At 39.3% G+C, this 144,179-nt stretch overlaps 2 protein-coding genes across 4 annotated transcripts; both read right to left on the bottom strand.

Annotated features, from left to right (window-relative positions):
• Window positions 1–30,920: 30,920 nt before the first annotated feature.
• On the bottom strand, window positions 30,921–109,023 carry TMEM245 (transmembrane protein 245). Of its 3 annotated transcripts, XM_059856740.1 has the most exons (18): window positions 108,004–109,023; window positions 98,064–98,181; window positions 96,807–96,908; window positions 95,800–95,907; window positions 90,607–90,831; window positions 86,480–86,649; window positions 81,609–81,632; window positions 76,090–76,194; window positions 74,684–74,766; window positions 72,473–72,563; window positions 71,569–71,667; window positions 69,575–69,706; window positions 62,738–62,860; window positions 58,731–58,876; window positions 42,587–42,687; window positions 41,093–41,267; window positions 38,770–38,964; window positions 30,921–37,748 (listed from the first exon to the last, which is right to left on the bottom strand). In XM_059856740.1, the coding sequence occupies exons 1-18, from the start codon at window positions 109,006–109,008 to the stop codon at window positions 37,703–37,705; spliced, it is 3,048 nt and encodes a 1,015-aa protein (XP_059712723.1). In that variant the 5' UTR covers window positions 109,009–109,023; the 3' UTR covers window positions 30,921–37,702. The 3 variants fall into 3 exon arrangements, with proteins under 3 accessions (XP_059712723.1, XP_059712734.1, XP_059712745.1); XM_059856751.1 differs by lacking the exon at window positions 81,609–81,632; XM_059856762.1 differs by lacking the exons at window positions 30,921–37,748; window positions 38,770–38,964; window positions 41,093–41,267; window positions 42,587–42,687 and adding an exon at window positions 48,469–48,708.
• A 4,219-nt stretch (window positions 109,024–113,242) lies between these two features.
• FRRS1L (ferric chelate reductase 1 like) lies at window positions 113,243–127,598 on the bottom strand (the record flags this gene model as incomplete). The annotated part of the gene is made up of 5 exons (XM_059856727.1): window positions 113,243–121,026; window positions 121,446–121,692; window positions 125,017–125,155; window positions 125,638–125,722; window positions 127,427–127,598. Coding segments are annotated over 5 exons (816 nt in total), but the record flags the coding sequence as incomplete, so codon positions are not given.
• Between the last annotated feature and the right edge of the window lie 16,581 nt (window positions 127,599–144,179).

Here is a 144,179-nt window from a genome sequence, read left to right as displayed (position 1 = left end):
CAAAGGATCTCCTTGACCCTGGATCTTGCAGTGCAGATACCTAGACCAGGAACTGCCCTGTGGTCCATTTCTCATCCCATGACCAGGCACAGTTGCTCAGCAGAGCACAGATCTAAGAGCAACAAGGACAGGGCTGATCTACAGCTCTGCTGTTGACCTTGCATCAAGGATAAAACAAGACCAGGGCTGACTGTGGGATGCTGATGCTTGTGCACAGCACCTGGCTTATCCAAACCACAGGGTATGGGAGAGGCCTACATCACTGACAGGACACTTCAGGAAACAGATTTTTATTAATAAACTGCTGTGTCTGATATTCTCTGACACCCATACAGAGGGGCAGGACTGTGAAACTACTGCAGAGTAAAAGTGATGTTCAAGGCCTGGTATTCACCAAAGGAAGTACTCTCTTTTTTTTTTTTTTTTTTTTTTTAACTAACTGCATTTCTTTCAGCACAGACATGAAATTCATTTCACTCCTATTTGACACTTACTGTCAACATAGGGTCAGTCCTTTGTGTGTTGGGTTTTCACACAGTTCAGGGAAATGCCTGCTTTTGTTTATTTTAAAAAGGGAAGATTTTTTTTCCCCTATCAGGCATAGTATTTTTTACAGCTTATTTATACAAGATGTTAACGATGGGTGAGATTTAAGCTGACAATGTCTCCTTAAGTTAAGGCTAGTTAATTCTACAGTCTAATAAATTTCAACGTTCCTATAAATATGTGAACTTCTCCTTCACGGCAGGCCTAGCTTGACTTTGACAGTCTTTGAGAGAAGGTTATCAGGTCCCTTTATAAAGCTGGTACAAGAATGGAGAGCAACCCAAAAGCTGGACCACACTTTGAAGGGCATCTCACTAGTATGATGAAAAGGAGCTGCTTTCCACCTCGCATTGGCTGTCTCCTTCTCTCTTGCCAATACACTTACAGTAATACTAGCAAAATATCATTCTTTAAATGGAGATAGTTCAGCTGGTACACAGGAAAACAATGCTAAAAGAGTAAATTAAAAAGTGGTTTAAGAGCAAGAGAAAATATGACTGATTAGGCACGCCAAATTACTAAGATACAGTTACTGTTTAAATGTGCCTGAAGAAGAGGGAATACCTTTTTGTTAATTTAATGTTAACAGACTCTCTTAGTTTTTAGCCATCATCACTAGGAACTATTGCATTCATCCTTCATCCATGGATCCCTCACAGAGGGAGAATCGTGGACAGATGGGTCATGCAGGGCCAGCATCAGCAACACAAACAGCCCAAGTACTTTGCCTCCCCACTCTGTTCTCCATCTGCCTGGTACACTCCATGCCTCAGGTAAGAGCAAAGAGGGGCCTGAATTGGTTACAGGGCAGATTGCCTTTCTTAGCATCCAGTCACGCACAGCAAAAAACTACTACTGCCTGTTACTTCTTGCCAGGTAGATATTGAGATGCTATCCTTGGTTATTTGGGCATAAATTGTTCAGGAGACAGTGCCCTTTGGCTGTGGCCTAATGTTTTTGCATTCAAACCTGTCATTTCAGTGTAAATCTTGTGTGCAGCTGCCTACATCATAATGAATGAATTATTTTAACTTTCCAAAAATAAGTATTCACATCCTTTAAAAACATCTAAGCTATTTGCACTGCCAAGGTCTTTCCCTGTCTCCTTGACATCTCTTCCTGCATTGGGATGTAAAATGAAATTCTCTGCTCCTTAGAAAAAACTGGAAAGAGCTAAAATGCAAGGAGAGGAAGGAGAGTAGCTTCTTGCCACTTTAAAGGAGTGTCCATCAAATGTCTGTAATTTGTCCTCATGTCTGTCCTTGCTCTTTGCTTCCACTCCCCTCTGGCTTTAGCCAAGCTCAGCTGGAAAGCTTCCAGTCATTTACAGGAATGAAAAGTTTAAAAATAAAACAGGAGCTTTGATCAAGAAAGAAGTTTAGCAAGGAAGGAAAAAGGGAAGCACAAACACTGACAACTCAGGCGAAAACCAAGGCGAAAGCAGGTTCATTATGAACTGACAGACGTTTCTATGTCTGCTTGCAAAGCCAAAACCTTCCCCGCTGCTCTCTCTTCTTCAAAACAGTCTGCATTAACAATGAAAATAATGTTCTGTTTTCACCTCTGGTTTTTCCCCATGTGGCAGCAGTCTTTGCTTTTTCAATTGCAAAAAGTTATTTTGCAGGAGACGTCAACTGTACTGACCTTGTGCATCCACCATCATCTGCTCTTGGATTCCTGTTTATTCATAGCCAATTCTCCCTCCCCCTCCTTTATTTATTTATGCCTTAACTTGAACTGTCCATGTCAGCTGCTGTTAATGGAGAGATCTCTTCTCTACGTTTTTGTTATTAAGAAGGCATAAAGCTGACATGGAAAGTACCAGGCTCCTCCCAAATTTTACATTGTAGACATAACCTAGCACATTTTGCATTATAGCACAAAGTCCTCCACCCAAATTCTAAACGCCCAAAGCAACCTCCACACAAACACCTTGCTTGCTTTAGTGAAAAAGATTGAAAAAACCTGCTCCATACATGCAGTCTGCATTGTTTGGGACCTTCAAAAACATCACTGCTTCGGGTGTGCCCTAAAATGCAGACAGGAGGAAGAGCAGGGCGGTTCTGGAGAGTACCTTACAGTAGTTGGGGTGGTTATACTGCATTCATGACACTGGGGAGCCAACTGGCTGCTGCCAGAAAAGCAGTAAATGTCTGCAGAGCAGGCCTGATGGAGAAACCTTTGGGCAAGAGGTAACAGCACTCTGGTCAGTATATACTGTAACAACAAAAGCAGAACCAGGTTATTGCAATCCTAATATTCCTAGTTTCTTAGCTTAAACCAAATATCTGCAAATGAACTCTGGGTTCTGCCTCTTGAGCCCTTACTTTGTTGGGTTTTTTTAAGACAACAAAATTAAGTAACTGTCACACTAATTAAAAGCACAAGTGAACCAGAGGAAGATTATCCTCAAAGTCATAAAACTACAGGGCTTATTTGACTAATTCTTTTGTATATTACACTTTCAGATAATGTTTTGATATTGAAAGGAGAAAAAGCACACATAATCCAAATTAATACGCTCTCTGCCCTTCAGAGTTCATGTTGAGACACTGGAAAAATGCCCTTTCTTCAAACTCTAATACATGTTTTGACTTGTGACTAGTTTTTTGCTTGGCTTTGCTTTTTACTTTATCATGAGAAGCCTAACTTTTGATAAAGAAAAATTACAGCAAAAACATCAATTAAAGTAACTTCAGGTACTGGAAACCTAGGTATTTTTGAGTAATATCACATTTCCATTTTGACAACTACCTTTATACAAAAAAGTGATTTTTTTTCTATTATTATATATGTAAATTAAATCAATAAAAATTGCATGTGTCTTCTGGGTGCTATGTATTTTGGAAAAGATGCTAAATATTTAGAGGCATAATCTATGCATATAGTTCAATATTTATTATTTTAAAATTACTGCATGCATACAGATGGATAAAGAGACGCGTCATGTGCACAGAATTCTGTGTTTTAAAATCAGAAATGACTACTAGATAATTTACTTCAATCTGCCATACAATAAAAGCCTGTGAAGCCTGCTGCAGCCCAGACATTTTTATTTTGCTACAGTATACCTTGCAACAAGGCATCACATTCTTTGTTGAAAATTTGAAGGGCTTGCTGGTTTATCCCAACAGTTAACCACTCTCCCTGTTAAAATCACATCCATTGTCCCCCAGACTCAGCTGTTTCTCTTTCAAATATGTTTTGTCTGCTTTAACTCCCAGACATTGCCTCTTGTTATGCTTCTTTCCACAAGACAAAAGGGCTTTTTAAGAACCCAGCATTTTCTTCTCATGAAAGTACTTGCGAAATTCACTCATCAAGTCACCTTTCTGTGCAATGAGGCTAAACAAATGGAGTTCTGTAAGTCCTTCACTAGAAGATGTATCTTGCAGTTTCCCAGTCATGCTTTGCAACCCCAGCTCCACTTTTTCAATGTCATTCTCAAAGTGTATGCAGGACATCCAAGCATGACATAACAATCTTCTGAGTATGAAGCCATTATAATCCTCCACAAGTCAATAAACTCCCACCTATTTTAAAATTAACAAAACTGAGGCAGTGAAAAGGATTGGCTCAGCTCTTTGAAGAGCAAGTATTAGAATCAGGATAAAAATACAAGAATAATTTGGTCACAGACCTGATTCCCATGCCTTATATATGACTAAAACTCTTGCCTCTACTACAGCAGCTCCTAGGCAATGTGCTACAGTGACTCTTTGCAGTATGTTTAAAAAGGGCCCATGTCAGATTCTGGAGAACAAAATGTTGGAAAGAAGTCCCACAGAAAGGGACCTGGGGATCCTGATCAATGATGAGTTGAACAAGATTCAGCAGTGCCCTGGCAGCCAGGAGGACCAAGCATGTCTTGGAGGGCATCAGGCACAGCATCACCAACTGGGCAAGGGAGGGGATTGTCCCACTCTGCTCTGCACTGGGGCAACCTCACCTCCAGTGCTGGGGGCAGTTTTGGTGCCAAAAAATAAAAAAAGATATTAAATGATTAGAGAGCATCCAAAGGATGAAGGGTCTGGATGGGAAGCCTTATGAGGAGTGACTGAGGTAATTTGCCCTGTTTAGCCTGGAGGAGAGGAAATTGAGGGGAGACCATTGCAGTCTGCAGCATGCTCATGATGGGGAGTAGAGGGGCAGGAACCAGTCTCTTCACTCTTGTGACCAGGACAGGACTCCAGGAAATGGCATGAAGCTGAGGGAAAGGAGGTTTGGGTTGGGTATAAGGAAAAGGTTTTTCACCCAGAGGGTGATTCTTGGGGGATGGCCACGTGCAGGTCTAAGAGTTGCACCTAATTTTTGTAGGTCCTTCCAACTCAGGATATTCTGATTTCATGGTTTGCATTATGGAAATTGTTAGAGAAATCTCAAAACTAGGAATTGAGTAACTTTCCTCCTTGCTGAGTTGCTCAACAGAAAATTGAGATACTAGGCACAATTGGCTGGAGCTCAGGAACAGTTAAGGCAGGTGGTTAATAACAGGATCTCATTCCAGCCTCCAGCTAGTGCCAGCCCCCAGCCTTCTGCTTTGTGTGCACTGCTGAGATCCTCAGCATCTCTACCCTCATGTTCCTCAAAGCAGCACAAGACACCAACCTGTCCCATTCATCTTCATGCCTAGACCCCACCAGTTTCAATTATCTTTATCTCATCAAGATACAACCTCAAAATACAGTAAAAACAGGTCACTTTCAAGGAGATTTAAGTGGCAGTTATTCAAATTTCACCTTTGTCTAGATTTACGCAGAGTACAGAGGAAGTTTTCCTAATTAAAAAAAAAACTTTTTAAAATTCAAATATCAAAAAAAATACCAACTGGTGGAAGGGTTAAATTGTGAATGGGAAAACTCCAGCCTAACCAATTATCCATTGTAGATAAAAGTGAAGGAGTCATAGAACTCCTCACAGACTGTCATTAGATTCAACTTGGTCATGTCTAACTAAGGCTAAGGTTTCAATGAAACTGCACACATACAGACAACTGCTTGCAACCCTGTTTACTGCCTGCATGTGACCATCCAAGGCCTGGGGACATGCACATTCTATTCAGAATGGATGGATTCCACAGGAGACTGAAGCTTCTAGAGGAAGTTCTCCCATGGCTGAGGGACAGCATCCAGCACCTGCACAGAGTTATGGAGAATGGCAAGAGTGCCCTGGTGCAGGAATTGCCAGTATCCACCCACAGCACTGCCTCTCTCCAGGTGTCAAGGAGAAATGCTCACACTAACAGAAATTAGTTGGCAGCTATGTATGTGTGTGCCAGTTATAATCTATTAATTCCTCAAGATGGACAGTCCTAATACTGAGGGTTTGTTCAGTGTTTCGTTAGTTTTTAAAAGAAAACCAAGGCTTGGCCAAGTTTTCATCCCATAAAAAACAAAACAAGAATATACGTAATATTCTCACTACCTTTCTATGACAGGCACTCACAGCCTGCATTGATAGTTGTGGTTGTAGTCCAGAAATTGCTCCTACAGTTTAACAACCACCCAGCTCCATGGAGAACTGACATTCAATCTTGTTTTAGCCCACCCTGTCGGATTCTATACTCATAGCTAGAGTAATCGCTGTTCTAAATTGAGAATGAATCTTATCTTCCCAATATATCTACTCTACCCTTTTCTCTCCAGTCCCCACATCTCTCTGGCACACAAACAACACGGTTGAACTCTGCAACTCAAAAACTTTTATGAAATGGGCTCTAGGGTTTATTTTGTGGAAGTGGATCTAAAGGGTGGAGTAAAAGACATTTAGAAAATCATTAGCTTCCACTTCCTTTTAGAAGTCACGGGGCCATGACAAATAATCTTGAGACCTCACTATTAAAACCCAGTGACAGGACCAGTGCTCCAGGACAATGTTACACATCTTTGTAAGGCAGGACAAGCCACAGGAAATCAGCCTTCTGCCAAAGGATATGAAATAAATATATTTTTACAGGGTTTCAGAGAAGGAAGTAAAGCACAAAGAAAGTGTCAATGCAACATGCTGTTCGGCTCTGGGAAGCAAAAGGCAGCCAGTTAAAAAGAATGTCTCTACAGTAAAGATGTGCTGGAGTGCCCCACTTTCAGTTGAAAGAATACCCATTTAAGAGCTCACCCTGGGTATTGTGCCCTCATCAGTACTTATTTACAGGGTTTAGTAATAATGCTTAATGGACAAAACCAACATTTTTCAGAAGTGTTTGAAATTATTTCCTTGAATAACTGCCTCCAGTCTGGGGAGGATGCCATGTATTGCTGCCCAGCGTCCACTACAGACCTCTATAAAGGCCTCTGGCACCTCTGCTCATGGCACCTACACAAATGGGGTACTGGGGCTTGCATCTCCCTCTGCAATGGTGTCTCACATTTTCCCACTCAGGGAAATGACGTGTTGCCCAAGACACTTCAGGCATAGTGGAGACTGAAACAAGACTCCAACCTAAAGACTTTTGCCATAGCACTTTCAGAACAAACAGGCCCCACCTACAGACCTGTATGTGCTGCAAGTCTGTGTGTAAGCACTGCTCCAGACACCACTCTACACCTTGCCAGAGAGCAAAGCTACTGTTCAAGGCACAGTGTTGGAAAACCTGCTGGCTACCAGAATCCCTAACCTTGGAAACAAAGTTTAGTGATACATCCTCTGCAGGCACCTCACACGTGGGAGTGTGAAACCCCAACCCGTTACCATAGTTATGTCAGCTCGGGTGATGGAAGCCTGGTATTGTATTTGCAGAGACCCCTCTGGCAGGGAGGAATAATGAATCTGACTCCATGTTCTCAGAAGGCTAATTTATTACTTTACAATACTACATTACATTAAAAAATACTATAGTACACTAAAGAATACAGAAAAGATACTTACTGAATGCTAAAAAGATAATAATGAAAACTGGTGACTCTTTCCAGAGTCCTGACACAGCTTGGCCCTGATGGGCCAACGAGTGAAAACCCTCATACCAGAATCCAATGAAACAATCACCTGTTGGATAAACAAATAGCCAAACACATTCTACATGAGCAAAACAGAGGAGAAGCAAATGAGATAAGAATTGTTTTCTTTTCCTCTGAGGCTTCTCAACTTCCCAGAAGAAAACTCCTGGGCAAAGGGATTTTTTCAGAGAGCGTGAATGCTACAGCTTGGGACAGGTAGACAGGGAACACATCTGCTTCCTTCTAAAACTGCAGCCTGTGACTGTGAAAGTTGATCCACGCTTGAATAAGGACTACAGAAGTAACCTTTCCTCTTGCATTCCATGCTCAACTATACAACTTCAACATTCTTTGCAAAGTTACTGGTGTTGTCCCAAGAGCACATCTAATCACCTCAGAGCCAACAGTGTGTGTTTGACCTGCCAGTGAGGGTTTCATTCTGTTTCCATTTAGGCCAAGTGGCGGCATGTGGATGCAATACGTTTCTCTGTCTCAAAACTAACTCATGATTTCACTTTGCAGTAGTTAGTACACTGGGTGGAGACCAGACATACATCGGCCCTGGAGATTAAACTCATTTCTGTTTCTAAAAAAATTCCTTAAACTTCCACCTTCCATTCCATAAATGTGCAAGGCATGCTCGCACATTTATGTATGACACTTTTTCTAGTTAATATTCTTCCATGGCACTATCAAAAGGACACCTCTCACCAGCACTACATCCACAGTGTTAAATAAAAAGGGACAAGTGGTGTGTGAGAGAATTATCATTAGTGCAAGAAGGGGATCATCTTCTGAGTTTTAGACCGCATCACACACTGAGCTGTAAAATAGCTGGCCGCCAAATCAGTCCAGGAGTGCTACTTGAAGGCTTTCACTTAAATAAAAAGGTCCTCAAGAGTTTTGAAGGTCTCCCCCAGCAGCATCAGAGAAGTACAGATGAGATCTGAGCAGCCAGAACCAAAAAAGAAAGGCCATAAGAGGATACAAAAGTAAGAAAATACATCACCTGGTGAAGAAATAGGCTGGTGTTGCAGGTTCACCTTACCTTCAAAATCACTGCAGGCAGTTTTTTAAAAAATCATAGAGCCACCCAACCTATGTCAAGTGCTGTTTCTTCCATAAGATCAATAAAGGCAGGTCACAGCATTGCATGCACATTCACCTTTCTTTCCAGAAAGTTAAATTTAAAAAGAAAAAAAAGAAAGGAAAAAACCCCCAAACTGCAGATGGCAAAGAAACTTTCTAAGAGCTGCCACATTTTAACTGAATTTATTTCTATGGTCCTTAACCATAAGTTAGACTATCAGCCATCCCAGCAATAATCTTTATTTAGATAAATAGCCTGAAATATTCCTGGAAGACTGGAATATATGGTGGTGGCTTTGCTTTTAGTTTTTAATTTATCAATTAAGCTGCAAGGTGACTGTGAAGACTAACTTGTTGTTAGCTGATTGAAAAGTTCCATACCTTCTTGGTGATTTCTCTTGAGCAGCTCCTCACAGCACTGACTCCTTCTTCTTCACAGCACAGCCAACAAAGGCCAGCTCCCCTCTTAACCAGCTAACCCACTCTTTTGTAGCACTCATCCTCACTGGACACAGCTGTGGCCTGTTAAGGGCAGGCCTATTCCTAATCTTTGGTAGTTAGCCCAGCTGCAACTCCTCAGGGGTGAGATTGCCTTCTGCACTATCTTTATTTTCTTACATTCTATTCCCCACACTAAGTTACATTTCAGCTTACAGGTACAAATTGCTTAAACATGCCACAACACTTCCTGTACATTCATAAGTTCTCTCAGGTAGGCATCATTTAGAGATGAAGTTTTTCTCTAAATTCCCGTCAACCAAAAGCAAGAATGTCGGGAAAAGTAGTGTGCCTTCATGGGTGATTGGTGAGTCGTTCTCTAAGGGCTGTTTCAGTTGAATTGCAAAAGCTTAGACTTGAATTTACACATGATAATTGTGAAAGTAAACAATATTGATTGCAGCTCAGTATCTTCTTTCCATCGAAGGCCAGAGAGAAGCAAGACTTGAAATGTTCTAACCAAATCAATTTCATGTAATTACCCTTGAAACATGACTTTACCATCATGATTCTGTAATGATAGTGGGAAAATAAGACTGTCAACCCAAGGCATACTGTAGAAAAAGATAGTCATGCAATATTTCCATCACCTCTAGTTACAGCATCCATGCACGCATTTTTTAACAGCCACATTATCTCATCAACCCCCCAGTCCTCCCCAGAAGTGTCACAAATAATTTTGAAACAGTAGAAAAATATCTACAGAGAGCATTTCCAAAAATTGATGCCTCACCTGTCAAATTTGCCTAGTCTCAGAAATAGATATTCTTTCACACACCTTAAAATAGTTATAATAAGTCAGTAATCTGTGTCCCTCATTCTGACCTTGGGAGGAAGCCAGTAGTGTCACTGAGCATTATTTTTAGGGCAATTAAGCCTTACATAAATGTGTGTAAGCAACTTTCTTGTGGAGCAAGTATTTTTTTTTCTTTTCCTTTTTCTAAAGAAAATAACACAAAATTCAAGCCAAACTTCTCAGAGAAACTTGAAACAGTCTTCCCTGATCATGCCAAATTTCTTGTCTAAATAAAATAGTACCCTAATCTAAATCAAGTGTGAAGAAATAAATAAACAGCTTTTAAGTTATCCACCATGTAAGAAGACATACAAGAGTGATGTTTGTGAAGGTGAAATTGAGACAAATTTATTTAATGTTCCTGAAACCTTTTGATAATGATCCTCCCAGAAGGTTTATTTGGAAAACTCAGTCCATCAAACCTCCTCTTATTAACTCACAGCATGGCAAAAAAAGCAGGAGACTAACAGAAACGAAACAAATAAAACTGAACTTGAGCCAAGTCATAGCAAAGCAAACAGGGTGGCTGCAGGCACAAGAAGCAGTTCATCTACTTATTAGTGACTCACAAAGAACACCAAAATACATTTTTTGGTGACATTAATGTTTTCTAGTTGTTAACACTGTAAGAAGTTTTGGGAAAAACAAATCCCCCATGTTAAATTAAAGAACTGAGCCCCAAAATGGCAGAAAAACTTGCTTTTTATACATTGGCAATGTTCAGGAGTTGGCTGAGATAGCAGTGGTAGGTCAAGAGGGACATTTCAGTAAGAACCGTGGAAAATTTTGCAGCAGCTGAGCACAAGCTCAGCCTGAAAGCCACTGGGATGCTTGGGTTGGATAAATGCAGTATCAGAAACAGTGATGTGAGCAAGGAAAGGGTTGTCACAAAACGTGCTTGGAGGGTTTGTCAGAGTGAGCTAACCCCCAGTAGGAGAATGAGGTGAAGCATGGGGGTAAATGGCAAGGGTGAGCAATTGCTGTTTCCAACATTTACAGGCTCACTGAATTAGAACAGGTCCATACCTACATGGTACGCACAGGGCAGGGGCAGTGAAGAGTCTGAGGAAGAATTCCAGGGGAAAATGAAGACTCTGAGCACTGTAAGGTCTCAGCTTCAGGAATGATGCTTGCATTGGGAGCTGCTGGTGTTGTGTTCAACCGGAAATAAGAATGTGTTGAGAGAAACACATTAGGGCTCTACAAACATTCAAGACAAAACAAACAAGCGAGAGAAAAGCAAGTCACTCACTATAATCTGGAGTTCCAAGAATGGAACTCCCAAGAGCTGCCACAAAGTCAGGTAAATTATAAATTGTACTATGGACAACTTGCAGAGGAAAAAGCAGTTATTAAAAAAACCACAAAAACCAAAAACAAACCAAAAAACAACCAGACAACTATAGCACCCACTAAAGTTGCCTTCAAAATGACATGTCTAGAGAATCAGGTGATAATCCAAGATGAAAAACGGAGCACCCTAAGACTCTAATTGGTCTCAAAAAAAACCAGCATTAGATTGATCTTTTGACTTTGTTATCAAAGAGAAGAAAGGAAAGCCTAAATGTTTCATGAAAAAGCGTACAAGCCATGCTGTACAGACTGGCTGTAATGACAATTAATTTAAGAACTGCTCCCTATAATAACTGACTCTATTAATTTCAATGTTCATAAATTCTTATTTTTATCACTTCCAAGCATACTTTCAAGACTTTCTTTTCTTTTGTTTTCAGCTGATGTTAAAAAAATAAAAACAACCACTGTGACATAACAATCACAAGAATGGGTAACAATGCCTGCCATAGGAATGGAAGTGCAATTGCTTGAGCTGTATTTTCCCTTATTGACTTTTTACTTTTACCTTCTATCTGTTACATTCTACCTCCATGACTATCTCTATTTCTGTCAACTCTATTACAGGACTTTTGTGCATACCAGATATTTTTTATTATAAGGTCACAAAATCAATCTGCTTGTGTGACCTCAAAGAACAGATTCACAAACCCTCAAAGGTTTCACTCATCCCAGCTGACTGCTGCCTTTGAGAAGGAGTATAAAATGTCATCTCAAAGCATTCCTCAAGGCATCCAAGTCCTGTGTAAAAATGAAAAATTGAGGCACTGACCACTCGCGGTTGTGGATACAATCCTGCAGGCAAGGACTAACCCAAACTCACACGACCTTTTCTCCTCCCTCTCCTGTCAGCATTTTTTGTATATTCCAAGCTGGATTGAGTGCTTGCTAATGAATTCACAATACCTTCTTGCCCCTCTTTTTCTCAGCATCGACATAACTGCATCCAGTTCTCTGTGCCTCCTGAAATGCACTTAAATAGAATTGCAAAAGGCGAGTTCTTTTTATCAAGATGCTTTCTAGTAATGGTCAGTTATGTTGTTGGCAAAGAGATGAGACAGCTGCCTGCTTAATAAGATTGGCATATACCTTTACCCAGACTATTCATGCTTAACTCCTGTTTGAAGGTTGACATTTATTCTTTCCCTCCTTCTCCCAAACATATCAAAGGGAACTGATTTGAAACACATGATCAGTCTTCCACTTTTCTCTACCTTCCTCCTGAAATATTCAGGAACCTGAAAGTTGAGAGATTCACCATACTGAAACTTGCTGTATACAAAATCTGGTTTTCACTTCACTCAAAAAATATCTGCATGTCACTTATATATCTTTAAAAATGATACATTCTTTTCCGAATGATATAAAGTATCCCACAAACTTTGCCTCTGTTTTTCAATTCTAAAGGTAACTCAAAAGTTGTCTGGAATTTCAAAATCTATCTCTTTTCCATTTTTCCACCTCTAAATTCTTTATTTGTGTCTTGCCCTGTATCTGTTTCCTCCTTTCCAGTCTCCACATCTGTTCCATTTCTTCTCATCTGGCCGACATGCTGAAAATAATCACCAAGTGTCCCCTGTCACTGCTGCCATATCACTTAATCCCTTAACTCCATTATGAGTGCCTTTACAATGTGCTGGGCCTTAGCTAGTCATTCAGAGCTCTCCAGTTACACCAGCAGTGTACCAAAACCCATCTTTCAGAAATCTTTTTACACTCCACTGCATCCACATTTTACTTACCCCTTTCAGTCACAATTCCCTGGGGTCTTGCCAGCTGCATTGCTGGGCATTGCTGCCACCAAGCTCCAGTTTCCTCAGATCCTGCTCACTCAGGCTCTCTTAAGTCATCTCGATCTGAATGGGGTCTCTCACAGCACCTGGTACATCCCTAGGTTTGGAATGCAAAGCAAAGGGGAGGGGTGTGGAGTCAAACAAAAGAGCCCACGTTCAGGGAACTGAAAATGAGTGCTGAAAGGGGGTGTACTAAAGGATTACTTCCAGTGCAGCTCCATCTCTGCTTGCAGTGACACCGTCCTTGCCCTCCCCAAATGGATCATCATCACCTGCTTCCAGCAGCACAGGGAAGACTGCACAGGCCTCAGGGGCAGCACTCATCTTGCATCTGAAAAATGTCAAGCAGGTCTGGACTGCAGTAGGAGGTGAGAGAGGACAGAAAAAAGATGTATTTTTATTTAGCTCTAATTTCAGTATCATAAGATAAACTAAGTGCTTGATAACTTGAGAAGTCATTCTTTCTCATAAGAAAAGTCTGTCACCAATCACTTGCCTTCCTCTCCTTTTCCTAGTACTTCTCAGCACATATTTCAAACATACTTGCTACCCCAGTATCCTGGCATAAATGCAGAATGCAACGAACCTAATCCTTGATGTGGCAAAATCTGGGCTGCCGAACAGGTCTAAACTTGAGGCAAGGTCTGTCCATAGTGATTCCTAATTTTTGCCCACATCAACAGAGCAGTGGCAGACTGGACCTTCAGACTGGAAGGTGCTGGAAGAAGCAGGCACAGAGCTGCTGCCTCTGGGCACATTACTCCCCTGCAGGGCAGCACCCTTGCAGCCCCACTGACGGAGGCAGAGCCCTTCTGGAGAGCAGCCTTTGCAGCCCTGAGGTTATCCACGGGCTAACACACCCTGCTTGCTCTCCCAGGTGAGCTCAGGGAGCTCCCACAGGAACAGCAGCAGCCTTTCTCCTGTCAAGGGCAGATTCACCCTGAGAGCAGCAGGGCTTCCAGGCTCCAGGGGAGGTTCCCAAACTCTTCAGATGTGTCAGCACAAAAAATCAGAAACACAGCTGATCACAGAGATTGCTGTTTGGCTAAATAGTCTCTTTCCTCACATTCACTGCTGTGCAAAATCACTTCCCCTGGCTTTAAGCTCTTTTATCAAGTGTTTCCCTAAGGAAATATTTCTTATTATCCAAATCAATATCCACTGAAGTGGATTTAAGAACCTTTAAGGCCTGGATGCCTGCTATTAACATCAACTTAGATAGCTACTCTGTTAAACACAGGCTTTCAGTAGTGATTCATTTGCTAGAGTCTATGTGCCACAGGCAGTGAATTGTTTTTTCACCAGAATGCTCTGTACCAGCTTCTAGAAGGCATCACTGGATTGTCACTGCTTGTGGCAGTGATTGTTTTATTAGAAACTAAAATATTTTCCTGAAAACACTAGGTTTCTTCCTCCTATCCTGTATTATCACCCTGTGACTCCTATCTACCTGTGAGATGTTGCCATGAGTAAGTCATGACCACTTCCTATTGGATGATCATGAAGCATTCAGAATAGAAAAGAAAGTCACAAATGCTTTACATAAGGTAAATATCCCATTTCTTCATATTTCAAATGAAGAAACACATTGTAGTTTTATGAAAATGTGCAGTCATTTTCTTGGGAAGCTGCTGTTCTCCTAACAAACTGTAGTTGTGCCTGCATTTTCTCAAAAAGTAAATAACCATGCATACTTATGTAATAATTTCCAACATGACTCATACCTTCCTCTTAAGTGGTTTTGCATCATGTGCAAACTCCTTCAACCCATTCATGCATCTTTCTTCATTGCTGAGAAGGCCTCATCACAGAGGGCTTGACCTCCTGAAAGGAAAACACTCCTGGCTGCTACTGATTGCTCACAGTTGCAGGTGCTCAGCTTTTCCCAGAACTGAGATCTTAAAGCTGCCAGCTTGAATTGATTCCAAGGAAAATATTATCAAAATCAAATCTTATTTCTACCTTCACATATACCTCCTCCTTCACAATGTATAGGAAACCAAGGCTGGAAGACAGTAATTAACCTCACTTCACCTATTTATTCTGAAAAACTAAGTGGTCTGAGCTTAGCTTAGCTTGGTCAACCAAGCTGAATGTATTTAAATTGATGCACCCTCTATCTGGTTTTAATCTTTTAAAACTTGCCAAGCTGTTCTTAAATGGTAGATTAATTATTTACTCCAATATTTATACATATTCCTGTCTGACAAGTACACCTGTAGAAGAAATTGAAGTTTCAGAATTGAGGAATCTGATAATCCATCCTACATGAAACCTTGCAGATGTAGAATGTTTTCACTGTGTGTCACAGGGGCTGATGCAATAGTCTCTGACTTGGTTAAAAGTTGCAGAATTTAGCATCCTTATGTTTGATAGCAGGGTGGTTGATGGGGTTTTTTTGTAGGGGGGAGAGAGGTTAAAATATTTTTTTCATTATTACTTACATTACCTTAATCTCTCAAACTTGTATTTAATGTTTCCCTATTTAAATTTTACTGAACCTTTAAGAATCAAATATGAAATAGTAATTACACTGTATCGAAAGAGGGAAAATGCATCAACTTCTTTTACACTAAGAGAAAAAATATCTTTAGAAAAGGAAATCTAGTGTATTTACATAGCCCTAACTATTCTTTGCACCTGCATGAAAAACAACCTCTGAAGAAAGTTTAAATCTTCATGAAAGTCATAGTTAACAGTAATTTTTCCTCCACATCAACTTGTAAAATATACGTTCAATCCATGTCACACTTTTGTCACAATTCACAAAAGTGTGACATGGAATGTTTTTAGATACTTTATTTTGGTTTTTTGCTTGGTTTGGTTTTGTTTTTGTTTTTTTTTTTACTACAGTACTGGTTTTGCACAATTTTTCAGACTGAAGAACCTTATGGTTGACATTTCATCAGGCAGCATGTGACTCTGTTATTTCCACAATAGCAAACTGCATTCTTATGCTCTAAAAATCTCAGCTCTTCATGACACTGATTCAGAGGGATGGTTACAAATAACCAGTGGGAGGCACTAGCTGTGTTCACTGAAATGGAAAAATTTGCAGATGTTTGATAAACACACAGATGTAATTATCACTTCAGATTTTTCAGCTAAAGCTAAATGAATTCTTTGCTGTCTCTGCAACGCAGGCACAAACACACAACAACTATGGGTTTTTTTTGGGCACAACCCTCCAGCTGCTTGCTCATCCAATACAAAAAATTACTTTCATCATTATTTTGGATAAACATCATTCATATTTATAAAATGTTTTTGTATTTATTTCACTGCAAAGAATGCAAACCCAGTCATCTGATAACTGTCGTACTTAGAGTTTTTGCAGGAGGAAAGGCAAGAGGAAACAAGACAAATTAACATGTAATTCAATTGCCCCTCCCCTTTCTCCTGTACCTCAGAACACCCCCTTGCAGAAGGACAGGCTGAATTCCATCTTTTCTGAAGCACTGTTGAGGCCTCAGGATTATCATACACAAAGGATATATGTTATCAGCTCCAAGGCAGATCTCACAGGGTGCACCACACAGTTTCTAGATAGCAGCATCTAGCCCTCATGGGCTACACTGAAAACAGTATTTAAAGAAGTCACACTTTTGAGACTTTTACACTTTTGAAATATAACTATTACAAAGTAAATCGAGTGTTTTCTTAACTTCTCCTGTTAAAACAGAAATTAAAATGTCAAGTTTTTAGCATAAAACATTTATATTTCTGTGCTTTGCTATGCATGAAAAAAATTATTTTCCCCCTTATCTTTTCCAGAGGTGACACTTTAGGGCTTGAACATGCAACTTGGGTCCCATGAGCACTAAAATAGCTGATGGACATGCTCCAATACCAGGGAAAATACAAAGGTAACTCTGCTGAAACACACTTTATTAAATCAATTTGCCTTGCATTTTCCCTGGGCTAAGAGCACAAACAGAGACAGGCAGAGCTGTTGTTCTGAGCCTGAATTTTGGCCTTTACAGTACAACTATAAGAGAGCTCCATATTAACTGGAGTGAGAGACTGAGGAGAATGGGAAATATCCCTGTCCCTGCACTCCCCACCTAAAACCCCATCATCAGCTGCAGCTAGAGCATTTCTCTGCAGCTTAAAGGAATTGTTAGAGACAAAAGCAGAAATCTGCAGCCTGTGCCTCACTACCCACCTGCAGAACTTCCCCCCTACTGCAAAGCTCAAGCCCAGACCAGGGCTCTGCTCAGGGCTGGGAAAAGCTATGGCTGAAGAGCTCTGTTGTCTCGAGGGATCTTTCTTCAAGGATACATATAAACACGCAGTCAGTGCTGTCTTTTATATCTCCATTTCATAAATCCAACTGAATCACATTTAGACTTTTACAATCATGCTCTGACTTATTTGCAGTCTCTGGATTCCTCACTTGTCTTGCTCAGGATGCAGCTAAGCTCTCCAAAGATAACCAGGTACTCAAAATGAGACTTTCCTGTACCATTTCAAAAATATCCACAAGCAGTGTGTGGCTGATCTCCTTTCTTTTGGCCAAAGACAAGACAGATGGTATAAAACAAAGGAGAAAATCGTTTCAGCAACACCTGAAAATCCAGTGAGAACGTCAACAGCAAAAGTACCCTTTCCTTGACAGACTCCAGAATGAAACTGGCAGCAGTGTCATTTTCTATGAAAAATGTATACTTGAGGTAGAAATGTTCAGCTGTCAAGGGAATATTTACGAAAAGTTCTGTAAGAGTTGCCTAAACAGCTGCCAGCTCTATTATGTACATAAAAGCCATAGTTGAGATTTTAAAAATATTTCAAGACAAGAAATAAAAAAATTATTCAAATGCATAATGCCAGCATTATCTGTTAAATGCTAAAGCTTTTCAGTGACCTTTGCTTTCAGATGTTAATTATGAATCAGACAACACAGCCTTCCAAGTTCCTGCTAAGACAAAGCCTATCAACAAATACTTTCCCCAAGATAAAACAGCCTTACTGTACCACAGTGTAAATCTCTTGACAACACTGCATACAAAATTCTGAAATGATCCACTGGAAGTAGCACTTGCTCCAGAACTGTTGGCTTAAGAGCTGGCCAGTAATTGCACCTGATACTAAGCTGTTCCTAGGGTGAAACTATTTGCTGACTCTGATGATCATGGGATTATTATTATTTATCAAGTGTCAATGAGATAAAACTGTAATATATGCAAATACCACACATCTCTCCCAAGGTATTTACAGGCCATATTAGAAAGGTAATACAGTTTATCACACCACAGCGAGTAATTTGATAAGTTCCCTGCAAATCAGGATCTCTTCCCTGGGAGTCACTGTTTTAACAATTAGTTAGACCAGGTTTGCAGACCATGCTTCTCCTGCACCAAAGGAACTACCTTTATTTTCTAAGGTCACTGCTGAGTGCCTGTTTTACAAAAGCATTTGGATTATAGAAGTATATTGAGTATTTCAGTAGACTTGGAAATTTCTAGCTTGGTAAACTACTACTACATTCCAAATAATTTTATCTTCCAAATAATCTATTTGTAAGCTAAGGATAGGACCAGTAGCAATGTCTTTATGCAAAAAACATTCCTGTTTACAAAGTTTGAAGCCTATTTGTTGCTTTGCTGATCTAGTATCTTTTCCCTTCCAAGAATGCTGGTCTCGCCAGCAGCATTGTTTTTTTCAGAAAAATATACCAAATCTGTAAACTCAGGAACAATTTGCCAAGTAAGTGATAATATTGAATGGCAATAATTACTGTGCATGTTAGACACAAGGCTAAAGAGAATTCTTATGACATCACTTCTATCTAGTTTTATCTTCTGAAGTCTGTGCCTATTTCTCAAATACACATTTATATTACCAAACACTTTACTCTCTTTCCTATCAACCATTGCACTCATCACCTGCTGTGCTTACAAATTTACTTAAAAGTAACACATGTAACAATTCATATCTAACTTCTAATTATTGTTTTTAACTGCTTGCCTAAATGTCTGTTTAAGCTACTGTTCCAGGCTGCTCTGAAAAGGAAGATAGTCATGAAAGAATTTGTGGGTTCAGAGTAGGTAGGTGTTACATCCTGCTGCTCACCATGTTCCAGGCCAGCATATTTTTACTCTTTCTTAAAGTGACCAAACAGTCCAAATCAAATATATCAAGGTAGAGTAAAGGAAGCATAGAGACTTGAAACTCCCTTCTTTCTCCAGAGTCTGCTTTAGACTGTCATTAAGTATGAAGCTGCATGCAGAGCTTCTGTCTCTCCCATGGCCACCAGCCACTGCAGCAAGGTGCAGTAAAGCCCTGGGCTGGCTTTAGGTTTGCAGGGGCATTCCACTAATGAATTCATTGTAAAAACACACAAAGTACCTGAAGGTCAACAGACCCAGAACAATCCCTAGAGTGTTCCTTACCAGAAAGGACTTTTCAGAGCAGAATCAATGAGAATTTTGACTTGTTGCTTCATAAAATGTGAAACAAGAAGCGTACTGAGAATCATTCTTCCCCATCTTTTGGCTGCTGTTGAAGGTAAGATGAAATTTGTATTTTAATCTGTTGTGCCCTGCAATATGCCAGCCGTTAATTTTTCTCTGGATTTCTTTGGCTATTCTCCTATATCCTCTGAACCTGGGACAGCTGAAAATTTTCTGTAAGTAATTCACCTCTTAGAAGTTTGTTAGTGGATTTTTTTCCCTTACAGGGACATGACAATTCCTAGCAAAGATTTCAGAAAATTGGTGAGGAATATTCCAGTGAAATTTATGGATTCAATGCAAATATTGGCCTGCATTCACCCTGGGAAAAGTAATTTGAAACTTGGTCAATGACAGATGAAAGAAACTCTAAATTCATTTTTCAGGAAAACCACATTTAGAATTTGCCATTTCAGGTGGGGAATGCTTGTATTTGCATTTTGTGCTATTTTCCCATGGTTTCACTTCCTGTTTTAATCACAATTTCATTCTGAAACATCAAAATTCTTTGCAAGATAAAAATTGTTCTGAAGAGCTGCAAGTCCTAGAAAGAACATGGTCATCAGCACAGCTGGAAAAAAGCAATATCAAAACTTGCTAAACATAAAGATCTTGAGAAGTTTCTGTAATGCAAGGTGCCAAGTAGTTCTTCATTTTCAGCTGTGCAGTCTCACCCCAATTTAGGAGAGTTTAGTCCTCCACGAAAATGGGGTACAGTACACAGCCGTGATGCCTTCACTTTTTGACAAAAATGCTTTTCCTCTGAAAAGCCCTGTCTGCATTTCATGGAGTTCTAACCCAATCAGGAACCTACTAAGCAGATATTCTGGAAAAGGCAAGTTGAATGGACAAGTCCTACAGAATTGAGAATCATACCTTTGGGTTTTTTACTTCTCCTCCAACACAGACAGCCATCCTCTGAGCTCTGCTTACTGGACATTCATGGAAAAGATGTTTTACAATCATCTTCACTGGTGCCTCTGTTGGCACTGTTGGGGCAACACTTCTTGGCTTAGGACTAAAACTTGGAACCTCTCCTAAAAGCATGTTTCTGATGGACAAGAGCAGGGTATAAATTCTTTCCTTAACAAGCATCAAAACCAAAGGGGATTGCATCCAGCCTGGTATTTACTCAACTGCCATGTGTTTAAAGACCTGCCCGAGAGGGTTCAATACTCTTTGCTGCCTAAACCACCACATTACTCTTGCCTCCTAACTGCTTTCCCCATCTAGAGCTGGGAAGGTGGTTTCTTTGCTCACTTAAAGCTGTTCTGTTGCCCACTGAATATTTAAAAACCTATTAAAATGGAGTGAGCAGGAGCCTCTAGACTCTACATAGAGAAATAAATTCATCTACTTCACATGAAATTGTTACCGTAGCAGCAGCAAAGAATTAGCATCCCATTCCACAAGGGCTGCTTTCAGGAAGAAGAGTAAGCTGATCTTGCACTCCCAATTAGTGTTTAAACCACCAAGCTGAATTAAAATATCCCATAGATAATGCTTATGTTGGCCCTGCTTTACAATACAGCATCAGTCACTTCTCTGTTGTGCCAAGAGCCCAAATTCAAATATGCAAAACAGGTCAGCTGAGTGTATGAGCAGCTACCAGAAGCAGAGGAACCACTCCTAGTTACAGGTTTGGGAGAGCTCAGGTGTGTTTCTGCTTCTGAGCTGCTTAGCTCTGCCAAGTTTCATCTAAAAACCGATTTTAGGGAACACAATAATAAAAACAGTAATCCCACAAACCTCAGTTTCCTCAAGGATTAAAATGAACTCAGTAGTTCATAGCAATTGTGATGTTGGGCATACAAATCCCAATTCCCTTTCCCCCACTTTGTGTCTCTGAGTGGATGTAGAGCAACACCCAAATAACAGCTTCCCTCGCTTGTCTATATTTTATACTAGTTGGCACAGAAAAAAATGGGTTGCCTGGAGAGAAAAAGAGGAATGAAACCCAAAAGATAATTAACACTCTCTGTGGTCAGAATGAGAGTCCAAGACTTTAACTGTGACAGAGCCTGAGGAAACCCTGATAAAGCAACACTGCCAGAACCATCAGCAGAGCCATGATTGCTGTTTAGCCTTTCAGTGGGGAAAAGGCAGCCGTAAATCCTCAGCAGGGAAAAGGCAGCTGTAAACCCAATCTGCAGTGGGCAACAAGAAGATTCAACAGTTTACAACAGGTGTGAACTTTAAACAATCCCTCAGAAGTTATAAGGGTGTCCACTGAGTCAAAAGACTGCTTCAGACCAGACCCAGGAGGGGGATGCCCACTTCCCACAGGTTGCTCCTGCTCCAAAGAGCAGAATGCCACCAGGAAGCAGGCAGCCAGGAGGCAGCCACATGGACTCACCTCATAGGCAGCCTCACCCCTGCAGGATTTCCCTTCCTTTGGACCCCACCAAGAGCATTAGCTCTTGTAGTTACACCTCAAGAGCTCTTTCCCCCTGGCAACCCACATCACTCAGCTTCACCTTTACAAAAACCCACATTGGCTCCTGGTGAGGTAACATCCCAAAACCTGTTTCAGGAAAAGCAGCTTTGGTGGTAGTAGACACGTGATGTGGTCTGCATTCAGGTAGGACACACAGGAAAACAAAATCCTGATCTCTTTAACTGATGGGCCACTGGCTTTCTCCATCTTCAAAGGGAGCTCTGCAGAGTGGGATTTTTCAAAATCACTTAGTACAGGGGTTTAACTCTGGTGCCTCTGAAGTATCTGATTTAACTCCTGCTGTTTGTAATGAAAGCAGTGGCATCAATGTTATTTATCCCACCAAGAATTTTCCACTACCTCATTTTATCTGTGAATAATAAACACTTAGCAGCAGTCTCCTGCTTCTCAGTAGGCTGAGATCTGCTGTTAACAAGTTACCCAAATACCCTAATCTGGAAAGAGCTAAAGAAAAAAGAACTGTCTAGCAGTAGGAATATCCATCTTTTTCCACAAAGGACTCCATGCATCAGCGAAAATGTTCCACTAGATTTTTGCTTTGGATTTTTTTTGATTATGAGGGGGAAAAGGGTTTTAAAGATAAAAATTAGTCATGAGCAAACAGTACATGGAAAGGGTCTGTCTCTTTACAAAAATTGCACCACTGCCTCAGTATCACTTAACTGTGATAAAGAGGCTGCCACCAGCAACAGTTTACCCAGTTCATCTTCTGAACTGGATCTCATCAGAATTGAAAAACAAAACCAATGGAATAAACAATCAGGGCAGTGGGGCTTTCTTATACTTTTCCAACCCAGCAAATCTGCAAGGCCATTCCTGTGTACCCTAGAGCACAATGGATTAGATTCCTCCTTCACTAAGGAGCAATTAATACTTGGAGGATAAGTAGTAACTACAGGCCATTCCAGAAAACATACTGGCTCTGAGGAAAATGAAGCAGCACCTAAGCAAACCAGAAAACTTGACAGCATTTTCCAGCACCTCAAGCAGCAAATGTTGCTGTTAAGAGAGATCAAGGCAAGGCATCATTTTTTTGAAAATGACAGAAAATACAGAATGTTTTTTCATTTGACTTCACAGGTATTTATTTGGAAAACATGAAAGTCAACAAGCTAACATCAAAGCAAAACCATACAGAGCTGAAAAATTTATCTGGCTTCAGCATGACTCATGAAACCATTTCCATTCCTAAATCCCCAGCAAAAATGCCCTTGTGCAGCCACCAATTTTGTGTTATAATAAAAAGATGCATTAAAGGACAGGGTTCCGTAGCATGCAAGGATCTGTCTTGAAATTTCAGATGCTGATCTCACAGCTACCAAGACAGCAGGCCTTGCTTATCTCTTCAGAAAGCTATGAATGCTTTAAATACAAGAGGGAATTTCACTGAATGAAACATTCCCTATTCTAAGTATTCACAGAATTTTGAGATAAAGCAATTCTTCTAGGCCTTACTTTCTAGCCTACAAAACAGAGGCCATAGGACTTTGTTTATTCAGAAACTCAACTGTCCTAGACAGTGCAATGAATGATTTTAAATCCTCAAGGATGATTAATACCTTCATCAGTAAGATTTTTCCATTGGTTAATTAGTGTAAAAACATGTGCCCTAACACGAGTCCAAATGTGTTTGGAATCAACTTCCAGCCACCTGATATTGACATTTTTTCTACTTGAAAAGAGGCCTCTGATTTTTCAATTTGCTTTTCCCTAGACTTTGATCAATCCAACATCAATGACCTCTTTCTTGGCTAAACACTAAAATGACATTATTTTAATCTCACATTAGAAAAAAAATTGTCAGGACTGAATTGCCTTTTTCTGATTTCAAAACTCTTTTTGCAGACCGACACTCTTTCCAGTGCGTGAGCCTCAGGACTAGCCTGAATATTTTCTCAGTTCCATTATTGCCATAGACACACATGGTGCTATCATTTTACACATCCCAGGATCATATTTCATGGAATCACAGAATCAGGTTGGACAAGACCTCTGAAATCATTGAGCCCAACCTGTGATCCAACGTCACCGTACCCACTAGACCATGGCACTGAGTGCCACGTGGGGTCTTTCTTCCAACACCTGCAGGGATGGTGACACCACCACCTCCCTGGGAAGTCCATTCCAATATCTGATCAACTCTTCTGTGAAGCAATTTTTCCTAATATTCAACTTGAACCTCCCCTGGTGCAGCTTAAGACTCTGTCCTCTTGTCCTGTTCTTTCTTGACTGGGAGAAGAGGGTGATGCCCGCCTGGCTGCACCCTTCTTTCAGGTGGCTGTAGAGAGTGATAAATTCTCCTCCAGGCTAAACAGCCCCAGCTCCCTCAGGTGCTCTGGGCCCAGCCATCCTAACTCAGCAAAGGTCACCCTGTCCAAGCTCAGGGCTGCCAGCTTTTCCAGGAGGATGCTGTGGGAGATGGTGCCAAGGCTTTGCTGAAGTCCAGGTAAACCCATGCACAGCCTGTCCCTCATCACCAGGTGGGTGGTCTGGTCATGAGAGGAGATCAGGTTGGTCAGACAGGACCTGCCTTTCCTGAAACTGTGCTGGCTGGATCTCCTCCCTTGGTTGTCCCATACATGCTGTGTGATCACGCTCAAGGGGATCTGTTCCATGACTTTGGTCTCCACCAAGGCCAGGCTGACAGGCTGTAGCTCCCTGGATCCTCCTTGGGCCCTTCTTATGGATGGGTGTCCCATTGGCCAGCCTCCAGTCATCTGGGACTCTCCAGTGAGCCAGCACTGATGGCAAATGACAGAGAGCAGCTTGGAGAGTCCTTCCAGCCGCTCCCTCATCACCCTGGGATGGATCCCATCTGCTCCCATGGACTCGTGAGCATCTAAGAGGCTCAGCAGGTCACTGACTGCTCCCTCCTGGATTACAGGGGGTCCTTCCCTCCTCCTGTCCCTCTCCACCAGCTCAGGAGGCCAGTGGTCCTGAGGATAACAGGTCTTACTGCTGAGGACTGAGGCAAACAGGGTGTTAAGTACCTCAGCCTTTTCCTCACCTTTGCTGACTACATTCCCTCTGGACACCCGATAAAGAATGGAGGTTTCCTTTGGCTCTGCTTTTGTTTTTAATGCATTTATAAAAACACATTTTATTATCCTCTACAGAAGCAGTCAAGTTAAGTTCTAAATGACCTTTTGCATCCCTAATTTTCTTTCTGCATGACATCCTTAAACACTTCCTGAGCTGCTTGCCCCTTTTCTTAGGGTAATACACCCTCTTTTTTTCCCTGAGCTCCTGCAAAAGCTCTCTTCTCAGCCAGGCTGATCTTCCCTGTCAGCTCATCTTCCAGCACACAGGGACAACCTTCTCCTGCACCTTCAAGATTTCTTTCTTGAGGTACATCCTGCGTGCCTGAGCCCCTTTGCTTTTAAGGACTGCTTCCCAAGGGACTTTCCTAATCAGTGTCCTCAATAGGCCCAAGTCATCCTCTGGAAATCCAGAGGTCTTTGTTAATCCCTGCCCCCTCCCCACCCTCCTTACTTCTCTAATTATTGAAAATTTTATCATTATCCATCATTTCATGGTCACTGTGCCCAAGGCAGCCTCAGACCATCACATCTCCCGCCAACATTCCTCTGTCTGCAAACCACAATCTAGTGGGGCATTACCCCTGCAGGCTCATTTTTTACCAGCTGTGTGAGAAAGTTCTCTTCCACACACTCCAGGAACCTCCTAGACTGCTTCCTTGAGCTTACAGGAGACATCCAGCAGGTTAAAGTCTCTCACAAGAACAAGGGCTGGAGAGACATCAGCCAGTCACCCATGGAATGATTTGTTTTAATCATCATCCAACACCACTAATTTTCACCCTGTAAGATATCTAAACTGAATCCTGAAAGCTTTAAGGGGCATTAACTTCCAAAATATAATCCTCATACAAGATGTGTGATTCTGAATGCATCACCTTGGATCTGGCTCTATTAGTGAGATCAATTTGACAAGCAATCAAGATTTCTCAGAAAGAATTTTTACCTGCCATTACAAATCCTGAGTTATTACACTTAACTTTCAAGTAGTTACAATGTTTCCTCCTACATCACAGTGTTCTCTAGAAGTATTCTTTTTATTATTTCTATTTATTATTGTATTATTTCTACTTATTATTCTATTTATTATTTCTACAGTCACTTACTATGTTTTAATTAAGTTTTCATGTGTGTTACCAATTTCTTATTCTTGATCTTATTTTGACATAGTGTTTGTCAGGTCTCACAGAAGTCTGTGAGGTCAACAAAATTCTTCACAGTCAATCCATTTGGGCAAGACCTGCCATGTGAATGACTGCCCAGAAAAGAGGAAACTTCTTCATCAGAGAAATTTAGCCAAATAATTGTTTTTCAAATTTTATTTAATTTGTTTGAACATTCAGAGCACTTCTACTTTGAAAGATAGGACTTAGGTGTAGAAAACCAGCTATTGTATCTAGGGAAGAGGCTGGTATCTTTGCTCTATGGCCATGGTGAATTTCTTACAGCTGGGAGAACTAAAACTCATTTTCTTCAAATATTTATTCCTTAGAGATAAAGAGAACAGAAACATTTGAAAACGCACAGGCAAATCAGATGTTCTCATACAGAAACAGAGAAACAGAGAAAATTCTGTTTAGCTACTTAATAGCTACCACTGCAAGGTAGTTCATTCTGGCTAGAAAATTAAATATATTGGAAGCTTTTGTCACCACAGGGCATTCATTTGCTCTCATAAAAGAGCAGAAGTGTGTTAAAGGCAAGCTTTGCGATGCTTTGAAAGCAGTGGTGATGGTAAGCGGAGAGTTCAAACTAGCTGACACTTTCCCAGATAAAAATGGCTAGGAAAACATATTGGATTCTATCAATTCACAGTAACTGGCAACACTTCAAAGGGAAAATGAAATTTATTTCCTCTTGAAAGAAAAAAAAAAACCAGTTTAAATCTTCATGAAGAAATTGGCTTTACAGTGTACAGACAGCTTATGTTTGTCAGGACATACCAAAAAGTGGGAGCAGAAAAAGCACCATTGCAATAGTGCAGCAATGAGAGTCTGGCTACACCTACCTACTGACTGTGTTTCATAAAGCAAAGAAATAACTTATTCTATGTCAGTTACAGACCACCAAGAAGCACAATAAAAGGATTGGCATTCCCAGTGTGTAAGCTGCTGAATTGCCCTGTCACTGACTCAATTCTTGAAAGCCTCCAGCTAAACCAGCATTTGACAAAAGCCAGTAGCCTTTGCTCTACACAGAACAGAATTTGTTTGCAAAACTGTAGAAGATTAACTTTAAAAATAAAAACCCCAAAACTAAACTAAAGAAAACCTGACATTGCTGCCTCCTGTAGGGGATATAATCTGGTTTTAGACTTTCCATCAGGCATCTGAACAGGATGCTGTGACTTTTACCAGGTTGAATTGAAATGAGTAGAATTGAACTGTCTTCACCAAGAAAAAGTTCTGGCACCTCTCAGGGAAGGATGACCTTTTAGGACCTTTCTTTGACAGGCATCTAAGCAATCATTTGCTTTGATAAAAATAAGATCTAGATTCCCTTTCTGAAATGCACAGATTGGTTCTTTGGTTTGTTTTTTTTTTTTTTGGAAATGCATCACATTTAAGCAAAATCTTACAACAAAAGTCCACACCACAAATTCCTCTTGGACTTCACATTGTTCCCACTCCAAGACTGATATCTCTGTTGTCAGAAAAAAACATGCAGCTCCTTTCAACCAGCAAACATAAAATAATGAAGTTATTATTTAACTGTCAATCAATATTGCTAAATTGTTTTGTTCTATTTTTTGGGGCTTGTAACCTGTATGTGGACACTTACTGAACATGTGCTGTCTTGACATTTACCATGTAAACCCATCAAATCACCAGCCCAGTGCCAAAATCCCTGGAATGATTCTGGCTGGTGGGACTGCCATTTCCCAAGTTTGCCATCAATAATTTGAGTTCTAAAGCTAATGAGAGTAGTCTTGAAAATACCTCAAGTTTGATAAACCTACCTGGATATCCTCCCTTGAATAGTAATTATAAACATATTCATCATTACAAGTCACTGACTGCACCATCCTAGAAAAGATTAATTATTTTAACTGTGACATTCCTGTTACTTTTGTTGGTAAAATTGAGGTAGAAGAGAATTATATGGAAGTGCTTCTTTGCCATAGTGTTTATTGTTAATCTGGTGATCACTGACCTGTTTGTACCATTGATCACTGATTAATTTCTAACTCTCCATATCAAATGCTCCCAGCCTTTCAATCCATAACCCCAGATGGGGGGGCAGCAAATTTAACTCACCAGCATAAGGGTGAATGTCCCAAGAAACTGTGGAACTGGTGAAGAGTGTGGAGGGGAAGCTGAATGAGGAGCAGCTGAGGTCATTTGGTCTGTCCAGCCTGGAGGAGACTGAGGGGAGACCTCACTGGTTACAAATTCCTCATGAGGGGAAGAGGAGGGTCAGACACTGATGTCTTCTCTGTGGTGACCACTGACAGGACCTGAGGGAGTGGCCTGAAGTTGTGTCAGGGGAGGTTTAGGTTGGATATTAGGAAAAGTTTCTTCACCCCGAGGGTGGCTGGGCACTGGAACAGGCGCCCCAGGGGAGGGGTCGCAGCACCAGCCTGACAGAGCTTAAGAAGTGTTTGGGCACTGCTCTCAGGCACGTGGTGTGACTCTTGGGGTGTCCTGTGCAGGACAGGAGTTGGACTTCAATGATCCTCTTGGGTCCAACTCAGCATATTATATAATTCTATATAAGTTCAAACAAGCTAAATTTTTCCAAAGTATATCTGTTCTAAACAAGCCCAATTACATTCAGGACCCTGAGAATGAATTTTTTTTCTTTGGAAAACTGAGAAATACGAGGTACAAAGCTTTCAACCTGACTTCTCTCCAAGAAGTAATCTCTGAGCAATCCAAGTGTGCAATCAGCAGTGCTTTAAAAAGGATATGCTAAGTCATGCAAAGCTTCTAAATTAAAATTTTTTCTCTCCCATAAAATAAAAGGAGGGTTTAAGTCAGGCCAGCCGAAATTATGTGTGATTTTCCCTAAAACTTGTCAGACAACTTAAGCTGAAAGATACTCATCAACAAATCATGAAAGCACCAAAAGTTCTCAAAGTTTTATCACAATGGTCTCTCTGCTGTTTGTCTTCTAAAGCAAAGAAAAGCAGGTGTTTGCCAAAGCTAATCTTGGTTTTACTTTTTATTAATAAAAAAGATCAGATTCTGGTAAGAAAGGCAAAAATAAAGCAAAGAGCCTAGTTATCTAAGGCGTGAGGATTTGATTCCATCTGTGAATCAAGAATGCAAGTGTGTGCACAGCTGTAAGTCTACAAGGGAAAAAAAAAGAAAGAATACCCAATAAACCACCCCACACAGCTGCCGGTGCATACTTTTGAGCCCTGCTTTCACCTGCATGCATTGCAAGCGCCCTCAGTGTTTAAAATCCAGTTACACTGAAGGAACAGGTGGAGATTTTTATAGTTATTATTACAACACCAAGAATGGCATGGCAGCAGTGGAGGAGACTTAGTGTGCCTAACCTTCCTCTTCCTTAAACAATCCCGAATCTGCCAGCTTCACCAAAGACTACCTCATACAACAAAACAAAGAACTACTTGCAGTGATGTGAAACATGAACTTCCTTGAGAAAAATAGTTTGCTCAGAGTAATTACTGGTTTGGGAAAGTAGAAAAAAGCTATTAATTGTTTGATATAAAGCTATGCCAACTGGTACAAACCTCCTTCAGTCAAAAGTATGGAAGCTGAATTATTTTTGCATTTGATATGATTACACACGATAATTCAGTAGCAGCACAAAATTTTATACACAGCATGAGATACCATCTTGGTGCCTTTTTGAACAGCTTTCAGTTTTCTTTGTTATCATTTCACCATGTGTCTGGATGTCAACTAGATGTATTTGAATGTCTAGGGTATATTTTTTCTCAAAATGCCAATTGCTTTTTTCTATGTGGTAAAGCCAAAAGACTGCAATCTTTTAAATTGTATCTCTGGTCAAACTCAAAAGCACATTTTTTTCTTGTTATCTGCCTGATAACTCCTCCATATTCTTTACCCTCCCACTCCCAAAATGTTAATGAACTATATTGGACATGTAACTCCTGAACTATTTTGAAGAAACAGTTGAGACTGAGTGAATAGGCTGGTGCTACATCACTATATATTTATCTGAGATGGGTGTTGAACTGAACTCCTTATTTACTTTAATAAAAACACCATTATGTGCATAATAAAATGACTTTAAAAAACCATACAAGAGCTAAGGAGTTCTCACAGAAGAAGATGTGCTTTGGCTTGCCTGATTACAGGTGCATTTGGCTTGGTTCTAACTTAAAGGGAATTCTGAGAATCTTGGATAACTTCCCTCAATAAAAAAAAAAAAAAATTAAATCATAATTATGTTACTAGAGTCAATTGTTAAACCCCTCCTGCTGTATATGCATGCAGGTTTGACCCCTTCAGAGAACTAAGGAGGTACCAGCTAAAACTGACTCTCCTGTAGGAAATACTTCATCTGCTCCCAGAACAGTGAGAGGGGTGGAAACTGCAACCATCAGCCATATCTCATTTTTAAAGGTGAGCAGTCATGCAGGGAGGATCATGCAGGATTTTAGAATGATCTAAAACTCCACTTGGGCACTAAACAACCATTTCCAGTTCAGAGAGCAGGCCATAATGGAAGTCACTTGAATTACCTACAGGTGCTTGTGTAGGGCCTGGATGTGTGGCTGTGGCACTGCAGGCAGTGCAGCAAACTGCCAGGTGCCAGCTGAGCCACGGCTGCCCTGGAGGCTGTGTCCTTCCCTTCCCACAGAAAATGTAAGGAAAAGCAAAGTATGGCTTCAGTGACATCAGTTAAACACAGGGGTTGCAGATCCAGCTTTGCCTCCAGCACACCTGTTATTTCACCAGATTAGCTGCTGCCTTCCAAAGAGGGGCTGATTCCAAAGAGCTCATCATTCAAATCAAACTCAGTTCCCTTTATGTTATTGGCATTTTATTTCAAAATATATTAACCATTCTGTGCTTACAAAGGACTGCAGTGTGAATACAATATCAAGTTAAAAGATTCTTAAACCTGCTACAAAACCCATTTTTATTAGGATGAGGACTGGTGCATACAATCAAAATTATTTAGTTTAAATACCTCTGCAGTCTACACAAGTAGTTCTCAGCCTTAACTTACACATTTTATTGGGCCACAGATGGACATAGGGGTTATATTGTCAGTATTTTACATGCAAAACCAGGTACTCTATCAAACCCAATTACTCATAACATCAGTTTTGAACACAGTTCCATTCTGAAGATGTATAACATGTACAGAAATTTGTGTCAACAGACAATAGAAGTTATTGCTCCAAATCCCCATGGTAGGAACACACACTAGAACAACCTGTGTTCTGCAATACAAAACATTTGCTGTTAGGTTTGAATAGGGTATAGCCAGTGTTAGGATAGGATGTCAAAAGTTTCTTTGGATTTTGTGAAATTTCCCAAGGGGAAAAAACCTCCAACCCTCCCACATCTTTTGACCAAAACATCAAATGCTAGCTAGCATATATAAATATATATATATATATATATATATAAATATATAGGTAAGAACCTAACTACTGATATAAAAAGTTGGTTTCCAACCATCCAACCATCACTAAAGCACAGAAAATCGGTTTTTAAAGCAACAATCTGAACAAATTGAATGCTTGCTGAACTATTTGTGATGACAGATGACAAGCTGAAAACACTGATCTACACAGACAGTAGGTTATGAACAACACAAAAGTAGCTTTTATCAATATTTGAGAAAGATTCTGGTTTAAGCTGAGACTGGCAGGAAGAGTAGTAAATACTGGGATTTTGTTTTTCCAGCCTTATGGAAAAGCCAGTTCTTAAGCCTAATGAACTTTTGTAGTGTGGCTACTTTTTGGCTTCGTGATGTCTCTTACATTTAATCTACATGAATACCATGAAACATTTCTTTGACTTTAGGTCCTCACTGGATCACTGTCTATGACACTCTAGTGGGTAAAAAGTGAGGCTAGGAGAAGAAATCAACTTTTTGCTTTAAAAACATCACTCTAAAAGTTCTTCATTTATATATGTGTATATATATATGTATATATATGCTAGAGCACTCACTCTGCTTTATTAGCTTGCAGATTCACCCTGCTGCAAGCAAATCTGCCCTGCATCTCACTCAGACCTGGCTTTGGTGTCACCAAACAGTATTTATATTAAAAAATTAACATTCAATTCAATGCAACATGAATTATATTTGTTCAAGTCCACCCATATGCAGAGCACATCAAGGATGCATTTATTTCCAGCTAGCACGTCCTTCCTGAATTGGACATACTATTTCAGTATGGACATTGAAAGCATACCTTCAGGTCCTGGAATCAATTCCCAAAGGAGGATGGAAGTAATACTCTCATGTACTAAACCATATCCAAACAAGATACCAGAGGAGGTGTGGATGAGTTTAAGAGTCTGGGGAACTGAAGATGTACTTCATTACCTAATTATTTTGGCAGTTTTTTAGAGGATATGTGCAAATACTTCCAGGAACAGCAACCTCTCAGCAATGCATTACTAGCAGCTTTTCCCTACTTTACTTGAACTACAATAAAACAGTGGTAGTCACGCTACCAGGATTTGTTTGGCTCTTCCTCAATCTGTATCAAATAAACATGAATTATAGAAAATGTTTCTTGTTTTCATTATATACAGGCACTATTTTGTTCTCAGGTATCTTAAAAAAAATAGGAAAAAATGTCAGTTAAAGTCTGAGTAGGACAGAAACTCTCAATATTTGTATAACAGTGCATATCAATATACACATTTGCAAACCCAATGCAGAATCCCTGAATATGTTTATGACTTTTGGCATTGTTTCTTTCAAAACACCAAATTCATTTTCCATATTGTTTTTTTTTTTCTTATTTCCAATTTTATCACTTAAAATCAATTTTGGAAAAATTTACCATAAAGCATTAAGGTACCTTAGTAAAATAACAGATAGACAGTACCAGGTCAAAAATCAAGTCTCCCTAACATTTGTTAAGGGTTTTAAGACTAGTTTTGTACAAATAGGAATAATAAGGAAATTGTCAGAGTTGGCTTCAGCAAAAAGTGTAGGAAAGAAAGTGTAAGAACTAAGAAGAAACCCTTTGAAATACAAATCAATACAGAGTTTATAAAGATGATGCATCCATGGATTTAAGAGATGTCAGCTGACACTCAATAAAGATTATCTGGCAAATCAATTTTCTCTTGTAAAATTGCAAACTCCAAGGTAAGCAACTGCATCTCTAGAAGAATGCCACCTCTGCTATTAAACCTGAAGAATGCTAACTCCAACCCTAACACCCCTCAGTACCTTCAAAGGAAATTGCACACATTTCCAGAGGTAGCACCCATTAAGCACTATCTACAGTGACAAATTAAAGTCAATATAATAAACACATTGTCTGAATAAAGGCAGCTGGGGAAACACCCACTAACAACAATGCAAAGCCATGGAGTCTCAGTAGAATAGTGGTATTTTTCCTTTCTCAGTGGATCAGGTCCATAGGAAAGGCTACACTGCAGTATTCCTAGTACTAGGGATCAGCAGCATAGCAATTCAGCTGCTGCTTTTACTGGAGAACAATTTCATCCAGTTTTGTTTTTTCAGGCTTTCTGAAAAACAATGTTGAACACTGGAGCCATACACCTATTTCAAAAGTTATGCTTATACCCACAATGGAAAACACTGGAGACAGCATCCAACTTTCCCTGAACAATGCTTTTTTGTTGTTTTAATTAAACAGATTATGGATTTCCTATTCCAATAATCTCTGACAAAATACACATCCACTATATCCTTCTCCCCTGTGTCTTTAAGAGAAGCCCCCCTGAGCTTGTAATCAGACAAGCCAAAGTGTACCTGCACACACACAGCACTCTGCATGGAAATATCATGTAAGTATCAACTTAGCTTCTAAAAAATGTGCATAATATGTATTATTATAATGTTACACTGTTTCTTTTAAAGCAGCCTTTCAAAATAAGTAACTTCTGCTTTCAACTGGTCATGGTGCACCTGTGCTGAAAGCCACCACATTGTAGTAAATCTGCCAAAATGAATGTGTGACAGGTTCTTGCCCATTGCACTTTGTTCCTTGATGGATCCAATTAAGCCAGTATGTACAGTGACCTGAAGCTAACATGCTGGGCCATGAACTGGCACACAGTCACCTCTGCCAGCTCTGCTACAGCAGTGCTCAGCCAAGGTACAGGAAGGAAAGGCTAACTCAGATTCGAGTGCCAGAAACAGCACCAGCCCTTTGGCACTACACTTGATTGCAATTCCCCAAGGAGAACGATAAAAACCACCACAGTTGAATTTCACAACACCATTAGACCAGCACTGTCTTGCATTACTACAAGCATTCCCTTCTGAACTCTAAATTATTGAACTCTAAATGTACTAAATACACTTAGTATGTACCTGCTCCTGGAATGACTATTTACAGTAAAGCTAAAGACCATCAACTTCTTGCCTACAAGCAAGAAGACAAGATGGCCTCTCCTAAGAAAACCACACTGCAGAGAGTGGTGGGGCTTTTTTTATTGGTTGGGTGCTTGTTGTTGCTGTGGGATCTTGGAGCGGGAAGTGGGTTGAGGTGGTTTTTTTGAAAGCTACAATCCACGTACTAAAAACTTATCCCACCAAACTGCTGGTTGCTTTTGCAGATGAGGCAATATAACCATGAACTGGCACTTTTCAAAGACCAGATGTCAAAATGACCAGTTTGATTATTTTCAAGACTGATCTATACTAAACTACTCTTACAAAGGCTGAGTCTGCTCAGAAAATAATATAGATTGCTCAATACCCAATAACAAGTTCTTCTATTTCTGCTGGTAATTAGACACTTGCTAAACACGAAACCCGAATAATCAAAGTATGGTGGTATTTTGTGGTTTTGGGGTTTTTTTGTGGTTTTTTTTCCTAAACATGGTGAAAATCGATGAATATTTCCTATACCAAGAAGGTGTTATTGGAAGTTTTGTTCCTTATTTTTCTTTTCTTTTTGGCAGTATATGTTACTGCACCATTACTGAACCATACAGTTAGTTCCTCAATCAGGTACAGCACACAGCATGAGCTTCTGAAGTTACTTTACTGATTAAGGATGTACTATGGACGGTTCTTCATGGCAAGTCTGAGCTGAATTTGGAACAGAAAGCATCAAAATGAAGCCTCATTTCAAAGGAGGACAAACTAAACAAAATTCCAGCAGATGTGAATCCTCTATATAAAAGGATTTCACGATGGAAAAGGAACATTTCAAAACAGAAATATGTCTTCCCAGGTGATTTTATTCATTTGCATTACTGAAGTTAACAGTGTCTCAATCATGGTTTTAATCTTCACAGCAGAGACCCTTCTTTGATCTAAGGCAATTGGTTGAAGGGGAAGAAGAAAACTTAAAACCAAACAAAATAATGCATTTTAATGACTCTTTAAAATGACTAAATCGAGTACCACAGGAGTATGAAAGATTGTCTCAGAAAATGGGATAGCAAATGTGGACAATAAACACGTCTCGACCAGTGAGCAAAGAGGTGCTTTAAATGCTGTCTATAGAAGCTACAAGAACAACACAACAATTCAGTGCAAAACTGTGAACTAAAAAAAAAAGTAATACAATAAAGAAATTGCCTAAATATCATGGTGGTCTCATTCCAGCTGGTTAGAAAGTTGCAGGAGTATTTCAGTAAAGCCTGAGGTTTCTCCACACCCTCCACCCCAGCCACCAACAATTATAAAAATGTGTTTCACTTAAGTTTTTTCATAAGCCACAAAACCGAGGAGATGAAAGAGATACTTGATTCAAGCAACATATTCTTCTTATTCAGTTAGTGATGTGTAGATCTTTCAGAATTTAAAATATTAAATGGTATGTTTCCATATTTTGATAAACCTGAGTCAACCTACTAAATTAAGCCCAAGTCTGCCCTTCAAGCTCATACCTGCAAGTGTGCACAAACAGCATACTTAACCCCTCTCATTTAAAATATACAATTTTATCAATAAAATTGCAGCAGCTTATTTTGAGAATCTGAGGAGCAGAGTATTTGTGTCTTGTTAGGCAGCCTTTTTATTGCAAACCTATACCAGGACTTTCTTCTTTACTCAGTACCAGAGTACTTTCCAATCATTTTCCATGGCAATGTATTTTTTCAAAACAATGTAAAAATACACACAATATCATAGAAAGAACCTTCCAAATCTGTCAGCACTCCTGGAACTCAAGTAAAACAAACATCTGCAAGCTGTTTGTGCACCATATCCTTATCCCTGGATAAGATCCCTTTGTTTCAAGCATTGAATTACTGTCAACAATAAACACAAGGCATGCCTGTACTTTGTACAACTCCTTATCAATCAAACTCTGAAATCAGTTCGAGTTACTGGAAACTGAATGGTGGTTCTTTGGTTAAGCAAGCACATCTGCTACTTTGTACTAGGGCCTCACTGGATTTGTCAAAAAGCTGTGCAAGAATGAAATATTTACCAAAAACCCCCACTTCTCATTTACAAAAAGGATTCATTGTGTCAAAATGCTTTGACAATCAATACAAAAGGCCTTAAATGTCACCAAAGCTGCTTTTAAAGCAAAAATACACATTCAGGATCTTTGTTTATTAATAAGATATACCTTAATATATTAAGATATATCCTATATCTCAGTAGGATATGTGGCCAGATGCTTCCAGGGTTAAAAAACCCCAAATAAGTTAAATCAAAATCCATGCTCTCTCCCCTTTCTTTCTGGTAGTAAAATTTCTTTAAAATGTGAATGGAACTCAGCCACAGCATTTGAAAACCAACATTTAACAATCCTCATGAAACATCTTCCTATTACTGGAAGGAGATGTGACCATCCTACACTACTACTGTCTGAAAACACTTAAGGCCTTTGATTAAATTTAGTTGACAAGATGACTCCACTGGGAGGGTGGATAAACAGCAAAATATTAGATTTTGCTGAAAATGGGGGCAAGATTTAAACTATTTAAACAAGTCTTCCTATGTCGGTAAGAGGAAAACTCACATTTAACAGTTTGCATCTCTATAAATATCAGGAAGATATTAAAAATACCAGTCTCCAACAACATTAAATTTCAGTGCGTGTAAGTGAATAATATTTAAGTGTTATTATGAGTTACAGATGATGGTTGAAGCTTATAAAGAAACACCTTGAGGAGAAGCAAACTATTATATTCTACTTTCATTTCACAATGAGTGGTTTGCCCTTCTTTTGCCACCAGATTGCCTAAAAATAAATATTTTTGAATTACAGCTTTCTTTAAATCTACTACAGTTTAATAAGACAAATAACCCAATAAATAAAAGCCAAGTTAGTAATTTCAGCAGATAAGATAACGACTCCAGTGGATGTACCTGTCCTCTTAACTATTCTTTTGATAAGACAGAAGGTCTTCAAAGTCTTCAACAAGGCAGCTGACTGTGTGTTAATATGCAAAGCCATGGGAAGTAGACATTCTCCCTCAAAGAGGAAAAGTGCACAATAATGTAAGGCCAGCAGATGTTCTAGTGCTTTCTCCTAAAACCCAATCCATGCTTCCCTGTGAGCTGCCCCCAGGCACAGCTGGGAAGGGACAGAAGGCCATCCATGGCTGTTGCGAACCCAAGACAGAAGACAACGATTCCCTCACGTTGCAGAGGTACAGCCCAGCACCTCCCTCACTCTGCAGACATTTTCACCTCCTCGGGACTCTCTCTAGGTGACCTGGGAGATGGGAGGAGGAAAACAAAAGTGAAAAGTAAGACACAAATCTGCCCAATGATTCCAAACAATTGTTTCCTCTAAAATAAAGGAGAACCAAACACACATGAAGATTTTTTTTGTGTACTTGGAAGCTCTGTTTCATACAGATCAACTGGAATGTAACTTTTACAAGCCAGAGACTACAGACAGGTCCAATTTGCAGTTTTTCTCCTTAATTACACAGATGAAAGGAGACAGCACTATTCATGTGAATAAGGCAAAGAATTATTTCTGACAAGCAGAGAATCCTCTTCAAGAAATATGTATAATGAGCTAACCTATATAGTTTAACAAGACAGTAGAAACATTAAAATAGCTACTGTTGCTAATATTGTCACAATGTGATTTACAATTCTAAGTAGTTATTCAATTATGAGTTTATTCCTAACTGTATTATTATTATTTTCCCATTCCTAACTGTACAGTTTAAAGATACATTTCTATATTCCATAATTCTGTAACTTCAATAATGACATTACTAAGGACAATACTTTTAATGGAAAAATGGCTTATAATGATATCACATTTTTTAAAATCTATGTTTATATTTTGCAGTACTGTACATTAGGAAATAAAAAGGAAGTATTTTGGGGCAGGCCCCTTTTTAAGGGCAATAAACTCTTAGATAGCCAGGAATAAGAGTTTAAAAATTTTGTTCAATCATCTCCTAGCATAACAGCAACATATAAATTACAGGACATAAAGGTATTATCAGCAAATTTTCTAAATGAGCCTTCTGTAAGAGGCTGAGAACATTAAACAAACACTTCCTATATACATACTCCATTAAGTGCTTTACTTAGCCATACTTTTTATTTCTAGAATATGGGACAGCTGAATCCTCCTCAAATACTACAGTACTCATGCAGATGTGAGTGCACACTACTGGATAAAAGCCAGGCACACATTCCCTACACCTGTGAATAGGTACACTGATGTGTGTGAAAACACAATTCATACAAGTAAGGCATTTCCAGCTCACCGGTAAATCTGTAATGGCCACGCTGCCTGTGATGGAGTGGGCACAGAATTTGTTGGACTCACCAACATGGCACTATATATATTGGAAGCGACCACAAGTATACAAAGTAGAATTGGTCCTATGATGGCCCCTTCCAGTCCCAGGTAATATGCTCCACCAGCTACTGCAAGGCCTGTCAGGTAAGGGTGACCCCCTCTGCCACAAGAACAACAAAATTAAGTTAAGAACAACAAAAACAGCATTATTAATTAAGAAATGTGAATTAATACAGAAGTTTTATTAAGCTTAGGAAACGACCCAGCTAGCTATAGCTACCCATATTCACACTATAAACTGCTGTCTGAACGCCTGCACAAAAGGTTCCAAGCTGTATTCTGTGCTGTATTTGCAAGAAAGATCAAACACTGTTATCGTCTGGAATGCTGGTAAGATCCACAGTGGAGTAGTTACTTTACAGAGATCTGCTGAACAATGTCTGAAGGATTTAATGGCAAACACACTTCCATTTTGAGAGTGGAAAGATGGGTGGTTACAGAGATTGTTCATGCTTCATGGTCAGAAACTGTTGTTTATTTTAACACAATTAGCAACAGGTAATATGAGGACCCCTGAGCAAAGCCATTCAGTTAGCTGATGATAGCAACTTGCAGTGCTTCTTTTAAAGAACAGTTAGCATACAGTCTTTAAAGAAATAGCCATGTCTTCTCATTTTGTTCTAAAAAAGCCTCTCAGACTGAGTGTTTGCTATCATTAGCTTTTAACCTTTTCAGATGAAAAACAAAGCTGGATTTTGACGAACATATTAATATTTACTGGAAAGTTGGGGCCAGAAGAGCTGTTTGATAAGAGCTCTTAAGGCAGCAAGTAAACCATGCCATTTTTATTTTCTGTATCTCAGATTCACATTTTGCACCTGTGTTCAGATGCAAAATGTGAATCCTACCAACAGCATTTACACAAAACCTGTTCATCATTCTTCGTACCTAAAATAATGATGGCAATATGGAATTGTAGAAGAAAAACTACAGTTGAAACTTGGCACACAATTCCCAGAAACTTCCTCTAAATTCTGAGTGCAATACATAGGAAATACCATCTAGTCAATTCAGAGCTCCAGCAGCTCCTGAGGTTTCTACCATGGTCCTGATTTCTACTCAACTCTCAAATTTTAGGTCTTTATCTTCAACACAATCGTGTGCGAAACAAGGCCATGAAACATGACCTATTAAATCTGACACACCTCAATCATGTCTCACCCAGATCAAACTTAGCCTACTGGCAGGACCAGACTGCTTTCCTGAGGAGACAAACGTGGCCTGAAGCTTTATGTTTCTCCAATAACAAGATATTATTAATTTCTAAACTCTTAAAAACTTCCTTTTTTTCCAGCATTTGCATCAGTTTAAATATTCTTTTGCCTAGTTTTTCTAGATTAAACAACAGATCACCTAATGAAAAAGAACTACAGTACAAAGGTAATCCATTTGAAAAACCCTGCATAACCTAATTATAGCTATTTCAAATAGGTTTAATCTAATCTGCAAGACATCATGATGCTCACTGTTCAATTTATCGGGAAGAACACAATTTTCCTCCACTGTCAGAAAATCTATTCCTCTCCCATACATTTTCTGGACAGTAAACAGAGTTTGTATCCTCTACAGTCCAAAAAAAAAGTATTCTAGGAAGCCGAAGAATTCTTGGCTATTTAAATAGCTACTAACCTTAAATTTATCCATGATTTATTGTTGGGAATAAACATAATTTGATTATACTTCACCTGTTAGGTTTAATTAATGCAAAATAACTAGAGCCGCAGTCTATGAAAATTAGTATTAATATTTGGCATATTATCATTAGGTACTCTCAGTTCAGTGTAATTATATTTACAAAACAAAAATACTAATTTCTAACAACACAGAACTGAACCTCTTTATATCCCTATTCTACATTAACTCTATTTTTTTTTTTTTTGGTCCCAAAATAGCTCATGGTTTCATCTGCTCTGCAGCATTATCTGGCATTAGGAGATAAAAAGAAAATGCTACACACCTTCACTCAGTAATTAGATAAACAGAAAACATAAACTAATTCTAACAACCCAACTGAAATAGTTCATTTTGCTGATGTTGAGTTCAAGACCCCTGAAGTGTCAAAGCTCACAGAAAAGTGGCCTGGGAAAATGAAGGCACTTAGGCCAGTAAAACTGCTTACTATGAGGTTATTCCTGAGCTTGGTTCAGAAAAATGAGTTCAATTAAAGGCATCAGTGATTGTCAATCATTTTTGCAACACTAATTTTAAAAAGTGTTCAATGTACTTACCCTGATATATCTGAATAAATTGCTGTATCTACAAAATAGGTTGGCAAGAGGTGAAAAATCAAGAGCAGAAGGGCTTTGCATCCCTGTCCTTGCACAAGCCACAAATCTAGGACTGCAGGGACTGCTGCCCAGTACGTCCCCAGAAATGGCACTGCTCCAAGGATTGCTGCTAATGCTAGAGCACACAGAAGCAGAAGTGAAAAAAAGATCACAGAAACATATTTCACAAATATATCTACAGTTACATTCTGACACTTTTGCCACACCAGTAAGTCCCCCTTCCATCAACTGCTATAAATAAAGCATTGAAGAAGTGCCACATGAGGCTCTTGGTGTTTTATAGCTGTGGTTTAGGAACATTCCCCATACAGAAGAGCTTCAGCAACTGACAGTCATAAGGAGTTAAGAGGCATCAGTTTAGAAGAACTTCAAGTTATAGCAATCATACATTTCTTACTGTGTAAAAAAGCAAACAAACCTAAGTCTCACTCTAACTTACTGCATCTCCTGCAGTTACCCATAATAGTGAGAAAGCAGGCAAACATGAGATTTATGACTTACATATTTCTGCATGCAAGCATGTGCACACAGCTGCACACACTTCTGCCTATAACAAAGACCTGTTGTAATCTAAAGCAACACAGATCTGCTGCCACTACAATTTAATGCACCTCCTGTATTATAAACATAATACAAAGCACAACTAAGTGGGGTAGGTTTTTTGGGTTTTTTTTGGTCTCATTAACCAGAAAGCAAAAACCTTTAAGATTTTGCATGTAGTTGAAAAAAATAAGACTGATTACTTTCTAAGTAGGTATAGTGACAAACAATGCCTTTAAGACAGTTGCACTTTACAACACAGCCATTTCCCATTATACTGGGGTTTGTTGCTTCATAGCAACAAACATGTCCCTTATGCTTCCTTGTACACAAACATTTTGCAATTACTATTATTATCATTCCTTTAAGAGAAAGAAGGGCAAAGAGGAACAGGGGAGAAGGTTTTTCTCTGAGAAACTGTCCAGCCATTTCCAAAACTAAGATTAAATAATAAAACAAAACCAGAGGCTGGTAATACAGTCAGACAAGGCTACTGAGAATAAGCATTCCTCTATCATGCATTTCCATGATATCACATCTTCCTGCATTTAGGCATCTTAAAAAATCAGCACCTGTCAATTGTGAAAGAAACAGAAGCTAAGACTGGTAGAATAAAGTTAAAACCTGAAAATACTTGTACTGAATACAAGAGAGAAGGAATTGGATCTAGCAAACAAACAGAAAGAGGTAAAACAGCTGGCAGGGAATGTGTGGTGGAAACAGAAAAAGGCAAGGCTCAGGGTAAGACAGCAATCAGGGCCTTCTCTTCATCCTTCCCACAGCCAAATTCTCCAAGACCAGACCTAAGGTTGTCAGCAAAACTTAATATTTCTGATTTTGTACAATAAATAAATACTTAATGTTATTTATAAATATAATTGCTCAAATTCTTACCAGATGGTATGAAGACTATGTTAATCCCAAATATAGTGTGAGTCAGCCAAGTGTAGAGTCCATAGAACCCAGCCATTTTGAGGGAAGCATCAAACACACCTCTAGAACAATCAAAGAAACTCTGTTAATTTTTATTAGCAAGAGGATTCCAAGAACTATGAAGACACACACGCAGGTTGCTTTGAATAACTGAAAAGCCATCGGTGCCACAAATAACACATCTCAAAATGTAGCACTGAACCCTTTATACATCTGCTCCCTCTGAGAAGAATAAATAAATAAATATTCACCACGTATGGAATTAAAAGCATTTAGACACAAAAACAACGGGTTCCAGGGATAGATTCCTTGAAAGAAACTGCTCAAGTATCAGACCACCTTGTCTATAGAAAATAACCTGTTTTCTACAAGAAGCAGTACTATCCTACGTACTAAGTACTTTTTCTTTCCTCTTTTCCACTTCTAGGTGTTTATTCATTTTCTTTATCTGCTTACATTTCTATACCTGCCCTTTTTCCCTGGATCCCCCCAGCTTTTAGGTTGCTTACTAGGCTACATTATTAAAAAGCAAATGGTAAATCTGGGAACCTAATTCAATCCTGCTGAAACAGGATTGAATCCAAAGTTCCCCTCTCAAGCGTGACCACGGCTTCATGACACAGCAAACAGGAGCTAAGTGCTGTGACATTTTTACAGCACTAGGGCAGGTACACATGTGGAATATCCCATAACTGAACTGGAAACCCATGCATTAGATCTACAGTCACAAAACCCATCATCTCAAACTGCTAAATCTCATTATTGTATTATGTCAGTTTTTCACCCATATTTGAGGAGCCAAGTTTCCTGAAATCACTATTTCAGCTTAAATCCAAGAAAACAAGTCCCAAAGCTCAGAACAGTTTTTACTGTTCTGTCATTGCATAACTGGTGGCACATGCACCCTCTTAGCAAAAATAAACATGAAGTTTCCTGATGTTAATTTCCCATTCATAACTCACAGTGATTGTGTCTTGGCAGTTTTGGGAACTCTGGCAGTAGAGCAAAAAGGAGAGGAAGACACATAACAGCAATCTTTGAAGGGCATAGAAAAACTGCCCTTTCTGGAACTAAAGTCTGGAACAGCACAGTTTCCTTCCTCCACTGAGTCCATAAAGCCTTGTAGCAAAGAAAACTGTGATTCTGTGATATTAAATTACTAGGTAGAATCTTTTCTGAGCTACCAAGAAGTCCAAGACTCACAGTCTTTGCTCCTTTGGCCACTATCCTCATTTTTATTTCTGTAGGCAGTGTGCATATTTTTGCCATTGTTTCCTACCTAAGGGCTCACTTTTAGATTCCTACATGACTTCATAATCAAATTATCTTATTTAAAATTCATTCACTGGAAGCTATGAGTGCATAATAAACCTCACACATCAACACTACTGTTCAGTATGTGAGATTCTCTTAACAGACTAACCAGAAACAACTGTTGTCAGCCATTTTCCCTCCAAAAGAGGGAAAGGAAAAATAGAGGAAAAAAAGCAAGCTTTAAAGAATGACCTGAAATAACAAGTCTAATTTTGACAGGCAAGAATTACATGGTGCAAAAAGAAAGGCAGAGAACATTTACAAATATGTGGTGGCTCCAGTAAAAAAAAAAAAGAGCTTCAATACTTCTCCATTTAGATGGACTTTTATTAAAATAAAATGGAAAGCCAGACCAAAATATATGAAATCTACGTATTTTGAAGTGTGACACACTCACTTATATTTGAGTTATAAAAAAAATTTCAGACATAAAAAAAAAATGGCAAGGAGGCAAGAAAATCCCAAGACCCAAGACCACAGTAACAATGCTAAATTTGAATTTGCATTAAAAATTCAAGATACGTTCATACTTTAGCTACTCAAAAGTCTTAATTTTCTGTATTTTTTGGTGACATTTAACTCATGTCTACTTATTCTGAGGATATCAAAGGAGCATAATATCTTTCTAAGAAGAACCCGCGCAGTAATCTTCAAGCAAATCTTTTTCTTATCCAACAGGAACTGTGGCACAACACATCACAGACGTAAAAAATTTTTATAACAGTCCTTGAGTATCTCCTTATTTCTTCCAAAAAGTTTTCTGTACTGTAGTAAAATTAACAAGGTCTTAACATTTTCTATACATATTCACCAAAACTACATTTCAGTGTACAAGAGATGAGAGAGGCCTCTAGCTTGAGAAAAGTATGTGAAGTATCAACTTCAGCTGAAATTAAAATAACCACCTACAAGCAGTCATTTTAGATTTTCCCAGAGAGACTACAGAAGAAGGGAAGACAGTGCTATTATGGTAACCAAGAAGAGACAATAACCCAGGAGAAAAAAATGCTGAAGGTGTCTAGAAGACGAGTTGCTTTCTTAGTCTCAGCTCAAGGACTTGGCAGACAGATGCACTGGTAGAACAACAGAAAAACTAGTCTGGGACTAGCAGGTAGTCCTGGTCTGATGTCATTCTGCAAGTTGACACACAGTATGTTTCAAAGGCCAAACAGTGCATACCTCTGATCGAGTGTAGAACAGTAGAGCATCTCGCTGGCTCTGTGCTTCTGACCCTCACAACTCTTACACTGAGAGGAGAAGCCATCTCTCAGTGCTGGAAGTTGAGAAGTGCCAGTGATCAAGCAGAAGGAGAAGGGAGGCTGCACCTAGTCTCATTCTCCTCCTCTCCCTCCCCCTGGTTTGTGTCTGTCTCAACTGAACTCATAAAACATAACAAAGGCACAAGGGATACTACTTTGTGGCAGGTGGGGACCATGAGAGCCTTAATCTCTCTGAAAACATGTATTTGTTACTTTCTGGTAACTGTCACAAAAACTAAAAATTGTATCTTAAAGTCTGGAAATTCATTTTGCTTCATGGTTAAGGCAGAAAAAAAATATTCTGAAAACACTAGAATCTTATCAGCAGTTTCCTTCAGCCACTCTGCACCTGAGATACCAGACCTTAAAGATGATGTGGGTGTGCCAGTGCCAGTGCTGCATGAATTTATTACCATCTGTAAAATGCAGACCTTCCTGGTGTAATTATGACAGTAAGTAAGTTTCATCTCTTAATACATTACTGGCACACATACAGCTTCTTTTTATATACAAGAGTAATTGTATGATTCAGAAATCAGAAAATCCAATTGCTGCTCACGTTTCACTTTGGCACTGTATCTGGATGAACCACTTTACCTGCAAGAGCTGTAATCTGCAAATGTGTAATTTATGAGCACTTCATGCCAATTTGGCACAAGGCACACTCAGACATACATATTCCATTTTAGTGAGCTTTGAAAAGCATGCAAAATTAAAATAAATAAAAATCAGAGGACATGGGTCATGCTACATATTATTCAGATTAAAAATGAAGAAACTTCTGTGAAATGCTTCTGCACAGCTGGCCTACTTCTTTTATTTTTGGGTAAAAGTTCCTTCTACTAAGTTCTGTCCCTATGGTAGTGAATTTACTTGCAGACTCCACAAGGGAAAGGGCCACTTTTTCAGGGTTTCGTGGATTTTTTTCTTCTCTTTTACAGACTGGCCAAAAAAAGTCTAGAACATCCCTTTTATTACTACTGTAGTTTATATCAAATGTATGTCCACCTGAATTCAGGTGCACTTCACAGAGCCTGCAGGTAAAGTCTGCTCACTGTGACTGACACAATGAGATTTCAAAAATTTCATCCTAACGCTGCAGCAACCCCAGCTGAAAAGAGCCCTTCAGCTCAGATCATGGATTTTTTTGACCTTGGAGTTAATTTCATTTTCTAGATCTCTCTGCTCCCAGAGCACTGGAGGAAAAAAGAGCATATGGGCTGAAATAATGAGAATCTGAGTTACCAGAAAGATTAGAGTAAGCATATCATAAGTTCAGAAGAGGGATTTTCTAGTTATTATACTAACTTTATATGAACAGGCATATGAACCCCGGTTTGTGAATAGGCATGAGAGTAAAAACTAGAAAAAAAGTGGTATTCACCTTTGGAAAAGTTTGCAAGAAATAGTGTTTCTCTAAATTCCTTACAAAATCCTTTACAATCCATACAACAGTTTATAATCCAATTAAAATGCAACTCTCAGCCAAAGACACTGTTAGAATAAGACAATTACACTTTTTGTCATCTTCCTCCCACCACTGATGTTTGGTATTTTCCCATATTCTCTCAGTAGAGACTAAAAGGATTGTACTACATCTTTGTTGCAAACCTTTCTGTACAGAGAACTGACTAATTCAAAATGATGCTTTAAGAGACCTCAGCTATTCAGTTTCTCTTGGGAATACAACCATAACATTTTAAAAGAGAGTTCAAAGAATAGGAGTAATGCATTCAAAACTTCACAGCATGGTTTCACAATTTATCTTCAGAACAGGTTAGCTCAGAAGTGTCCCAGAAAAGGAGCCCTTCCATTCCCCTGTTCCAAAGATTCACTTCTGTCCCAGATCAACCTTCCTCTGTCTACCTGGCAGCACAGTCTTCATTATGTGCCATGACACCTTCTACAATGAAATCAGCTTTTTCGTTTTTACAGTGAATTCATGACAATGGTTACATGAGAGGTTAGTTTTAACAAAATAGCTCAGGTCTCCACTCCCCAGCCAGCTCATAAGCAGTGACCTAAAATAGTTCCATTCCTACCAGGAAAGAACAGTAGACTCATGGCTGGAGAGCAAGAACATACCAGTGCTGTCTTACCCCAGCTGAAATTAACACTCACTGTCACCTTAACTTCAAAATCAAAGTACTCTCCGTGGTGTGCAAAGAACTTTCTTTCTTCACACACCATAAAGATCTGTTGCAAAAGGCAAGTTGCCAGTGACAGCTATTGTCTTTGAAAAGACCAACATATTCTTCTTCTACAATGATCCCCCAAATTTCAAGTGATCACCAGGTGAACACTGAAGAATGAAATGACTTCAAGAAGTCCTTTTGAAAAAAACCTCTTAAGCTGTTCTTTGACTCTCTTAAAGGGTTCTGTTCTTTTAGGGATAAAAAATGACCCTCTTTATATTTCAGTTTCAAATTTAACATGAAAGTAAGCTGAGTGCACTAAGACAGATTCCAGCTATGAATAAAGCTGAAGTGGCAGGAAGCATTTCTTGACAGAGTAAGATCATCTCAGGAGCAATATAAATATGCAAATTACTTTCAGAGATGACTCCATGACAAGATTTCAACAGTTCTGCTGCGGAAATTAATTCCTCCTCATGAATGATACAACTAAACAAAACAGCTCCAACATATGCAGGCTAGTAATGACACTAATCAGATAAAGTGATACAGTCTTCCATCAAAGCATGGTTCCTCCAGACGGTATAACTGATGCAAATATTGCATACGCCTCCCAAGGCAGGACAAGGCTCCAATGACTTTATCAAAACACCATTAAAGTATGGCAACCAGTCACACAGTGGCACACAGCCTTTCTTCCCTAACAGAGGAAGTACACAGTGGCACACAGCCTTTCTTCCCTAACAGAGAAACGTCTACATTCTGTGAAAAATAACAATTAATCTGTGAGAAATTCTGTATCTGATTCTTTAAAGTGCTTACTATTTGTATTCCTTTTATAATTACTACTTTGACCTGTAATTGTAAGCTTACAATTATTCTTCTGAGAAGCACATTTGAAAGGACCAGTTATTTCTGAATCACTTATTTCTAACATTTCCAGATTTTTATCAGGAGTAGACAATTTTTACTAAGTGCAATACTGCACTGGTCTTAAAATTGATCTTGGAACATAACATAAAAAAAGGCAAACTTGTTCAGCCCAAAGATCTGTCTAGCCAGCTTCCCATCTCCAGCAGAGCCCAGAAGCAGATGTTAAGGGAACAAAAGAAATAGACAAACCTCTTTAACAATCCGCCCTGAGCATTCTTCCAACCTCTACTTCCACTTCAGGGGATATTATGAACCTCATGCAGGCTTTCTAATAATTAATCTTCAATTAATGTATCTTCTTAGTCCTCCTGTTCAATCCTGCAAGTTGCTGCAATGCCAGTGTTCTTTTGCAAGATCTTTCCCATGCTCTTCTGCCTGCTTCATGAACCAATGCATTTTTTAGAAGTGTCTGGTCACTTTTTGGTGATGCACATATTATATCCTAGAAGGGACCATAGACAGTCCAACTCAGTCATCCTTTTTACACTGGTTCTGACTGTACAAACTTCAATTGTGTAACATCCTCTTTTCTAGACTGAAGAGTCCTTCCTCACAGAGAAACTGATGCATACCTTCATTTTTCTTACCAGTCTTGTTGCACTCCTAGCTTTTTGAGATGCAGGAACCAGAATGGCATACAGTAACTCATACTTTCATACAATGGGATTATTCTGCGTTTCTGTTTTCTAGGTCTGTGGTAAAAAAATCTTAACGTTTGATATGCCTGCCACATGTTTTTTAAGTATTACCAAGCACTGAGCTAGCCTGTGTGCCAGAAAATATAGCTCTCAAGTGATAAGAGTCAGCACAGCAGTAATCAGTTCATGTGTGAAGTTCGGACTGCTCCTCCCCCACATGCATCACTTTCATCGACACTACATTTCATCAGTCGTCTTACTTCCCAGACATTGCTGTCTTCTGAGTTTGTCTGCAATCCTGCTGCATCTACGACTTCTCTGGGAAACCTGTTCCAGTGTCTCAACACTCTCACAGTAAAGAATTTCTTCCTAATATCTAATTTAAACCTACCCTCTTCCTGTATAAAGACAATATCCCTTATCCTTGAAAGTCTCAGGAAAGCAAGACTGTAAAAAGCCTGTATCAAATTTTGGTAGAACATAGCACACAGATGAACTTATCAAGGGTCATGCTTGCCCACACTTCAAAAAACATGAGGAATGAGGCAGAACTTCTTGTCTGTGAAAACTTCACTGATTCTTTTTAACTAAATCATATTCACTGGGTGCTGGATCCTACTAAGCCTTACAGTACCAATACCCATCCAGCTTACAAGTTTGTACTTCCTGGGTTCCCTGGAACAATTTTTTTTTATTTTGCCCCTGAGATTTCTATAGTGACTCATCATCAGTCATTCCCAACAATCTGCTATTGCTCATTTAATCTGTTTTGTTCTAGAAGCTCTTTTACAGTCACTGTAATTTCTGAGAGATTCTACTTTCCATAAGAAAGCTCATCCATAAGAAAGGTTTTACAATGCGATTTCCTCTACTTACCTTCACAGCAATAAGCAAAACAACATCAATTTACCTCCCCCCTACAACAGCCTGAGCCTTGTGGTTGCTGAGTACCCCTTTCCATCCTCTCAGCCCTCTGACTGCTTGTTGCTCCTGTCACATGTACTTTCACATGTGAAAAATTATACTTTAGTTTTAATAGCACTTTATGTAGCTTTGAGTAAATGAATCCAACTCAGCACCTACTCTCTCTGCTTTATGCTTATTTCTATCTACTGAAGTTTATGATCCTTTCATTTCATAGCAAAAACTTCAGCTTTTAAGAGGACAGTTTCTCATTTCCATGGCCTTTAATATTTTGCTGTTCAGATATGCACTCTCTTCCCTTCAGCCTTACTCAGTTATTAGCATGCACTGGCATTAATATTTATTGCTCCCCATACCACTTGTAAGGATGTAAATTCTTTAGGATTGCCATTTTAGCTCGAAAAGTTCATTAATGAGAGCAACAGCTGTCTTGAGTCAAAACTGCTTGAGATCCATTGCAGTCTTACATTTAGGAGCTCCTAGGCTGTTCAGATTATTCCTATTATAAAATTAGGAAACACAAGCATAAAGAAGGGAGTATTTTCATTGCTTATGTTGGTGGAGATAATAAACAATGGATTGACCTTATAACTGGAAAGAGTGAAAAGCTAAAACTGTGATGTTAAGTCTTTGAAATATCAGGAAATCCTGAAGTTTTATATCAGACTTCATGCTGTCTTCTTACACTACAATATATCTGTATTTTAGACAGCAGAAACCTAACCAAGATTATAATAACATATACTGCAACATTAAAACACACAAAGAATTATCAGATGTGCAAACACAGAACCCTGCAACATTATACTAAAAATAATTCTAATATTATACTTTTATTCTAAGAAATACCTGATGGAATATCCTTTTCCTATATATTTAAGTCTTTCAGCAACCTTTTTCTTTCCATCCCTTCCAGTTAGTTTTCCTCTTTGATTATAAGACAGGCTAACTGGCTGATCTAAATTCCAGATGTAACTTAAGCATCAGTCTCTTTACTGGTAGAGTTTATGTCATTACCAGTGAATGAATCATTCATTCAAATATTGGGTTTAGATATATAGGTAACTTTTAAAAAGTTGCTGTAGTAAAGAAAAGTAGTGTGTAAATAAAGCTTAAGTGCAACACATAATTAAGGGACTTGTACCTAAGATGCAGTGTAGTTACTTTAAAAATTGCAGGAAAATTTGCTTATATGTTTAAATGTGCTCCCACTCACACGTGCACTAACCCACATCCCCAGCATGTCTACAGATATTTTCAGTCTTAAAAAACACATGATAGCCAGAAAATTACACACTAGAAATACGCACTAAGACAAACTACTGTTAGAACATACAAAACATGCCACCTGCAATAGGAAAGAAGCCAATGGCAAAATATCAGCACTGTCCCTCAAAAAGCAAGGAGTCTTCAGTAGCCTCTCAATGTGTTTGACACCAGCCTGCAGGGCAGAGAATGGAACTGTCTGCTTCAGCATCAGGTTATGCACTTAGATAATCTTAAGGGTAGTAAACTGTAAAACTCAGATTAAATTTACAGACTGTGACATGCTTCACCAAAATTATATATGCACGATAATGAACACTTTTTCATAGTTTCATGTAAATTTTGGATTAAAGATTAAGTATGAGCAAATAAAATATTTTCTGAAATTTTCTTTAAAGATCCATTTTTCTTTGAAATATTCTTTGAATAACTGATTGAAATAATGTGTACATAAAGCAATTCACAAACAGCTTTTGTGTTTAAGAATTATTTTCTATATAAAAGGAAATACAGGTAAAGACAAATCCTAGGGTGGCTCTTTTTGCAAATATGAGAATATTTAAAATATTTAAATATTTCAGCATAGGTACTGAAACAATGTGGCATCTCTTATAGATTTATAGACACATTCTACTCTTTTCCCAATAACTCAACTGAAGCTTTCCTTTCCTCAGTATAATTAAAAACAAAATCTAAGTGTCTGTTATTCCCAATTTTAGACTGGGCAATTACTTCATTAGAGAATCATTCAATCATTTAGGTTGGAAAAGACCTCCAACATCATCAAGTCCAACCTTTGACCTATCACAACCCTGTAAACTAAACCACAGCACTAAATGGCATGTCTGGTTGTTTCTTAAATACTTCCAGGAATGGTGATTTCACCACCTCCCTGGACAGTCCACTCCAATGCTTGACAATCCTTTCTGTGAAGCAATTCTTCCTAATGTCCAACTTGAATCTTCCCTGGTGCTGCCTGAGGCCACTTCCTCTCATACCTGGGAGAAGAGGCCAACCCCCAGCTGGCTACAGCCTCCCTTCAGGAGTTGTAGAGAGCAAGAAGGTCCCCCCAAGACCCCATTTCTCCAGGCTAAACACCCCCAGCAGCCCCTCACAGGACTCATGCTCAGACCCTTCACCAGCTTCATTGCCCTTCTCTGGACTTGCTCCAGCACCTCCATGTTCTTCTTATACTAAGGGGCTCAGAACTGGACACAGCACTCAAGGTGTGACCTCACTAGTGCTGAGTACAGGTGCCCTGCTCCCACTGTTGCTGATACAAGCCAGGATGCCATTGGCTTCATGATTAAGACAGAGTCCTTAACACAACTGTTCAATTCTAGTCCCATCTCATAACATACACCTTGAGTAAAGCTTGAAAAATTTTAGTAAGGTCCTATTAAATGCATTCCTGTGACATAGCATTTCAGCAAGAAGTAACTCCTGCTACTAAAGAACATTCACTGCATGCAAAAATTCTGTCAAAACACAATCAGTTAACAGTTTTCTTTGAAAAATTAATCTGAAAGAAATTATTAATGTTGCAGTAAAACAAACGAGATCACACATTTTGCTTTTTCTAAGCATTAGCTTAACATGCTGGAAGATTATTGTTTTCTGTGGGAATTGTATCATTGTCTCATTTTCTCCATAATCATTGCCAGGATGATTACAGCAAACCAATTAGATGTTTAGACAGCTGAGATTTTTGTTTGTTTGTTTATATGCTAGCTCTTTACAGATCTCTTTAGATGTTGATAAATAAAAGTTGAAATTTCATTAAGAACCTATTTATCTATCAAGACACTGTAGGTTTTTTTCACATCAAATATTTTTTTTGACTTACCAACCAATTACAGCCAAGGATAACAATTTCCTCTTTAGAAATACGTAATATTTAAAGTAACTTTTTTTTAACCAACGAAACATCTGATCAAATTTGAGGCGTGCATGGCAAATGAAGAAAATGAAGCAAATACCGATAACCCTTCTCAAACTGAAAACAAACAGTACTCATCTTCCTGGCATTACTGAACAAACTTCCACTAACACGTTTCAAGGCATCACTCAAAACACTGATCTGGGTTTAAGACCATTTCACAATGTAATCAGGCCCCACCAAAACTGAAAGCTGCAGTCACTTTCAGCCACAGCCATACCCGTGTGCATGCACTCATGTGAAAGTATCGCACACACTAAATTGCACTGAGGCCGTGAGAACATGCAACTTAGTAATGTGCAATATCTCCACCAGAGCAAGCAGAATGGGAGCTTCAGGGAAGAAGGGTATGGTGCATTCAGGAAGAGAACGACATGCTGCTCAGGGAAAGGAAAATGGTTCAGGCAAAGGTGTGCATGCTACTACTTTGAAACCTGTGACTTGGAGAATTACTGCTTCATCCATTCAAAAACAAAACAAAAATAAAAACCCAGACAAGAGCACCCCCTCCCTAGTTCAGGGGTAAAGAATTTAACTTTCCTACTTAAGCAGTAAAGTAGGTGACTCATAACCAACTTTATTTTACAGAACCCTTCTGAAAAAAGCAAATCTCACACTGTTATGGGCAGATAACGATTCTCTCGAACCTTCAAAATACGACATAATTAACTATAGTTACAAGGAAGAAAATCACTAGCTACTATTGAGAATTAAAATTATCTAAATACAGTAAACTCATCCAAGTGGTCCTCATGTTTCTAAAGCAAGTCATCTTCCTAAACCTGATGGAGTAGTGCCAAAAGAATTCCTGCAGCTCAACCTACTCTGGCATAAACCTTCTGCCACAGCTGTCAGGCCCCTCCCTACTTCCCTTTCTTCGTTCCTATGCTGACTTGAAATGGTTTCAGTGTAAGTAAATCATGTATTTACTATATTCACAGGCAGCTAATCACCGCTGTCAGTCAAGGGAGACTCTCACACATGACAAATTATTACCCCTTTGTAATTCATCACATTTTTGTCCTAATACCCACTTATGCGATATGGAAAAAACAGCAAAAAAACCCAAACCAAACAAAAAAAACCAAAAAAACCCCAACCAAAAAAAACCCCCACAAACAAACAAACAAACAAAAAGAAAAAAAGGAAGAAAAATTAAATTAAATAAAAGAGGAAGAAAAAAGGAGAAAAAATAAAAGACAGAACCGCGAAGGGATTAAATGCAAAGGACAAATGAAGAATATAGCAAGAATTAAAAAAGAGTAATGAAATGTGGCCACACCAAGAAAGTTAGAATCAGACAGAGAACAACCTGAGATTGCAAGCCAAAGAAAAAAGAGAACAGATACATCAACTGGCTTGAAGGACCAAAACTACTAGAGAACAAAAGCTCTTTTACTGCTGAGGCACTAGCAGTATTTGGGATGATTATAACTTTCCTAAATTTTTATTTCCTGTTTATAGGCAATGGCACATGAAGTTCCAGCATGGAATTTTGAATTAGTTGGTTGATTTGAAAGAGAACCAGTACTTCATACATCAGTCAGAAATCCCTGTGGTCGCATATGCCACCAGTAGTAATCTTAGTTCCAGATTTTTTACTGTGTTTTAGGGAGTCATCACGTAACTACTGACCTTTCCTCTTCCCTGTAGATTAAATGCTGCCTTCCACAGATGCAAACAATGAAGAGACACAAATGCAATATATGACAACAAAGTCTAATTATAGGAGCATTTTCATGATGAAAGTTACTCAAAATCGGGAAAACTGGTTTATGACCAATTTGCAAATCTGTTTGCTCCATAGTCCAAACACTGTCAGTTCCCATCTGGAGGGCTGCTTGGAGGCAGGCAGCACTGCCTGTGAGAAGTGGGAAAACTCAGTCAAAGTCAGAGCAAGTGGTATATCTGGGGTAAAGGCAAATGCCCAGCTTACAGTCACATTCACAACACAGGAAAAGACCAAACTAGCAGCAAATCATTCCTTAGATTGCCATTTGCCTTCCAGTCCCGAGGGAGACCTAGAAAAGAGTTCTTTTGTTGACTGTCAGGGATTGCTTGGCCCCTTCTTTCCCACTGCCCCTCATAAAAAGGTGCCATCTCTTAAGCACTGAGGCCTGAAAGATTGGGGAGAGGAGGACCTTCCTTCCATCAAGCTGCTGCCCTCCCCACCTGGCAAGGGACACTCCCATCAGCTGTCCTGCCTTCTCCAGATGGGAAGGGACACCCATAGCCATGCAGAAGGTGACCTGTCCAACCACCACCCGAGCCTTGACTTCAAACCAACATCAGCAACAGCCCCATCACCGCTCTGAGTCATACCAGTGACAGCAGCATCTCCAGAGCTGGAATTTGTCCTGAGCACACAGCAGAGCTCCTACAGCCATCCCCTTCTCCTGCCCATGCTCACCCAGATGGTTACTGTGGGAGGCTTCACGAGCCTTGATGAAGTCAGAGCAAGTGGCAGTCACTGCTGTCCCCTGGTCCTCCTTTGAGGACAGTCACCTCCTCAAAGCAAGGCTCACGCTTTTCCCAGCACAACTTGTCCTTGGTGGAGCTGTGCTGCCTGGTGTCTCCAAGTGATCTTCTGTCTTTCCCAGCTTTGCCTTTGTACCACTAGGTTTGCCAAACAAGCTCTTGGCTCAGGCATAGCATGATGCTCCTGTCAAATCCCTGCCCAATCCCACCACCTGATACATGCTACTGGCATTTTGCTTCTCTGGCGTCCGGGATGAATACATTTCCTATCCAAGGCCAGCAGGGCAATTCTTCCCATAGTTTGCAGCAGGTAGTTCTTGGATCACACTCCGCTTCTTCAAAACTCCTATAGTGTCACCATAGCTGCATCCACTTTTTCCCACTACTCAAGTTCAAATTTATCATCTGTGGTATTTTGACAGGTACAGTGAGATTCAACACTTGGCTCAAAGCAGCTTGGAAAGCTGCTCTTACCCCTATACAGCTCATAAATCTATTTGTGTGAACAGAGAACTGCCACTGTACTTACAAACTCACCATCAAAGGAGTTAGAAAAGTATTTATAAAATTTATAGCTATTTATTGTCCATAAAATAAAAAACACAGTGCAGTTTCAATGAGAGAAACTGAAATGGGAAAAGGTCTTTGTTATAGAGCTTGCTGGGTAACATCTTTAAATGAAGGTATTTCAACAAAAATAAGTTGCCAGTTGCCTTCCTCTTCTTTCCCCCTTGCTCTTTTCCTCTGAAATGGCAAAGCACACAAGGGAACAGACTTCCTTTATTACATCTAAGTTTCCTAGTGCTTTTCACAAACACATTTTAAGTAAAAGAGCACACAAGTGACTGGCAACATGGAGGATGATTATTCTTATGTCATTTGGTTTATGAGCAAGAGAGAGATTAGGTCTATCTCTTGCCAGGAAGATCCCTGCCCTCTAAACAGGACTAGTTAGTTAGACCGTCTTAGCTGCCTTAGCTTTGTGCACATGGTATGTCCTGGTGAAGAGTGGTGGGAGCTGGAACACAGCTGGTGACTTCTGAGATTTATTAACAGAATCTTTTTGGTCAGCTTGAAAGGATGGATATTTTGAGGGTGAATTCATATTGTGTAATGCTGTCATAGTCTAATAATGAAAGCAACTACAGCCGTTTCATTATTTGATAATTCGTAACACAAATGGAGCCTCTTCCATCCTACCACCAAGCACTAATATCCACTTTGCATGCCATTTGCAGATGAGGTGAAGAAGCCATTTTTAGGTTCTTACCACTGCAGCAATAAGTCATCTCCAAAAAAAAAGAATAGTTCCTACCTTGGGACAAAAGAAAGGGCTTGAAGTAGCAATTGTTTTTCATATGACAACAGATTGGGCATGCATAAATTCATGAAAAATTGTTACTACACTCGCCATATTTACATACTGAAGATCACAGTAGGTTTTGAGTGGAAAGCAGGCTAATTGAGAATCATTAGAATAAATTCTTAGGTACAACTGAGAAGTGAGGAACTTGGAAAAATCTCAAAAGAATCATTCCAAAGAATTCAAATAAGGCACCAAGTACAGGCGATTCCAATCAAATATGAGTGACTGATTCAGGCTACCTTAGTGAATACACAGACCGAGGTCCCTTGTGTATGACAAGCTGCTTCCCATTCCACATTGTCCAGATTCTCCAGATACTGGCTTTTTCCCATATTTGCAGTCACTGATGCATGCTGGCTCTTTCCTACTCATTTTCCTGCGGCTTCTCTAAAATTATTTTCTTTCTTTCCTCCATTCCAATTCGGAGAAATACCTTGGGTCACCTGTTTCACATACCTCTAAACTTGTAACTGCATTTAATACAATCCTCCTCACATAGTATCCATGCCCAGATAAACCATATCCTACTTTTCCACACTGTTCCCCTCAACCTTGGGCTAAAGAGAACAATTTGTGAGACTAGTATCAGTTTCTAAATCCACTCACACTATTCAGAAAAGATAGAACTGAGATACTAACCATGTGATCAATGAAAACTCAATAGCAGTCACTCAAGAGAAAGGCTATTAACTTTTTGGCAGAATTCCAAATCTGTTGCTTTTTAACTGAATTGCCCCTTCATTTCAAATGACTACAGCAGTTATCATTCTAGTTCAAGTTCCTACACAACATAATACAAACTTGCCATTGTTAAAATGGCAAACATTTAGCAGTGAGTTTGGAAAGCAGCTCTAATACCTCTCCAGTTTAAAGCCTACTCATCTATGGTATGTATGCACAAGATGATACAGAAAGCAGTGGTGTAAGAGGCAATGGCTATACAAAATTCAGCATGAAGTCTGTTCACTTTGCCCAGACCATCAACTTTTTTGAACAAGTAAACTATGACTTAAACACCTTATTTAAAATCCAGTTTATTACATTACCAGCATGTTAGTGTTTCAAGCTGCTAACAGGTGAAAGCTGATGATTTTATTAATCTGTGATTAATGAACTTTACTGCATCACCCCAAAAATAGCTTTACTGTGAAATCTTTGTGAACCATATCTAAAAACTAAAAAAATTCTCCTTTAATTACTGAAGTAGTTTAGAGCCAACACACAAAAATGGTGACTCAGCATGAAACACTGTGCATGCACTCTGTAGGTGCAGCACATTAGTGCTCCAAGTGTGATAAGGAGAGCACTCCCCTGGTGCTCCCTTTGATGTAATTTGGTTTATAGAGGTCATGAACCAGATTTCTTTCAGGTGAAACTGAACTGGAAAATATTCTCCAGAAGCATATCTAATATACATTCCAGGTACAAATGGGTATTTATTCTCCAATATTAGACAAAATATTTCAAACTAAATAATTCTGAAATGTGTACAACACTGGTGTCAGGTCCTCCATTTCTACTGTTTTGCTGCATGCATCTGCTCCTACTGAGCTGCACCAGCTCTTACTGCCAACACAACTCCAAACATTGCTTCCTGATGAGTTAGGGATGTCATGGATGTAGCAGTTTTACAAAGCACTACTATTCATAATTGCACAGACCTCTGAAAATTCTTTAGCCAAGTCCAATCAAATTAACAATCAAAGGGGAAAAAAATCATCAATGCTAGGTTCTTAAAATCATTTTTGCAACTCATCTTTGAAACATAAGCTGTTGCAATTGTTAATTATCTGCAGCTGAACATAAAATTTAAAGAAGAATTTTAAACAAAGGGCAAGAAATCAGCAATTTACCTTATTGCTTCCTCCACAGATTGGCCAACTATATTTGAGGAGGGACCTGGCTGAGACAAAGGTGTCAGGCTTATCACCCATTTTACTGGCTTGTAATATTCATCACTGGAGCTTAAGAGGTAGAACAGCGTGGTCAGAAAAATCACCTGCAAAACAAATTGAAGTTTTAAATGACAAGGTAATAAATACTTCACAGAATTAGAGTATGCAGCTATGTTTCAGACACTGGATTTTACTGAAAAGGAAGAAGATACTCTTCCACAAGCCTGGATTTAGAAAAACAGAGCTGAAAGAATTATTTACTCCCCTGCTCTAAAAAGGACTTAACATTTACAGCTAGACATTATAAAACTTCTGCCTCTGTTCAGCTTCTTTCCAAAGTCACATCTAGACCAAACAACTAGAACGCTGATAAACATCATAATTGTGGGGCTCTTTGGCTCTTTTTCAGCATGCTTAATCAAAAAATTTCAGCATGTTGCAGATCAAAAAATTGCTGAATAGTTACATCTATTCTCCAAACAAGCAAACAAAACTGCCAAATAAACTTGGGCTGTCTCAAGAGTCATTATGCAGCTGGGTATCATATATAAATTACACAAAAATTCACAACCATAAATTTTATGTTAAGCTGGCAATCCTAAGTGAATATTCCTCCTGTGAGTTTGATGATGAGTCTCAGCAGAAGTGATGGCAGTTCCACTGTTTCAGTTAAAAGACAAAAGAAATTATAATCAGTTTGGATTAGCTTCCTCTATGTTGCAGTCAACTATGTTTCTCTTATCTTCCTGTTAGTGGGCTCAGCAACTTCTTGGGTAAGAATGAATCACAGAACTGTGTCCATCTTGAAACAGAATACCTCAAACAAAAAAAATCCATTCTGTATGCTCCAAATGTAAACTATGGCTTATATTTGCTTTACGTACATGACTCAGATATTTTTTATTTCCTCCTAAGATTAGAAAGAATTCTTTCACTTTCCTTGTTTCCAACCTACTTGTATTCTAAAATAAACCACATCTTAATCTTCTCTTTATGAGCCAAACAGCCTGATCTCCATAAGTCTCTTACTTTCAAGCATTGTATCCAGTTTGCAGACACCTCATGCTCTTTTCCTTCACTCCCTCTGAAGATGCTCAGAAAACAAAATGCAAACAGCATTGCAATATTTCATTACCAATCTCAAAATGACATCTGTCTCTGTTCCTAATTTCTTTATACTCAGTAAAATGCTACTAACCATTTTCCTCCTACTCTGCCTTCTCAAACTTAAACTTGAAAGTCACTTTCAACTATTAACCTCTGTCCAAATTGCCATATATTGGTTTAGGCCATATTCCATCCCCCCAGGTGTTTAACTTCTGCCTTGGGAGATAAACCAATCTAGCTAATAAAACAAGTCATTATATTACAAGTCATTATAATAGCATGCTGTTAACATTATTTTGAGCTTAAAAAAATAATAACAAGAAGCAAGCCTTGCTTTAATGAGAGACAGTCTAGCACCAGAAGCAGTATCAGCTATGTTTTGCTACAGCTTCAAGTAAGAGAATCTTAAATCACAGTTTAACATCCTTTGTAATTCTGAAACTATGGCTATTTTTCTTCCTTGATGGGCTCTGCCATTTCTAAGCTACTATATTTCCTGATTTCAGTAGAAAATTCTATACTGAAGCAGGCACCCAGATGATGTTGTGTCTTCCTTCCACTGAGCAGATCCTTCTGCACATGCAGTTTTCAACACGGAGAGCAGCATATTGCCCTAAGCACAGTGAGTATGATATCTGCTTATCCTGACTTTTCTTCCTCAGTGTTTACAGAAGAAATTTGCTTTCTAAGGAGACACGAGGCAGGCATACCCACCCAAAGGGTGAAAGCCAAAGCGATGGCTGGGAATGAACAGCAGTGGAATAAAATAGCATTAAGCAGAACTCCAAGACAGGAAAATTTACAAATCCTACTCAATTTCTGCTAAAAGAAGGTGGACCACACAAAATTTTGGAATTTTGGAATATCTGCCTTTTAGGAAATTAATGTATTTCCTTTAGCACAATAGGTGTAGAAATGCAAAAAAAACCCTGTAGTCACAGAATATAATAATGGTTTATCAAATGGCTTGCTGACTCTTCCAACAAGTAGAATAACCTCAATACTACATTCAGCAAAAGGTATGTACTGTCTTAGAGCAACTGGAGGCTAAAAGCTTTCAGACCTCTTTTACAGGATATCTGAGATACCTAAATTGCTTCATAAGCAACAATTCAAGATCCTGCTGATGACTATGAGAAAGAATTTACCAAAGACAAAACAGTATGACATTTCCATAGTTAAAGAATTGATGGGTTACTACTTCATGCTGCAGAATTTGTCCTGTAGCTGAAAACATTAAATACTCTAAGCTGAGGAGGGATAGACTGAAAACAAGGAGAAAACTCTGGGTAAACACTCCCTACCAAAATGATAATTCAGCATTTCCATAGGTATCAAGAAACACACAACCTAAATGCTCGTGCATCAGGTCCATTGATTCCGTAAATATTTTTTTATCTGCTTTTCATACTCAATTTTCTGCTGAAAAGCTTCAGGGTTTTTCTTTGTTGGGAGTTTTTTGCTTGTTTTGGGTTTTCTGGTTGTTTGTTTAGTTGTGTGTTTAACAGTATCCAAAATCTGTGCATTCCCTGCAGGACTGTAGATGCCCATCAGCCAAATGGAGCTTTTTCTCTTCCAATCTTTGTAACAGAACATGAGCAGAGCGAGTGAGTGTGTGCACGTGTGAGTACACACATGTGCAAAACTATACACCCACACAAAGGCATATACATGCATCCATGTGCACATGTGTGCAGACAGGAACTTGTATTCAGAAGTGAAATACAAGTGACACTTCTGTAACTAATGATCCGTTTTCAAAAGACTGTTGAAGATCTGAATACAATCTTACTGAATCGTGGATGGATGTGCTATACAGACTGACATTCCTACTTAATTTTTTGATGGAAGACGTATTTTTCAAAATTGAGCTTTTGAACAAAGTGTCCATTATTTCCATGTTTTAAATAACAAATTTTTAAACCTAAAATAGAATTCAGTATTTTAATTTCTATTCCAGATGACTAAAACTGGATTGAAATGTAACTTGAAGAAAAGCCAATCACTTTGAGCATTATCTTGTTGGAAAATTTAAGTCAGTTTGTGTCACCCCAAATTACTAAAAACTTTTCTGTAGCAACTAGGAAACCTAAAAAATGAAAAATAAAAGTACTGTTTAAGCATCTAATTTTCCAAAGAATTCCAACTACCAAGATCCCAACTACCTCTGCTAAAGCAGCTGACTGCACAAGTGCCCCAGCAAGAGTTAGGATGCTGCTGGCAGACAAAAAGTCAGGATCATGCATCACAGCAACAGCATGCAATGATCTTGATATAAGTCATTAGGCATCTAAAGATAAATTTTGTATCTGAGCCTGAGTGCCTTGAAATCATTGGCAATTAGTTCCCAAGCTTGCAATTTCTGTATGATAACATTTTGGACACAGTTTTAAACGTGCCATCTTGGGTGAAGTTGTGGACTAGGAAGAAATAAAATGCACTCATGCAATCTTTTTTTATGGAAGACAACTAGAGAACAAAATTGGTGATTTCCCTGCAAAAATTTTTTCCATCTCCTGAACGCAATAACTTGTATAGGGATATTCTTATGCAGACATGCCATAAGATTTCAGTTATGTAGGACATTACAAGCTACAGCTTAGTACCTTCAAAGACTGAAACAAGAATTTTCACTAACAAAATAGTGAAGACAGGAAGATTTACTACCTCCTAATCTTGCCCTCTGTCTAGAATGCCCCCAAAGAGATAGCAAATTGGCAAAAGCTCACAGAATTTTGGTATTTGATAAGTTACAAAGATGTTCTCAATGCCTTAGGTTTGAGTTTTCATTGTTACAATATGTGCAATTAGGTTACTCCAGTAAAATGGACCATGTAAATCAATGACACACTACTCACCACTGAAAGCACAAAATTGAGAAGGGCTGTCCCACTGTGGAAGAGGATTGTCACTAATGCTGTAACCGTAGTAAACAAGAGGCTCACATTGCGACTCATCACTATCCACAGAGACTCCAGGATCTGAAAAAGGAGGGAGAAGACAGATTTAGACATTGGATGCTACTAGCAAGGACAGAGAATTACTTGCTGAGTGATTAATCTCCATCAAGCTAAACAAAGATGACCTAAAAAAAAAAAAAAAAAAATCATCTTTCCTCACTCCTATACTACAGCAGGTTGTATCAAGTGAAAATGTCCACTTGACCAAAGGTAGGTTTCTATGTAGCTGATTATAAGGTTTTGGAATTTTTCTCTCAGTATTCAAAATTATTTCATTATGCAAAATTTCAAAAAAACTAGATGTGGTGACACTTGTTTACTGTGACATTCCAGCCAAGCAGATCTTGTCTTGGGAGAAAATATTCACCTTTTCAAAAGCAGAAATGTTAAGACACAAAGAACAAGGAGTAACATTACAAGGTAGAAATAAATCTGATGTTTATTCAAATAATAAAATTACTATTTCAATATATTTGTTGTTAAAAGCTTTCACGGTAATGAAATGCATGGTTTTAGTAAGATCTGCAGAAAAACGCAAAAGTTGTGCTTTTGAGTTACATCAACAGCTACATCAGTTAATCAAGTAATTATCAAAAACTAGCAACTATTAGTCTTGGTTTAACAAATAGCAATTAGACTGCATTAAAACAAAAACAATCAAACAACACCTCCTAAAACCAAAAAAACCTTCCTCAGTAATCAGCAATTGTAGAGCAGACATGTGATCACCTCTTCTTTAGAAGTGAATCATATTAAACATGAACTTGAGAGGGTGTAAGTGCCAGGGGAAATGACAGGGAATTACAACACAGAAAGACCTACTTAGCTCATGCTTCCTACTATTTAATGGGGATTATGAATCTTAAAGCTCATCTTTTGTACCGATTTTATTAGTGTCTCTTGAGAATTCAAGTGAGGTTAGAAGTGAAGAGGACACTGCTGAAAAATGTTCTCCCACTGGCACCTATCCCTTTGCTTCTTCTACTGACTACAAATTCATTCTGGGGGTGTAGCAGTGCTACAAATTCAGGCAGCCCCTCGGTAACATTATCATGTGCACATTATGTTAAGAGGACTGTAGACACACAGGACAGTGAATTCTGAGGGAGGGAATGGTTTGTAGCTAAAGGAGAGGCCTTCTGGTTGGTATTCAGGAAGGATAGTGCTATCATTGTTAATAGCAGGCCTTAAGCTGTATGCAAGGTTCCCCTCCCAGATGTTTAAGCTTGTTACTAGAACTTGGTGTGTGAACAGGAGCTTCTGTGCTACAGGTCTTCTGTTATAATGTGCAATTTAATCACAGAACAGCAGCAAAGGCCTTGGAAATAGGGACATAGGTTGAAAAGAAAGGTCCCCTCAAACAGTGCTTTGAGTAAGAAGGCATTGAAGATGCACAACTTCATGAGCTAGTAAGATCGGTTTTCCTTCAAGAAAATGAGGTAGGAACTAAGAAAGGGGGAAAGAAACCACAACAGGCTAACAACAGGACAAGGCAGCTGTCATGACCTGGAAAAGTAATACTTTTCCCAAGTATCAGAGCACACAGTCCAGGGCAGAGGCCAAGGGGCAGGAGCTGTCTTGAATAAGAACATTTTATAAAAGGACAAGCTCCTTAATCTGAGGGAAGAGGATGTCCATAAAGTCCCAGCTTTGCACACCTCAAAGCTCTTCAGCCAGCTCATTTACACTTCTGTGACTCAGCCCATTAAGCACAACCTCTATTGGTGACAACTACACAGCACCATCATGATGGTTTTTTAGCCTCACAGCTCATGTAGGACATGATTGTTAAGGACTGACCACTTTCAGTACATAATGATAATGATTAGGACACTGCAAAGCAAATCACCGGCATGAAGCACGTTGCTAAGGAAAAGTGGTCTAGTCAAGTTTTGCTCTAAAGAGTAAAACTACTCTGCTTTAACAGCCTTCTAACCAGTAATCACAGCAATTGTTAAAACCCTCACTTGCAAAACATAAGCTGAGCTGATACCAGCGAGAGTTTACAAGGAGAGGAGCTTGTTCCATCTGCCAGAGGAGAGCACAGAATTGGTGGGACTGTGAAAGTTTTCAAAATAGGATTTTCTCCAGTATAGGCAGGATTTATTGAACACTTTCCCTAGAAGCTTAAGCCTGAGGGCTGATACCCAGGAGTATACAACTGCAGTGGTTGGAATGTAGGTATCAGGTTGTTCCATTAACATCAGGAATGGCTCTTCCTTCGTGAACACCCTTGTTTTGTGGAGTCATTGATTGGAACTGTTGAACCACTTATCAGCAGCATCTGCTTTAGAGTAAGTGTAGATAGTGCCTTTCTACAGCTTTGGTATGTCTTAGGAAAGCAACTGCATCTTTTAGGATTCCAACTTTTAGTCTCCAACTACAGAGTATCCCTTGTTAAGCATATGTAAAATTAAAATGTCAAGATACAAGCTCTCCATAGGTAAGGTGAGAAGACAGACATAGCAGTCACTAATCATTACTGAATACAGTGTCAGAACGTGCTCAAATACCTACCACTCACAAAATCAAATTACATACAGCTGCACCTAAAGTTCATTACGCTGTTTGATTCCCAGAGCCCACTGCAGCTGAGTTGATGAGGTCACCTACTACAGTAAAGAATTGTTAACACCTTGCCAGCAGAGTGCTCCAAAACACAACAAAGTGTGACTATTTATGCAACAATGTTACATCACTTTTAGTTACTTTTTTCCTACTAAATAACAGAAAACCACACCTCTTTCCCCAAACCACTGCTCTGTAAGCAGCTGTGAGGGATCAGTGTGTAGAAGAGCTACAAAGCTGTACAGAATTCAGGACTCTCTTACACATCACACTGTGCCACCATCAGCATCAGTTACTCTGCCTTTCCAATGTGTAACAGGCAAGAAAGAAAAATTGCACACAATATTCTCAGGCATCTAGAGCATCCTCTTGGCCACTTTTAAACTGGTCAACACCCAAAAATGAGGGTTAAAAGGCACTTGATCAAAACAGTAACTTACTGAGAACTTCAAGCCAGCAAACTTCTGGAAGCTAGATAAAACTGTATATAACTCAATTCTGTATAAACAGAATAAAACTGGATGCAAAGATGTGAAAAAACCCCCAACATGATAGTTGATATATTACTGAAAAATGGACTGAATTAACTATAAACTTATGAGATTACCTGAAGAAATTACTGGAGCCAGAGAAAAATATTAGTATGTGTAGCAACTCAGTGAAATATTTGAGGAGCTGACTTGATTTAAAATGCACAGATCAGTCATGCTAAAAGCATGGAAAGGGAAACCTAACTAAGCTGAAGCTTGCTGTGAATATCTCTGTGCAAGGTCTTCCATCTTCCTGTCTGGGAGATCTCTGAATTAGATACCACCTGCTGGTGGAATGATGATTATTCTTGTGCAAGGAGCCAAAAGATCAAATTAAGAAGACATTAGCAATGTCTCATGTAACATCAAGGGAGTTCTGAGTCATCATTCACAGATTTAGCCAGCAGCAATTCACTTCCTCAATGCTTCAAGCATACAAGAAATGGAGAAAAAGGTTTATGAATGGAAAAGCAGGTGAGTGAGGAAAGAATGAGTCTTTTTTATTTTTCAGAAATTAAATCATAATACTCCAGCTACATGCTGCCTATTTCATCCATCTGATAAAGTACCTTAGAGTGGAGTATGGGGTGCAAAATACAAAACAAAGTGAGGCTCCACTCTTGCTCTCTCTGCCAAAAATGGGATTTAATAAACCCCACTTCAGAAACACACCACTGATTATATTATGCTGATTTTTAATGCTACTGCTTCTAATACTGGAAAAAGGCAGCAGTGCTGCTAACACCAAAGCTTTCAGAGGGAAAAAAAAAAAAAGGCAAACTGATGACTTGGAAAAGCTTATCTTCATATTAAATCTTCAGGCAATTTACATGTTTATATAGTAAATTATTTTAAAATAATTAAGTCTGTCTACATCAAACTACAGCTAAGCATAACTGCTATAATGAACAGCACATTTTGAGGGGGGTACAGAAGTCTTCCAAGCTTTACCTGATACTCGAAGTTGCAAAGTTGAATCGATGCATGTTGTTACAAATTAAATGAACACAAGCAATTCCCCAGCACACCTACATCAGAAATTTAATTACATGCCTTCAACTCTTAAAATGAAAATTTCTTCCATTAAGGGAAAAGCCTGGAGTGAAACAGTAGCATATGTCTTCTCTTAACATTTTTTTTACAGCAAACACTCCTCCTACTAAGGAGAAAGAACACTTCCTTTGATTTCCATCAATGGAAAAGAGCTTATCTACTTGTGGCTGTAATATGACATTGTCAAATAGCTGTATTTTTAGAGAAAACTCATCTGTTCTATTCTGAAATACTTCAGAAAGCCAAAGCAAGACAGTTATTTTTTGGTAAACTCAATCTATGCAAAAATATTTGTTACATGCAAGTAGTGTAATCATACCCATTTATTCTTTTCCAAAAGTGGAGGAAATCTCATTACAACTTTGTATCTACTTCTTTACACAGTTCTTTACAGCTATCTCATTGTCTTTAAATTATCTGTATGTTAAAAAAACCTGTCAACACAGCTTTGGGACTGCAATGTGTCTTGTTGTATTCTTAAGAACTGTAAGCCAGCACTGATTTCAAGTGTTCGACTTCACTCTCCCCACAAACAACACACTCAAGCAAAAAATAAAAAGAACAGTTTGGGTTGGAAGGGACCTTAAAGATCATCTGGTCCCAATCCCCCTGCCATAGGCAGGGTCACCTTTCCTTAGACCAAGTTGCTCAAAGCCCCACCTAATCTCATCTAAATCCCACTCAAAGTTCAATAAAATATGAAAAAAAGCAAACAAACATAAAACCCAAACTAAAAAATCTAAGCAACAGAAAAATTAAATTCCCCAGAACATACACTCCCAGAAGCACTCACATAATTTAAAATATTAACCCTTCCCAATTAAGTATGCCATTCTAATAACCCATTGTTCCACTTCAAAATACCAGGAGAAAGGTTTTCATGCTCTGGTAAGAACATAAATCCTGAATACAGTAAGGCTGCTTTGTATCTTAGGCTAGGTAAGAAACTTGCTTAAACATACCAGACTTAGGCAAAAACTATTCTTATTTTAATAATCTCCAAGTTTTAATGACCTAAACAAGAACAGAGACTGTATTTTCATCAATTTTAATTAAAAACATTAGCGTGAGTAATATTTATGCAATGCACTGTAGATGAGCAAGCCAGGAAAAAAAATGCTGCCCAGTAAGGATGTGAAATCAGGATTTAGAGCTTTATACTAAGCTGACTGGTTTACAGTCTGCTATTAAGGACATGAGTACATGGAGAAAAAAGACAGGTGTTTCCCCACTGCTGATGAGTAATGAGTTCCTGGAAATAAACAGGAAAGCAAGTCAATCGCCGGCACTTTTTTCTTGAACTTTTAAAACAGGCTTTAGAAATAAAGCAAGCATATTAGCTAGATCAAAATTTTAATGTTAATGTTTTTCATTCTTAAATATTTATTCTCTTTACATTTTACTTCACCTCTCTCCAGCCTGCTAAGATTACCAAAGCACATTTTAAATTATGGTTTCTGAGCACTGTGCAGAAATGCTGCAAATGACACACTCTTATCAAGTAGTTTCTCCTCCTTCTGTGCTTCTTGTCTAGAAGGAGACTCCACATTGATTTTAAATCAGGATGTGCTGTGCATTTTTAAACCCTTTGCCTCAAGCATGCATGGCCAACTTTGAGAAAGTACCAAGCAAATTTCATAATTAACTGAAAAAAGGTTTGCTGCAATAAAGTTTCTCTCAACTCTTCCTTGTCTCACATCTTCTTCTATGGTAGAAGCTGTAACAATTTAAGCAGCAATTGGGGGAGGACAGAAAAAGCATACATGCCTATCAGTCTAAACCAAGGACTGCTTGGAGGCAAATATTAGCTTCAACTACATCCCCAGATCTGCTATAGTGCTAGTTAGGTATAAATAATAGTCTTACAAAATTGAAGATAATGTAATGACAACAGCTCAAGTCAAGGATGAACTATACTGGGGATTGACTCTATGTATTAAGCATTTATGATTTAACATGATTTTTTTAGTGAAACACCTTAATTTGGATTGCTTTCAATGCTTCCTCTTTTTCTCCTCATAAGGAGAAATGTTTTTATTCAGGAATTCACACTGTATAAAATATTAATTTCATTATCCACAGAACTTTTATGAAAGAGGAAAAAAATAAGCTGCTTTCAACCCAACAAATAATAGTAATTTGAGGTAAAAAAAAAAAAAAAGTACTCCCCCCCCACTTTTATTGCTTGGTTTTGTTTTCACAACCTCTAAGTCAATAGCTTCTTCAGTTATAACTTAAATCAATTGTTTTCTTCTTTAAAGAGAAAAAACTACATAGAATAATGCACTGAAAATCAGCTTGCAGGTGACACATGTAAGAATATGCCTCAGGAAGACATGCAGGAAGCTGGTATCCATGAAGATACTGAAAGCACAAGAGATTCTTTATCATAAACATTTCTATTTGTTTAACATTTATATCTTAAATAGGCTTGAAACAATTGCTTAGGTAATTGTAACTAACACTAACAGCATTTCTATAATTTTCCATTTACTTGAATCCATAACCTTAGTGATACTCCAAGGAGAAACTGCTATCAGTTAAAAATTAGACCAATTTCATAGTAAGTGCAAAGAATACATACCGAGAGAAACGTTTCGATGTTATCGTGAACAAAGGATGCAACATCCTGCCAGTCCAGAATATCTCCAAGCCAGCTGTTCTGACGGTTTATGTGCCACTTGTGTCCTTTGTGTCTTCCAGAATGTGTTACATTCTTAAAAACAAAGAAAATAGACATTTGAATAAAATTTAGAGATATGAGAAAGACAAAAGCTTATGCTTTAGACTGGTGTTTTCTTAATAAGAAATAGATCCAACATGCATTTAAATACTTAGAGCTGCTTTAACTGGCATCCCCTAAAATACCTGGAAGTACTCTGTACACTGGAAAAATTAAAATCTGACAGAAAACTGTAGTTAATTATCCCATTTAATTACATATGTGTATGTTGTATTGATTCACCTCAGTTAAAAGTTAACTTTACTGCTTGACTGATACAATAGGATCTATTTTGCTCTTAATGAAAGCACATAAGAAAGAGGTAATGATTTCAATTATTGCCTACATAATTCACTGTCTGTAACACACAAGTTTTCCCAGCACAGCCCACAAAGAAAAATGCAAGCAGAAGTCCAAGCAACTAGTTTTCTCACTGCTAGTTTCTACCTCTCCAGAGGAAATGTTCAATCACACAAAACCTAAAAGCTAAACTGGATGCAGGAGGATTTCTTCTGACTACACACCCTTGTAGCTGCAACGCAACAAGACAACAGGACATGGCCATAAAAACAACAGCTAATTCCTCAAGTGGCTCCTCCCAAATTATGATGCTGCTATTGCCCAGTGAATAATACCTGATTACCATTTTGTACGCCACAGGCCGGGACTGTGACGAGTGTTACAGAGAAGGATGTCAAAACTCTCTGTAAGCAAGCTTAAGCAAACCTGCTGACTAAAACATCCTAGTCTTTAATAGAAGGAGACTTCTCAAGTTCTTAACCCTGATTTTTACAATAAGCATTCCACCTATTTATTAAAATTTTCTGCAGACTTTTAGCCTTAGCAATCTGCATGCAAAATGGCAGTATCTTTCTTTGCCACACATGGCAAATAACATTCCAAGTGCATTCCCTGCACTGATTTATCTAAGAGCATTACATTTTCTGCCCATTACCAATTCTCTCTAGATGCACTGTGACACTTTGTGATGTACCATTAGCAATCTTCTATACCAATCTACTGCCAACACAGAGATCTTTCTTCTGAGCTAGCAATTTATTGAGAGTAGAAACATATGAGTAGACGAAAATCTCCCTCGAATAGGCCTCCTGTATTTGTAAACTGTATGGAGACCTATCACCTGTTCATCTAGTTCTATACCAAAACTGTTATTTCTTTAATGCAGAAATCCTCTTGGAAGTTTAGAGGTACTTGAAGAATACCTGCATAAAGAAAAGTGTTAATGTAATTGCAATCATTTAAATACACAGAAGTATTTCAGGAATATGACTTCTGGACTTGATATTTCTACTGCATAAAGGCTAATGAATTGCTCCTTCCTTTAAACTGCAAATAGCACTGGCAGCACAAAATGATTTAACTCTTAAGAACTTTTCAGGATTCAGTGTACAGAACCCACTGTAAGATAGCTGCAGAAATGCATTGTAAGAAACTTAATGAGAAGACAACTACTTTCTCACAATTTCAAATTAATAAAAGTTACACAAATCATGCAGAAGACCAGCTGCTTTTTCCCAAGACCTCAGCAACCTGAATAATCAGCAGAATAATCAGCTAAACTATGAAATATTAATTATAAAAAGTGAGAAAACTGTAAAATGGCACACACAAAAACACACAAATACTTGAGTGTAGGGCACGGCTCTGGCTATACTAGAACTGTGACTCTAGAACAATGTGTCATACACACTTGAAACTTTTATCTTCTTTTTACCGACCTTTACTCAACTTTCCAACTTTCTGGTAATCTCTTCCTCAGAAACGCATACTTGGCATAATTATGTCAGAGTACTAAGTGATAGTTTATATGAATACCATTTAAATGAGTTACCCACCTTCACAAACCAAGAGTGATAAAGCCTGTCCCAGAGCTCCAGCACTTGTTTTTCAATCACAGCTGTGTTATTTACTTTTTCTCCTAAAATCTTATGGAGCTAAAACACATAAAAATCTATTATTATACAGGACAGAACAAAGCACGCATCCACTGATGAACTTCATGCTCGATGAATAACATAAGATTGTCTGTAAAGGCACATTTCAAAGCCAAGTTATTTGAAAAATTAGTATCAGCATGAAATACACACTTCAGATAAAACAGTTCACAATTCAAAGACTTTGTTAAAAAACATTCTGCTGTACTAAAGACTTCTTTCTGCACTGTAAAACAAATGCTGTCTCTAAAAGCCTTAATCCAAAGCCCTTGATCATATCTTTAAAGTAAATATTTCAAATAATTTGAGATGTGTGCTAGACATCAAATACATGAGTAAGAATCCTGGCAAATTCTTCTTCTGAAGAATATAGCTTAACTATTCAAATTATGATTTTAAAAATGTCCAGTATACCACACCCAGCCCACATAGAAATTAGGGAAGAGGGAGGGGCAGTGGTCACAATGGAAGTTTACATTGTGTATAATACAACAGCTAAAGTCAGTTAAAAAAAATTACTTAATTTTATTTGATGCATTTTCACTGGGAATCATTAGAATGATGACAGTTTCTTCAGTTCTTAAAAACAAACTATCCCCTGAACAGAAAAGACTACTGAAATCACTCCCACTCTTTCTCCTAAAGTCCCAAACCAGAGTGGAAAGAACAGATTTGTCAACAAAATGGTTAAACATGTGGAAAAGAACTACTGGCAAATGTATTTTTATTTCTTTTTAGTTTTATGAAATACAAGAAATTAAAACAAAAACCAAAGAATTTGAGCTTTCTGACAGCTCACTCTTACCTTGTGTGTGATCCATTCTCGGCCATACTGGTATACGTTGTTGGCTGCAGAATTGAGCGCCTTCTGAATGACCTGGGCTTCTGGGAGCCAGCTGAGGCAGGTGGATTTTAAAGAGGGAAAACAAAGTTAACTCTTATATATTATACCCACTTCATTACACCCAAAACACATTGCAAATTAACATTCTGAAACAACAAATCATTATGGTTAAATACATATAAAATTACTACAAGTCAAATGTTTCCTTCTACATATTAAGGAATAGATTTTCCCATAAGCAAAGCAGAATTAAATCTAGGGCATGTCACTGCATTTAAAATCCTCCAAGGTTCCTGAAACCTTAATTTGATATCTCAGCTTTTTCAGAAGAGATACGTTCTTCAATCTCTATGTGTGCTATTCACACAATATTTATTTTTTTTCCCCAGAGTTTCCTGAAAAATATCTTATGAAGCAGTCTCATCTAGCTGCAAACACAACCTTTTCAAATTACAAGCTGAATGTAAATTGTTAACATAGTTTCCATGAAAAAGCAACCAGCTGACAAAAGGTCTGGACATCAATTATTTTTAAGTCCTCACCAAACCACCTGCTTGTGAATTTCTTCAGGGCTCACATCACTGTCAAGCAATGTACCCTACTGAGTTGTCAGCATTTTACCACTTGTGAATATAGGGCACACAATCTCTGCTTTGACTTTCTTTTTACATCTTGATTCAATGGCACTTGTTGGGAGCCCTTCCAAAACGAAAGCATTCAGGAAACAGAACTGCTCTATTTGTTCACCTGAAGATCAACATGGAAGCTCCTCTGTCTGTATAATGCTTCAGAAACGTTCCAGATTGGAATCCCAAGACATTTCAGTCACTCACCTTTAAAGATAATATGAGCATCAAGCTCTGAAAGCTGGTAAAGCTTCATGGATTTGGCAAGAGGTATTCTTACCCTTAATGAACCAAAATATAGGGCTATGGATACTTCAAATTTGAATGCAAACACTGGAAATAAAAAGTTATACTAGAATTCTGCAAATTATTTAACTAGTACTGCACTAGTTTCATTATGTAAATAAGCTTCTGACAGTCAAATTCCCATCTCCATTAGTCCCACTTATTTCTATCTTACAGCAAAACACAAAGGCCAACCAGCACAAGAGATACCATGAAGGAATAAAACCAAGTGCTTTCAGTGCTTTCTGTTCTCATGATTGTGATTACTTTAGTAGTGCTAAAGCATGTGGTTATTAACTAAATCCTTTTAGTTCTGTTTTTGAAAAATTGCTTTGCTCTTATAATACAGCATCTGCTTTCTTTCAATCTTCTTAAACCACCATCACTTTTATCTAGAATATGCCCTTGAAAGAGTCAACCAATCTTATTCTGGAGAGATTTTTTTTTTGCTGTCATTAAATTGGTATCTCACACTTGCCCAATGTCTGTTTACCTGAAGCAGAATGAAAGCCACCTGGAACACATCCTCCTTAAAATCACACTTTTCAGTCTCACCTCTTTCCCCTCTGATGTTCATGCAATGATTCCTTTGCTCACCAGTGTGCCCACGTTTTCCTCTGGATGCATTTCTCTCAACACCATCCCTCTCCCTTACTACTTGTCTGGGTGCTTACTTTAGTCATTACACAGACCAAACCTTACAAACTCCCCACTGCACTCACTGCACACATCTACTATACCAGGAATGGCCCTGCCCAACTGAGTCACAACAAACTCCCCCCACCCACCCCTGAACTCTTCTTTGCTTCACTCCAGGAACAATGTCTTCAACTCCTATTCCTTCAAATGCACTCAACATCAATCTCTCTCCATTTAAAAAATAATTTGGCTCTATCTTGAAACTTTCTAGAGCATTCTTTGCCAGCACTTCTCTTTCATAGAAAAAAGGGGCAAAATACAGATCTCTTCATTCTCTGCACTATACAAGTTTCTTCTCTATAACTGTAGCTAGGAAAGTTCATAGAGTCGTCCTTCACCACCAAAACCCAACCAGTCCTCAAATGAGATACCCCACTGACAGTCCTCCAGAGTGAGGCACAAACATCTCTGCTGTCTGACAATTTAGCTTTTACATCTGCCTGTGAGAGATACCCACATTTCTGTTCACCTAGGGGATTTTTTTAATTAAAAACTATGCATAAGAGCACCTGGAAGCTTGTTCATCCACCCTATACTATTCGCTTAACTTCAGCATTCTTACTTTGCCCATTCTGGGTGACTGGCTACTGTCTCATTGATCAAGCTGCTTGTGACTTGAATCATGTGAACGCTCTCTTGATGTACCTAAATTAAAGAGAGAGAGGGGAAATGTTATGCAATGCAAACTACAACTCTTCCTACATTCAGAAAGAATTCTTTTGGGGGGGGGGGGGGGGGCGGGGAGTGAGCGGTGGAAGAGGAAGGAGGATGTGGAGGAGGGGGAAAGCGAGAAGGAGTGCAGTGACCAGTTTGTACATTTAAAAATAAATTTTTCTAGTGCAAACAACCCACTAGGAAGAAAAAAGTTCCATTAAGGCAAGAAACACCTAGTCAATACAATAATGAATTCTGGTCACTAGTAATAGCAAATGGAAGTTTAAATCTTATCCCATCAGTGGAAAAAAATCAAAAATAACAGCAGTGGTGTCAAGAGAAGTACTAAAATACAAAGCAAAGTTTCAGATACAACTTTTTAAGCCATGGATCAAAGAAGTGTAAAAAGTAATGAATACTTACCTCTAACATGACCAGCCCTGCTATGAAGTGCCTAACTAAATAACTTCTTCAGCAAGAATGATAAAATACACCCTTTATAAATATCTTAATACTCCTTCTGTGAATGTAAGGGAGCTTTAGGCAGGAATGTTTGCACAACTTCAGAAGTCTTTAATTTTAAGTACTCAACATTACAAATGCCTACATTTTGGAAAAAGGAGATTGACATCAAACCCATTGATCTTTGTTCCATAACTGTATTCAAGTCAAACGTTCAATCTCCATTGACCATTTCAAGCATGAACACAGCTCCATTAAGGAAAAAGGAAAAAAAAGTACATGAGTGACCTCTTCTGGTGAGCAAAAAAAATAAACCCACCCAAACTCAACCATAAACCAAACATCAATTTCAGAGAATACCTGATCATGAATCTCAGTACATTTAACTCAGAAAAGGATACCATGAGGTTGCAACAGGCAATTACACAAACAATTTGACAAACACAACTTAATTATTTTGCAAATGTTTGTAATGTGAGGTTTACTAAAGAGAAAAAATGTAAGGGTTCCTCTGTTGAAAAGGAAAGAGTCAACAGGATGCAAAACAAATCTGTTCCTGTAATACATAAGCTAGTAATTCTTTTACTAGAATAAATTTTGTATTTACAAATGCCTATATATTAGCCTTGTCATATAGGTAAAAACCACAGAAATACAGAGAAATAGAAACATTGAGATTTTTATATATTTCTGTACATTTTATAGTCCTGGAATGCTGACAAGTTCAACTACAGAGCAATTAGTTTGTAAATATCTAGAAAATTTCTTTAAGCTTTACAATCTCGTATAAGTAACCTTCATCAGCAAGGAAAATGAGCTTTATATTTTTTTATATTCATTAGCACACTGTACCTTTGCAGTAAGGAGAAGAGCTAGCAGAAGGGTTCCTATCACCAGCAAAAATATTATGAAAATGCTGATTATTTTATCTAGCATTTTCTCCAACCACACGATAATCTGTGCAGAAAAAAAAAGAACAAATTATAGCACATAAATCAATCTTTAATTAAAGCAATGCTGTATGTTATGCAACAGTATTGTTATTTTTATTTACAATCACAGTACAAAATCAGGCTCTAATCAAACACCATTTATGCCCAAGCTTGGAGATGAACAATTAACAAGCAATGTTAGCATGATTAAGATCATGGTATGACGTGTGATTCTGCAAAAAACATGTACACATTACCACAAAACACAGCAAGCTCTCTGCAAAGCAAGCAATAATTCAACAATTACTTGCTAGACCTAGAGAAGTACCTAAAGAAGACATTCATGTCAACTAGAACCCAGAAATTTGTTTTTGTTTCTTGTCCTTCAGCAACCTGGAAACTTACAGATACTGTCTGCACAGGACTTCAAAGCTATCAAGGTATACTTTAAAGCACAACCATAACTTTCAGATTTGAATAGCTAAGAGCCATCTAAATGACAAATGAGGTATTTTTGCAAGTAATAAAATTTTTAAAGCTGCCTCATCACCTTCTGAACTGAAATGGGACAGGTGGGTTTCTGCATTATTGAATATCAGGCCAATTATTCAGCACCAACTATTTCTATCCACTTCCAGTCTCAGGGGGATGCTCAGCTTTAAGCACGCATCAGCTAAACTGACTGATACAGGAAACAGGCACATTTGTTGTTCTGTCAGTTTACAAAAGGCCCATTCTATACAGGTCCATAAGCAAATGGTGATACCACATTTGAGTAGAGAAATTGTGATAATGTCATTCAAAACAATCAAACTGCTCAGTCACATGACTTTGCAGAGTGCTCTGGAACACAAGGTGAGCTTCATCTCATAAACAAACTGACTGTTTACATAAAAAGCTGTGAAAGCACATGCAAGCATGACCAAATACATTTTTCTAGCTCCTATGGTTCAAATTCCAGATCTATTTCTAGTCCATTTAGCATTACTACAGGAAAAAGCAGCAGCACAATTGTAAAATTTGTGATTCACGAGAACTGAGGTCAAAGCCAATGTGTAGTAAGCGAAAGTTCTTCAAATCCAAGTTATATACTCAATGATTAAGTTGGTGATTTTTTAGTTAAAGATCTTACAAAACTACTAATATGCATGCTAATGGTTTACATTAGTTCTTTCTGCATTATTTACCCTATCCCTACACATGAAATTAACTCTGGAACAACAAACTTCTCAGACTGCTGTGTGATGACTGAACTGGTCAACACTGAAGTCAGATCTCCTATTTGACAAAAGCAAGGATTTTTTTGGTGTGTGTTCATCCAGTAGTATCTGAGCAGTTTATATCAAGTAATTATTTTTAAATTTCAAGTTTTTAAAACCAGCTCCTTGTTTGATACAAATTAATATAAGGTCCTGTAACAAAGTCTGTACTACATTAAGAACGGCAGAAAGGAACTCAGAAAACATGAGGAAGTGTGAAAAATCTTTGGTCTGAAGTATTTTTAACCTAAGTTTGGTTTTCAGCATTGCTAACAGATTTCAACCATCAGAAATGCATTGCCAGTGCTGGAGGGAAGTGACCTGCTTGCAGCAATACCGCAGCTCTCTGAAAAACTTTGAGCAGCCAATGTAGATAGGGCATATATACAGGGGTTACCTCTTTGGAAATAAAACTGAAATGAGATTTGCTGTGTCCTCCCAAGCCTCATGTACATCTAGTGATTAGGCAAGAGAAGCAAGAAATGAAAGTCCTTGTTTTAAAGGACAGAAATAACAAATATCACCAAGAAAACACCACTGGATAGGCAGGGGAAGAAAATTTTATAGCATGGACTTCAAAATGAAGCTATTAAAAATTAAAGCTGCACCTGTCATTTCAGACAAAGTTCAAACTCTATTTACTTTCTTAGTCAGAGTTTAAAGAAATCCAGTAGTCTTACATACAGCACCTTAATCAGATTTACTGAATCCATGTAATTGGAAGTACTGTCAGAGATTTCAAAAAATGCTAGGCTCAATAATTGTGTGAGGGGTATTCAACAGGTGAAATCTCAGTGGAGGTGAGGCTGAATGCTTTAGATGTTTTGCCATGTAGCAACTACTGAAGGTCAAGCTCCAAAAGACCAGGATGAGGACTCTGAGATGGCACAAATATCTTTCCCAGACACTCATACTGACAGTTCAAATATGCCTGGACTGCCATTAAGATGCAGCTGCAGCACATGTAAATCCTGGATTACCTTTAATCTAGATAGTAAAGTCATGGCAGCACTGATGATGTACTGGTACCAGCAGCAGCCTCAGCCATGCCAGCCCACCTTGTCTCTATTTACTTGGGCAGGTAGCCCAAGAAAGCCTGATGAAAGCCAGCTTTGGCAAGCCTACAGGTATTGCAATTACATTTCTCAACACAGACTTAAGGGGATCCAAGTTATCTAAGTGGTACAGATACATCACAGCAGAAGACTGAATTGAACTGAGTACTGTACAAGTAAAAGCAGATGGACATTCACTTAAGGCTACAGTTACTCTTTTTTCTCCTTCTCTTAAAACATACTTTCTTCCCCTACATTAACCCACAACACTTCCTTAGGAATCCTTCACATTTTCACACTCATGGTCAATAATGCTTAGGTGCAGGTAAGCTACTCACTGCAGGGATCTGCACTGTTAAATGCCTGTGTGGTTGTATTTGTCACCGAATCAGGTCCAGACTTCACTCTTACCCAACCCTGCCAGACCTCCCTTAACACCTTTCCTGTAAACCATGGGCATGCACACAGAGACAAACATGTACTGACTAACACACTCATTAGCCAGAGGTCATGAAGTTTTATATTCAGTTCCAAGCTTCTAATCCAAAGGTTAGTCACCAGCAGAAAGCTGAGGCTGCCACAGCATCTGAGATTATGCAAAGGTAAAGGAAAGCCAGGCTCCGAAGCTACAGAAGGTCAACTTGTAAAAGCAAACTGAAATATTACTGATTTGTGACAGACTGTCCACAAAAAAAACTATCTTTCATTGTCACAGTTTTGAAAGGAAAGGCTATCAAGGTTTTTATTTTTATTTAGCTCACTGTAAAAAGGTATTTTATGATTGAGTTACATTCTGTTAGAAAGCTCCTCAATAATTTGCAAGTATTCCCTCTTTCAACTTTTGGATGATGACACAAAACCATACTACACTGAGCTGTAAGAGAACTACAGTCCATACTTAAAGATCAGAAATCCTACTATCTAGACAGGTTCTCCATGTTTTGCAGTAAGATACATCATCTATGAATTAATATTTGCAGGCTTCATACTGCATAGCCTTCGGGACAGTAGTTTTTCTAGTATGCTTAATTTACATTACCCAAACAGCACACCTAGGCATCTACTTCATGTTTGATTAAATCTACATTAAAAAAATTACCAACACGGACTTCTATTTTTTTTCCTGTAAACAGCTCAGCTATTTATGAGGATTTGTTTCCCAAGACATTCCTTAGACTTCTCATTTCCCTTTTCTTAGTTAATATTTGAAGATACCATCTCATTAATATCATCTGCAGAGAATAAGGGGAAGTCTGTAACCAGAACACATCCCAAGGTTATGGTGAAATGAGTCAGCTGAGTAGTTAAGCTAGAAAATATAGAGAACAGTTTGTGTGAGGTCTCAAGTCTACCTACACCAGTATCCCTCCAAAAGCAGGAGAAGAATTTAGCAATTCCTTCTAAAGATTCCTGACATAGACAATGTTATTAAGAACAAACTATGCCAGGCTGACTGAATCTGTTCTATATTTTGGGCTATATACACCACAAACAGGATTCAAAAAGTCAAGGTTTATCACTAGCAGTCATAATCAACCATCATTTTAAACTCTGCCATATCCATATGGTTTTAAATTTCCTGCTGGATTATCAGAAATTTATGTCTGTGGTCCCTGAAGTACATCCCTTCAAAGACAGGCAAAAAAGGAATCACCTTTAACTGCAGCTAGTGTTCTATAGTACAAATCCCCTCTTTTTTTCTGCCTCTGGTACACTGTAACATTTTTTAAAAGTTTTTTTTTTTAAAATCACCAAAACACTACACACAACAAAATGAACCCACTGATGCATATTTTTTCACTTTTTAAAAAAAATCTTGATTATAATATTATTACTGTATGTTCATGCACAGAAGTCAACTCTGTATGTAATACTATCAGGATTTCAGGATTTCTACTTATGAAACTGTAAAGTAAACCAACACTTTTCAAAGATAACTCCAAGGAACTAAAAAACTGTACTCTGTTAAGAAATTATGCTCACAGGGCTTTGCCAAATAATGCAAATTTCTAAACTAAAAAAAAAATCCAGACATTTTAGCATTTAAAGCTATTACAGTTAAATTGGTTTTGCAACCTACCAGTATTAAGGAAAAAAACCCATATCTACTCATATAAATTTTCAACAAAAATGACAAATGACAGAAAAAAAGCAGTTGAGACTACACTTTCTCTTGTGGGTCACCAAACTCAGCTCTTTACCTGAACTCTGCTAACAAACCAGTATCTAATAAAAAAAAAAAATTATGACAGGTTACAGTTGCACATTTTTACTAACCACAAGTCACTCACATAAGATAAACATTTCAGAGCTGGGAAACAAAAATGTGATTTTAAAACAGGAGAAATGCAGTCAAGGGAAAAGAACATTAAAATGCCCCTCTTCATGGACAATTATAACTCAATCATGAAAACATTTCACAGTTTTAAAAGCCACACAATAGGAAAAGAAATATTTTAGCTGTACCAACTACCTAATTTTTTTTTAAACCAGCCTTTTTCTTCCCTTCAGACTTGTTAAGATTCAGAAGTTCTGAGGTCACAGAAAGTCTCATTTTGTATGCATTCACTCCTGGTGCACCAGGTACTGTGCCTGTGTACACAGACAAGTTTGGCACTTCAAAAGGAAAAGACTGACAGCACTCAGTGAAACCAGCCCATGCACCATTTGCAAGCACTTACAGAACTACAACTGTGCTTCACAGCCTCACCACTCCCCTGGTAATTTGGTTAACTGATGCTTTCCCTGAGCAGAGAACAGCTCTCCAGACTGGGAGAGAACTGGTTTTGTTAGGTGTACAAGTGGGGACCAGGCAGAGATCAACTATTCTTAAAAGTGCCCCTAAATCACTCTACCCCTTGAAATGCTATTGCAATACTCTGCTGTGCTAAACACTTCAGTATGTGCATTCACTGGAGTAGAAGAGATCAGATAGAATTATATGACCTTCAGTAGCTTATACCAAGAGCTGGAAAAGAGGCATTTGAGACAGAAATCTATATGAAGCAAGGCATGTTAAAGAGTGTTCATGCTGCAAAATAAAAAAAAAAAAAATTATAATAAAATCAAACTCCCCAAAACAACAGAATCCATTAGCTGGAATCATAATTTTTCTGTTTATTTACCTTCTTATTAAGCCAGTGCCACAGCTTGTCAGTGGCAGGCGGAGATGGAAGAAAAGGGAAAAAAACACAACACAGTGGAAAATTATTGAAAAATGCAGTAATAGGGAAAAAAAGCAATGAGAGGCAGGCAAAGTCATCCACAGAATGAAAATGAAATTTTTCTAGACACAAAGGTAAATTGCAATAGGAAGATCATAACAAATTCTAATGCAAGAACCTGGATTTTACTACTAACATGCACTTGTGAAACAAAGAGGGATAGAACAAAGATGAACAACTTGAATGGCATTAACAGAACTATCAACATAATCTGGACAATTCCAGTTTAATTATACTGACAGCTACCATCACATTTCAGAGCAGGACTTGCACTCTCAGAAGGACATTTCAGCAAAACACCAAATCTTAACATGAGGTACTCTTTTATGGCATTAATACTCCCATCCAGGCATTCAAATATTCCCATTCTATGCATTTCAAAACACTCCTCTTATGTTAATTACTCTTGGACAGATTTCATATGGTTTTTTGGTACAACATTCATATTAAAGCATTCATATTCAATGGCACAACATCAAATAATCAAATCTGATATACATACAACAGCAAATTGTAGGTCATATAAATGTACAGATTTCATGTAATTCTCCTTGCACTTCTCAACAGTCAATTTCTCCTTTTGCACTGAAGTTATTTTTCTTTACTGATGCTCAACCACATGCTAAAGTATACCCATTTCAGAAGCTAGTTTATGTAGGACTATACCACTAATTCTAACCATTACTAATCATTTGCAGCATAATCACAACAGAGAAGAGCTGTAATGCTGTTATTCATCTCTATTAGAGATTTAGATCATGTAAGTGAAGTTTGTTTCTCCCTGAAAACAAGACATTGAATTCTCAGTAAATCTAACATGCTCGCCAGTTGTCAGAAATTACATTAGCTCCCAATGGAAACAAAAGGTATGAATATTTCAAATTGATAAAAATCTCATAATGTTGATTAAGTTAGAAGCAGATTTGCAAAGAAACATAAACATTAGGAAAAATGAAAATAAAATATGTCACAAAGCACACACGTTTACTAGCTTTTACTACTTATGGAAAGAGTCACAGTCAGAGAAATCAATTACAAGGCTTCAAAAGCCTCAAACTGACACTGCAGAGTTTCTACCTCTTCACCTACGGAATAATTTATCTGTGAAAAGAGGGAAAATTGCTTTCTGATTAAACAACATCCCTTTAACTTTAATTCTGCACTTTAAAACCTACTATCTGTACATGAGGTTCGTTTTGGAAAAAAACACAGATCTCAGGGCTGTATTGCTCCACTTTGTAATTCCATACTAAATACAACAAAAGAGCCCTAAGATTTTAGCTGAATGTGAAAGGAAGTCTTTGGTATTTTTCTATAATTTCGGCCTTTGGGAATTGCATGATAAATACAGTAACTAGGAAATAACATTATTTGTCCAAAATAAAATACCTTTTATCAATATTTAAGACAATACCTGGGAGGCTCTACCTGCCTATTAGCTTACCAATACTGATGTTTAAATAGTTCTACAAATGTAATCAACCAACATCTGAAAATAGCTACAGCTTAATTCTAATATTCAAGTCATCCAAAACTAAGAAGTCTATAGCCATTTTTCCAGTATTTTATTGGAAAACTACTCATCTAAGTTCTTACATGTGTAAGAAAGTATTTTCTATAATAATATAACTATTGGCAGAGATTCTGCTTGTTTTCTGTGCTTGGTTAAACTATGTAATGAACTTGGTACCAGAAGAAATAGAAGTTGACTTTATCCAAAATCCAAACAATCTAAATAATCCACATATAAATTTCTAGTGCACTATACCTAGAAAAAGCATATAACAACTACATGATTCACTCAAGTACATCAGAAAGCATGTATGTAAAATATTAGTACATTCCAAGGAGTAAAAGTCCAGTGCATGCAGCTGAGCCACTGCCAATGCTGCTAAACTCCCTCACAATTTCTATAACCAAACTGCAGTCATCATATTGTAAGACAACAGTCTTCTTTAAAATAAAAAAAAAAAAAAAAATCAGTACAGAAAATTATAAATTCTCTACTGTTGATAAGAACACACATGCTTCCCCATCTATTAAGCTTAGGATGGTTTGGTGGCTGACAAGAAAAATCTCCCTGCTCTCTCCTGCAGGAAGTCTCTCACATCTGAACTGCTGTCTGCTGACTCTCCATGAGGCAAATGCACAGCCACAAACAGTACACAGTAACGACAGGATACAGTACCCACATCCTATTTTCACAGCCCATGTTTAAAGGAGACACATTCATACAGAGACAGACCTACTGCTTATAAAAACAATAAAATGCAATGCCCTTTCCTTTCTCATGACCAGAGTACCACTTCATTTCAAATTTCTCTGCACTTCCAGAAGAACCGGGGTAAATGAGAATTGTCAAAGAAGAGGAGCAGTTCTTTTTTTGATGGTTTTGTTTAAAAAGCAGATATAAGCAGTAAAGCTCAGATTTGCATGCATGAGCAACACTCACCCATTTCCCACAATGGGTTATTTTCCAGACTATCTACACTAGCCTCCTAAAATCTATTTGGGAAAAAGACATGCCATTCTAAGATCTGCTCCTCATTCTCACTACATTTCACTCAAATCTGGAATTATATCCTAACTGGACATACCATGTTTGCCAGCCCAAGTACTACCACTAAGTATTTGTGTGAAAAAGACCTTGTCAATGGCTGGCTGTACTCAGCTAAGATTCTTAACACATCCTGATGCTAAGATTCAGTTTCCAACTAACTTTGCACACCAACAAAAAAACCAAACCAAACAAAAACCCTAAGCAGATCCAGCTTCCATAAAAATAAGCTAGAAACAAAATATTTAAAATTAAACCTCTAATTGCAAAGGAAATGATCCCTCAGTCTTGGTTTCTCACACACCGCCAATAAAAGGTAACCTGTAACAATTTACTCTTTAAATTTCTATTTGGTGTTCACGTATTTTTTACTTTCTCTTCAACAGCGCCTACTGAAGCCAAAACATTCGGTAATACAACTAAAAAAATCTTGCAAGGCTGTAATTTTCACTTCTCTTGTTTCCCTGTCCCTACAAAAAATGTAACTGCCAATAACCTGTGGCATTACTTCCCAAATTCTGAGATACCATGCATCCATCATCCCACAATACACAGAATAAGCACAGCCAGTAGAACTTAAAAGATATGGATGTATTAGTGTGATAAGCATTGGAAGACTACATATAATTCCAGCCACCCGTGATAAATGCTGGCTGAAACAGAATTAGAATAGGCACAAATGAGGACAAGAGAATCAGGCAGATTATCAAGTGCCCTTCTTGTAATGTTTGGGAAAGCTTAAACTGCTTTAATACACAGAGCACACACTCAGGAGGAATACAGATGTCATCTAAAAAATGGAGGGGTGAAGGGAGATGGGGAAATGAGTTGATCAACACTGTTCTCCTGCTTAGACAAAAAACGACATGTAAATAAACTGACCTTAAGTACATTTAAGCTGAAGAGCGAGAGGTTCTGCCGCACATTAAAGCCCTACCATCTTTAAGGAGAAAAGACTTGCTGGAATTAGGAAGGATACTGTATCATACAGTTATACAATACAAGGATACCAAACTTGACAACTCATGAAACAATACATTCAACATTGTGTCTAAAGTGGCTTCTTACTTACAGAACAAAATCTTATTATGAAAAGTTCTGTATAATGTAAGCTTTTATCCCCACATTAGTAATTTTCACTACCTTTGGAAAACCACTTTATTGTGTTTATAGCTGTATTTTGAAAGGCTTTTTTCCTTTTTCAAATTCTTCCTCCATGAACCCTGTGAAATCATCACCTTTTTCCTACAGCCATTTCAATGCTTTGGTTGACCTTTTGTCATCCATTCACCCATTAGACCCAGGCTTAAGATCCTCCCTCTCCTATAGGAATTAAGAGCTATAAACTGCAAGACCAATCTGCCAAGGTACATATGCTCTGACAAATGTACTTACAGGGTTCGGCTCTTCAGTTACAGAAGTCCTAAGAAAAGGCTTTTTCCAGAGCAGAGAATACTTCAACAACACAGTTACAGAAAGCACATTCTTACACAGCTATCACATAAAAAATAATCCATCAATCCGTTTACGTGAAAACTTAAAATTCTTAATGAAAGAAACTTTATAAATTTCCTGGAGCTTTCCAACTATGCAATTTGCAATGCAAATGTTGGCAAATTTTGCATGGGGAAGAAGTGAAGGGAACACAGAAGCCTTATTCTATGGCATCTCCCAAATACTTTATCCCACATATTTCTTCACTTACAGAGGGAAGACTCATTTCTGTACCACCATAGTACTGCATGCAACAACTTTGCTTCCACACAGTACAGACAAATGTGTCTGAACTAACTTGGGCCCTCCTACCCAAACACAATGGTCTGCTTTTAAATTAAATTTTCACATAAGAAGTAGGAACATCTTATCCTTCAGACTAAAGCTCATTAGGTTTAAAGTCAAAATCATTGTAACCAGGTAAGATTAAGAGAACTTTGCCTTACTCAGATAAGGAACCTTATAAAGGTGATTCAACATTTTAAAAGTGATGTCTGTAAAGGTCTGCATGCAACCATTTAACAAATTTAAATGTGCACTTAAGTGTGAATAGTGATAGAAGAGACATAATTTAAAATACACCATAAAACAGATACAGTTTTACATGAAAGACATTTCCATTAGTGACAGACATTTATTTTAGAATTAAAGCATCTCAGAATATGGTGAAACAGAGAATAAAGCAAACTTTCAAGTATTTTAAGGAAGTAAGTAGAAATACCTTACTGTCAAGCTTTAGCATAACACTTCCAAGTCCTCTGATGGGCCGTGGAGCAAGAGCTTCCTGACGTTCCTTCACAAAATTTTCAACCAGTTGCCACCAACTTTTGCAGTGCTTTGCCATGAAGTTCAAAACTCCAAAATGAACCACAAATTTTTTAAGTGCCCAAACTGTAACCACAAGAAGGAAATTTACTATCAGAGATTTCAGAGGAGCACTACAAGACTACTTATTTATTCTATTCTGGAAGACTGATGAAAAAGAAAAGACTCTTATTTCCCATTAACAACTTCTGGAATTTGCAAGGGTTTTTAGTACTAATCTCCTCACTATCTTTGCAGCTGCACTTATCCACATGGAACTTAGATGACAGCACAAGAAAAGTGACAGCACACTACCCAAAAATGCAGCTCAGACTTGATCAAGTCCTGGGATAAGAAGGTGCCACTCCATTATTCCAGTACAGTGGATTTCTTCGATATCCACACATACACGCCATGCCAAATGGCTCCACATAAAGTAAAACAATCAGAACTTAACAGCACCCTACACAAGTTGTTAAAGTGTATCTTTCCTTCAAGAACTGACACCACATCATGCAGAATTTCACAGTAAAGAAGGATCCATTTAAATCTTCTTTTGAAACACTACTGATAAGAATTTGTTTTGAAACATTAAAGAAAGCTATTTGTGATAAGCATTTCATCTTGGCAACACAAGGATACTGAAGTTTCTATCACTACTTGTAACTTTACTTTTTTAATAAATCTTTTTTTTTTATCATGACTATTCTCCAAACCGGAATCATTACTTACTGCCATACATGAGCTCCACAACAGTTGGCAGTGCATCATTTCATCATCAAAAATTCATATCATGTTTCTACTTGGAGATGTGTAAAATGGCATACAGAGCCAAAAAGGTTAACTTTTACTGCCTACAGGGCATTTATCCAAATTCCACAAGAGCTTATTCTCTGCAAGCCACACGTGTAATACTTTATGTTCTTGTTTTGGAGAACCAGCGCAGTGATTTGCTGACATTTACCCTCTGGCACCACCATGTGGCAAATATGGGATTTACTCGCTTGAAGAAACAGAATAATCCAATAATTTCTCTAATAAAATGGGTGGCAAAGAAACAAAAAAGGAGAAAACACAGTGCTAGTGCCAGCACTGAACTTAAAGGCTGAAGTTTTGTATGATGAAATGCAGCTCATGGCCACAACACAAACTGCTGCTCAGCAAAGCCAAGCAGGCTTGCATTTTACAAGGTGAACAAGATACTCAAATGGCACTCTAATCTTCCACTGTTATTTAAGAGTGTTTACACAGTATCTTCTAAAATAAATGACTCATTGCAAAGGAGATGCTACAGTCAATCAAACAGCTGTAATCATATTAAGTTCAAAAGAGACAAGTGAGGAAAAGCTAAAGGTCTGTTTTTAGAAAGCAGTGAGCAAAACAAGAAAAAGTCTGCATAATAACAAGTTCCAAACATCTGCAGGAAGCAGAAAATTACCTGAAAACAATTAAAAAAAAAAAAAAAAACAAAAAAAGGATACAACAGAATGAGCAAGGAAGCAAGTGAAAGATCTTAAAAAAAGACAATACCCGGATTTCCAGGCTCAAATCACTCAGTAAAATGCTGCAAGTGTTCCACAACGGGTTTCATTGCTTAGCTTTTCAAGTCATAGCAATTCTTTCACCTTTTCATTTTATGGTTTAATTATGGTATCATTTTCCCACCCTCTACACTAAGCAATTTTGAAAGACCATTTCATTTCAACTGAAGTATAAAAGCATTCAAGGAAAAATGTTAATGGCACCAAGATGTTTCTAATAATCTAAATGCTACTTTGTATGAGTCCTCTTTACCAATATAAGGAACTCTGGTGAAATTAACACCTATTTAAGGTTTGGGGGGGGCTTTTACATACTAGAAGCATCCTCTTAAAGGTTTCAGAAGTGCCTCCAATTATTATCAGTCTCTTTAAACTTGAACCATTGCGAGGAAACTTGCTTTATTAGCCTTCCTATTTTCCTAGTATTTCTACTACTCCCTCTTTAGCTATGCAGACTATCATCACTCTCACCTTCTGACCTTTAATGTAATGCACTGTTCTAAGCTTGGCTCTGTTCATCATTATACTGCTCATGTGTAATATTTTTCTGGTGGTTCAGCTCTATGCCACAAAAAAGCACATCATGGCCCAGTGTCACTGCTAAGGCAACAAGTCACAAATATTCCCAAAAGCAATTTCTCTTTTGGCTTCAGTTTATTGTTTGGGTAGTTATTTTAGACCTAATGACTGTCAGGAGCAGTATTCATCTGTCTCATTTAATCTAGACTTGTGTGGCTCAAGCTTAAACCATTCACTTCTGTCTAGCTGCAGAACTGCTGCTCCCCTTTTTCCTCACATGTAGAGGTTTCTGAACAGTGGTTAAGTTACTCCTTGACTTTTCAGTAAACTAATCACATAAACTCTGCTTCTAATAAGTCTAAAATTTATTTTCTAATTGCTTTTTCACTCGTGATTGCCATCTCCCACGATACCCAGACACCAAAACTGGGAAGTTCCTTCTGTAGTAACTATACTGGGATGAAACAAAGGTCAAATCCCTCTTTGCTTTACCCTGCATTCAGCTATTTATATGTCTTGCCATCACATTATTACCCTTTAGCTGCTGCTACAGTGCCACAGCCAAAGGTGCAGCTGTTCCTTTCTCCATGCCTTGGAGTTCACAGCCCTTCAAATCTCTAAGTGTGACCCCAAGTCACAAGTTCCAGATGGTTTACAGTAGCTTTGTGTACTGTGCACAGATCTCAAGGCTTTGGAAGCAGGGTGGCCTCTGGGGTGGCCACCATGGGAAGAGACCAGGGCTTGCCTTGTCCCAGACACAGCTCCAGGCGGCTCCACAACATATCCATCACTGGGCAAAGCTGAGCCCATCAGGTAAGGGTGTGGTAATGTATCTAAGGCTTCAGTGGAAATGTATCTAAGGAAGAGCAGAAACCCTGGGCAGGGAGAAGAGGAAGGAACACAGAAAAAGTGACTAGAGAGGAAAAAGGAACAGAGGGATGAAGAGAGGTAATGAAAAGGCCAGGGAAGCAGAAGTGCTCTGCAGAGGAGCAGACACACCATTCAGAGGGACCACGGGCTACAGAGGATCCATGGTGGAGCAGGTACACCTCCTGAAGGGACTGTGGCCTAAGGATAAGGAAAATCCAGAGCCCATACCTCCCTAAAGGGAATGCAGCTCACAGATAAACCCACATTAAAACTGGAAGAATGACTGATTTGGAGCGTATTTGGCCACTAGCTGGGGCCAACCCACAACAGTTAGTAAAAAAGAAAATGGGTACATTCAAGTGATAAATGCATTTTAAAATGCTAAAACCTAGTATTTTAACTGAAGTTTAGAGAAAATCCAAGCAAACTAGGAAACTCACTTTGTTTACAGTAGGGAGATGGGAAGAAAGTCTTCCATTTCATAGTAGCTCACACATACTCCTAGAATTCTCATTTTCCCTTTACACTCCCCCAAAAGCGCAGAGGAAAAAGTGGCATCCAGATCTAAAATAATATCTTTTGATAGCTATCATAACTACTCCAATTCTTGCCAGATATATAGGAGAACAGATTCATATAGATGTGAAGCAACAAAGCTAATTAACCTCAGACCTAAAATTGGAACTAAATTTAATCTTGTGACTCGTCCACAGTACCTAGCAACCCATTTTTTACAGAAATTAAATCTCACATGAGCTCTACTTCACTACTGAATAACAGCTAAACTACTCTTCATTTATAGGTGCAAAAATATAAAAGAAGTGACATCAGGAGGAAGAACTAACTCGTCTAAACCAGAAGTATTCTTACTATGTAAGGTATGGCACTATATTATTTAAGGTAACTACAACAGTCAGTAGACAAAGCAATTTAACAGAGTTGTCCACTACATGGTAATAGCCAGGGCACATCAATCCTCCTTTTTGAAGCTACAGTTCATCTTGTATTAACAAGTAATGAAAAAGTTTTTATTTAAAACTCATACAAGCCTACAAGCCTTTCCTCCTGTTTTATTTAACATGATGCCAAACACTTTTAGTAATTGGATTATTACCTGCAAACGGCACTGGCAATAGCTGCACAATCCAAAAATTTAGCCAGATCTGTACAATGACAATGGCCCACACAAGAGTAACAAAGTAAATATCACTAGTTTTCTTTTTTCTAAGAAAAGATCCAATCTCAGTTCTTTGTCTGTTCCCAGAGGATGATGAAGAAGAGGTGTTGAAAGATGATGAAGCTCGTGGAGGTGGAGGCTGATCACTTTCTGCTGTTGATCCTAAAACAAACACATGCAAACAAAGAAGTGGAAATTATTACATTAATATTCACCACAAAACAGAGTATGTTCCCTATTCCCAAATCATCTCCTTTTTTTTTTTGGAAGGTGGGAGTGAAGGAAGGGACAGAAGCAGAAGGCTGTGTTTTTGTTGTTTTGGGGTTGTTTTTTTTTTCTTTTAATTTCTCTAAAACACTGAGACAGCCTTGGCACTGATGTGCATTTTGAAAAGCTAGAACAAGGCTGTGTAAACTCTCCCACATCCTGCATCACCATGCCAAGCAGAGCTGAGAGGAGGAGAGATGAAAAGTTGCTACAGCCTCTAAGAGGGCTCCTGTCACTGCAGGTAAATTACAAACCAAAGATGTTCTATCAAAGTCTGGTAAGACTATGAAAAACACTAAAAATAATAGCTTCTAGAAAAAAATCTGCAGTCTTAAAATAAATCTTTCACTTCCCTTTACTTCAAGTACTCAAAAAGGAATCTTAGATTTGCTCAAAACTCATTTAAACAGATCAAAAAATATAGAGTATGCATTGAAGAGAAAGCTTGTATCTTATAAGTCTCACTACTTTTCCATATCACTCACAACACAAACACTGGAGCACTCACACTGTCATCCTAAATTCCTTGCTCTGTGTAACAAATATTAGTAATATCAAGCACAAGTTAGTGGATAACAAATTTTGTCAGTCTCTCACTCGTAAGTTAGCAAACAAGAAATTAAATTAGAAAATGTAAACTGTTTTGTTAAAGACCCCATAGATAAACAACAGTCTTTTCATGCAAAAATATTATGTTCAAATTAAAAATTTGGATGCAGAACATGCCAATTTATTTATTTATTTGATCTTTCAGTTGCTGGATGACACCAAATCTATCTTCAGCCACTCTACTTAAAATCTCTCCCTGACAACACCAGTAGTAGCTTTTACTGAGGCTCTGTGCTGTTGTCCAAACACACACATATTTCCCACACATCACTACTCGAGGAAAGTCTGCAGCCATATTGCAGGAATGCACATGCAGAAAAACCTGCAAAGTTACTCCATGCTGAAGCATAAAAGACAATTTAATATGCTGGTACATACCACACAGCTGGTAAACGATGAGTACAACTCTTGCACTGGACTTGTGCCACAGACACCTCTCCCATGAAGAAAAACTGCATAAAAACTGTACTACAGCATACTACGTGCACAGTAGTCAAACTACTCGTGTTCCACACACACATTTTTAGCTGCAGTGTGTCACCAAAACCATTCCTAGCCTAAAGCATGACAGCTAAAAATGTTCAGAAAGGCAAGACTCATTTGTCATACAGTAAGAGTAAGTAACAAACTGCATCCTCACACAGCAGATGAGCACTTCTCTTTTGTTGCAGAAACCTGCACTGGTATTCTAGGTAAGTGGAATTACTTTTACAGCTTATGAACACATCCCCACCCCACCAAAACAACAATCCAAATCCACTGATTCACCCAGCTGGGATTGACACTGAGATGATGACAGAAACATCAGATGGTTGCTGGTTATGTATTTGGTGGAACTTCAGAATATTCATGAAGGAACTATGGCATGCAACCTGAAAGAAGGAATTCTGCAAGCAGCTAAGCACAGCAGAAGCTCCAGGTTGGGAGGTTCTTGGCAAATCAGTGTGTATCTCCAGGGGATGATGGCCAGCCCTACTATACAACTACAAACAACTTTTCATAAGGGGAGAGAAAAAGTTACCCGTAAACAGAAATTTTCCTAAAAAGACCAAATACTTTTGTCATACAGAAGAGGGCCTATGATTCCCCTGTACTTCTCAGTCTACATGTAATAAAGCAGAAGAGTACTAACAGAAACAAATGGATGCACTAAGGAAACACAAATTTGAAAGCAGTATACCCACAATAAAGAATTTTCCCCTTCCATTTATTCAACACTTCTTATTGTTCTGCTCCAAAGTTAATATAATCAACATAAGAAGCAATAATACAACAAGCAGAAACTCAAATATTTATCAAACAAAAGGAAGCATTAAAAGCAAAACATGAATAATAAGCTGAAGTCTATGCCTAAGATGAAAGTTCTTCAATATTTTTTGCCCAAAAACTCCTTAGCAGAGTCAACCCTTGGGAAATAAAAGAGAACATTCCTTCTTTTAGTAATGAAAAATTTGATTGACATATTTTTGCAATGAAGAATGATTTAATTAAACAAGAGCAACAGTAATGTTAAAAGCAGTAACAATTTAACAGTCTTATTTCTTACAGTTTCCCTGTAAGCAGACTCTACAAAGAACACAAAACAGACGGGCAAGAGATGAGGGACTAAAAAAGGAAAAGAAAGAGAGAGGAAAAGAAAGAGAGAAAGAGGAAAAAGTTTTAGGGGATCCCAAGGCAAGAAAGCTTTTTCAGAATGCAGTTCTCCAGCACTTTTAACAAAACTAAATTGTCACTTCCATGACCCAGTATTCTCCTCATGACAAACACAGGCCTGCATCAGAACTGCCATCTAGATGACTCTCATAAACCAGTTCACAAAGCTGACCCATCCAGAAAAGAACAAAAATTGCAAATGAAAAAAGTCACTGCTGGCAAGATATGCTCTGCAAACCAAGGTGTGAGTGCCTTGTCAGCACAAACAGAAAAACAGAACTGTCAGTACAGTGATTTTGAGTAACTTCAGTTTCTGTAAAATCCCATTTAGTGTGCTTCATGATAGTTTGGGAGATAAAACCTGAAAAACACCTTTCTGTCATCCAACTAATGAGAGCATGACAGTCAAAACAGCTAACATAATACTCAGGAAAAAATTCTAGCAAAATCAGAATGAATGGTACCTCTTTGAACAACAACAACAACAACAAAAAAAAAAAAGCAAATTTTCCAGGCTGCCTTATTAAGACCTGTTTTTTTCATTACACAGTATGTTCTCTGTCACATCAATTTCTTGCTGTCACAGAATTTTGAATTATTCTTCTCCCCAGGGAGAAGACAAAGAAACTGTAACATAAACAGAAAGGCAGGTGTCTGTATCCCTATGCAGGGCATAAGTTAGGAAAACAGTAATTTTATTACTGTTAATGAAGAAGTCCTCAGAACATCAGGATGAAGGTACTCCCTTTAAGAAAGACCACATCTTTCTGTAATTTCAAGTGAAAAATATTTCTTATGCTTTTTTCCTAGGAAAACAAAGAAGGGAGAGCAAAAGGGAACCTGAGAGTCCTTGCTTCATTTAAGGATTTTAGTATCTATCATATTTGAAGCCAACAAGACAATAGAATCTTCTCTACAAAGTACTGCAGTAGCATCTGCTTCAGAAATTTCACACTTCTTCTTTGCTGTATACACTAGAAACTCTTGGCAGACCAGGAAGGACCACTTGGACCACATGAACTGGTACCATTATACTCCTCACCCCCAGCACTAAATACCAGTATTCAACGATAAAATATGGAAAAACATGACTGTTCAAAAGAAAATATAAAATCAACACAGCTTATACTCCTTCATGGTCTTTTAATAAACAATTTCAAGCCTAGTTGTCCTGTAATGGATTTAATGCAGTATCAGGAAAACCAAAAAAGCAGTAAGTTCTTAAGCTTGTACGTAAAACTTTTTGCTGTATAAGAATAATTTTCATCATCATCTACAAAAGATCCAAACCAAAGATGGACAAAATTATAATTAATATATCACAAAACAGAACACTAATTTTTACCAGATTGTTGGAAAATTATTTATCTGTTGTTATGAGTTAAAAGAAAACTCCATGGGATTTTTTTTGTGCTGTGAAGGAAAACAACAGAATTCACAAGACAAAAAAATCCTCATCAGGTTAGCTGTTCCAATAGAAGTCAAAAAATATAAAAGATATAAAAGACTCCTTTGAAAAACTGCTCTAGTTATCTCTTCTTGAAAACAGAAAGTAAACTGTCTTAAAGAAGCAAAAAAATAAGAACTGGAACATTAAAAAAATAGCAATGTAAGAACACAACCACTTACATAGCTCATTTATGGGCATCTATTACTTATCCAGATTTCAAAATTCAGCTTAAAAAAAATTCTTATTTCCAAAATTAAAGATTGGACACAAATACAGCAGAACTGTCACCATAATGCTCTGATATCAAATTTCAGGACATACTTCCATAGGGTTCTATGTTTATATTGATGATAGTAATGTAAAATGTAGAAAAAAAGATTAAAGTTAGTTGTCTAAAGCTGCCATTTTTAGATTTAAAAATTAAGTTTTGCAAGTCCACATTCTGTCAAGTCGAATGATCTGTTTGGTTTGGTTTGCAGGAAATGGATGAAACTTTTCAATTTCCAGAGATCTCAGTAATAGCTTCATTTTCTAGTATCACATTTCATCAAAGATCTACCCCAATAAAAGATGGTAAAGTTCAAAATCATTGATGGATATTTAAACACTTTGTCTGAACCCTTTTAAGCCAATTGCCTTATACAAAGTGAATATATCATGTTACTCAAGCTACAAAGTCAAGTAAACTCACTACAGGAAGGACTTTGAGCATGCCATATTTAAAGTGGTGGGTTTTTCTTTCTCACTGCAATGTACACAAAAGTTCCTCCAGTCTGTCTGTACTTGGTCGAGAAATCCAGCTATGTAACATGTAACTGCCGACATATCAAAAGGCCAAAAAAATTAAAATAATTAACAATGAAGAACAGGAAAAAAAAAATCACACCACCATACTAAAAAAAACCCCACAAAACAGTAATAAATCCTTATACTCAGGTCTTTAACAGCCACATAAACTATCCTTTGCTAGACAGCTTTTATACTAGCATCTTCTCGACATTTTTTGAAAACAGATAAACCTGATTGACAATTTGGACACTATTTTGGACAGAATAAAGAGGTTATGGACTATTTTGAAATTTTATCTGAATTCCATCCATTTTCACGCCTTTAGAGCAAATTCAAATGTTTCTTACAGAGTATTCAGTCACCTGAGGGTTGGGAGGAATGTTCATTATTGGACTCATCTTCTGTCATTGAAATTGCCATGGCAATTGTTGAAGCAGCAATGGAAATCATCTGACCGGGAAGCTCTGCCCCTGTAAAATATATACATGCATGTGAGTAACAAAAGCTTAAGCTTTAAAATGTTTTATTTTGTGTTAGATATCCACTGGAGCTGTCAGGCAGCAGAAATTATACGCATAGATGCTGTGAGTGTTTAGTATGTATCATAAGTAGTCAATATGATCAAACAGGAATGAGTGCTATTAATTTTAGCATTACAATACACCTGCAGCCAGAACTCAAAACCAGTTATTTGCTTAGTGCTTTTCTTGATAATGAACTGCTACCAACCAAGACATTCACAGTTGCTGACAGTCTGATTATTAAAAAATTTTTATACCAGTTAATCATCTTTACTAACCAACTAAAACAGCCAGACAGGAAAAAGGTTTCCTCCATCGGGAATTTACGATGCCTTTGCATTTTCAAAACTGACTTGCAACAGGAAAAAAACTATTCTTCTCAAAATCTAAACACAAAACATATTTTTAAGAAACTATTTTAAAAACAAATGACTGGATATTGGAAACTTGCTGGATGGAGTTGTCTTGGTTTCTCTCATAGTCAGCATTATGGGAGCTACTAAACTCACATTGCTCATTTCTTTCAAAATTAGCCTCTGATTTCAAACATCCTGGGCTACCTTCATGCCTGAAATTACATATTGAAATTCACAAAGTCAAGGAATTTGGCTTAATGAATCACTGCTTTACCATGGAAAAGAAACATCAGTCCTTGGCAATCATTTTCTGTAAAGAATCCAAGATTCACTTCAGCATGAGTAAACCACTTTGAAACACACTAAACATCCTATAGCAAATTCCTGCAATCCAAATGCTATTGAATTTATGGGGATACAGTCCAGATTATTTCATGTGACTTAAGTGAATTTTTGCCTCCAACAATAAAAGAAACAGTGACTTTTCCTTACCAGAAGACTCCTTTCCATTCTGCTGTTCATGCAACATGCCTACTGTCATCAGAACAACTATAACCAGAAATACAGGAATTCTCCAGGAGCCTGCCACAGAAGCTGAAAGATACAGTGTTGGGATTTTTTTTTTTTCTTCAAGAAAAATTACACCATTAATAAAACCTACATTTAGCAAAAGGAAGAAAGGCAGCACATCAACCAAAAAACAAAGAAGTGGTAAAACAAAAGGCTTTCTGCATTAAAGAAAAGGAAGAATTGAAAACAAACATGAACAAGTTTCTCAATGAACAAATCAAGTTGTTACTGCTCCTAACTTCAGTGGCATTGTGCTAATATAGAGAACAATTTTGAAAACAACATTCAAAATCATGTGAAAAAACACACAAAATTAATATATTTTTGATAACAGAGAAAAGTCATGTTCCCCCCAAAAAATGTGTATTTATGTTAATCTCCACAGAATGAGATTTTTCTTGGATTTTGCCTATTCAGCCTGTACTACTAGTAAATACAAGACTGCCAAAATCTAAGCAAATGCAAAGTCACTACATACAGCTTAAACCTCAGGGAAGCATCCCCACATGGTCTGAACAACCCTTGAAACCTGCTGCTAAAGTAAAGTAAATCATGAGGTACACTGTGAAACCTTCTATCGTGGTAGCCCTCTATTAACTGCAGGATTGTTCCACCATAAACTCTGATATGAGAACATCTATTATATTAAATGTGCAACATAAATCTAACAGATTATAGTAATCTTATATTTGTACCAACAGATTATATAGATTACTGGCAAATGTATTTTATACTGCTGATATCATCCTGATATGTTTGTTGACTACCGATAGAATTTTTTTTTTTTTTTTGCTTCTTTTACTACTATTAAACACATGTGACAGCTTCAGCCTTGGTTAATGGCAGGCTTTCAATAAAATATCACATTTGAATGTCTAAAGCCAGCCTCATGTGACCCCAGCCTTTCCTCGCTGTCAAGAAATTCACATTGTGAATCAAATAAGGGGAAACCACAGGAAGTACAAAGGCATGAGGAGAGGAAGACATTGCTCAGCATCTTGATGCCTTCCCATTCCCTACCCTAGTGCTCCCTTCTGGACACATGCAGTCAGAATTACTGACCAGACAAAACAGTTTGCATTTCAGCTAAGACTATTTCACAGATTTAGCAGAAGAGCAAGTGAGGAGCTTTGTTTACAGAACCCTCAGTTATCAGAATAGTAACTTCTTGTTACTCACCTAAGTGAAAGAGCAGCATAATCCAGACAGGAACAGAGACTGCTTTTAAGTAACGTTCAGTGCTTATATTCCACTTGAATGAAACCATCAGCAGGTAACCAACTACCAGTGTCCATATCTTTAAGAAAAAGACACACATAGGTATGTATACATTCATCAAAAAGAGCTGTACTGTACTCATGTATGTGTGTACACTCATGCACACACCCATAACTCTCACAGACAGAGAACTGAAGTCAGCTTGTAAGTCTTTAAGAAGCCCACATTTCAATTAATTATGTGAGTTCATCAGCAGCACCTATGTGGCCACGGGGAGACAAAGCTGGCCAGCACAGCATGCTGCACTCATTCCAGCATGGAGCAATTTGCCAGCTCCTGTGTTTCAGTCCAAAGAGACAAAAGGGAGCTTAAGCCAAAGAAGCCATTAGGAAGCACAACAAAAACTGCTGCTCCTCAGTGGTGCCGGTTCCCAAAACAGATGCTTTTATAGGACATGTCATTTTTTCATTTTTTTAACTAAAAAAAAAACAAGGACAGGAAGACATCAGCGACAACTTGGGTTTGCTGCCTCCAACTGCCTTCTACTACTCTACTCATCAGATAAAAAGCAATACAGATTTGGAGTTAAGAATCTTGAGATGATGAATTCAAGCTGAAAAGAAAGAAGGAAGCAGGAAGAGGTAACAGGAGGTGAAAAGCTGCTACTCAAGAGAGGATGTGAAATAAAAGAAGTACAAAAACCTGTAAAAATTAAAACACAGTGACTCATTCTTAAATAACTAAAGATATTTTTGGCTCAAATTCAATAAACGTTCCCTATCCATTACCAACCAGTTAAGTACACCGTCAAATTTACACTTATAAATCCATAAATTCCAAAGAAGTTTGAACACAATTTCTATTAAGAGCATTTGCTGAATCAGACATCACTGTAAGAAGGAAGAATGCACAGGGAGAGACACAGAACAAGTAATTAGGCAGAACACACCAGAAGAGTTTTCACCCCTACACTCTACAACTCCTGCTGAAAATACAAGTGTTTGTGAAAAGCAGGTTTGTGTGACTACTGCCACGTACCTAACTGGTGGAGAGGAAATCTTAGCTGTATTGAATTGAGCAGCCAAGCAGTGAGTGATGGTCCCTGGTAACTTCCGAGGGAACAAAAGCATAGGCAAGGTAATTTTAAATCACTTAAGATATGTGAACAAAGGTATACCCACCCTTTTACACTAATGCTTCCCATCTAAGCAGATCACTCCAACTTTTCACTTATTTCTAGTTTTGCATCAACAGAGTTCCATAATGCTTATGGTCAAGTGCAGACTCAAAATAAATGTCTAAAACTAAAACAACCCATGGACATCAAGATAAAGTCACAAACAAACAGAAATTCTTACCAGAAATGCACAGTAGCCCTCCTTTAATAGGTTGAAACATAAATTCACTCAAAAGGCACTTCACAGTACAGCTCTAATTGCAAGAGAGAACTCATCACAAAGATACTATCCTACTCCCTAACATCAGCTATACAGCATCTCTGTACGATCAATGTTCCAGTTCCAAGCAGATTTTCTCATTAGCTTTTAAATTTAATGATAAATTGCAAATAGGAGACTCAGTGCGTTCAGTAATTTAAACTTTCTGTTTAAAAACAAGTAGGAGGCTAACAGGGTATGAGCCTATGTTTAACAGCCAACAAAGCAAAACACACCACACTGGTTTTATCCATGCATGTAGCTGAACATTATAGGGCTTAGGTATTTAATAATTTTTTTGTGTTTGAAGTTAAAATAATTAACCAGCTATCATTTCTAAAAGCTTAGCATATGATCCAAGTCAAAGTCTTTATTTCTACTGAATGGAGAGAAATTGCTTACTTTTAAATGAAGCAGTCACCCTTTTTCAGAGATCAAACAATAACCTTCCTCAAGCTCTGTAAAAAGAACTGTGTAGTCAACTGACTGGGGCAAGAAGTTTAATTTCAGTGACACTACAGAATAATCAGCTCTTTATTGGTTAATGTTATGGCCAAGCACATCCCTAGACTGCAAGAACCAGTGCACAGGAACTAGGGTAGCCTACTTCCAACAGTTCATAGCTGAAAGCAACTGACAAGGCAAATTAACTTAAATTGACATGGACTAGGATTTCATCCCATACTGACTTGGCAACAGCATACTTTTTTTTTCCCCTTAACCCTTTAAAAGCGTGTTACATAATCCTTCCCATTGTTTTTCTGGATGGTCTCCAAAAGTTTTGGCTTGAAAAGCATGGAGAATATTAATAGCCTCTCTGCTATTATATGTCATTCTCAAGAACTGACATAATTGAAACAAAGAATGAAAGACAGCCTACTTTGACTAAAATTAAGCTACTGCAATTATTGCACTGAAACTGTAATTGATAAAGTTCCATGCTAAGACAAAAAGCCTATATATTTAATTTATAAGGGTGTATAGCTAACCAGGTAACTAATACATACACTCCAGATTTTGCAGAATGTGTATGCTATCATTAACTATTTATCAAGCTGAAATCAGTTGCAGATGCCTAACTTTCACCACGTACTCAGATTTTAAATCACTCCTCAATCATAATAATTATTTACAGGCATGCACAACTTCCATATATTGCAACTTTGGGACAGTTTAATCCTGCAAGCTGCCCTTCTTCCTTCCCTTGCTTATCTTAACAGACAGCCAAGACCTCATTTTTCACATCTCCTCTGCATTTTGTAGCATCTCTCTCAAACTGAACTAAGTATTGCTTTGCCTTTAGACATGTAAAACTGCCCACTTTTCTCAATAAGTGCTAAGACTGCAGAGTAACTTGGATTTTAGTATCCACTTCTGCTTTAAAGTGGTAAATTTAAGAGGCAGATTTAGAGACATCTAAGCCAACTATGAAGGGCTTTAGTGCTCTTTAAATTGCCAACTAGAGACAAAATTACAGCATAGAAAGATGCAACTTTTATGTTAAATTCAAACATCTGCTTCAGTGATTTTTCTTTGAAATTTCAGTGCTGGAAAGTCAAGGATTTATCAGCATAAACTATCACCAACATTACTGAAAGTTTGTTTCTCCTTGCTGTTGAAGAAATTGCAGTTGAAGGATTTGAAAATGGGAGCCACAGTTTTGGCTTTGACCTCATTTTTCAAGAGCCAGCTCTAACTACTCAACTTTTGACAACATTTATCCTGATTTATGTTGGAGAGTAAAATTCTTATTTACACAGTTCCCTCCCCTTTTTCCTATCAACAAGTTAACCTCTACTGGGAAGATTTTGCAGATGAGCGCATTCAATAACTCACTGCTACTGGAAGTGGCAATGCATTATCTCCTACTGCAGCTGGGCAGTCCTACCTCTTCTACACAACAGCTTCAACATTCATCCAGCCAGCTCAAGGTCCCTAACCTCACAAAAAACTACCTGTTATGCAGTTATATCAAAATAAGCTCACAGGAGCATGGCAGGCACCAACAACAGAGCAACAGAAGCATATGCAGAAGTGCAATAATCAAGAAGCGCTTCCCACTGCAAAGCTGTTGGAATGATTTAGTCTTCCTTGGAATGCTGCCCCAACCCCTCAACATCCAGCAGCAAATGCATTTCCCACCTGCTTCATGTGCCCTCTCAGGCACATGTGATTGTGACTGCCTGGTCAGAGAGAGAAAGCCAGACAAACTTTCCCAGGAATTGTTCAGGGAAAAGCTGTGACAAGCTCAGAAAAAAGAATTAAAACAATTCTTATCTTAAGGCTCTGCAGCCTTAAAGGTCTTTTGAACAGTTGTTTCACACTAGATGTTTATCAAAGGGTGGTTTCTTAATTAGCCAATGGTGACAGTGTTTTGACTACATGACCAATCAGGTTCACCTGTATCAGAACCATGTATAAAAAGAATGGGCTTTCTAATAAAATTATTATTCGCCTTCTGGTGACCTAGAGTCTATAAATTGACATGGACTTAAACTGGACCTAAATTAATAAAATTATTATTAGCCTTCAGGAGATCTAGAGTCTACGTGCCACTCATTCATCCGTTCCTGACCCAACAGTGACAGGCACATGGTATGATTCTTGGGGTGGTCCTGTGCAGGGCCAGGAGTGGGACTTCAGTGATCCTTCTGGGTCCCTTCCAACTCAGGACATTCCGTGATTCTATGAACCACCCCACAAGTAAACACAACAGGGAAGACTGAGAAGATTAACCAACAGTTAATTCTTCTGATATATGCCCTGCCAAAATTTTTCAGTTTTTAACAAGTCAGCACCTAAAAAACTGAGAGTCTGAACTCCTTCCTTCTCTTTTTGTAGCTCTACTCTCTCCCCTGGCCATTTTGAAATGATGTTTTTTCCCTGGCTGCTCTTTCCTACTTGGAAATCATACAGCAAGGTTTTTAAGATTTTGGTTTAAGTTTTGGTTTGTTTGGGGGATTTTAACTGAGCTTTAAATTTAAAACTGTTAGATGGATCTACAAATCTAATTCAAATTCTTTCTATTTTCCAGTCTCAGTTTTTTGGGAAAAAAAAAAAAAAACCAAAAAAAACAGGCCAAACTACCTAATCAGTTCCCTTTAATATTTTAAAACAAAATTTTCATTTGGAAATAGAGATTTTAATTAGTTTTTCTCAAAATGAAAAAATAATTTAAAACATTGACCAAGCATTAACAGCACTTTTGCAAACTTTTAAAACAGCACTGCAGGGCAAAGATGGCTTAAACAAGTGATCCGATGATACCAGTTCACTATTTCTACATCTCCCTCCTCAGTGGTGCTGCAGGCTGACAAAGGAAAATAAATCTACCACAAAAGCTGAGCAAAAGTGTGCTGGATTTGAAAAAGGAAGTGACACAAGGCATTAAATGCACTGCTACAAGCCAAACTGTGTTTGCCTTTGAAAAAAAAAAATCTGTGTTTTCTTTATCTGCCTGTTCATTTGAAAATGGTTTTCTAAACACCATAAAAGATAATGAGGCAGGTGACAAATGATGAAAATGTCCCTTTGACCCCAGTTTCGAGAACCAAAATGAATTTAAAGTAGTTTTAGCATATTTTCATTACTACACAAGAGGAAACATCCTATAATGTGCAGAATAAGTGTGTAAAGCCTGTTCTTTAGCATGGAGACAGCCTTTATCAAACATGTAAGAAAATACCCAAACTGCAACTAATCACACATGCAAGACTATTTTTCACCTGAGAGCAAAGACAAGCACCTCCTCCCTTCACTGGGGAAGCCTTCATTTACCTACAGCAGGTTCTAAGTGGACACAAGTAAATTATTCCTTGTCCAAAGGACTGGAACTGTGTGCCCATTCTGTTCCTTCTAGAACCCCCAAACGTGACATATATCCATGCTGGTATTTCTGGCATTAAAAAAACAGACTACTAAACCACATGAAACAGAAACATGGTTTTTAGTGAGATCACCCCTTTCTGAAGGGATGAAAGTATGAACTTATAACTAGAACCCTGGGGCAGAGGGAAACTGACCATTAAAATTAACACTGACACACATGAGCTGAAAATTATTTTCTATGTGTCCTGCAACATTTCCTACACTGAATTTAAGAAAAAAACAAAAAATCTAAGATATCCAGAAGACTGAAGAAATGGATGTTGGGAATACTCCTCCTTTAGGTCACTTTTCCTGTCTTAATACAAAAGCTACTTATAAGAAACTGGTAATAAAAATGTTTTTCAGAAATCAAATGGAATAAGATTCTCTTGCAAAAAGAGATTTCCCAGAGCACAAAAAATTCTTTCCCTGCAGACAGAGCACCACTCCTCTGACAAACTTCATGGTAACACTTTTGCAAGAGATGGCTCCTCAACACACACAATTTCATCACTTTCTTCTTTTATTACATAGAGCACAGTTAAAATTTTGCTGGACAGTTCCATAATGATCATTCCTTTCAGAGGTACTGGAAAAAAAACCATCATTGTGTTCAACCAGTACATATAAATACCAGTAAATAGCTAATAGTATGTAGCATATATCAGTAGGCTTTAGGCTACTGCCAGCTTTGAGGCTGTAGCTCCTGGCATGTAAATTGGAACAAGCTCCTTGGCTTCTCAGAAAGGTATCTCACAGCAGGCTCTTTCAAAAGTGAGGGTGGCTGTGGAAGGCAAAAACAACAGTAGAAAACACTATGAACATCCCAGACTTTCCCTGCCTCTCCCCATCTTGTTTTTAAACAAGCCACATGTGGTCTCTACACAGTTTATCTCTACCACACAAAGTTGTGAAAACATACCAAAATCTGTGGTTTTGGTAAGATGTGTTTACAGTCAGTACTAGGCTGTATCATTTACAAGCCAGGATACCATAATAATAAAGGATAATAAACAGCAGAAAGCATACTTAAGATCTTGTTCAGGTGTTTGTTTTGGTTTTGGGTTTTTTTTAAGGTGGACAAATTTTAGAAACTTGCAAGACTGCTCTAAGAAGAGAGAGAAGGAAAAAAAAGCCCACCTACACTAAATCCTCAAAGAAATAGAAATTGTACACACATTAAAAATCAGAAGCGTGCCCTCTTCTTTAACAGAAGAGAAACTGCCCCATCAGGTGAACTCGACAAAACACAGATGCTTTTTTGCCCCCACAGGAGATATTCAATAGGACTGTGGAAGCCAAAAGCCTCAGAGCATGAAGAATGCTTGGAGAATTTCAGTCTGCAAGGGCTGCTGGGGGAGTGACATTTAGTGCAACACAAATGGAGGCTTCCCTGGTGGATGTCTTGCACAGAATCCCTGATAGGGCGCAGACAGTACCCCAGCCAAAACAGGCAGCATGTACTCTGACAATACTCCAATACAGCAGTCACAGCAATGGTGGGCAATGGCATTTCCAGATTTGCCCAGCACCCTGACGAGCATAAGACCGATTAAGTTCTCTAACCGCATGGAAACCCCCAGAACAACATGAGTTGTACCTCATACAGGCAGAGATATAAAAATACACTGACACACAGATGTGACTACACTGTTGTGAGCCTGCAATAACCTGTGACAAACCAAGAAAGACTGGCCAGAGAGAAAAATTTTGACAGCCCTATAATCAAGTTCACTACAGAGAATTCTGCTCATTATGATTACATCAAATTTAATTTACGAAGATGAACCTCAGAGCCAACATAGAGCAGCTGTATAATTCTTTACATCTGCTGGGATCTACAAACTATCTGTTTCCCAGATAAAGATGAGCATGTAAATTCTTCTTCTAAAAAAAAGAAGAAAATATAATGAATAGCTGGAATTGGATATATATTAACTTAAGTGTAAAACATCAGCCTAAAGTAGTTTGAACTCTTGCCACAAAGCAAAAAGAATTTGGTTTTTAGATACAGTGCTGGACATAGGCATAGCTCCTGCAAAACTAGTGAAATTGTTGCAGCCCAAAAGAGTGTAGGACTATATTCAGTCCACTATGGGACAAACTCCCACCCTTTCCAAGGAAAAAAACTATAGAGAAAAACATTCCCCCTCCCTATTATATGAAACTGCTGTTTGTGCAGGGCACTCTGCAGAATTCTGCAAATAACCAAGAGAAGGTTGGAGTCAGAACAAGGAACTCATCTGGAATTTTTAACCAGTCTCTAATTTAAGGCCCAGCAGCCAACTGCATTTTTTGAGCAAGCTTCTTCAAAGATTATAAAGCCTGAAGGGAAAGAAAAGGAGGCCGTGGGAGCACGATGCTTGCAGACTAGCCTAAGATCTTGAACTTGTTCTCCAAATGCAGTGTTTTGCAATCAGCTATCAAACAATACAGTCATGGAGGTACCCAAATTCCTGAGCTGCAGGTGTGACTTAAGAGCCATCGATGGGGACACAGGCACTTCTGAATCTTGACTCATCAACACCATGAATGGCTTTGCCAGATGTGAGGACAGCAGGACAGGAAAGCTCTTTAACATACTGGTGCCAAGATACACCTTACCATGTCATTGTCACATGAAATTTCTGCATTTGAAGAACTTTCTTTTCTTCTAGAACTTAAGAGAAGAATTTCTGTCTCAGTATCATGGCCGAATAGACACCACAAAAATACCTTTAGTTAGAGAATAACAAATCAGTATTCCAAATCCTCATAATTCTAATGAGAGGCATCCACTCAGTTCTCTAGCACAAGAGAGGGAATCAATCAGAAAGGATGAAGACAATCATGCATACAGAAGGAACCATGGAGGATTCAGAGCCCGAAGAATAACAGTACAATGGAGAAACCAACTTGTAATACCCCAAATTCCTGCGCAGCTAACAAGCAGAACATATGCATGCAAATAGAGTCCTGCAATATAACACGGCATTTAAAGGGCTTTTAAAGTGCTTAACTGAAGTTAAAACTGACACTATTAACTGATCCAGCTCAGGGCTCCTCAGTCTCAAGGATAAAATTAAATTATCCTGCTAGAGCTCTGAGATAATACACATCAAGCACTGCAAAATTAAAAAAAACTGGAGTAAGAAAACACTGCAAAGTGTACAGATTATGCCAGACTGAGTTGCAGTTATTTACAAAGGAAAGCCCACAATTTTTTTCTCCTATAAGGCCCCAGAAAGAGACACAGACAGCTTGCTTAGAAAGCAACCGGTTTGCTTAAGGAACTCTGTGATCAGGTACCGTGACACAAACCCAAAATCTTCCCAAATAACTCAGGTCTGAAGAGTTCTGGGAGCTTACTATGTTTTGTGCAGTTAATATCCTGCCACAGTTCAATGAACACAAGTGTTAAATAAGAAACACCAGTGCCAACCAGAAGGATCACAGACTGCTAAACAAGGTTTCACTGAGCAGGCACAGACATCCAGCAGTGCCTTACAGCCATAGTTACAAACATCAGTAAGTGCAGCTTCCTTCAGTACCCTTATATTTACACAGCATTAAGTATGGGTTAATTAAAAAACTTTTAACAAAAGCCTGGACTTAGCCAGATCAGTTAGTGCACCAATATTACAGATTTGTTAAAAATAAAAAAAGAGGTCAGTGCTAAGTTCTTAAAAAAATCTTAAGCTTACCAAGCAAATTGTGTGGCAACAAGTCAAAGCTTCCCACCAGTACCAGGCCATGCTTTAGTTCTGTTACTACTCAGCTGAAAGTAAACATGGTAGTATCTTGCCTCTTTATAAAGAGAGAATGTATCTCTGTCTACTCAGTCCTAATTATACTCTGAGGATGAAACAGACTAGAAACACATGTTCTCTAACATCTTCCAGGACTAAATAAAGTAAAAAATAATTTCTCCTCCAGTGTTTACTTTCAAGAGGCTAAACACATTCTCCAGTCCATTGTATTCACACTAGAGGCAGTCTGTCAAAATATTCTCTGCCAGTCCATTCAGGAGCACTGCTACCTAGGGGAAGGGCATACTTTTTTTGTTTAAAAGACAGAGCTGCTTTTGAAAAGTCTCTGACATTAAGAAATCTGAGCATGCCAGTTGCACATCAGTATTTAACAAAAGTACAACTTACTGATCTATCTTTCACATATCCATTTGTTTCTGATATGTAGCACTTTTTGTATTTTCAGTTATAAGTAACAAAGTGTAAGAGTTCTGCCAGAAGTTCCAGCTATGCTACCTACTGAACAGAACACAGGGAATAGTCTCCCAGGATGTGTTACCATCAGTAACATTTCTAATTTTTAAAGTTCAAATTGCCTTTGCACTGCTCGATACGGTAAGAAGAAAAAGAAAACCCTACACAGTACACCGAGAAATAAGCCTTAAGACACCTTCCCCCATCCCGGGTCACTTGTGGAGCTGCGCTGCTATTTCGCAACACTTTAACACACACCTCAGAACTCAACAAGCCTCGATGTTTACCCAAGAACTCGCCTGAATCACCTCTGACTTAGCAGCATCTCCAGAAGCGAGGCGTGCCTAGAGCGCGGCCGCGGAACCCCGACACTCCCTCCCTCCCTCCTGCACTCACCCACTGGCTGCTGAAGTAGTCGAGCCCCTGGCAGATGATGCGGGCGGCCTGTGCCAGCAGCACCTGCACGCCCAGGGAGCTGCCCAGGCAGTAGAGCCCGTAGAGCAGCGGGCCCCCGGCGCCCAGCAGCAGCAGGAGCCGCCGCCGCCGCAGCACCTGCTCGCCCAGCGCCTCCACGCCGTAGTCGGCGAAGCAGATGGGCAGGAGAAGGGCGGCCAGCAGCACCGGGGTGCGGGAGCGGTGCAGGCGGCCCAGCCAGCGCCGCCCCAGCGCCGTCAGCGAGGTCTTGAAGGGGTGCAGGAAGGTACCGCAGAGCACGGCCCAGAGCAGCGGCCGCAGGAACGCCTCCAGGATGAAGTACACGAGGACGGCGGCGCCGCAACACAGCCCCGCAAAGAGCAGCGCCCCGGTGTTGTAGAAGGCCTGCTTGATCGGCTTCTCCAGCCGCGGCAGCGACATTCCCGCCGCCCCGCCCTGGCCGCCCAGCGGCAGCCGCGGCATGGCCGCGCCCGCGGCGGGGGAGCCGCCCGCCCGCCGCTCCTGCACCGGCGAGCCCGGAGCGGCCGCGGCGGGACCCGCGTCCGGAGCCGCGGCGGGACCGGCGTCGGGAGCCGCGGGCTCTGCGCTGTCAGCCATGGCGGGCACGGGCACGGCCGCCGCTGGCGGGAGCGGAGCGGGGCCGGGACTGCCCGGGCGGTCGTGCCCGAGGGCGCGCAGGGGCCCTGGGCTGTAGTGCCGCCGCCGAGCGGCTCCGGGCGTGCGCCCAGCCCGGCGGGAAAGGGGCGGTGCCGGCCGGGAAGCGAGCTGGGAAATGTAGTTCTGCCGCGGAGAGCGGCGGCCGCGCTCCCTCTGCCCGGCAGGAGCTGCAGGGCTGTGCCCGGGCCATGAGCCTCCCCCGTCCCCGCCGAGAGCGGGGCCAGCGCCTTCGTGGCGTCCGCTAAAGAAGGCGGCCAAAGGCTGGAGCACGGAAGAGCCCAGCGGCTCGCGGCGCAAACTCATCCCCATCCCAGAAGCGCAGCACTGTCCTGCTTCGCTGAACGCTCTGCTCTCCCTACTGCTGCTCTAGTCTCCGGGAGCGGAACAAACTCGGAGATCTGGAGTGGCATTGCATGGTGGAGAGCAAGACTGGTTAGGCCAGCTGGAGGATTTTGTCTCGTCTAAACATGCTCTGGCAACAAATCGTTTAACAAGGAAGCATCTGCTCTTTTACTGGCAGTCAGGCCCACTGAAGAAGTAGGTGTGCTGTGTGGTTTTTTAGACCTGACATTTATGACACTGTACCATCAAATGATATTTGCAAATAATCTAGAGAGGGGCTAACTTCCTGCAGCTGGCATACACCAAACACCTGAGTGCAGGCATGACAGTACCTGCTAACATTTTGCAGTTGCTCTAAATGTGTCTGTAATAAATACACATGGCCTGAGCAAGTTTTGCAAGGGCCGAAATCCATGACATTTGAATTAGCTCAGTGCTGGCACTGTACTACTCAGTTTTCCTTCCATGGCTTAAGACAACCTTTCAGAAGGTACTAAAGCTATTGGTAATGCTGCCATAAAACCCTCAGAGCAATCTTCCCCTTTCTTTTCAAGGAGATAGAACTTATCCTCTAAACCATAATAAAGAAATCACATACCACTGAACATATAAAAAGTACACAGATATATAAAAAAAAGAGAAAAATAATAAAATTCCTGTATTTTTTAGAATTTACTTGCAAGTTTAACCTTAAGTAACTTCATGTTAGACTGGAGTCCATGAGGACCTTAGTGGAGCATTTCTTGTATGACAGAGATGTTAAAAAGCTGAAATTATCCTGAGCGCAATTGTCTTTAACTTGTAAAGTGGGAATTCTACACCTATTCATACCTAGCTTTTAAATGCAGAGCAATACCAAGACAATGGCTAGATGTGACCTATCCCTATCATATTACCAAGGGTGAAAGGTAGAGGTTTTTCCACACCCTTCCTGTAACTATGTTGCATCCTGAAGCTGAGCATGAGGCTGGGCCCAAGCCAGTTTTTGAGGGTTGGCACTGCAGTCCTGACTTGTCCCTGCAAAGCCTTTCCTGCCAGTTACACAAAAGTTCACACTTGTAAAGGTTCCTCTGAGCTCCTGCAGCTCCCTGTTTTTCCTTTGCTGAATAGATCACGTGTAGGTTCAACAAAGTACTTTAATTTTACGCCACAAAAGCACTTACAAACCTACAGGCACTTTGTTTGATCCTGATGAGGCATTACAAGCAGTTGTCCATACAAGAAGCTTTTATTGAACCTTAAACTGATACTGTCACTCATAGCTCTTGGATCAGATAGATCTGCCTCCTGGCAGGGTGCTGAAGTAGGTAACAAGAATGCATCGTTACCTGAATGCTTCTCTTTAGTTCAGAAGCCAAACTCTAATTGCTCATTACAATACCTTTATTGCATTAAAGTTCAATTAGCAAGTGTCAATTAAGATTTACACAGGAAGAGAGCGGAGAGTTCTAATCCTTCTGTTAGCTAAACAGAGATGCCAGCAAATCAAATCTTCATAGGCACATCTTTATTCCTTTGATTTTTCTTTACAAACTCAGTCAGCCATGTTCTGCAGGAACAGAAATTAATGCCACCTCCTTGACTTGAGTGAAGCTATAAATATTGTTTTACATAAGCCAAGGATCTGGTCCCTACTGTTTAAGACCTTTCTTTTCCAATTATGTTTTTCATTCCCCATTATAAACAACTAAACATATTAGAAAGGGGAAAAAAACCAACAATGCAATAAAATAAAATATTTCTAATTAATGTATCACCGCAACAGAATCGCTTAAGAACAGGACATGACCCACAGGCGTCAGAAAACAATCTCTGAATCTTTGACAGCTGAGGGGAGGATGTGTGATTTTCACAAGACACACCCCAGCATCTAAAGCTTAACTCCACAACAGATTTCAAATAGCAACCTAACAGCTGGTTTTGCCTAAGATTTGAAATGCTAAGAGATTTTAGATTAGATGCCCATAACTTGCACAGATACATTTTATTTAGGCATTTTTATGGTCAAAGATAAGCAGCACACCTCATGGTCCTATACTGCCAGAAACTCTACAACAATCTCTTTGATTGTATTTTTCCTATTAGGAATTCTTCAAGGTAAAAGAGGGAAGCAATGGAATGCTTTCACATCAGTGGAGAAAATATGTATGCATCTGAAAGTTCATGTGACAAGTATTGATTGTCTTTGGTGCTCTCCTATGTAGAGGGAAGTATAAAATCAGGTATTAATTAGTAAAAGAGAAACTTGTAACTTCTGTCTGCTTCTCTACTAGCACCCACAATTTTGTGCTCTGTACTGACACCTTTTGAGTCCTGTTCAAGAGGTCAGAGACACCCCTAGCTCTTTATTCACTCGACGTGAACAAAGTCAACACAGACCAAAGTTCCAAGCTGTTTTACACATGATACCAAAATACTGGGTGTCGAGGCAGCCACAAAGCAGAGGAGATAGACAATGCCAGCAACTGCAAGTTAATCATTATTTACAACCAAAATAACCACATGGAGCTATGAAATAAGTCAGGATCAAAGCCACAAGGTGTCAGCACTGGCCTGTGTATTTAGAAAATAACTATCCCTGCATGAGAGACTATTTGTTTTAACCTGTGTTACTGAGCATTTGCAAACATTCAGTTGAGGTTAATCTCACTTCATAAATTCACCTCAGTTTAAAGACAAAGTAATACCATCTTCAGATCAATGAAAAATACTTAATGTAAACTATTATAGTTTCACTAGTACCAGAAGCAAAGAAAAAAAAGTTAAAGTCAATGATTGAAGATGCAACCTTTGCATCTTCAGGCCATCTGCATATACCTTTGCATTTTTGGGCTAATGAAAAATTAATTATTTTATGCAGCTCAACCGCTAAGATGAGAAGGCTCCAAATTAAATGTCATTTACAAAATATTGGTGAAAACTAAATGAAAACCAATTCTTGGGAACACCATGTCTGATTGCCAGACAGGCAATCCCCACCAGGTATTATAGCCTGACTTTATTGCAGAGAGAAGTTTGTTCAACATCTCAGTTAAAGTGTACAAAATTATCAGCAGAGAGACTCTTGAATGATTCACACAGAAGACTGAATCTTGTTCAGTTAACAAGGGGGACGAAATGCATGGTTGTAAGGCAGAGTAGTCAATAGCAGAGACACAAAAGTGTTCAATCACTGGAAAATAGCATGCAACACAGCAGCAGTAGGACCGGTGGATGGACAAAATCCAGAGCACTATCTTTCATGGCTATCCCACACAATAGCTGTGTGCACAGAACATGAGCTGGATATACAGAGATCTGAGTAACACAGGAATGTTGGGGATTCATCAGGTTTGTGACAAATTCCTCACCAGTCTGTCAGCAGTCATGTAATGCAAGACAAACAGAATATAATTTAAATAGATTTGGTATATGTAATGTATCGTGATGATGCCTTGGACAGTGCACAAGTAGCTGACACACACAAGATCCATCTTTTCTTGCAGCCTGCAGCTACAGGTTTGCAATAATACTACAAACACAACAACCAGACCACACAGTGTAAAAGCAATACATTTCTTGTTGCCCTGAGCCCTTTTCTTCCCAGTCCAACAGTAAGGAGGATTAAGGAGCTAAAATACCTGCTGAAACCTGAGCGATCTCAGAAATTGAAGCATTCCTGTTTGAGAGACTTCTACAGCTGCTTTTGCTTGCTGAGTATCACAGCACTTCCTCCTCTTTGTTGCCAAATTCTAATATAGTTTCATTTTGTTCTTTTCTGCAAAAGCCCGTTCTGGCTTCTTCAGAAGCCATTCTGGCTGAGCAACAGGGCAGTGATGACAGTAGATAAAGAACACCCAACTTGTAATTCTGCAACTTGATAATATTTGTATCAAATAGTTACAAAAAACACAGCACAGGGGTCACCACGGGAACCTCTAAATTCTGCATACTTACAGCAATTGACAATGTAGTTAATACTTTGCTAAAATAGAAATGATCACATTTACTTACAGCTTCATTGTGATTCACATAGTGGGGGGAAAAAAGGCAGTCTTCTCACATCTGTTAATTTGCTAATGACTAGCCTGACTTAAATGGAATTAGTCAGGCTAAGAAATTCAAGACCATGGCATGGGAAGGAATTATTAACATAGGCAGCACAGACCTCTTTAACCTCATGGAGACTTTTTTTCCCCCTTTATAAATGCCATACCACACATTTTCTTAGACTAAAAAGGCATTTATTGCAACAGTTTTATAAATATCATTGTCTGTCACTGTCAAATCGCTAACAAGGCTCACTTGAACACCAACATCTAGTAGAAAACAGATGTTACAAAGCAATACTTTAGGGCATGCACTGTTTGTAAAGTAGTCCCATAGGTCATTGTAATTTCATTATCTATTCACTCAGTGTTATTTTTGCTGAAAAGACTAGAGCACAAAGAAGTTTGGCAAATTCTTCTGGACAACAAAACCTCCATTCTGCACTCCTATCCAACCAAATGCTCATTGACTTCACATGGCTGCTGAATATTGGCATACAGAATGAAGCCTGGTATAGAGAACGCAGAACGCCACTTAACACTATAGTTACAAGTTTTTTATTTGTATGTTTTATCTGTATATTAGTCTTGACAAAGAACTGAATAAAGTCAAAAGGTAGAGATGGCATTTCAGGTTCAACCGTTGCACTTCATGTAATAAGAAACAAGTGGCAAGAGTTAACACAGTTATGACAGCCAGCTTATTTGCAAAGAGGTTAAAGCAAACCAGACCTCAGGATATATAAATCAGAAATACCAAGATATATCAGGCATCAGTTCTAACCTAAACAGAATTCAACATGCTAACAAAATATATCTGCCTAAATAAAGGCTAGGAACATCACACACAAATGTCAGGGTCCCACTATTTCATTTTTCTAATGAGTTTATAGGTCTGAAATTTAATCTTTGAATCCCTTTGTCAAGACTTGAATGATAATTCCAACTTTAAAAATTCTATTGTGGTAGTTTTTTACATTTCAATATTTATAATTTGTTTCATATCACCAAAGGTAAAAAACGGAAAAAGAACCCATTGCTTTCTATGTGAGAAGTCAAGTATTTCAGAAGCAGACACCATATTCTGAAGTTAAATAACAAGATTTTTTTTTCCTCCAAGGTTTAACTGTGGCATCTGTGCTTCCTTTCCTCTTACCCTAATACTCCATATGACAACATTCTTTTGACTTATTGAACTTATTCTTGTTTCAGCTTGTATGCAAAAAAAGTGAAAATAACACTGTAATACTTCTAAGACTGTGAGGCTAATTTTCGTATTGAAGAAAGGTGTGTGTATAAGAACTGCAAACATAAACACCACACACATAATATCTCAGGTTTATATATTTTCTTCCTCTATCATTCTGTCTCCCCAAAATCAGCTAGGAGTCAGGTAACGTGAAAGGTTATGTGTTTTGTCTTGTCTCCAGAGCAGAACTTAGCTTTTTTTTTTTTTTTGACTATCTTGTATAATTCTCAGACTTTACATGCACACACAAATACCTTCAGCTAAATCACATTGCCTAAACATTAATTCTGTGAAGAATACTTTTCGTTATCTAAACCTTACAGATCACTGTTGTGAAAAATCAGCAGGAATATTTTTATTCCTTGGCACAAAATCGAAGTGATTTTTTCATTTATTTAGTCTTCTACCAATGCCACCATAGAAAATTAAACCGAATGACATCAAAACTAAGAGAGAGATATGAAGCTAAATCACGAGTTACCATAAAATGTTCGCTTCCCTGAGTAAGCATTGGAGCCAGAACAGATTTGCAGCTGCTCAGCACTTCTGAAAAATCCAATTACTTCTTCAAAAATGCAAATATGAATTTAAGAATCATTTAGAAACAGCTCAGAAAAGTACTGGCAACTTTGTAATGCTCTAGTCTATAAAGAGTAAAACACCTTTACAGAAAATGTCTTAAGAATGCCACATGAAAGTTCATCTTGCAAGGACGTTCCTAATTAGCCTTTAACTGCAGATCAGATCGAGCCTATGTGGAGCAGCAGCTGTTCTAAGATATTGGATGTGAAGCCCTGCACTTATTCCAACCCCACACTGGTTTGGAAGAACATTCCTACTTAGCTAAGAAACACAGAAAGAGGATGAAAGCAACAATTGCAAATGGCTATGGAACCATGTCAGGGGAAGTTCAGATGGGACCTTGGGAAAAGATTCTTCTCTAAGAGGGTGCCCAGTCATTGGAACAGGCTCTACAGGGAAGTTCAAGGAGCATCTGGATGATGCTCTGAGTCATATGGGTTAGTTTTAGGCAGTCTTGTGAGGAGCATGATGTTTGCTGGGCTCTTAAGATCCGTATGGATCCCTTCCAACCTGAGACAGTCTATGAGTTCTAATCAAAATACTCAGTAATTCAAGGGCAAAAAAATCTGTCCCTTTCTTTACAGCAGATTCATTGCTATTGCCAAGTTGTAACACAGATTTTCAAAGCAAGGAATGTCTTTTAAGTCTACATTTTCACACCTATCAACTCCATAAGCTGCACATATCCTCACTGACATTTCAAAATTACACTGCTTCTGCCTCGCTCTCTGAGCCCAAATTAGGTAAGTTAAGTAACCATGTTTAAGCATATATAATTCTATCAAGCCCACTGTGAAAATAGAAAAAAAAAAAAGTTACCAAAGGGATTACTTCGTATTTATAAAAATGTTTAGAAAAGGAAGGCTTACCTAGATCTTACAATGTATTTGCAAAAATCAGATACCTTGACATACAAACTGCATATAAATAACTAGATAAGAAAAAAAATGTAAAAAGCTGGAATATGCTTAAAAATTTTTTCTTTTTTTATTAATTTTTGTACACAAGGACTTGACATTTTCTTTAAATTCTTCCTGCTAGATCCATCTGTATCCTGGGCAGGCTAGGGGAGAGCTGCCCAAAGAGACTGCTACAGAAACACTAATAATAAAATTTTAATTAGAGGAGCTAATGTACAAAGCTGTTAAGATTTAGAGCCCCCATCTTTTGACACTCAGACTACAGCCAGCAGGGAGTACCTGCTCACTGGCCATTCTACAAACTGAGCAGTTATGCCCTGCTGCAGCTGACTGCTGCTATTGCCTCAGGTTTTTGTACCTCTGAAGGCCAGATCAAGTCTCCAGCTGTTATCTTGGAGCCTGAAAGCAGAGGACATCTTGTGGTATGGTCTGACCTGATGCCCACATCAGCCCTTAAACAGCTGGGACCTGCCTGAAAGCCAAGATCTCTTTCAAGTCAGACTCTATTCCCTCCTAACCCTACATCAAGTAATACTTACTTGGCTAAAGACTGCCAGATGGGCACTGCCACACATAAATTTATACAAAAACAGAAAGTATGCCAAAACCATTCCATTCCCTTCCTTGTTATTTGTCCTTACTGCCAGTCTCTCCATTCTTCTGTTCCAAACTGTTTGGAGTCACCAATGCCTCACTATGCAGCATTGAAGCAAACTGCTTTGCCAGTTGCATTAAACAGGGTTGAAAAGGATCACATCAATTCATGTAAGCTATGCACATCCACAGCTCCATGAAGCACTAAAACACTGTAATATTTAAAAGTACTTCTGATTCTATTATAAATCTAAGGTTCTATGCAAAGTCATCTTTTGTATAAAACACTAACATAATAGCTACTTCTGAAAATAACTGGTATTAGACCTTAGGTAATCCTTTGAAATACATATTTTCTTCTTGTTATGTCTATTACCAATTGGAGTAATATTGGAGAAATTATTTGGAGATGTTAAAACAAAAAGAGGGTGGGGGGAAGTACACCTGCTACACAACAGTGTGCCAAACCAACGAAACCAGAGTCACAAGGTTCCATTTAGATGCTATTAAAGTTACATAATTTGAATATAAGCATTAATTCTGCCTCTGGAGTACTGGAGAGTGCAAACTTACAACGGACCAAGAAAAGATGTGAAAGGCCAGACAGAGGGTCTACCCTCTAAAATAGAATAATTTTCTTTTTTGTAAATCTCTCATGCATTGGAGGGATGAGAAAGTAAGGAGAAGACTGAAAAAAAAAAAAAAGGTCCCTTGAACTTAAAGCAGTTATATTAGTTATAGCAGTAACTAAGAAATAACTGTGTAGCTATTTAGTACATAGAGGCAGCTGCAGGGCTCTTTTTACAGGATGCCCCAAGTGAGCTTCAAGACCACTGCCTGGGTGCCAGGTGCCACGCTGATGTACACCACACTCACTCATTCTCTAATTCCTGTGCTGAAGATGGGGAAAGTCAGTGCCAAACACAGCTTTAACATCATTTAACCCAGACTGGGGGTTTCTTCAGATTAGGGAGGCCACAAGTGTTTATTTTCTTACTATCCAAGTAGTGCAAAACCCATCAAGACAAAGAAGGCCACAGAGGGAGTTCAAACTTTTCTCATCAATATGTTCTCTTTCAAAAACAGAATACTTCCCTTGCAATAATAGAAGACACCATCACCTGTTATCCAATGACATTACCAAATCAGTTAGGTGCTTTTTTTTTTTTGAGAGGGGAAATCAATTAGCATCTCATCTATACCTAAAAAACCCCAATTATTTGATACCAGCAATGAAAAAAAATTATGCAAAAAAAATAAAATCTTTCTAATTAGCAACCACAGTCAAATTTCCAAACAACACCATACTCTAAATATGCCCTCTCTAAACTCAATGTCTTTGTATGAAGTCAGTCTGCAGCAAGAAATTTTTAAAATTAAAGCACATAGGAAATATGCTTTGATAGTTGTTTGGTAGTAATCACACTAGAGAAACAAAAAATTATTGGAGAGGGAAATATCTGCCTCCTTTTCCCAAACACACCTTTTCTTCTACTTTGTGTTAGTACCAGTCAATTAGAAAAAATAATAAACCAAAAAAATCTTTGAAATGCCACAAAAAATTAAAAATTACTTTGAAGTCTGTTACTTTATAGTAACTTTGTGTAACAGGGATAAATCCTGCTTTTCAATATTAAAAAGAAAAAGAAGACAACATGTGAAAACCAAAATAGTCTCCATGACAAGTTACTATCCCCACTCAAATGTTAAGACTTACCAAATATCATACAAACTTACATACCATATTTCCCTTATAACCTTTCTCTCCCCAGATTTCATCCCAACTACCAACTTCTAGATACTCATACCTCCATTGTTTGGCAACTTGAATTCCACAGTCCTGATTTTCCCACTGTGAAGAGGAACTCTTAGATAAACTCAGTGCTAAACTCAACCATCCATTTAAATGCCAGATAATAGATTGTTTTGCTGCTTCCTGTGGCCTTTTATTTCCTCCCTTTGATTAGAACCACTTTATTAGGCAAATTAAGTACTGTGAAGCTTAGATGAAAGATTTTTTAGAAGTGCACATTTCTGCTAGTACTTCAACAAGAGAAAAACATGATGACAAAAACACAGCACACTGACAAGTAATTTGAAAAAGGAATAAAAAATAATGTAAAATACTTTGCTCCTGCTTCAAATCCTGAACTTTAACCACATCTGGCTCCATATATGTAGAAAGCAGATTGACACTGTCACACAATTTTACCTTGGTGTTATTATTGTCATCTATAACATATCTGTATGCTCAGGTCCAACCAGGCTATCCTAAATCCAGAGCTCTATTAAAGAAGAAAAGAGAAGCCAAACTGGGTTTCTATCCTTGTTCAGTACCTTTAAATTATAAATTAGCCCTTTAGTGGGTAATCAAGTAAACAGCTGAAACAGTAAAAACCAAGCCATAAACTAAAGCAACCCTCAGGCTCTGAGAAAGAGCTGCAATATCTCAGCTGCCTGAGAGAAAGAATTTACCCTAATGATTTCTTCACTTCACCTGTTTGCTGAATGTAAAGCTCATTATCCAGGCTTTTGCTTATCTGCTCCAGCCAATCTTAAGGCTAAATTACACAGCTGTTGTGGGCCAAAGCAGACCTTATTAGGTGGTCTCTACTTGATCAGATGATGAGTAAGTTAACCAACCTGAGAGAAGTAATTCATACTAAATAAAGCTACTGTATGCCGTTTAGAAGTTCACTTCTGAATTTCTTTTCCCTTTCCTGAAGTCTAGTCCAGTAATTTTAACTGAACAAATCCTTAAAGACATCAATGAAAATATAAAATATTAATCAATCTTTTGAAATAGGGAGAAAGTGTTTGATATGAAGATAAGTTCATCTTCAATCTAATTCATATACCTTAAGCATAAGTTTGAAGAATTCTGAGCCTAAAAAAACTTAGGTCTACAGATATCAATCTGTGAATAATGATGCAAACCCAAACTAGCTAATTAATCATTTTATACTCCATGCAGCAATGAGAATAGAATGGAGTTGCATTACATATACTTTACCAGATTCTATGTTAGAGACTCCTCAAGTGTATCACATTAGATAAAACTTTGGCACTACTTAGGTTTCAATTCTACTTAAGTAGAATTTTAGTGTAAGTTGGCAAGTGAATGAGTAACCTTACCTAAGCACATTTGACTGCTACATGTAAACGTGTCATACATTTCCTATTATGTAAAGAACAGAAATTCTTCACTCCAAGTTTTTATTATACTCTGTGGCTCATAAATGCATTATGGCACTTTTCATCTCTGTAATATATAGCATTCCTCTTGTACTATTCATTGGTGATAAAACCAGCTAATGTATTTCCTTTTTAGCTCACCTTTTTCCACAATACCTATATTTTAGCAGTGGTTTGATGAACAAAAGATACTGCTGTTCTTATTAATCCCTGTCTTTTCTTACATGTATTCTCATTTATATTTCTTTGTAAGATAACACCAGGTGCCTACAGTCACCCTTAACATGAACAGGATTTAGTGGCATACAACACAGAAAAAGAGATTACTTTATACTACTGCACAATTACTTAAAAATATATTTACAGGTCAGCAAAATTGCTTTTGTTTCCATAAAAAGAGAAAAATTGATTTAATCTATTAGGAGGACATCCTATGGCTTGTTGGGAACTTTTATATTCTGCATGTTTTACACCTGGTTTTCCTATGTATGGAGAATTTATATTGCTGTATTCTCCCTTTCCCTTGTTTAAATTACTTTATATCTCACTCTTAAAAGAAGTAGGCAATTCTTTCAAAAAGGCTATTGAAACACAATAAAGGCATTCACCACCTATTTCTGTTGAAAAAAAAAATTCATGCTAATGCTTGAATATGCAGGTTCAGTTTTGGAAAGTACTACAGCAAGTACACTTTGATAAATATATTAAAAAAAAAAAAAGAACTATCCACTATTGAAGGGCAGTTTTTATACTGCTGTGCTGGTTTCCAGGTCTTAATATTAGAAACTGCACTTGTAGTTATGCTCTCTGCCTTAGAAGTACCAAACAGCATTGCAGTGTTTTCCCAAATTTGCTTTTTTGTAACAATTTCCAAGGCAATTTTGTTATTTGATAAGATGTCCATCACTGAATTCACCTGAACACACATACAGGCACCCCTCCCAAACACACAAACACACACATACACACATTGATTTTACAAAAGTCTCATCTTCCTTAAGCAAGTAATCACAACACTGAAAATACTCTCCTATGTGTTCACTGATTTTCTTAAATGATTTTTCACCACTCTGCCACTCAAGGGAGATGGTTATTTCACTCTTCTGAGAAGCTAACTATGTTCAAAAGCAGCTAGATGAGGATGGTGATGTGATATAAATTCCAAAAGAAAAATGCATTGTCCATCCATATAGCCGTCCATCCTGAGAAACTTCCACTGCCAAATTCTTGCTATTTCCCATTGGTCATGGGGTTCCCATCAATAAATAGAAGGTCAGTGCAACAATGAGGAGCAAGCAGAATGGAGAAGAGAAGGTCTGATAGGCAGCCGAAGGCATGAAAATATCTTCGTACTTGTAAATACTGACAACACGCTCTGACACGGGTGGAGAGTCGATATCATGCCGAGTTATAGAACCTTTAGCAGGTAAGGGCAGAAAGAAATAATGTCAGATGCAATTTTTTCTATAACTCAATTTTTTCTATAACCCTACTGAAGCAACAGGCAGGGAGGTAATTTTCAAACCTACGGAAGCATGCAATGTTACACTCTCAGGGAGTACAAATGAAATTCAAGTAAACAACAAACATTGTTCAAATGAATTAAGAACTTCTAGTTATGAAATTCTTCCAAGTCCAGCTTTAAGAAGTGGGGATAGTAGATATACAGCCAGGAAAACACAACATTCCTGTCTTTCTTTTTTTAAGCCTCATGCTGTCAGAATTTTAATTCATTAAAATAAAAGGGTGGGGAGAGGGTGTGTCTAGTAAGAATCACATAACTGAAAGACATTTATCAATTTTGGCACATCAGCTCATTTGGTGAGATCAACTTACCCTGGATTGCTGGGCCCCAAGCAAACAGGTAGTACCAACTCAAGTGCAAGTCTACGATGGTTTCTTCTCGGGGAACATAGACAGGACGCTTGAATCGACACGTTACACGGTTGTTTTCAAAAACCCCTTCCTCATCCCTAGCAGGATTTCTCTGGATTTCTTTAGCCCACTGACCAACATTATAGAAGTGCTGTATTCGGACTCTTCCGTTATCATCATGAACACAAGCCATAACATCATCTCCTCCCTGCAAGGTTAAAAAAAATTCAGAGATGGAAAACAAAGGGTCATAAAACACTTCCTTGTTTATGTATATAATTTTAATTATTCAAAGCTAATCAAGACCTGGGATGCTCTTTCCTTGTTTCCAATTATATATACACAAATATTTGTATCCCTAATCAGATGTCTTCAGTAAGATTAAAAAGCAAGTTAAGTGGCTAGCCATAATTACAAATCCTTACTACCTGTGAATTCTCTTTTGGATCTTTCTAAGAGTTATTTTACTTAACATATATTTGTAGGATATGGTATCACTCTGACATCACATAATTAATTGAACTGTGGAAGGCTGTTGTCTTTTGTTATTTGTGAAGTTTTGGCATACTGCTTCATAAAATGTTGCAGTCTTGAATCCCTGATGTGTACAAAATCCACTGCATCAAATCATGGACAGAAAGCCAATATACTTTAGTGAGACAGAGGAAACAAACCTACTACATATGAGAAAATAATAGCATTGATTACAGTAAGTCTTTTCTAATCTCTTCTCATGTTCACTTAAAGAACATCATTTCTCATATCTCTTATTTCTTATAAGAAATGTTGCAATAACAGAATACAGTACACCACAAGATGGAAAGAAAAAAGTAATCAATATGTGCTTCTTCACTTAGCATAAGCAGCCATCGAAGAACCAAGAGACAGAAGGGAGAAGGAGCCACTTATTTGTAAAGGTCATTCATGGAAATACTAAAGCAGTTGCTGGAGTAGTTACTCAAGGTGACTGACAGAGTGGTAGAGCACAGGGATGACCATGAACTTCAGCAGTACTACCCCACAGAAGCCTTAGCACCAAGAGCCATCAGAACACTATCCAAGCTGGACGAGTGCCACAGCTATCAGTGCTGTATTACACACAGGCCCTACTCCTCCCATATCTTTCTGATATGTCGTACTGATGAAAGACATGATGCTTGCTACTGTGATCATCCTTTAGTTCTTTATTACAGGGAAGAGAGGAAAAGGGTGTATTTCAGCACTATGGGAATACTGCAATGTGCATTTGTAAAAGATGTGCAAGAAGTGGATGGAAAGAGGGGATAACTATGTAAAACACATGCTTGAACAGTTTCTGCACCTTGGTGCTGCTGCAGACCTTTCCAGCCTCTGTCTTGAGACTATCACTGCTCTCAATAACTTATTTCCCAAATTTAACTTTTATACATCTAAGCACAAATCCCTCATTCTTAAGTACAAAGAGGCAAAAGTAAAGGTGCTTTTACACTGAAGGAAGAAAACTAAAAAGGAAATAAAAAAGCATTTTGAATCTCAGTTAACAGAATGACATTTCAAAATCTTGCCAAAGCACAAAAGCCTGAAAGTGGAAAAACATAATGTTATTTGAGACAAAGAAATAGGTCATAGGACTTTAAGAAAAAATCTATTGAGGACACAAAATAGTTTTTTTCCTTAACTTCTGAAGCTATTCAGGCCACACCATTTTGATTAGGGCCTCTAAAGCACAGCCCATTTCTCAGAGCTAAGCTGATTTGACCCAGAGCCATTTTATCATCAAAGCCTGTGCATCCCAGGACACCAAAACATCCTGGAAGTTATGAAAAAGATGAAGTCAGCAGGAGAGCCAGAGAGGAAGAGAGATGTTAGCTGGTTTAGCCTAGCTGATTTATGGGCATTACATGATATGTGGAGCAAATTTGGAAGCAAAACCTTTCACTTTACACTTCCTTTATTCTTTTCACCAGAAGCTCAGACTTAACCTGCTGCTTGCTGTGCCTGCTTTCCAAGTGGCTGAGAGGAGGGCAGTGGGACCCTGGGGTCCACTGCAGGCACCTCAGAGGTACAAACTGGTAACACAATCTGATAGTTTGGGGGCAGATACTGAGAGGTGCTGAGCTGCTTTGAAAACCATGTTGAGTACCTGCATTGCAAGCTTCTAAACTCTTCCCAAAATCTGGCTGTAAAGCTGTTCTTTACATCCAAACCACAAACTGTTACTTGTGACACAAAAACCTTCTAGAGTCACTGTGTTTATTTACAGTGTTATATTAAAACATATGTAGTAATGACTGAGAAGCACTTGTCCTCATATTTTCTTTCTATTTCTCATTTTTGGTCAAATGATGCTTTAAGTTATAGCTTTCATTTTTTTCCTGTACTGCATTTGTATATAACTCTGAACTTCATATAAAGTGTCAGCAAGTTCTCTTCACAGCTTAGTTAGACAAAACAATCCTTTTCCAGCCTGAGAACCAAGGACATTGTTGCAGCTTCAGGCACAAAAAGTGTAAACAAGAGTGAATTGAGGAGAGCGATCTCGGAGGATGGGACTTCATAAAACTGCTGTTAAGTCAGTGCAAGTCTTCCAATTCATTTTTTGTGGGTCCTATCCCAGGACATCATCTAATTCCTTTATTTTTTCAGACTGCTACTTTCAACACCATAAGAAACAGTGCTTTCTTTGACTTGTGATTTAGGACATAGGTCTATACTATTGTTCTATAAACTCAGGAGAGTTTCTGTACATGAACACCAATATTATAAACTGCATTTTAATCCTAAACATTTTACCAAGGATCACAGACAAAACATCTTTGCATAAGTCATCTATTGCCCTCATTTTTTGAAGTCCACACATTACATGCTTCTGTTTTGCTCAATGAAGTTCAATGAAAAGTGGAGCTTTTGAATTAAAAAGTAAGTACAGGAATAAGCATAAAACAGAACCCAATAACAATCCAGAGGAGAGAGAAGAAATTTTAACAAGACTGCCTTCTTGAGTATAAATGTTTAAATTACCAGGAGTCTTTTTCTTACATATTTGTGGCTTCTCTGGAACAACACATGGGTATGAAAACAACCAAAAAATTTCCCAAGTTAAACAAAAGTGAAATAAAAATTTATACTGCTGAAAGTAAACTGATTTTCTCAAGAATAAAATTATTTGCTATTCAGTTTATGATGTGTCTTTTGCACAAATTACACTGACATAAAGCACAACAGGAAATTTCCATGTGAATTGGCTAATCCCTGAGGGCTTTTCTAATGAAAAGGCAAAAAGCTAGTGACAGTCAAACATTCAGAGCTGAACTGAAATACTGTTGCAGTTCTCAGAGAAGAAGGGAAAGGAGATGTTAGGAAGGATGAAGCAGTTTTCTGTGAGGCAGTGCTCCCAGGGGGGCTACTGAATGGTGCTTTGTTTTCAGCAAGCCAGTTTTACCTTACATGCTCTGTTTCTCACCGATCAAATATATAAATGTACAGAAACCATTTCTATCCTAGCATGTGAAAGTGTGTATATTGCCAACAGGAAAAGCTGTACATATCTTACCATTTTCTTGTCTGAGGAAAATCCCACTGCCACCCAGCCATCTGTGTCAGCACTCAACTCAAATTCCACATCAGCTCCAATTCTGCGGTAACTTAGAAAGTAGTCACAAGTCTCCGCATTGCATCCTGGTTTACCATACCTAAATGGAATTGGAAATATACATAACACTTTCCTTGAAATGTCCTGCTATGGCACTTAATTAAGGTTTTGCAAGAAAAAACTAAAAGAATGTATTTTGGTATAATGGCAGTAAAGCTTATATTCTGCTGGACATAAAGTAGCACTAATATTTTGCAAGTACTACTCTTTTAGTGCATAGTATTCAAACAGTACAGCAAACAATAACACAAAATATTACTCTGTTGACCTCCTTTGCTCTGTTTTTTTAAGTGCTTCATGAAAATACCAGAAAGACCCTTAGGTCCATAATTATGACATGTATTCTTAAATAAACTAATGTCCTCAAATAATATATGTCCTCAAATAAGACCATACCATAGCAGTATAGTCTTAAATAACAAACATTTATTAAAATTACTATGAAACACCCACCAGATTCTCCAATATCATCAGTCAGCATCTGTAAACATAAAAACATCTGCACTCTTATCTCAGACTGACCTGAAGCATCCCTTGGTTTTTCCACAGTCATCCACTCTGATTTTTGCGAATGGGTCCACAGGAGGAGCAGTAGGGAAAGGGTAACCTGAATAATCAGAATAAACCATTACTAAATAAAATACAAGGACTAAAGAGAAGGTCTTCCAGTAGCATTTACTTTGGTGATAACTGTACTGTTCAGATAAGTGACTACTTTGTCATGTACAAAATCCACTGCTCAGATGATCCTGGATCCAAGTAACAAAGTAACATAAATAACTGAAAACAAAACTTTTCTAAGGTTTCCTACATTCATCAAGGAGGGAGAAGAATGCTGGAGGGCAAAAATTAAATGTAAGACAGCAGGATCATGGACTATTGCAGTCAACTAACAATTAGGGATCTCTGCTCAGCTCTCTCTTTGTGCATTTGTAGTCCCCTCAGGAAATCCTGAGGGATTCCTTAGCCATAAATGACAGCATTAGGTATAAATGCAGACAGGGCACCAGATGCAGAGCTGTAGGAATTGATACTGAAAAGACCCTATAGTACATCCTCCTTTATGAAGTAAAATAAAACACACATTGCAGTAAAACGTAAGAGAGTATCAGGGCAGGGAATTGCCTGCAGTTATGGCCTTCAATCACTGGTGAAGGCAGACCAGAAGAGCCAGACAGTGAGAGTCATGATTCCAACCTATCCCATCTGCTGGACTGTAGTACCAAAGAAAAAGTGAGAAAGTTTACTAACAGACCAATTCAGTCTTGGCTAGTGGGAGCAGGAGTCTGTTGCATAAGCACAGATATTTTAATAGGATGTTCTTTTACTTAGCCAGATAAAAACCAACGTGCTACCTGTGGAACTAGAAAGTCCCCTGAAACTGCTTCATTGAGTAGGAAAAGTGCTTCATTGAGTGGGAAATGAACACTGCAGTTAGTTACGGCACCAGCACACAAACTTTTGATCTACACAGCTTTGGGCATTCGGGAGCCCTGATTTACTTCCTTAGATTTCTGACAATGGTAATGGAGAAAGTATGCTGTAAGCTGCAACTCACAGTTATACTAACTCTATCAAGGGCAGGTAAATTACCCTGCATAAATAAGTTTGCAGAATTTCACAGCAGCGTGTAGTGGCGCATTACTGAAACACAGGTCACGGGACATGCAATTTTCTCACTCCTTACTTATTTTCAAATCCATTGAACAAATGGTTTTCCATGCAGCCTAGCTGCAAAAGAGGGGTTTTAAAATTCCACCATTTGTAAATTCAAAAAAAAAACCCCACACCAAAACGCACGAACACGCTGCTTCTTGACACTTTAGGGCATCACACGTCCTTTCGAAGCCCACACACCCCAGGACTCCTTTTTACGCTACCAGCCCGGAAAGCTTTGCAAGAGGGGAAGGCGAGGGGCCGCCAGCTGGCCCGGCTGTGTGGGAAGGGGATGGCTCCCAGCCCGAGCTCCCGCCCGGAGGATGCCCGTGTCCGGGGATGCCGTGTCCGGGGATGCCGTGTCCGGGATGCCCGCGGAGCGAGGCGGCGGCCCTGCGGAGTGCGGGGCAGGGCGCCCTGCGGCCCCGGCCCCGAGCGGCAGCGCCGGCTGAGGCGGCCGGGCCGGCGGAAGATGGCGGCGGGCGCTGGCCTTCGTGCTGAACAGCGCTGCCACCGCCTCCCGCCCGTCGCCCCTGCGCCCGCCCGGCTCGGCCCGGCCCGGCCCGCCGGCACTCCCTCCCGGCCCCGGCCGTGCCGGGCCCCTCGCCCGCCGCGCCCCGCCCGGCCCCGCCGCCCGCCCCGGCCGCCGCCGCACCCTCCTCGGAGAGGTAGCGCAGGTCGTAGAACTCGCTGGCGAAGGTGCCGTACGAGGAGTCGTGGTGCCGCGCCGCCTCCTCGCCGTGCTCCCCGCCGCCCGCCTCCCGCCGCCCGCCGCCCTCCTCCGCCGGGCTGGCGGCGGAGCCGGCCAGGAGCAGCAGCAGCAGCAGCAGCAGCCGCTCCGCCATGGCGGCGGCGGCGGCGGGGCGGGGAGGCGGCGGCGCCTGAGCTCTGCTCCGCGGGGGAGCGGGGGCGGCGGCCGGGGGGATCCAGCCCCGAGCACGGGCGGTGCCGGAGGGACCGCGGTGGTGGGCGAAGAGACGGCGCCGGCGGGTGCTGGGGGGAAAAGGTGTCGGGGCGGCGTGAGAGCGGGGATGCGCGGGGGAGCGGCGTGCGCGGGAGAGGGATGCTCCGGGAGACGGATGCTTTGGGAGCGGGATGCGCCGGGAGAGGGATGCGCGGGCGGTCACAGGCACAGCCCTGGCAGCGCCGAGCCCTCCTGCAGAGACCGCCGCTGACAGGTTGCGCGGTGGCCTTCCCTGGAGCACTGATTTCCCGCATCCCACAGCACGCCCCACCCAGCAGAAACCCCGCCGCGGACACGTCTCGCACAGCCCGGGCACAGCCGTCGAGGGGCAGTACCCAGCCATCCCTGGCTGCTCCCGTGGCCTCGATTCACTAAAGCCTCTTGGCATGTGCTTCAAGAGGACGTGACAAATCCTGCTCAGTAATTGCCGGGCAAACTTAGATGTTTTCATTTAAAAAAAAAAAATTATTATTATTATTATTATTATTATTATTATTATTATTATTATTATTATTATTATTATTAATGACTTCTGGGATGGGACTGGAGACACAGCGCGACTTAACATTCTTTTCAGGTAAAACCCCATGGCAGCGAGTGTTTGCTATCTGATTGCATGTTCTTGCTTTGTATTTTATTCAATGTAACTGCGGAAATACCAACGTACTCCAAACCTGGCAAGAGTGAAGGAATTCCCAGGTTGCCCCCAAAGTTGTCTTGGGCTCTGGTATCTGAAGCTGGACTTGCAACTAGGCGTTAAGCATACTACTGCATTCTTGCTGTGCTCTGTATCCACAAGCTGATGGAGGAACCATGGCCTTTCATTCCTTGCATTACTTGGGTTTGGATTGCTGTCTTTTGGTTATAGTTATAATTTTATTTTTATATTATTATGCATGGTCACAGACTCCTCTGAGAGTCTGGAATAAAATTTGGGAAAACATCAGAGGGGAGGGAGGGAGAGAGAAAGAAGAACACATAGCAGTCAGTAATATTCTGGAAATTAAAATAACCCTTCATTTAAATATTTTCTTTTTTTAGTATCAGTGACTGTACTGAGTTACTTTCTGGTGGGGCACTGAGACTGCCCAAGACCTAGGCTGCCTTAGGGATAAGTTCATTCCTCTGGGCTGAGCTGTGGCTTTTCACACTGGAGTGTGCTCAGCTTCATCAAGTGGAGGATGTTAATTCACATCTCCATGGTTTATACTGGTGGAGTAGCATGCTATTTCTAACTGCAAATAGAGGAATAGCCACACAGAGAAATAAAATAAGTTGCAAAAATAATACCAGTTGCATGCAAATTCAACATGTTCCACAGTAGCATATGGAAAAAGCTATAGGAAAGCAACGGCAAGCTCAACTGCAAAATATTGAGTCCCTTCTCCCTGCCTCACTGAGCTTGGCAAACTTTAGCAGGCTAGTGGAAAACAAGCAAACAAATGGCAATAGAAAAGCCCTTATAAATCAGGCTATCAGGAAAGTAAGGCTGCAGCTTATTCTTTCTGGCAATAATTAACTCTGATGAAGGCCCCCCATCTCCCTTTTTGAAATAGCTAGCCGAGGGTTGTGGTGCCTGTGAAGAAGCATTTGCTCAGCAAGGGAGCAGCTGTCAGCTGCATGCTGGTTTCTCCTCCCTGGGAACAGGCTTTAGCACACTGTGATATGGGCAATGCTTCACAGTTATCATAAACACTTAGGATATTTGTCATATATTGTTTGTGCCTACATGACACCTATCATTTTAAATCTGGCAGCTGAGATATCTGTCTGTGATTACAGTGGAGCTGCACTGATTTTCTGAAGTGAAGCTACGGCTAAGAGACTGACCTTCCTCCTAGTAAATCCTTAAAAATTAAAACTAAAATACCCCTGAAATTTTGTTGCTTAATAAAACCTCTTGTGGTTGTCTGAAGGTCGTTCTTATCTCAAAAATGGGTTTCTCAGGGAAGCAACATCACATTGAGACAGGTGGAGCTCTAAAGAATACCTTCAGTTTTCACCAGACAGGAAGGTCTACACTGCAACTAACAGCACTGCCAGAAGTACTGCAGGAAAGATCCTTATCTGATTAAGTAGTTGAGGTTGTCATCAAAAAAAAGCATTAGCAGAAAGAGCCCAAACTGCAATTGCACGAGAAGCCTTAACCCCCAAATGCCTGAACTCTGAATGCCATATCTCTCAGCTTGCACGTGCTTATAATGCCTTTCTCAGAAGAGACACAAACAAGCAGTGTGAGAACCACAGGTTGGAAGTCCTCTGGCAGCAGGAGTCCTCTTGCTTTTGCTGAATTAGGGATGTGAGCATTTCCACCACTTCTTGCACCATCGCCTCCTGCCTCAGGGGAATCTAGCAGTCAAATTCTTTGGATGATTAATTGCTCTAGCTCGGGCAATTCTGTGGTGCTAGCACTCTGTCTGTGTGTCTTCCCAGGACTGGAGACCAGATTTATCCACAGCCTATTCTTGAGGCCCGCTGTGCCTCCTTTCTTGGCTGTTTTTGTGATTCACAGTACACCTTTCCCCTGGAAGCTCGTGCTTTTGGGGCCTTTGGACTAGAAATTAAAGTTTCGGGTATAAGACATAGTTTATATAACAGACATTCAGAAAAAATAAAATCTTAGTTCTCCTGGTCATTTTCATCCAATCAACATGTACTGAAAAATTAGTATGTATCCATCAGTGCTGACTGAGAAAACAACTCCTGAGACTGCAGTTTTCTTACAGCAAATGTGTAGTAAGCTGAACCAGAGTTTGTAATTCATATGCAGTTTTCTCAAACTCTTACAACACTCTTGTTCAACGTGGAGAATGTATCTACTCTACAAGTCATTTATCTTGGACTTTCCCTTATTAAACAACAATAAATTGAGAAATTGTTGAATCATAAGTTTTCATTAGTAGTCATTTATCCCATGCCCTAGTTAACCACCTGAGATTCTACAGGAGCATGCTTGTGATGTTAGTTACTCAGACTAAGACATGGGAGAAAAAATGGTAGGAATTTCTTGCAAGCAGAGCTTTTTCACAGCGTACAAAACAGAATGATGATGGGAAATATGTCAAATGCCAATAGATGAAGTACATCTCCTATGAGAAAAGTGAAAACTAAGTGACTGCCTTAGAAAAACCAAAGCATTACAAAGGAAACAGATGTGTGCTATTTCTGAAAGCAGCTCACAGAGGAGATGAGTGAGCTTTTTGGAGGCATGGTATTGCTTCAGATCTTCTGGGGAAAGGCAAGAAAATATAAACTCTAAATATTCTATCACCCAAATAAAAACAGCATTAGATCCTTAGATCATCTTTTGCTCAGCACTGTGAATTTTTCATTTTCTGCTGTCACTCAGTTATGTATCTGCTCTTGCTCCAAGAGTGATTGTGCCATTACTGCCCACAACAGCACTCCTTTCTGTAAAATTAATCTAATGGAAAAAACTTATTCTAGGCAAAAACAATGTCTCCAAGCTCTTTTCCACAAGCATAACATACACCAATCTAAAGACTAAGTCCAGAACTAAATCAGCATGAGTTTTGCTTCAGTAAGCACTGTGGACCCTTCCCAAGGTATATTAAAACTGCAGCTTTGTTTGTTTGTTTGTGTGCTTATGTGTGTGTGTGTGTTGGTTTACATTAGGTAGTTTATAACTTTTCTACCAAGACTGCATTATTTTACTTTCTGACACTCTTTGCTACCCCAGCTGGAATGCAGTTCTTGGAGGTGAATCTACTCTGAAAGCCAGATCTACCAGCTGGTGGCACAATCTGCAACAGGAGGTTCTAGAGCAAAATGGTTTCACTTTTTTTTTAACAAGTCCTCATTACAAAGAGGTTATATATAGTGTTATTCTAATAAGGAGCCAAAGCAGAGCAGCCTTTTATTAGAACTCACAATAAAGGGCATTATACTGAGGCCTCTCTGTGTATAAATACCACTTACTTACTGTGCAAAAGTTGGCCTGGAGAACAGAAAAAATCTGCTTGTGTTAGCAAAGAGTTCATTTAGGTAGGAAAGTTTTAAAGAGTTTAAGTAGCATTAATTCAATTAATTCCACATGTGACAATGTAATTTAATCCTAATTATTTAAGAATTCAGAAATTGGGGGGGGGGGGGGGTAGAGAAACTGTTCTCTCCTGAGACTTCATCTGAAGAGTTAAAATAAAAGTGCTGTGAGTTTTGCCTGTTGGAAAATGACCATATAAAACACCCTTTCCCCAGGCCAAATACAGATATGTCTGAGGAGTAGTAGTAGTAGTAGTAGTAATAATAATAATAATAATAATAATAAATAATAATAATAATAGTAATAATATCCTGATCTTCTAGGTGAATATAAATGGGTGAGAGAAAGCAGTAGAGGAGCTCCTTTTGGCTCACTGATCTGCAGTGACGATGCTTTCTATATGTCCTGACTGAGGCATCTTCAGCCAGGGGATCTGAGGGACATAGGTTTTGGCCCCTCCTGGCACAGGCTCCTGGAGGGTATGCTTTGTTTCAAAAAACCCGTGAATAAATTCCGGGATTAGGGCAGTTTTCTCTGTCTCTTGGAGTCGTTGGAGTGAGGGTGAATAGCAGCCCCCAGACTCGGCATCATGCTCCAAGTCTGGCTTAGGGATGGAGAAACCTGGTCACCTGCTGCTGCTCCTGGTGCTGCTGGCCCCCTGCCCAAACACATCCAGCGCTCTCCAGGCTGGTTTTTGGGCTTGTGCTGCAGGACAGCTGCCTTCTGTCTCTCTCCTCCCGCAAATGCAATAACGCCTTGCGTTACAGCCGCAAGTGCAGCCTCGGGGTGTTTTTGAGGAAAGGGGGAAGGAGGGGCAGACGAGAGAGAAGAAATCGAGGAGACAGCTGAGAGTGCTCGCAGGATACAGCCGGTTTGAGCTGAGGACGATGCGGCCGGCAGAGATGGGCACGCCTGCCCGCTGTGCCGGAGCATCGCCCCCGGAGCCGCGCTCCCTGCCCGAGCTCCGCCGCCGGCCGCTCCCGGGCAGAGCCGGGGCTGGCAATGGCACCCGCCCGCCGCCGAGCGGCACCAAGGCACCGAGGGACGGCCAGATGCCCGAAAAACACACGCCCATCGCGGCGGCAAGAGGGGAAACTGGGCTTTTCCCTCTCTGCCAGCAGGAGGGGGACGGAGGGGACGCTGCCCGGGGAGCCCCTTAGAGCCAATCCGGGGAGCTTGAGGCAGCCGGGATCATCCCTGCTGATCGTCGTGAACAAGGCGCACACTCAAATGACTGGGAAACTAGTGGCGCCGCAAGTCAGACTTCTCAGTTCTTAAGCAATAGCAAGGAAAAGGTTTCTGGAGCGGTGAGTTACACAGCGAGGAAGGGAAATTCCAGCCCAAATTCCAGCTTTTGTCTCAAGCTTCCCTCCTTGCATGTCGCTATCTACCAAACATGTCCGTAGATGGTGAAGCCAGTCTGGTGCACAAGTGTCTTCACTGACTTTAAAAAAAAACTGTTATTTTGTTCACATAAAAACTGTGGAAAATTAGTTAGAACAAAGGCTTTGGGTACCAAAGAAGTCCACACTAATGGAGCAGAGTTCTATCTCTCAAAAACCTCACTGGAGGCTTTGGTAAGATCCACAAGGTGCATAGGGCCCTTTGAACCATGGATGCAAGGACCAACTAAACGTAGAACAAGTTTCTCTGATGTAGAAAAGATCCTATACATCTGCTAGTGGTATAACAACAAACAACCTTGGAGAGTCTGGATATATTGTTTTGAATTGTAAGCTGTGTTAAAAAGAGACATTTTTAATATTGTCATTTATGTAAGTTGCTACTACTATTTAAATTAGCAAAGTCAGGTTTCCTCCCCACAAAATCAATGAACTGAGAGTTCAGTGTGGCTTATTTATCCAGAAATTCTAGAATACAGGAATGCTGATGAAACAGTGTTATTGAACATTTTGCAAAAGACAAGATTAAGAAACATTTTTACCATTTAGTGTGGGAATAAAAACATCATATCTGAAGTGAAGCTGGGGATCTCTAGCCACTCTTACACCTCTTTTTTCTATTAACTGAAAAAATTGGAGCACTGATAGATGGTTGGGATTTTCTAGTTAAGATTTTCATGTGACCTAAGCCATAAAGAATACTGAACTTGTTTTCTTGTTTCTACTGTGCAGGTATGTAATATATCCTAGGGTTAATTCAGTGGTTTACATACAGATGTTTACAAGGATAAAAATAATTAAAAATTATTTAACTGGCTTATCTTCATTTGGCATTCAATGTGTGCCTGGAGGAAAGGTTCCCAACAGCCCAAGCTGTGCAGTAGCCCCTTCCCTTACACTTCAAAAAAATGAGAGCATATTATGAATTCTGAAGCCATTTCAGCATGCCATTAAGCTGATGCTTATGAGTTTTGTTCTGATGCTGTTGCTATGCCAATTTGAGACAGGAAAACAGTCTCTAAGCATTTACTGAAAACATCGCTCATCAATTGGAAAAAAAGAAAATGGGGAAAAGAATCCAGACATCAATCTGGTACTCAAAGAGAAACACAAGCTCCCCTGTTCTGGCAGCCGGTTCTCCCACATGTACACAGAGCCCTCTCCCTGCCATTGTGAAATATTCACGTATGTCAACCAACCAAAAACGTAGCAGTGAAGAGCAAAAGAGCACTAAACAGAGGCTTTCTTGCCACTCCTCACAGGCAGTCATAGTGTTGCTGAGTTGACACCCAACAGTTTTACCAAGCTCAGGCCACACTGGGGCAACAACATTTTTCTCCATAAGAGCTGATGAGCCCAAACCCTGAACCCAGACATAGAAAGAGAGTTAAACAGTATTTACAGTGTGATATAGACAGTTTAAATCTGCCCTCTGACCATCCTTTTGGACCATGAGAAATTGGTTTTTCCACTCCCTTAGGCCTTTTGTGCCCTCACCACATGCTGAAGGAGGAAATTGCAGGTGGATAGAGTGTGCAATAGGCTGAGGAGGTGACATGATTTAATTGTGCAGGCTCCAGGCAAAATGCTAACTGTCAGGCAGGACCAGATGCTGCTATAGTCCCAGTTCTGGGCATCCCTCAAGGATAGAGTTAATGGTGTTTGGCACTAGGGATGGTAAAACAGCACAGTGTTTTCCATCCATAGTAAACCATGCTTCTTCTCATGAAATATCTCAGCATTTAGTTGAAGTATATTTAAAAGCTTTCATGTTTGCAAAAACAACACAAAGAAAAAATCTCAAACTCATGAGAGCTCTCATTTGTAGTCAAGTATTAATATACTCTTACCCAAAGTAAAAGCCAAGAACAAGGCTTTGGTTTTCTAATCTCTTTTGGGAATCACAGTTCTTCTTTGTTTCTATAATTTTGTTCCAACTCATGACATCATACTGTTGCCTATTGCATTCATATTTATTTTGTGTGCCAAAAAGAGTTTAACAGCATCAGAAGAGGGAATTTGGATACTTTGCTTAGTGTTTATCCATGGGAAAGTTTTACTTTCGGTTCTCAGTTTGAAGAAAGTTCTCAAAACACAAGAAAATCCTGTTTCTGACCAGTTGTTCTCTGCAGATCAGCCCATGTTAGGTTAAGGTTGCTGCAGTCACCCCAGCCCCTCCACCCCTCTCCCTGCCCTCGCATGATGACTCAACCTCTAATGACACAGTCACACATGGGTTTTTCCACAGCACCTGTCCTGTTTGACAGCCTGTAATGAATGAAAGGGTTGAGCAATGTTTATTTTTATCTTCCCTTTTCTATTTGAGCTCTGCTTTGGGGACAACTGTCAAAAGCGTATTTAACCACTCACTTTTAAAGACTTGCACGCATCCTTCCAGTTGCATCCCCATGCTCATAAAATTGATCTTCAGAACTACAGCTAAGTCACAATTGCCAAGTAGAAGACTATTTTACTTTATTTTTCTGATTGAAGAAGAGACCCAGCAGCTTTTTGCGTTTCTCATGAGGGAACATTTCATCTTTGGGGGGAAAATGGAGCTCTTCTAGCTCTTCCACAGCACTGTAGTTTTAATGGAGTCGTTCTGCCCCATTCCACACAGGAATGCTATTACAGGTATTGCAAGACAGTTGGCCATGGGACTGAGGGATGCTCACACAGACCATGCAAGTTGTGTCAACAAGCACTAGCTTAACAAGCATGTAGGCACAACTGCAAAAATAAACATTTCTTGTGCTTCCTTGATCCTTGTTTAAACAACTGATGCTCGCATGAAATTCCCTTTTCTTCAGTGGTTGTCCTCTATCATCAGGAGTCTTATTTCCTTGTGCTGTTTTCTTTCTATCTGTTCCCATACGGGGAGGGTTTGGCAGGTACCTGACCCAAGAAGGGGCCAGCAGAGAGCCGGAACAGATGTAAACCCTCGGCCCCTTCACTTACCCCAAACTTTCCTCTTCAGTCCTGGCTGCTCTTCCCCTGGAAACCCACCCACTTCCACTGAGCATTTGAAGACAGAAGAACTTCCTCTGTGTGTGCACAATCATGACAGGCAGCAGCACACATCTGCCAGCTTCAGCTCATCATGTGTGCTTGGCCAGCAGAAATAGCAAAATGCATGCCCTGCCAGTATAAGAAACCTACAGTGAAACCTTTGATGTTTGCACGGACAAGAGCATGAGTGTTTTGATTCATTCGTGAAGGGCTTTCTCTTCTCCACTTACCAGGAGGAGCAAATAGGATGGCCATTCAGGGGCTGTGCAGGGGACCAAACCTTTGGCTTTGTGTGTCCTGGAACTGTAGTTCCCATCTGCTTACATCAGTCCTTTTTATAGATTAGTTCCTCCAACCTCCGTGACCAGGCAGTAGTGGGGTGATTGCCCACAGGGGACTGCATCATTCCTTATCCACAACCAGAGTCATTGCTTTGCCTGGCATTACTTTTCACTGGCTTTTCCCAACACATGCAAGCACCTGCTGTCCCTATTTGTACATCTGTGTATTCTTCAGGGGAGCTGCTCACCTAACCTGACCTTGTCAGATGCCTGGACTGTGTTGCAGGTGAGTAAAAGGAGAGCGTTTCTGGATACAGCCATGTACAGAGACTCCAGCTGCACTGCACACTGCTCTGCTTTCAGCATGTGGCAAAAGAAAGCAGAAAGTGAAGACAACATTTACAGTAGTTATCAGTGGGAAAAAGAGTGGGAGGCTTTATAGAAAATCTCTTCTCCAGATATTCACGTTCACATCTAAGCATGTTTTTCAGGGACCTGCCCATCTTGCCTCCCTTTCCACTCCCACGGATTTCTGCTCAGTAGGTACCACAGGGGTTAAGCAGTCTTTGACTGAGACCTCTGTTCATTAGCTATCAGTGGTTACTGTCATAGGAAGCTCACAGGTGAGATCAAGCATTTTTCCAGGTGATGGATCCATAAAGGTGTTGCAGGTCCCTGCTGTAGGGCTGGCCCTGAAATGAGGTAGCAGGTCACAGCAAACTTTGAAATACCAGCTCCAGCTGCTACCTCAAGGTTCAATTTATCCAGCCCAGCTCCCCAGAGAGTGACATTACCAAGATCTCTTGGTGAGCTGACTCCACAGGCTGGAAGGGAAGAATAATATTTCAAATGAGTGGACTGGCAGAGTTCAAAGGGATAATAAGCATTTAAATTCAACATGAAAGACATTTTCCTCTGCAAAGCTTTAGGATGGAATGTAGCCAGGCAGATAAGCTATTTAAAAGCCCCTTTAATCAAGACTATTAACATGGAGATTTTTGTCCTAATTAAAAACATCCCCCTATTCAATCACCTTAAAGGGAAAGTGATACAAAATGTAATTTATTTTTCTATTTGAATCCCTTTTAAAAGAACAGCAAAAACACTTTTTCTTTGCAAGGAATCACATTGTAATTAAAATTATCTTCGAGAGAAGATTCATTCATGCTCATATTTTAGCTCACAGTGAACTGTTGCACTTGTATTTTAGCAAAAAGGTAGAAAGCCGACATTTTTAGTTCCCAAGGGTTTCATTTTCGGACCATAAGCAATAATGAGATAACTTAAAAAGAAAGTTTTTTTTCTCACATATTTCCTGATATCTCAGAAGATGCTGTAGAAAACAATGTCAACTCACACAGAAAACTCACTTTCTTTTTTGTTGGTTTTTTTTTTTTTTTTGTGCATTTGGAAGTTAACCACATTAAAAGGAACCTACCTACTTTGCAGAAGGCAAAGAAGACAAAATAGTACCATGCACTTGTTTTCAGCTAAGCTCGTGAGTACCAGAGAGGGAAGATGACACTTCAGGAGATATAGAGTGCTATCAATGCACCTCTCTCCTTTCCTAATTTAGGAGCTCTAAGTCCTGCCTGCTGTGGGAATTCCCTCTTCCCTCTGAAACAGCTGTTGACTATTTAGCTCACAATGATGAAGAATAGAAGAAAATATTAACAGGACCAAAGAAACTTTCTCAAAGCAGCCACAGCAGGGATGCTTCCTGCAGAAACATGGCATCTGAATGGAAACAGGCTGTCCTTAGCAGGACAAGGGCTGCTGTTCACTTTGTTTTCAGGCAGATTCACAGACCTGAGTGGTTGCAGAGGAAGAGCAGCATATGGGACATGCATGTAACCTCGCTGAGCCTCCCCCGCAGTGCTAAGGCAGCTAGCTAAGAACCAAATCCTGGGCAGGGAAAATATCACCATCTGACTGAGCTTTGCCAGTGTGAAGCAGCATTTCTCACAAGCTGAGAGGCTGTTCAGTGGTACAGCTGTGGTGACTCTGAGGATGTCTCCTGTTGATCTTACTAGACCCAAAGAGGTTGCAGAGTCCTTTGCTTGTCCTGCTCCTTTTGCTTTGCACTCCTCAGATTTTCAGAAAATGCCTTTGCTGTGAATCCTTCTTCATTTCAAACTGATACTGACTGAACTGGAAGATGCAGAAGGAGCATTTATCACAATATATCATATGCATCAGCTCAGTGCTACCTCTGGTTTATAGCACAGCTGTGCTCTAGCACAGTTCCCTTGTTTTGTCCTTGGAACTTGGCTGGCCAGCTTCTGCAAGAAGCCTTTTGTTGGACTGCAAAACCTAAAAATAAATTTGAAAATGCCAGTGTTCTTCCTGAGGTCTTGAGCAATGCAATTTCAAGGTGCATCTTACCCTCTCATGGTGTTGAAAGTGATCAAGCATCTCCTTACCTGAACTGAAAATGCGGAAGCAGCTGCATAACCAAGCATCTGCGTGATAGGGTGGGACGTTTCCATGCAAGCACCCATCTGTACAGCCCTGGTGTAGGTGCCCTGAGCCAGAGAACATATGCTGAATGGCAACTACCATATGGGATTGCTGCCTGACAGGGCTCTTCAAAGATCAAGATCACCCTTCACTAAAAATATTAGACGTGTGTATTTTGTCCTATAGGTCTGTATGGTTTCAGAGCAGCATCTACCTTTTTACAAGTAAGAAGCATCTGCATCACCATAGCTATTTATAATATAAACTTCATATCAGCTTTTCCAAATAGGTCTAAATCACAGGCCTCATCTTGCTTTCCTTGGCAACTTAATCCTCTACCTTCATCCTTCAGAAACTTGATGAAATATGCTAATTTCCACCAGGCTCTATCTGTTCCTGTTCCTTAGGAGGTGTCTGTGCAGGCCACAAGCTGAATAGAGCTGTGCCAGCTTATGGCAGCAGGCATCAGCTGTGGTAAGACTTGCTCACCAAGCCCTGGGCACTGCCATGTTCTGCCTTGAGCATTACAAGCAGCCTTTCCTTGGGCGTACATGCCTGGAGGAACAGAAAAGGCAGGATCCACCTGAGGTGCTTGGATGGTTCTTAGGCATTAAATCTATTTAGTCACTGCTCGAAACTAAATCTATTTGAGGCCTGTTTGATGACTTCAGTTAATTAAAAGGCTCTTGTTTAACACTGGTTACTCTTAGATTTAGTGAAAAAAAAGAGAGATTATTTCCAATATTGTCTCTTCCGATAAGAAGAATTAGCTGCTTTTGCTGATATAATCTCCTCTTAGTAAGTAACCAAGAAAGATTCATTATTGTCTCTTGAACTTAAAGAAATGTCAAAAGTATTAAAACATTGACATTTTGTTGCAGTGAGATCTGTGAGATAAACCAGTGAGCTGCCTGAAGGCAAGATCTGAGATTACTCATCTGATTCTGTTGCTGTGATATGTATGGCATTGTGGCATAAAATTGCTGTGAGTCACCCCCTCCCCTGTCAAGGTTCACACAAATGGCTGTGCACCATTTATCATGGTTATAATGGACTCAAAAGGAACAGAACTAGAAACCGAGAGCTGTTTGTGGTGCTGATTTTCAAAACAAAATATGAGCTTGCTAGCATCTGTATACGTTTTTGCCACTGCCAAATGAAATGTTGCACATGACCTTATCAGATGATGCTGAGAAAAAAACAATATTAAATCATTTGGGTTTATCCAGTTGGTACTCAGAATCCTTTAAATGCCTTAAAAAAAGATTATTTCCCCAAAATTAATCTCTTTTCTTCTACGTATCTTTCCTGGTTCCATTTTTATTTCATTGCAGTCCTTTTCAAGTCCATTGAGAAGACAACATGAAAAGTCCTTGCCTGGTGAAAAGACCTGTCCTGTCTGGGTGTCCAAGATGCTCATTCTTCTTGTTCTCCTCCTGGGGACTGTGTCTACTGTCCAGCTGTAACTCTGTCCTTCAGCCTTTTGCTGGTGCCTTTGAGCAGAAATATGGCCCATATTTCTGTACTTGCTTGCATTAAACCCTACAGAGGCAGGCAGTTGTCATCCAGCATGTATCAGCAGCCTGGGTTTCTCTCCTTGCTGACCAGGACAGCCTGCAGGATGCCCTCAGCTTGTTTCACCCTTCCTGCAGGATGCCTGAAGCTGTCACAGATCACAGCGGGACAGCCGTTCCCCCAGCACCTTTCTTCCCCTGCTCTGAGTACCTGCTTTAGAGGCAATAAATACTTCTGGGCTTTCACAAAACAGCAAAGCCAAACAAAACAGGAGGAATGGCTTCTTTGACCGTTTGAAAAAGGCAGATTAAGGGGTTTTTTGCATTTCTTTGTTATAGAAGGTGGTAAGAAATGAGCTGTAGCACTACAGCAATGAGCATCAGCTGACATTCTTTCTCCACTAACCTATGGCCTGGCTGGCACATAAACCAGTGCTAAAGCAGAGAGACCTTGGTGTCACTAAAAACCACATTTTCTCAAACGCCACTTTTTAATTAAAATGGATTTTAACATCAAAAATCCTTTCACTACCATCACTTCAGCCTTCACAGAGTAAGGATACTACTCAAGCTATAGCAAGGCCTTACTGCCTTCTCATTAACTCTGTTCTGGATCTTGTTGTTTAGCCTGGAGAAAAGATAACTGATAGAGAACCTCATTAATGCCTGTTAGTATCTAAAGGGAAGGTGCCAAGAGGATGGATCCAGGCTCTTCCTGGTGATGCAAAGCAATAGGATAAGAGCAATGGGCAGAAACTGATGCACAGGAAGTTCCCACTGAATATGAGGAAGAACTTCTTTACTGTGCAGAGGACCGAGCGCTGGAAGAGGTTGTCCAGAGAGGCTGTGGAGTCTCCCTCATTATTCAAGATTTTCCAGCTCTCAGGTCTTTTTTCTAAGGAGAAGTGAGAACTCTATAGTTTTGAGTGGTGGGGCTTCTTCAGAGAGGAGGCAATACTTTATTTCTCTCAGACCCTGAACAAGCTTGATGTGCCTTGTGCCCACAGCAGAGGGATTCACATCAGTCTCTATGCCCCTGGAACCTTTCAGCTGAGGTAGCTCAGCCCCCCCAGAGACAGTAGGTTCCTATGCAGTTACCCATGCTACCAATATTTTCTGTTTATTTTAGAGTGTTTTCAGTGGTGAGCCCTCGTCCTGCCTCTCAAGAGCCCAAAGGAAAGGAAAGGGCTCATTCAGAAGGGCTGCCCTGGCTGTGGGATTTTGCTTGGCTGCTGCTGAGGGTTTAATTTTAATTCTTACTGCCACGCAGAAATGCTCAATTTTAGTGGATCAAGTCTCCTTGAGACGTTTCAAGACAGCTCTCAACCATTCCCCAATCAACAATTCTCCACTGTTCCCTGCTGGAAAGCAGACATAGCTGCTATGCTATAGCTCCTGCTCCAAGGAGGAAAGGGAATGGAAACAGCTGGATCACCCCAGTCTCTGCAGCCCAGGAGCCACAGATGCATTTTCATGTGGCTCACATCTGCATGGGAAGAACCCACAGATTTGGTTTGGGAAATACATACTCAGACTTCTCTCCACGTCTCATCTTCCTCACCTGAGGAAGATCCAACCTTGATCTTGATTATCTATTTAATGCTCAAAAAAGATGCCCAGACTATCCTTAAAAGCCTCTTGATATGGATCCAGCTCCAGATGCATCCTGCAGGCAGCCTCAAGCTTAGAAGAGCCAGAACTCACAGGAGTGAGTTCTGGATCCAGGCTGGTACTGGCACATGAGACACAGACATAACCAGGAGAGGGACACCACCAAATAAAAACAGCAGTTCCATCACAGCTTCCAGTCCTTCCCTGCCTTTCTGCAGCTCTGTCTGCCTTCAGAGTGCAGAGAACGGGGCACACACCCCATAGCACACCCCACAAAAGGTCAAAGTGAAAACAATCTCTTTTGGGCTTTAGCTGCTTCTGGCTCTTCCTTCTCCTGAAGCCTGGTCCCTGAGGACACCTAACTCCCCCAGCCATCCCTCCATCCCTAGGCCTGCCATCAGCACTGGACCCCTTTTGTCTTCTAGCTGAGCTGTCCTCTCCCATGGTGCCTGACAAACCTCTTCCCCAGGATTTCTGCCCCACATCCTGTCTCCACCCTGGCACAGCGGATGAGATCTGTGCACTTCCTGAGTCACTGCAAGCCAAATGGGCAAAGCTCAGCCCTGAGGATTTGTCAAACCCTGACATGGCAGGCACAGAGAAGAAAATAACTCTGCTATCTTTTTCGGAGCAGGCTGCAGCTTCGTGCCTTCGTTATGTATTACTCTTGTCATCAGCCAAAAAGCATGCAGGAAAACAGCCAAGCCTGGCTTATCAAATGTGCCTGGTAAGAATATCTTGTGGTTTAAAGCCTTGGCACAGCACACAGCACAGGCAAGTGCTTCTGCTGCAACTGTTTGAATTTTCCTGGCTATTTTGGAGGGAGGCCACGGGGACCAGTCTCCCCCTGAAGTTGGTCATGTGTGAGTGCCTTGCTGAACCAAGGCCAAAATTTCCCTAGAAGAAAAAAGGCAGAGCTTGTATAAGCATGAAAATCAACAACAGGAAAAAAAAAAAAATCTTTATTTCTATTTTCATAAGGCATGGAAATGAGGAAAAAATCTACAGTAAATTAGCTAGAGATGAACATTTGGATTCAGATTTCATTAACTTGCACATCTGGTTAAAAAGAGGTGTGATTTATTGCAAGCTCTAAGGAGATATATGGGCCTCTATTAAGTGATTAGGGAGAGGTGTCTCCCTCCACCTCCAATCACTTTGTTTCCTGCTTTAATTTCATAATAGCCAGTTTGAAATTTCCACAAACACTAATGGGATCTGTTTTCCCTCATGAGAGTTCACTCCTTCCCCTTTGATAGTAATCAAAGATATGGCAAGGCAGCAGCCTTTAGCAGAAGATTACTGGCACAGCCCTGGACACAGTCTGCCAGGATGGACTCAGCAGCGCTGCAAAGGGCAAGTCTGCCCTGATGGGGAAGATTTCCTGTTCCCAGAAAGGCAGCACAGCATTTATAAAAAGTCACTCTTCCACATTAATGAAATGGCTTGCACTAAGTGGGTGTATAGCTAAGCTGAGCACCAGGCACATGAAGGTGACATTAAGCACCTGAGGGTGGAGGTGGCAGTGCCAGCCATGGGATGCTCTGGGGAGCTGCAGGTGCTGTGATTTTTCAACCACCACCAAGAAGTCCTGTTCTCCTGTCCCATCCATGCCAGGCTGCTGGAGTTCTCATCCAGCCCATGGGCCACACACAGATTTTATGCCCCAAGACTGCAGGATGCTACTGCCTGCATAGGTCCATGGTATGGGTAGTCCAATCCATTGCTGCGTCCCTAAATAATGTGGTTTTAAAACCTGATATTGTAAAAATTGCCCAAAAGGCAGTCTCCATCCTCTCAGGGGGAAACTGGTGGAGTAATATTTATGTCCCTTCTCAGGTGCCCAAGGGTAGGAAAGGTAAAGGTGACTCCAAATAACCCCCATGTATATCATTGTTTACTCCTAGCAAAAGTTCAGCTGGCAGTGTTAGGTGTGTGAGGGAGAAATTAAGCAGCCGTGGGTTTCATGTGGCAGCTAGAGCTGAATGTACTCAGTTACTGCTCAAGCCCACACAGTAAGGCTGTGGAAGAGATACATGCATAATTCATATACTTTTAATTAAATGGTAACATCTTTCAATATATTGAATTTACTGCAATTACATTTATCTCTTCACACCTTTTGACCCACTGAAGCATCTTTTTTTTTTTTCTTTCAGTTAC

The sequence above is a fragment of the Haemorhous mexicanus genome, chromosome 1, assembly GCF_027477595.1.
Source record: "Haemorhous mexicanus isolate bHaeMex1 chromosome 1, bHaeMex1.pri, whole genome shotgun sequence".
NCBI classification, from domain to species: domain Eukaryota; kingdom Metazoa; phylum Chordata; class Aves; order Passeriformes; family Fringillidae; genus Haemorhous; species Haemorhous mexicanus.
This window is presented reverse-complemented; position numbering and strand designations above follow the sequence as displayed.

Bases quoted from the DNA above. Each gene is read 5' to 3' on its own strand.
- TMEM245 (XM_059856740.1), bottom strand. From the start codon at position 109,008: ATGGGGATGAGTTTGCGCCGCGAGCCGCTGGGCTCTTCCGTGCTCCAG. The intron at 90,832-95,799 runs GTGACTGAATAC...TGTTTGTTTTAG, and splicing joins ACATTCCTCCCAACCCTCAG to GATCAACAGCAGAAAGTGAT. The intron at 72,564-74,683 runs GTAAGAATGCTG...CACCTGCCTCAG, and splicing joins AGTCACCCAGAATGGGCAAA to CTGGCTCCCAGAAGCCCAGG.